Consider the following 144,179-nt stretch of genomic DNA (forward strand, 5'->3'; position numbering starts at 1 on the left):
ATGTCATTTAGGAAAGAGGCACACGTCATGTCAGCTAGTAGTCACAGGTCATGTCATTTAGGAACGAGGCACACGTTATGTCAGCTAGGAGTCACAGGTCATGTTAATTAGGAATGAGGCACACGTCATGTGAGCTAGTAGGAGTCACAGGTCCTGTCATTTAGGAATGAGGCACACGTCATGTGAGCTAGTAGGAGTCACAGGTCCTGTCATTTAGGAATGAGGCACACGTCATGTGAGCTAGTAGGAGTCACAAGTCCTGTCATTTATGAATGAGGCACACGTCATGTGAGCTAGTAGGAGTCACAGGTCATGTCATTTAGGAATGAGGCACACATCATGTGAGCTAGTAGGAGTCACAGGTCATGTCATTTAGGAATGAGGCACACGTCATGTCAGCAAGTAGAAGCCACAGGTCATGTCATTTATGAATGTGGCACACGTCATGTCAGCTAGTAGGAGTCACAGGTCATGTCATTTATGAATGCAGCGCACGTCATGTCAGCTAGTAGGAGTCACAGGTCATGCCATTTAGGAATGAGGCACACGTCATATCAGCTAGTAGGAGGCACAGGTCATGCCAGCTAGTAGGAGTCAAAGGTCATTTCATTTAGGAATGAGACACAGGTTAGCTAGTAGGAGTCACAGGTTATGTCATTTAGGAATGAGGCATTCGTAATGTCAGCTAGTAGGAGTCACAGGTCATGTCATTTAGGAATGAGTCACACGTCATGTGAGCTAGTAGGAGTCACAGGTCATGTCATTTAGGAATGAGGCACACAGCAAGTCAGCTAGTAGGAGTCACAGGTCATGTCATTATGAATGAGGCACACGTCATGTCGGCTAGTAGGAGTCACAGGTCATGTCATTTAGGAATGAGGAACACGTCGTGTCAGCTAGTAGGAGTCACAGATCATGTCATTTATGAATGAGGCACACGTCACGTCAGCTAGGAGTCACAGGTCATGTCATTTAGGAACGAGGCACACGTCATGTCAGCTAGGAGTCACAGGTCATGTCATTTAGGAATGAGGCACACGTCATGTCAGCTAGTAGGAGTCACAGGTCATGTCATTTAGGAATGAGGCACAAGTCATATCAGCTAGTAGGAGTCACAGGTCCTGTCATTAGGAATGAGGTGCATGTCATGTCAGCTAGAAGGAGTCACAGGTCATGTCATTTAGGAATGAGGCACACATCATGTCAGCTAGTAGGAGTCACAGGTCATGCCAGCTAGTAGGAGTCACAGGTCATGTCATTTAGGAATGAGGCACTCGTAATGTCAGCTAATAGGAGTCACAGGTCATGCCATTTATGAATGAGGCACACGTCATGTCAGTTAGGAGTCACAGGTCATGTCATTTATGAATGAGGCACACGTTATGTGAGCTAGTAGGAGTCACAGGTCATGTCATTTATGAATGAGGCACACGTCACGTCAGCTAGTAGGAGTCACAGGTCATGTCATTTAGGAATGAGGCACACGTCACGTCAGCTAGTAGGAGTCACAGGTCATGTCATTTAGGAATGAGGCACACGTCATGTGAGCTAGTAGGAGTCACAGGTCATGTCATTTAGGAATGAGGCACACGTCATGTGAGCTAGTAGGAGTCACAGATCATGTCATTTAGGAATGAGGAACACGTCATGTCAGCTAGCAGGAGTCACAGGTCATGTCATTTATGAATGAGGCACACGTCACGTCAGCTAGTAGGAGTCACAGGTCATGTCATTTAGGAATGAGGCACACGTCATGTGAGCTAGTAGGAGTCACAGGTCATGTCATTTAGGAATGAGGCACACGTCATGTGAGCAAGTAGGAGTCACAGGTCATGTCATTATGAATGAGGCACACGTCATGTCTGCTAGTAGGAGTCACAGGTCATGTCATTTAGGAATGAGGAACATGTCATGTCAGCTAGTAGGAGTCACAGGTCATGTCATTTATGAATGAGGCACACGTCACGTCAGCTAGTCGGAGTCACAGGTCATGTCATTTAGGAACGAGGCACACGTCATGTCAGATAGGAGTCACAGATCATGTCATTTAGGAATGAGGCACACGTCATGTCAGCTAGTAGGAGTCACAGGTCATGTCATTTAGGAACGAGGCACACGTCATGTCAGATAGGAGTCACAGGTCATGTCATTTAGGAATGAGGCACACGTCATGTGAGCTAGTAGCAGTGACAGGTCATGTCATTCATGAATGAGGCACACATCATGTGAGCTAGTAGGAGTCACAGGTCCTTTCATTTAGGAATGAGGCACACGTCATGTGAGCTAGTAGGAGTCACAGGTCATGTCATTTATGAATGCAGCACACGTCATGTCAGCTAGTAGGAGTCACAGGTCATGTCATTTATGAATGCAGCACACGTCATGTCAGCTAGTAGAAGTCACAGGTCATGTCATTTAGGAATGAGGCACAAGTCATATCAGCTAGTAGGAGTCACAGGTCCTGTCATTAGGAATGAGGCACACGTCATATCAGCTAGGAGTCACAGGTCCTGTCATTTAGGAATGAGGCACACATCATGTGAGCTAGTAGGAGTCACAGGTCATGTCATTTATGAATGAGGCACACATCATGTGAGCTAGTAGGAGTCACAGGTCATGTCATTTAGGAATGAGGCACACATCATGTGAGCTAGTAGGAGTCACAGGTCCTGTCATTTAGGAATGAGGCACACGTCATGTGAGCTAGTAGGAGTCACAGGTCATGTCATTTATGAATGTAGCACACGTAATGTCAGCTAGTAGGAGTCACAGGTCATGTCATTTAGGAATGAGGCACAAGTCATATCAGCTAGTAGGAGTCACAGGTCCTGTCATTAGGAATGAGGCACACGTCATATCAGCTAGTAGGAGTCACAGGTCCTGTCATTAGGAATGAAGCACATGTCATGTCAGCTAGTAGGAGTCACAGGTCATGTAATTTAGGAATGAGGCACTCGTAATGTCAGCTAGTAGGAGTCACAGGTCATGTCATTTATGAATGCAGCACACGTCATCTCAGCTAGTAGTAGTCACAGGTCATGTCATTTAGGAATGAGGCACAAGTCATATCAGCTAGTAGGAGTCACAGGTCCTGTCATTAGGAATGAGGCACACGTCATATCAGCTAGTAGGAGTCACAGGTCCTGTCATTAGGAATGAAGCACATGTCGTGTCAGCTAGTAGGAGTCACAGGTCATGTCATTTAGGAATGAGGCACTCGTAATGTCAGCTAGTAGGAGTCACAGGTCATGTCATTTATGAATGCAGCACACGTCATGTCAGCTAGGAGTCACAGGTCATGTCATTTAGGAATGAGGCACGCGTCATATCAGCTGGAAGTCACAGGTCCTGTCATTAGGAATGAGGCACTTGTCATGTCAGCTAGTAGGAGTCACAGGTCATGTCATTTATAAATGAGGCACACGTAATGGCAGCTAGTAGGAGTCACAGGTCATGTCATTTAGGAACGAGGCACACGTCATGTCAGCTAGGAGTCACAGGTCATGTCATTTATGAATGAGGCACACGTCATGTCAGCTAGTAGGAGTCACAGGTCATGTCATTTATGAATGAGGCACGCGTCATATCAGCTGGAAGTCACAGGTCCTGTCATTAGGAATGAGGCACTTGTCATGTCAGCTAGTAGGAGTCACAGGTCATGTCATTTATAAATGAGGCACACGTAATGGCAGCTAGTAGGAGTCACAGGTCATGTCATTTAGGAACGAGGCACACGTCATGTCAGCTAGGAGTCACAGGTCATGTCATTTATGAATGAGGCACACGTCATGTCAGCTAGTAGGAGTCACAGGTCATGTCATTTATGAATGAGGCACACGTCATGTCAGCTAGTAGGAGTCACAGGTCATGTCATTTAGGAATGAGGCACACATCATGTGAGCTAGTAGGAGTCACAGGTCCTGTCATTTATGAATGTGGCACACGTCATGTCAGCTAGTAGGAGTCACAGGTCATGTCATTTATGAATGCAGCACACGTAATGTCAGCTAGTAGGAGTCACAGGTCATGTCATTTATGAATGCAGCACACGTCATGTCAGCTAGTAGGAGTCACAGGTCATGTCATTTAGGAATGAGGCACAAGTCATATCAGCTAGTAGGAGTCACAGGTCCTGTCATTAGGAATGAGGCACACGTCATATCAGCTAGTAGGAGTCACAGGTCCTGTCATTAGGAATGAGCCACATGTCATGTCAGCTAGTAGGAGTCACAGGTCATGCCAGCTAGTAGGAGTCACAGTTCATGTCATTTGTGAATGAGACACAGGTCAGCTAGTATGAGTCACAGGTCCTGTCATTTATGAATGAGGCACACGTCATGTGAGCTAGTAGGAGTCACAGGTCATGTCATTTAGGAATGAGGCACACATCATGTGAGCTAGTAGGAGTCACAGGTCATGTCATTTAGGAATGAGGCACACGTCATGTCAGCAAGTAGAAGCCACAGGTCATGTCATTTATGAATGTGGCACACGTCATGTCAGCTAGTAGGAGTCACAGGTCATGTCATTTATGAATGCAGCACACGTCATGTCAGCTAGTAGGAGTCAGAGGTCATGCCATTTAGGAATGAGGCACACGTCATATCAGCTAGTAGGAGGCACAGGTCATGCCAGCTAGTAGGAGTCAAAGGTCATGTCATTTAGGAATGAGACACAGGTTAGCTAGTAGGAGTCACAGGTCATGTCATTTAGGAATGAGGCATTCGTAATGTCAGCTAGTAGGAGTCACAGGTCATGCCATTTATGAATGAGGCACACGTCATGTCAGCTAGGAGTCACAGGTCATGTCATTTATGAATGAGGCACACGTTATGTGAGCTAGTAGGAGTCACAGGTCATGTCATTTAGGAATGAGGCACACGTCATGTGAGCTAGTAGGAGTCACAGGTCATGTCATTTAGGAATGAGGCACACAGCAAGTCAGCTAGTAGGAGTCACAGGTCATGTCATTATGAATGAGGCACACGTCATGTCTGCTAGTAGGAGTCACAGGTCATGTCATTTAGGAATGAGGAACACGTCATGTCAGCTAGTAGGAGTCACAGATCATGTCATTTATGAATGAGGCACACGTCACGTCAGCTAGGAGTCACAGGTCATGTCATTTTGGAACGAGGCTCACGTCATGTCAGCTAGGAGTCACAGGTCATGTCATTTAGGAATGAGGCACACGTCATGTCAGCTAGTAGGAGTCACAGGTCATGTCATTTAGGAATGAGGCACAAGTCATATCAGCTAGTAGGAGTCACAGGTCCTGTCATTAGGAATGAGGCGCATGTCATGTCAGCTAGAAGGAGTCACAGGTCATGTCATTTAGGAATGAGGCACACATCATATCAGCTAGTAGGAGTCACAGGTCATGCCAGCTAGTAGGAGTCACAGGTCATGTCATTTAGGAATGAGGCACTCGTAATGTCAGCTAATAGGAGTCACAGGTCATGCCATTTATGAATGAGGCACACGTTATGTGAGCTAGTAGGAGTCACAGGTCATGTCATTTATGAATGAGGCACACGTCACGTCAGCTAGTAGGAGTCACAGGTCATGTCATTTAGGAATGAGGCACACGTCATGTGAGCTAGTAGGAGTCACAGGTCATGTCATTTAGGAATGAGGCACACGTCATGTGAGCTAGTAGGAGTCACAGGTCATGTCATTTAGGAATGAGGAACACGTCATGTCAGCTAGTAGGAGTCACAGGTCATGTCATTTATGAATGAGGCACACGTCACGTCAGCTAGTAGGAGTCACAGGCCATGTCATTTAGGAATGAGGCACACGTCATGTGAGCTAGTAGGAGTCACACGTCATGTCATTTAGGAATGAGGCACACGTCATGTGAGCAAGTAGGAGTCACAGGTCATGTCATTATGAATGAGGCACACGTCATGTCTGCTAGTAGGAGTCACAGGTCATGTCATTTAGGAATGAGGAACATGTCATGTCAGCTAGTAGGAGTCACAGGTCATGTCATTTATGAATGAGGCACACGTCACGTCAGCTAGTCGGAGTCACAGGTCATGTCATTTCGGAACGAGGCACACGTCATGTCAGATAGGAGTCACAGGTCATGTCATTTAGGAATGAGGCACACGTCATGTCAGCTAGTAGGAGTCACAGGTCATGTCATTTAGGAACGAGGCACACGTCATGTCAGATAGGAGTCACAGGTCATGTCATTTAGGAATGAGGCACACGTTATGTGAGCTAGTAGCAGTCACAGGTCATGTCATTCATGAATGAGGCACACATCATGTGAGCTAGTAGGAGTCACAGGTCCTGTCATTTAGGAATGAGGCACACGTCATGTGAGCTAGTAGGAGTCACAGGTCATGTCATTTATGAATGCAGCACACGTCATGTCACCTAGTAGGAGTCACAGGTCATGTCAGCTAGTAGGAGTCACAGGTCATGTCATTTAGGAATGAGGCACAAATCATATCAGCTAGTAGGAGTCACAGGTCCTGTCATTAGGAATGAGGCACACGTCATATCAGCTAGGAGTCACAGGTCCTGTCATTTAGGAATGAGGCACACATCATGTGAGCTAGTAGGAGTCACAGGTCATGTCATTTATGAATGAGGCACAAGTCATGTGAGCTAGTAGGAGTCACAGGTCATGTCATTTAGGAATGAGGCACACATCATGTGAGCTAGTAGGAGTCACAGGTCCTGTCATTTAGGAATGAGGCACACGTCATGTGAGCTAGTAGGAGTCACAGGTCATGTCATTTATGAATGTAGCACACGTAATGTCAACTAGTAGGAGTCACAGGTCATGTCATTTAGGAATGAGGCACAAGTCATATCAGCTAGTAGGAGTCACAGGTCCTGTCATTAGGAATGAGGCACACGTCATATCAGCTAGTAGGAGTCACAGGTCCTGTCATTAGGAATGAAGCACATGTCATGTCAGCTAGTAGGAGTCACAGGTCATGTAATTTAGGAATGAGGCACTCGTAATGTCAGCTAGTAGGAGTCACAGGTCATGTCATTTAGGAATGAGGCACACGTCATATCAGCTAGTAGGAGTCACAGGTCCTGTCATTAGGAATGAAGCACATGTCATGTCAGCTAGTAGGAGTCACAGGTCATGTAATTTAGGAATGAGGCACACATCATATCAGCTAGTAGGAGTCACAGGTCATGCCAGCTAGTAGGAGTCACAGGTCATGTCATTTAGGAATGAGGCACTCGTAATGTCAGCTAATAGGAGTCACAGGTCATGCCATTTATGAATGAGGCACACGTTATGTGAGCTAGTAGGAGTCACAGGTCATGTCATTTATGAATGAGGCACACGTCACGTCAGCTAGTAGGAGTCACAGGTCATGTCATTTAGGAATGAGGCACACGTCATGTGAGCTAGTAGGAGTCACAGGTCATGTCATTTAGGAATGAGGCACACGTCATGTGAGCTAGTAGGAGTCACAGGTCATGTCATTTAGGAATGAGGAACACGTCATGTCAGCTAGTAGGAGTCACAGGTCATGTCATTTATGAATGAGGCACACGTCACGTCAGCTAGTAGAAGTCACAGGCCATGTCATTTAGTAATGAGGCACACGTCGTGTGAGCTAGTAGGAGTCACACGTCATGTCATTTAGGAATGAGGCACACGTCATGTGAGCAAGTAGGAGTCACACGTCATGTCATTATGAATGAGGCACACGTCATGTCTGCTAGTAGGAGTCACAGGTCATGTCATTTAGGAATGAGGAACATGTCATGTCAGCTAGTAGGAGTCACAGGTCATGTCATTTATGAATGAGGCACACGTCACGTCAGCTAGTCGGAGTCACAGGTCATGTCATTTAGGAACGAGGCACACGTCATGTCAGATAGGAGTCACAGGTCATGTCATTTAGGAATGAGGCACACGTCATGTCAGCTAGTAGGAGTCACAGGTCATGTCATTTAGGAACGAGGCACACGTCATGTCAGATAGGAGTCACAGGTCATGTCATTTAGGAATGAGGCACACGTCATGTGAGCTAGTAGCAGTCACAGGTCATGTCATTCATGAATGAGGCACACATCATGTGAGCTAGTAGGAGTCACAGGTCCTGTCATTTAGGAATGAGGCACACGTCATGTGAGCTAGTAGGAGTCACAGGTCATGTCATTTATGAATGCAGCACACGTCATGTCACCTAGTAGGAGTCACAGGTCATGTCATTTATGAATGCAGTACACGTCATGTCAGCTAGTAGGAGTCACAGGTCATGTCATTTAGGAATGAGGCACAAATCATATCAGCTAGTAGGAGTCACAGGTCCTGTCATTAGGAATGAGGCACACGTCATATCAGCTAGGAGTCACAGGTCCTGTCATTTAGGAATGAGGCACACATGTGAGCTAGTAGGAGTCACAGGTCATGTCATTTATGAATGAAGCACAAGTCATGTGAGCTAGTAGGAGTCACAGGTCATGTCATTTAGGAATGAGGCACACATCATGTGAGCTAGTAGGAGTCACAGGTCCTGTCATTTAGGAATGAGGCACACGTCATGTGAGCTAGTAGGAGTCACAGGTCATGTCATTTATGAATGTAGCACACGTAATGTCAACTAGTAGGAGTCACAGGTCATGTCATTTAGGAATGAGGCACAAGTCATATCAGCTAGTAGGAGTCACAGGTCCTGTCATTAGGAATGAGGCACACGTCATATCAGCTAGTAGGAGTCACAGGTCCTGTCATTAGGAATGAAGCACATGTCATGTCAGCTAGTAGGAGTCACAGGTCATGTAATTTAGGAATGAGGCACTCGTAATGTCAGCTAGTAGGAGTCACAGGTCATGTCATTTATGAATGCAGCACACGTCATCTCAGCTAGTAGTAGTCACAGGTCATGTCATTTAGGAATGAGGCACAAGTCATATCAGCTAGTAGGAGTCACAGGTCCTGTCATTAGGAATGAGGCACACGTCATATCAGCTAGTAGGAGTCACAGGTCCTGTCATTAGGAATGAGGTACATGTCGTGTCAGCTAGTAGGAGTCACAGGTCATGTCATTTAGGAATGAGGCACATGTCATGTCAGCTAGTAGGAGTCACAGGTCATGTCATTTAGGAAAGAGGCACACGTCATGTCAGCTAGGAGTCACAGGTCATGTCATTTAGGAATGAGGCACACGTCATATCAGCTAGAAGTCACAGGTCCTGTCATTAGGAATGAGGCACATGTCATGTCAGCTAGTAGGAGTCACAGGTCATGTCATTTATAAATGAGGCACACGTCATGTCAGCTAGTAGGAGTCACAGGTCATGTCATTTAGGAACGAGGCACACGTCATGTCAGCTAGGAGTCACAGGTCATGTCATTTATGAATGAGGCACACGTCATGTCAGCTAGTAGGAGTCACAGGTCATGTCATTTATGAATGAGGCACACGTCATGTCAGCTAGTAGGAGTCACAGGTCATGTCATTTAGGAATGAGGCACACATCATGTGAGCTAGTAGGAGTCACAGGTCCTGTCATTTATGAATGTGGCACACGTCATGTCAGCTAGTAGGAGTCACAGGTCATGTCATTTATGAATGCAGCACACGTAATGTCAGCTAGTAGGAGTCACAGGTCATGTCATTTATGAATGCAGCACACGTCATGTCAGCTAGTAGGAGTCACAGGTCCTGTCATTAGGAATGAGCCACATGTCATGTCAGCTAGTAGGAGTCACAGGTCATGCCAGCTAGTAGGAGTCACAGTTCATGTCATTTGTGAATGAGACACAGGTCAGCTAGTATGAGTCACAGGTCATGTAATTTAGGAATGAGGCACTCGTAATGTCAGCTAGTAGGAGTCACAGGTCATGCCATTTATGAATGAGGCACACGTCATGTCAGCTAGGAGTCACAGGTCATGTCATTATAAGGCATGCGTTATGTCAGCTAGTAGGAGTCACAGGTCATGTCATTATGAATGAAGCACACATCATGTCAGCTAGTAGGAGTCAGGTCATGTCATTTAGAAATGAGGCACACGTCAGCTAGTAGGAGTCACAGGTCATGTCATTATGAATGAGGCAAACGTCATGTCTGCTAGTAAGAGTCACAGGTCATGTCATTTAGGAATGAGGCACACGTCATGTCAGCTAGTAGGAGTCACAGGTCATGTCATTTAGGAATGAGGCACACGTCATGTCAGCAAGTAGAAGCCACAGGTCATGTCATTTATGAATGTGGCACACGTCATGTCAGCTAGTAGGAGTCACAGGTCATGTCATTTATGAATGCAGCACACGTCATGTCAGCTAGTAGGAGTCACAGGTCATGCCATTTAGGAATGAGGCACACGTCATATCAGCTAGTAGGAGGCACAGGTCATGCCAGCTAGTAGGAGTCAAAGGTCATGTCATTTAGGAATGAGACACAGGTTAGCTAGTAGGAGTCACAGGTCATGTCATTTAGGAATGAGGCATTCGTAATGTCAGCTAGTAGGAGTCACAGGTCATGCCATTTATGAATGAGGCACACGTCATGTCAGCTAGGAGTCACAGGTCATGTCATTTATGAATGAGGCACACGTTATGTGAGCTAGTAGGAGTCACAGGTCATGTCATTTAGGAATGAGGCACACGTCATGTGAGCTAGTAGGAGTCACAGGTCATGTCATTTAGGAATGAGGCACACAGCAAGTCAGCTAGTAGGAGTCACAGGTCATGTCATTATGAATGAGGCACACGTCATGTCTGCTAGTAGGAGTCACAGGTCATGTCATTTAGGAATGAGGAACACGTCATGTCAGCTAGTAGGAGTCACAGATCATGTCATTTATGAATGAGGCACACGTCACGTCAGCTAGGAGTCACAGGTCATGTCATTTTGGAACGAGGCTCACGTCATGTCAGCTAGGAGTCACAGGTCATGTCATTTAGGAATGAGGCACACGTCATGTCAGCTAGTAGGAGTCACAGGTCATGTCATTTAGGAATGAGGCACAAGTCATATCAGCTAGTAGGAGTCACAGGTCCTGTCATTAGGAATGAGGCGCATGTCATGTCAGCTAGAAGGAGTCACAGGTCATGTCATTTAGGAATGAGGCACACATCATATCAGCTAGTAGGAGTCACAGGTCATGCCAGCTAGTAGGAGTCACAGGTCATGTCATTTAGGAATGAGGCACTCGTAATGTCAGCTAATAGGAGTCACAGGTCATGCCATTTATGAATGAGGCACACGTTATGTGAGCTAGTAGGAGTCACAGGTCATGTCATTTATGAATGAGGCACACGTCACGTCAGCTAGTAGGAGTCACAGGTCATGTCATTTAGGAATGAGGCACACGTCATGTGAGCTAGTAGGAGTCACAGGTCATGTCATTTAGGAATGAGGCACACGTCATGTGAGCTAGTAGGAGTCACAGGTCATGTCATTTAGGAATGAGGAACACGTCATGTCAGCTAGTAGGAGTCACAGGTCATGTCATTTATGAATGAGGCACACGTCACGTCAGCTAGTAGGAGTCACAGGCCATGTCATTTAGGAATGAGGCACACGTCATGTGAGCTAGTAGGAGTCACACGTCATGTCATTTAGGAATGAGGCACACGTCATGTGAGCAAGTAGGAGTCACAGGTCATGTCATTATGAATGAGGCACACGTCATGTCTGCTAGTAGGAGTCACAGGTCATGTCATTTAGGAATGAGGAACATGTCATGTCAGCTAGTAGGAGTCACAGGTCATGTCATTTATGAATGAGGCACACGTCACGTCAGCTAGTCGGAGTCACAGGTCATGTCATTTCGGAACGAGGCACACGTCATGTCAGATAGGAGTCACAGGTCATGTCATTTAGGAATGAGGCACACGTCATGTCAGCTAGTAGGAGTCACAGGTCATGTCATTTAGGAACGAGGCACACGTCATGTCAGATAGGAGTCACAGGTCATGTCATTTAGGAATGAGGCACACGTTATGTGAGCTAGTAGCAGTCACAGGTCATGTCATTCATGAATGAGGCACACATCATGTGAGCTAGTAGGAGTCACAGGTCCTGTCATTTAGGAATGAGGCACACGTCATGTGAGCTAGTAGGAGTCACAGGTCATGTCATTTATGAATGCAGCACACGTCATGTCACCTAGTAGGAGTCACAGGTCATGTCAGCTAGTAGGAGTCACAGGTCATGTCATTTAGGAATGAGGCACAAATCATATCAGCTAGTAGGAGTCACAGGTCCTGTCATTAGGAATGAGGCACACGTCATATCAGCTAGGAGTCACAGGTCCTGTCATTTAGGAATGAGGCACACATCATGTGAGCTAGTAGGAGTCACAGGTCATGTCATTTATGAATGAGGCACAAGTCATGTGAGCTAGTAGGAGTCACAGGTCATGTCATTTAGGAATGAGGCACACATCATGTGAGCTAGTAGGAGTCACAGGTCCTGTCATTTAGGAATGAGGCACACGTCATGTGAGCTAGTAGGAGTCACAGGTCATGTCATCTATGAATGTAGCACACGTAATGTCAACTAGTAGGAGTCACAGGTCATGTCATTTAGGAATGAGGCACAAGTCATATCAGCTAGTAGGAGTCACAGGTCCTGTCATTAGGAATGAGGCACACGTCATATCAGCTAGTAGGAGTCACAGGTCCTGTCATTAGGAATGAAGCACATGTCATGTCAGCTAGTAGGAGTCACAGGTCATGTAATTTAGGAATGAGGCACACATCATATCAGCTAGTAGGAGTCACAGGTCATGCCAGCTAGTAGGAGTCACAGGTCATGTCATTTAGGAATGAGGCACTCGTAATGTCAGCTAATAGGAGTCACAGGTCATGCCATTTATGAATGAGGCACACGTCACGTCAGCTAGTAGGAGTCACAGGTCATGTCATTTAGGAATGAGGCACACGTCATGTGAGCTAGTAGGAGTCACAGGTCATGTCATTTAGGAATGAGGCACACGTCATGTGAGCTAGTAGGAGTCACAGGTCATGTCATTTAGGAATGAGGAACACGTCATGTCAGCTAGTAGGAGTCACAGGTCATGTCATTTATGAATGAGGCACACGTCACGTCAGCTAGTAGGAGTCACAGGCCATGTCATTTAGGAATGAGGCACACGTCGTGTGAGCTAGTAGGAGTCACACGTCATGTCATTTAGGAATGAGGCACACGTCATGTGAGCAAGTAGGAGTCACACGTCATGTCATTATGAATGAGGCACACGTCATGTCTGCTAGTAGGAGTCACAGGTCATGTCATTTAGGAATGAGGAACATGTCATGTCAGCTAGTAGGAGTCACAGGTCATGTCATTTATGAATGAGGCACACGTCACGTCAGCTAGTCGGAGTCACAGGTCATGTCATTTAGGAACGAGGCACACGTCATGTCAGATAGGAGTCACAGGTCATGTCATTTAGGAATGAGGCACACGTCATGTCAGCTAGTAGGAGTCACAGGTCATGTCATTTAGGAACGAGGCACACGTCATGTCAGATAGGAGTCACAGGTCATGTCATTTAGGAATGAGGCACACGTCATGTGAGCTAGTAGCAGTCACAGGTCATGTCATTCATGAATGAGGCACACATCATGTGAGCTAGTAGGAGTCACAGGTCCTGTCATTTAGGAATGAGGCACACGTCATGTGAGCTAGTAGGAGTCACAGGTCATGTCATTTATGAATGCAGCACACGTCATGTCACCTAGTAGGAGTCACAGGTCATGTCATTTATGAATGCAGTACACGTCATGTCAGCTAGTAGGAGTCACAGGTCATGTCATTTAGGAATGAGGCACAAATCATATCAGCTAGTAGGAGTCACAGGTCCTGTCATTAGGAATGAGGCACACGTCATATCAGCTAGGAGTCACAGGTCCTGTCATTTAGGAATGAGGCACACATGTGAGCTAGTAGGAGTCACAGGTCATGTCATTTATGAATGAAGCACAAGTCATGTGAGCTAGTAGGAGTCACAGGTCATGTCATTTAGGAATGAGGCACACATCATGTGAGCTAGTAGGAGTCACAGGTCCTGTCATTTAGGAATGAGGCACACGTCATGTGAGCTAGTAGGAGTCACAGGTCATGTCATTTATGAATGTAGCACACGTAATGTCAACTAGTAGGAGTCACAGGTCATGTCATTTAGGAATGAGGCACAAGTCATATCAGCTAGTAGGAGTCACAGGTCCTGTCATTAGGAATGAGGCACACGTCATATCAGCTAGTAGGAGTCACAGGTCCTGTCATTAGGAATGAAGCACATGTCATGTCAGCTAGTAGGAGTCACAGGTCATGTAATTTAGGAATGAGGCACTCGTAATGTCAGCTAGTAGGAGTCACAGGTCATGTCATTTATGAATGCAGCACACGTCATCTCAGCTAGTAGTAGTCACAGGTCATGTCATTTAGGAATGAGGCACAAGTCATATCAGCTAGTAGGAGTCACAGGTCCTGTCATTAGGAATGAGGCACACGTCATATCAGCTAGTAGAAGTCACAGGTCCTGTCATTAGGAATGAGGTACATGTCGTGTCAGCTAGTAGGAGTCACAGGTCATGTCATTTAGGAATGAGGCACATGTCATGTCAGCTAGTAGGAGTCACAGGTCATGTCATTTAGGAAAGAGGCACACGTCATGTCAGCTAGGAGTCACAGGTCATGTCATTTAGGAATGAGGCACACGTCATATCAGCTAGAAGTCACAGGTCCTGTCATTAGGAATGAGGCACATGTCATGTCAGCTAGTAGGAGTCACAGGTCATGTCATTTATAAATGAGGCACACGTCATGTCAGCTAGTAGGAGTCACAGGTCATGTCATTTAGGAACGAGGCACACGTCATGTCAGCTAGGAGTCACAGGTCATGTCATTTATGAATGAGGCACACGTCATGTCAGCTAGTAGGAGTCACAGGTCATGTCATTTATGAATGAGGCACACGTCATGTCAGCTAGTAGGAGTCACAGGTCATGTCATTTAGGAATGAGGCACACATCATGTGAGCTAGTAGGAGTCACAGGTCCTGTCATTTATGAATGTGGCACACGTCATGTCAGCTAGTAGGAGTCACAGGTCATGTCATTTATGAATGCAGCACACGTAATGTCAGCTAGTAGGAGTCACAGGTCATGTCATTTATGAATGCAGCACACGTCATGTCAGCTAGTAGGAGTCACAGGTCCTGTCATTAGGAATGAGCCACATGTCATGTCAGCTAGTAGGAGTCACAGGTCATGCCAGCTAGTAGGAGTCACAGTTCATGTCATTTGTGAATGAGACACAGGTCAGCTAGTATGAGTCACAGGTCATGTAATTTAGGAATGAGGCACTCGTAATGTCAGCTAGTAGGAGTCACAGGTCATGCCATTTATGAATGAGGCACACGTCATGTCAGCTAGGAGTCACAGGTCATGTCATTATAAGGCATGCGTTATGTCAGCTAGTAGGAGTCACAGGTCATGTCATTATGAATGAAGCACACATCATGTCAGCTAGTAGGAGTCAGGTCATGTCATTTAGAAATGAGGCACACGTCAGCTAGTAGGAGTCACAGGTCATGTCATTATGAATGAGGCAAACGTCATGTCTGCTAGTAAGAGTCACAGGTAATGTCATTTAGGAATGAGGCACACGTCATGTCAGCTAGTAGGAGTCACAGGTCATGTTTAGGAATGAGGAAAAGGTCATGTCAGCTAGGAGTCACAGGTCATGTCATTGAGGAATGAGGCACAAGTCATGTCATTGAAGAATGAGGGACACACATGTCAGCTAGTAGGAGTCACATGTCATGTCATTATGAATGAGGCACACATCATGCCAGCTAGTATGAGTCACAAGTCATGTCAGCTAGCAGGAGTCAGGTCATGTATTTTAGGAATGAGGCACACGTCATGTTAGTAGGAGTCACAGGTCATGTCATTTAGGAATGAGGCACAGGTCATGTCAGCTAGGAGTCACAGGTCATGTCATTATGAATAAGGCACACATCATGTCAGCTATTAGGAGTCACAGGTCATATCAAAGAGGAATGAGGCACACGTCATGTCAGCTAGTAGGAGTCACAGATCATGTCAATTAGGAATGTGGCACACATCATGTCAAATAGGAGTCACAGGTCATACCATATAGGAATGAGGCACATGTCATGTCAGCTAGTAGGAATCACAGGCCATATCATTATGAATGAGGCACACGTCATGTCAGCTAGTAGGAGTCACAGGTCATATCATTATGAATGAGGCACGTCATGTCAGCTAGAAGTCACAGGTCATATCATTATGAATGAGGCACGTTATGTCAGCTAGTAGAAGTCACAGGTCCTGTCATTTAGGAATGAGGCACACGTCATGTCAGCTAGGAGTCACAGGTCATGTCACTTAGGAATGAGGAAAAGGTCATGTTGTTTAGGAATGAGGCACAAGTCATGTCATTTTTGAATAAGGGACACGTCATTTCAGCTGGTAGGAGTCACACGTCATGTCAGCTAGTAGGAGTCACAGGTCATGACATTTACGAATGAGGCACACGTCATGTCAGCTAGTAGGAGTCAGGTTATGAAATTTAGGAATGAGGCACACGTCCAGCAAATTTTGAAAAATTTGTAAGTTGTACTAGCGCCAGATTGCGCCTGATGGCCACACATTTCATCCGTTTTTTGCCGGATCAGTCAAAAAAGATTTTTCCGGCAGACGGACAAAACATACAGAGGAACGCTTTTTCTGTCCGGTGAAATAACACACAGCGATGGTTCCAGCGATAAACGGATGGAACATGAGGTGAAATGAGTGAATCCGGCTACCGATTCCAGTATTTTTACACTGAGCATGCCCCGTAGCTTCGTTTTCATCTCTCTCTCACGGTCTCTCTCCTCTTCCCCGGAACAGGAAGTCCAAACTCTATGCCCGGTAAACAAAAACGGATCCAGCCAAAAAAAAAAAAAACGGATCCGGCGCATCAGTCAGCGCATTTTCACAATTTGCACCAGATCCGTTTTTTCCCAAATTCGCCGGATTATGCCTGAAGGCAAAAAACTGATGTGTGAAAGTGGCCTAAGGAGAAAAAGTTCACTGCTCAAAAATTAAAGGGAACACTCAAATAACACATCCTAGATCTGAATGAACGAAATATCCTCATTGAATACTTTGTTCTGTACAAAGTTGAATGTGCTGACAACAAAGTCAAGCAAAAATCATCAATGGAAATTAAATGTATTAACCAATGGAGGCATGGATTTGAAACGATACTCAAAATCAAAGTGGAAAATCAAACTACAGGCTGATCCAACTTCAATGGAAATGCCTCAAAACAAGGAAATGATGCTCAGTAGTGTGTGTGTGGCGTCCACATGCCTGGATGACCGCCCTACAATGCTTGGGCATGCTCCTGATGAGGCAGCAGATGGTCTCCTGAGGTATCTCCTCCCAGACCTGGACTAAAGCATTGCCAACTCCTGGATAGTCTGTGGTGCAAGGTGACGTTGGTGGATGGTGCGAGACAGGATGTCCAGATGTGTTCAATAGGATTTGGGTCTGGGGAACGGATGGGCCACTCCAGATCTTCAATGCCTTCATCTTGCAGGAACTGCTGACACACTCCAGCCACATTAGGTCTGGCATTGTTCTGCATTAGGAGGAACCCAGGGCCAACACACCAGCATATGGTCTCAAAAGGGGTCTGAGGATCTCATTTCGGTACCTAATGGCAGTCAGGCTACTTCTGGCGAGCACATGGAGGGCTGTGCGACCCTCCAAAGAAATGCCACACCACACCATTACTGATCCACTGCTAAACTGGTCATCCTGAAGGATGTTGCAGGCAGATCGCTCTCCACGGTGTCTCCAGACTGTCACATGTGCTCAGTGTGAACTTGCTTTCATCTGTGAAGAGCACAGGGCGCCAGTGGCGAATTTGCCAATCCTGGTGTTCTGTGACAAATGCCAAGCGCCCAGCAGAATTGGGCTGTGAGCACAACCCCCATCTGTGGACGTCGGGCACTCAGACCATCCACATGGAGTCAGTTTCTAACCGTTTGTGCAGACACATGCACATTTGTGGCCTGCTGGAGGTCATTTTGCAGGGCTCTGGCAGTGCTCTTCCTGTTCCTCCTTGCACAAAGGCGGAGGTAGTGGTCCTGCTGCTGGGTTGTTGCCCTCCTATGGCCCCAACCACGTCTCCTGGTGTACTGGCCTGTCTTCTGGTAGCACCTCCAGCCTCTGCACACTACGCTGGCAGACAAAGCAAACCTTCTTGCCACAGCTCGCATTGATGTGCCATTCTGGATGAGCTGTACTACCTGAGCCACTTGTGTGGGTTGTAGGGTCCGTCTCATGCTACTACGAGTGTGAAAGCACAACCAACATTCAAAAGTGATCAAAACATCTGCCAGAAAGCATTGGTACTGAGATGTGGTCTGTGGTCAAACAGTGATTGTCAAACAGTGTTGCTTCCTGCGTGGACAGTTTGATTTCACAGAAGTTTGATTTACTTGGGAGTTATATTCTGTTGTTTAAGTGTTCCCTTTATTTTTTGAGCAGGGTATATTCCTACAACATTTACAGGGACTACAGGAGAATAATGGGATGTCCAAATGCTTTGATATCCACATCTGAATTATATACAATCTATTCTGGAGAATAATACAATGCCAAGTAAAAGAAATAAATTGTCTCAATGAAACCAAAAGCCGATGTAAAAGAATTATGCCGAAGTATACAGAAGAACAGAAAGCAAAAAGGGCAAAAGAGGATTGTGGGGTTTGGGGGGAATAATTCAATTATTTAGTTGAATATTTTGAAAAATTAAATATGATACATTTTTATAGAGAGGTTTTGCACAGGGAGTTTCAGGAGGTGAGCTGAGCGTTTCAAGACCCGAACTGCATATTGTCTCTCCAGCCCCCCAAAAATGAAGAACAGCAAAAAGAAGCTGAGGTTGTTCTCCCTATGTAGAGAAATGGTGTAGCTGCGGACAATGTATTCAGGTGCCAACTAGTGTTGAGCGAATATACTCGTAACTCGGTTTTTCCCGAGCACGCTCGGGCGGTCTCCGAGTATTGGTTAGTGTTCAGACATTCAGTTTTCATCACCTCTGCTGAATAATTTACAGCTTATAGCCAGGCTGAGTACATGTGGGGGTTGCCTGGTTGCTAGGGAATCCCCATATGTAATCAAACCGGCTAATAGCTGTAAATCATTCAGCTGCCGCAATGAAAACTAAATCTCCGAACACTAACAAATACTCGGAGATCACCCGTGCGTTCTTGGGAAAACCCGAGCAACGAGTATATTCGCTCATCACTAGTGCCAACTGCAGAGGAGTGCGCTTGCTGTAGAGATATTCATAGTTTGATAGAGGGGGGATTGTGAGCTCACCACACCATGTCATCTGGTGTTGAGATATGTGTGTCGGGTGCCGATCCTGCTGGTGAAGTTCAGCCAAAGATTCAAGGATAAGAGGAAATGAGCAGCACATTCATCCAACAATAGGTAAAAATTATTTCATGATTTATTTAAGATACATTCAAAACATGGGATCCAAAAGATATATATAAAACTTGACGCGTTTCTGGGTCCTAGCGCCCTTAGTCATCAGATATGGCAGGATATTCTGAGTGAACAATTAAATAGCTCTAAGCCAATTACAACATAGGTGGAAAACCATTGTGAAGCATGAAGCACAGGAGTTACCACAGGTCACGTAGATCCATCATGCTAATAAGGATAATTAACAAGAGGACTGTGTATAATAAACAGAAGATTATACAAAAAGCCATCATATACCATTGTCTGTAAAAACACTGCAATATTTTGATGAATCCCAAGAAATTGCTGTCATACACTAATCTGCATCCTGTAAGCTGAAATAGGCTAGGTATTACATCATATTATGGAAAAGATTTTTTTTTTACAAAATATTCCAGAAATACAGAGATATACAAATCTTATACAAATTATACTAGTTCACAGTAAAACAATCAATGTTCAATCATTATATATATAGTTGTTACTGACTAGCAAGGAACTCCTCAAGGCCTGAAATCACATAATTACAGATTATATTGATCATATAAATATATATTTACCATCAGTAACCCTTTCTTTTCTCACATAGCATAGTATGGACGCTATGTGGACGATCTTCTCAGTGTGGACAGGTGATATCAATTGTTCCAGTTTCTTACACATGATCGCTCGGCCAGAAGAGCTGCTGGCGCCGGAACGAGATGCAGCGAGGGTGCGCAGAGAAGGTAAGTAGGATGTGTTTTTTTTCTATGGGAACCATGCATACTAAGATAGGGGATAAGGAGACATGCATACAACAGGGATGGGGAACCATGCATACAAGGACAGGGACGGGGGAACCATGCATACAAGGACAGGTATGGGGGAGCCATGCACGCAAGGACAGGGATGAGGGGACAATGCATACAAGGACAGGGGAGCCATGCATACAAGAACAGGGATGAGGGGACAATGCATAGTTGGCTTGTACTCAGGTTAATAAGTTTACCCAGTTTATCGTGGCAAAATTACGTGCCTCGGCTTATACTTGGGTCGACTTATACTCGAGTATATATGGTATATATAAAATGATCCCTTGATTATAAAATTGACTGACAAAAGGATAAAACTAAACTTTATTAATTCCAAATGCAAAACTATACCCATAATTCACCCCCTGAAGGATAGTCAGAAGGTGACTAATAGAAAAAACATGTACCCCACATCTCCGTATATAAGGTGAGGTGACATATACACACTCGCTCTCCAAGCCTCTCATTTCTACGGGTTTCGTCCGTCCTCGCCATAGGCGACTCATCAGGAGACTATTTAATATTGACCTATATTCAAGCGACACTAGCCAAAGAAAGCCCTAAAATCATGTATCAGTTATCTGAAACAGAAAACTAGCCACATACAAGCAGACCCCAGACGTCAAACTATATACTTCATTAAAAAAAAAACACAAAAATTGAGCTTGGTTTGAGTTGGTATACATGCAGCACATAAACGCATGTCCATTTTGGCCATAAAACATACACAATCTATAAAAGATAAAATGTGCAAAAACCCTACTGTAACTAAATAAGTAAAAAAGCAAAAGTGCATTTAAATAACAGTTAGGCTAAATTCACATTTGCGTTCGGGGGCTTTGCGGAGGGCTGCATACGTCCTCCATTAAGCCCCGCCTATTTCCACATGCGTCCCTACCTTTAACATCGGGTAGGCAGGACATGCGGATGCGTTGTTTTGACGCTCCCGCCGACCGCACGGGAACACAACAAACGACGCACATACATACATCCGCATGTCCTGTGTACGCAATGTTAAAGATAGGCACGCAGGACGCATGCCGAAGTATGCGGAAGTAGGCGAGGCTTAATGGAGTACGTACGCAGCCCTCTGCAATGGCCCCGAATGCATATTTGGACCCGGCTTTAGTAATACTATTTTTGATCAAAAATAGCATAAAAGCCATCATACCACGACAATGTGACTCTGAACCGGATGGTCCTACGCTCTCTACTATTTAAACCTTATCATGTGTCAGTTTATAATCCAAGTTTATAATAAACTCCAGTCTGAGGAATAGATAGTATGTGAACATACAGCATATCACTCAGGGAACACGTAACTGCTCCAGAGATAATAACCATATTCATACTAAATAATTGCACAGAACTCCCAGACATTATGGTTGCACATATCCCTAGTCTTTATAATGATATTGCACTCATTCCCTGACAGACCGCAGCATGGCATTAAGGTACCTTCACACATAACGATATCGTTAACGATATCGTTGCTATTTGTGACATAGCAACGATATCGTTAAGGAAATCGTTATGTGTGACAGCGACCAACGATGAGGCCCCTGCTGGAAGATCGTTGGTCGCTGAACAAAGTCCAGAACTTTATTTCGTCGCTGGATCTCCCGTGGACATCGCTGGATCGGCGTGTGTGACACCGATCCAGCGATGTCTTCACTGGTAACCAGGGTAAACATCGGGTAACTAAGCGCAGGGCCGCGCTTAGTAACCCGATGTTTACCCTGGTTACCAGCGTAAAAGTTAAAAAAAAACAACACTACATACTTACCAACCGCTGTCTGTCCCCGGCGCTCTGCTTCTCTGCACTCCTCCTGCACTGACTGTGAGCGTCGGTCAGCCGGAAAGCAGAGTGGTGACGTCACCGCTCTGCTTTCCGGCCGCTGTGCTCACAGCCAGTGCAGGAGGAGTGCAGAGCACAGCGCCGGGGACAGACAGCGGTAGGTAAGTATGTAGTGTTTGTTTTTTTTTACTTTTACGCTGGTAACCAGGGTAAACATCGGGTTACTAAGCGCGGCCCTGCGATTAGTAACCCGATGTTTACCCTGGTTACCCGGGGACTTCGGGATCGTTGGTCGCTGGAGACCGGTCTGTGTGACAGCTCTCCAGCGACCAAACAACGACGCTGCAGCGATCCGGATCGTTGTCGGTATCGCTGCAGCGTCGCTTAATGTGAAGGGGCCTTTAGTTAGAAGCTGCTAATGATCTTTTGAGCAGTCTCGCTTGAATATAGATCAATATTAAATAAAGTCTCCTAATGAGTCGCCTTTGGTGAGGAAGATGAAACTTCTAGAAATGAGAGGCTTGGAGTGTGAGAGTGTATATGTCACCTCACCCTATTTACTGAACTGTGAGGTATATGTTTTTTTCTATTAGTCACCTTCTGACTAACCTTCAGGAGGTGAATTTTGGGTATAGTATTACAGTTGGAATTAATAAAGTTTAGTTTTATCCTTTTGTCAGCAAACATGGGGAATGACAAGATACAACCCATTAAGAAGATCCAATTTTGGTTAAAATGATTCCAAAATTCTGAACATAAAAAAGGCTTCTCCCCTATGTAACAGTTCTGATGTTTATTAACAGTTGATTTCTAAGTAAAATATTTCCCACATTAACCTTCGTCAGGCTGCATAATTTTACAACGTTAACAGGCTGCAGAGGTACAATTGTACCTTCATATATACCTCCACTGTGATATTTGGCCAATATATTCTGGACCAAAACTGCAGAGATGTCACAAAATTTCAGCCCTCTACGGCTTTTCGAAAAAAAGTTATTGCGATTTTAAAACGGAATAGTTACAATTGTACCTAGTCAGCCGGACGAAGGTTAAGAAAATGAAAAAGGCTTCTCCTCTGTGTGACTGCTCTGATGTCTAACAAGACGCTCTTTCCGCTTAAAACATTTCCCACATTCTGAACATGAAAACGGTTTCTCCCCAGTGTGGATTCTCTGGTGCTTAACACAATCTGATTTATTGCTAAAACATTTCCCACATTCTGAACATGAAAAAGGCTTCTCCCCTGTATGGATTCTCTGGTGTATAACACAATCTGATTTATTGCTAAAACATTTCCCACATTCTGAACATGAAAAGGGCTTCTCCCCTGTGTGAGTTCTCTGGTGTCTATCAAGATGCCTTTTCTGGCCAAAACATTTCCCACATTCTGAACAAGTAAAAGGCTTCTCCCCTGTGTGACTGCTCTGATGTCTAACAAGAATATCTTTCCGGTTAAAATATTTCCCACATTCTGAACAGGAAAAAGGCTTCTCCCCTGTGTGAATTCTCTGGTGGATATCAAGATACCCTTTCTGGCTAAAACATTTCCCACATTCTGAACAGGAAAAAGGCTTCTCCCCTGAGTGGGTTCTCTGGTGCGTAACCAAAGCCGATTTCTGATAAAAACATTTCCCACATTTTGAACACGAAAAAGGCTTCTCCCCTGAGTGGGTTCTCTGGTGCATAACCAAAGTCGATTTCTGATTAAAACATTTCCCACATTTTGAACAGGAAAAAGGCTTCTCCCCTGAGTGGGTTCTCTGGTGCTTAGCCAAAGTCGATTTCTGATTAAAACATTTCCCACATTTTGAACAGGAAAAAGGTTTCTCCCCTGTATGAGTTATCTGGTGACTAACAAGCTCTGATTTATTGTTCAAACACTTCCCACATTTTGAACATAAAAAAGACTGCTCCCTTGTGTGAATTTTCTGGTGAGTAACAAAATGTGATTTATATGCAAAACATTTCCCACATTCTGAACATGAAAAAGGTTTCTCCCCAGTGTGGATTCTCTGGTGCTTTACACAATCTGATTTATTGCTAAAACATTTCCCACATTCTGAACATGAAAAAGGCTTCTCCCCTGTGTGGATTCTCTGGTGCATAACACAATATGATTTATAGCTAAAACATTTCCCACATTCTGAACATGAAAAAGGCTTCTCCCCTGTGTGAGTTCTCTGGTGTCTATCAAGAAACATTTTCTGGCTAAAACATTTCCCACATTCTGAACAGGAAAAAGGCTTCTCCCCTGTGTGGATTCTCAGGTGCATAACACAAGCTGATTTTTTGTTAAAACATTTGCCACATTCTGAACATGAAAACGGTTTCTCCCCAGTGTGGATTCTCTGGTGCTTAACACAATCTGATTTATTGCTAAAACATTTCCCACATTCTGAACATGAAAAAGGCTTCTCCCCTGTATGGATTCTCTGGTGTATAACACAATCTGATTTATTGCTAAAACATTTCCCACATTCTGAACATGAAAAGGGCTTCTCCCCTGTGTGAGTTCTCTGGTGTCTATCAAGATGCCTTTTCTGGCTAAAACATTTCCCACATTCTGAACATGAAAAGGGCTTCTCCCCTGTGTGAGTTCTCTGGTGTCTATCAAGATGCCTTTTCTGGTTAAAACATTTCCCACATTCTGAACAGGAAAAAGGCTTCTCCCCTGTGTGGATGCTCTGGTGCATAACACAAGCCGATTTGTGTTTAAAACATTTCCCACATTCTGAACATGAAAAAGGCTTCTCACCAGTGTGAGTTCTCTGGTGTGTATCAAGATGTATTTTCTGCTTAAAACATTTCCCACATTCTGAACAGGAAAAAGGCTTCTCCCCTGTGTGGATTCTCTGGTGCTTAACACAAGCTGATTTGTGGTTAAAACATTTCCCACATTCTGAACATGAAAAAGGCTTCTCCCCAGTGTGAGTTCTCTGGTGTGCATCAAGATGTATTTTCTGGTTAAAACATTTCCCACATTCTGAACATGAAAAAGGCTTCTCCCCAGTGTGAGTTCTCTGGTGTGTATCAAGATGTGTTTTCCGGTTAAAACATTGCTGACAATCTGAACATGAAAATAACTTCTTTGCTTTAGGAGCAGTTTGTTTTTTAATGCCTCTTTTGTGACTTTGATTTTCCTTAGCAGTCGGTAATGAATCAGAATATAGGACCTGTTTCATAGGATCAGATGACAGATCTTTGCTGTGAAGGGATGATGGTATACCTGGAGTAACAGCAATCAATTCAGGTGTATCTTGTAGGATCTCAAGATCGTCAGATTTAAAAATTAAAGAAATCAGCTGTCCCTCTGATCTCCTGGTACAGCCATCTGCTAAGATAAAAAACAATTATGTTTTAATAAAATATCCTTGATTTTTTTTATTTTTTAACATTTCTACTTAAACTGTTCATAAAAATGGCAAGCTATCTAAAAAACTTTATTTACCAAGACAATGACAGTTCACAGTCTAATAGAAAACTTTTAGGATGAACCAGTAGAGCAAGGTGTTCAACTGTTTGTTCATTCTGCCTCCCAAATATTGAATAAAAAGAAACCAATCAATGTTATGAAGGCGAAAACAATACCAAATCTCATCTCACAAAAAACAAGTCCCCACTCAGGTCCATCATCTGTGAATGGAAAAACAGAGGTTCCCACAATATTAGTGGCTGAAAGGCTGTTGAAAAGCAACAGGTTTTCTATAAACCAATGCAGAAAAATCCGCTCTCACTTCTGAGTCTTGAGGTGTGCAAAAACAAAATTTAGGATACCTGTATTTACCAATATTATAATGAGAAGAGTCAACTTACTTTGCAGTGTGTGTCTTCTACAGCACAATCTGGGCACTATGTGTTGGGTAATAAAATGGAAAATGTGTAATTTTCATTCTCCAATGTCCACTGCATGTTAGTTTCTGGAAAGTGGCTGTTGAATCAAAATATTGAGTCCTCCTACACATGTGGTCAAAATTGTTGTTACCCCTCGTTTAATGACAGAAAATCCCACAATAGTCACAGAAATAACTTGAATCTGACAAAAGTAATACTAAATAATCTATGAAAATGAACGTCAGACATTGCTTTTCAACCATGCTTCCACAGAATAAAAAAAAAATAAAACTCATGAAATAAGCCTGGACAGAAATGATGGTACCCTTAACTTAATATTTTGTTGTACAACCTTTTCAGGCAATCACTGCAATCAAATGACTTCTGCACCTCTCGATACGTATTTTAGCCCACTCCTCAAGAGCAAACTGCTCCAATTGTCTCATGTTTGAAGGTTGCCTTTTCCAGACGACATGTTTCAGCTCTTTCCAAAGATGCTCAATAGTGGAGCATCTTTGGAAATCCCTAAATCCCGTCCCGACAAGATCACATTTAGTGACAGAAGAAGATGACACAAGAGTGTGACTTTTTGGCAGTAAGTTGACAGTAATCCTGAGAGGGAGGAAGTTGTTGAACAGATTGTCACCCCCACTGATCATCCGGTTACCTCCACCACCAGACAACCAACCACATCAGGACCAAGAGGGGTGAGTAGGGTAAGACAGATACAGGAGTATTATCCCTGGAGCTCCTCTGACTAGTTAGCTATGCTAAAACAATTACCTGACCTTGAGAACCAACCATTCCCATTTTACAGACAAATAAAGACAATACAATGGACGTATAAGTGCACCTGGGCAGATCTAGAGAGTTTGGTAAGCACAAAGGCAGGTGAAGTACTAGAATGCATAATTAAGACTTTTACAGATGTGACAAAAGGACACGAAGTAGACTGATTTTGATTGACACTGGGGCAGCCGGAACTGTGGTACACAAAGGCTTGATAATGCCAGATATGATTACTAACGAGATTGTGGAATGTGTGGGGGTAGAGGGACAAGTGATGGAAGCCCTTATGATTAAACAAATAAAACTAAAATTACAAGATAGCCAAGGGGTGCTTACAAAACTTTTTGTTAGTGACAATACCCCTTTGAATTTGCTGGGAGCAGATGTGTTGAGTGCTATCCAGGCCACCATACAGTACTCTCCTGAGGGTATTACAGTCACAAGTCCCCTCTCAGATAAAAGCTTGTGTAAGATTGTAGCAATGGTGTATATGACAAAAGCAGTGAAAGTATACAATCGTATACAAGATTTCTCTCGCGTATCACCCCTACTCTGGAACCCTCTACCACAACACATCAGACTCTCGCCTACCATCGAAACCTTCAAAAAGAACCTGAAGACCCACCTCTTCAGACAAGCCTACAACCTGCAGTAACCACCGATCGACCAAACCGCTGCATGACCATCTCTACCCTCACCTACTGTATTCTCACCCATCCCTTGTAGATTGTGAGCCTTCGCGGGCAGGGTCCTCATTTCTCCTGTACCAGTTATGACTTGTATTGTTTAAGATTATTGTACTTGTTTTTATTATGTATACCCCTCCTCACATGTAAAGCGCCATGGAATAAATGGCGCTATAACAATAAATAATAATAATAATAAAGTAACAACCTGACACCAGAATGTCCGAGGACAGGGAAATGAGTCCAGACACCAGGTACCAGACACCATTTTGGAAAAGGGAAAAAAAATAATTGATGTGGGTCGGCTGTCCATTCCCCCGGTCATGATAAAATTAAAAGGAACCACTCCTCCTTGGTTAAAGCAATACCCCTTGAGCCTAGCCAAATCAATGACCCTGAGCAAGGATATTAAAACCCTGCTATACTGTTCGGTCAAAAATGACCGTTTTCGAACTTTGATATTTTAAAAAAAAATTTATTATGCGGTTCTGAAACTTGTGGTTACTTCTATTTTCCTAATTTGAGGGGTTCTTTCTAAGGGTCCTTTTTTTTGTTTAGTTTGAGTAAAACAAATGAGTTATAATTTCTTTTGAGGCTACTTATTGCATCTACTATTGTTTATGAAGTTAACAGTTGCTTTAGGTGCAGATTTACACATGCTTTCAGTACAAACCATACGCATTGGCTTTCAGTACAGTTCTGTGCAATTTTTTTTCTCTGTATGTTATTTACCCTTCTTTTCCTCTAAAAATAAATAAATTCTGTTGTCCAGATTGCATATTGTAAAAGAAAAGATTTTTTTTCCTTGTGTTGGTTCTCTGAGCAAAGCAGACCTGAAAAGCTAATGAGTCATATCTGCCAAATGGTTTTTTTCTTCTCTGCCATCTCAGCATTCCAGGGGGTGGTGTGTGGTGTCTCTTTTCTTATCTCAATTCAATTCAAATGAGCTTTATTGGCAGGACTAAGGGTACCGTCACACAGTGCAATTTTGATCGCTACGACGGCACGATTCGTGACGTTCGAGCGATATAGTTACGAGATCGCAGTGTCTGACACGCTCCTGCGATCAGGGACCCCGCTGAGAATCGTACGTCGTAGCAGATCGTTTGAAACTTTCTTTCGTCGTCTAGTGTCCCGCTGTGGCGGCATGATTGCATGGTGTAAGGCTACGTTCACATTAGCGTTGCGCCGCCGTGCGTCGGCGACGCAACGCACGCTAAAACGCGCGCAAAAACGCGCGCGTTTTGCGACGCGTGCGTCGTTTTCCAACGAAAATCGGACGCACAGAAAATGCTACATGTAGCGTTTTCTTGCGTCCGACGCTAGTGTCGGAAACGACGCACGTGGCGAAAACCGCCACCAAAACGACGCACGCGTCCCCTATGTTAAATGTGAACGTAGCCTAACATATATCGTATACGATGTGCGCATAGTAACCAACGGCTTCTACATCGCACATACGTCATGAAATTATCACTCCAGCGTCGTAGATTGCAAAGTGTGACAGCAGTCTACGACGCTGGAGCGATATTGTTACGACGCTGGAGCGTCACGGATCGTACCGTCGTAGCGATGAAAATTGCACTGTGTGACGGTACCCTAAGTAAATTGTTAGCATTGCCAAAGAATAGGGTAAACATATGGGGGTGGGGGAGGGAGGCATATAGAGGTCCAGGATATCTCCTATCCTCTAAAAGGAGTTTGATATGTTTCCAGGGTGGGGTATAGGAGTCCATGACATATCAGGCTCAGTATCTCAATTATTTTTATATTGCTTATGCATTTTTATTTTATTTTTACTATTTTTTCTAAATGTTTGCACGCAGTTAAATTTTATACTATAGTTAATTTTAGTAATAGTTATAGTTGTTATAGTAGCAGTAGTAGTTGTTTTAGTTAGTTAAGCTCAAATTTGTAATTTCTATGCAGAATTCACTAAGGCCTTGTAACCTTTATAAACACAAAATAAATAAAAAATTGATTTTTTTTACGTATTTTTTTTATAATGACCAACCATGTTCACATACAGTATAATAATGCAAAAGGTATTCAAAAATTTATTTTAAGTAGCTAAAACAGAATTTTAATAGGTCCGGTCAAAAATTACCGAAGAAGTACAAGTGTATAGTGGAAACGAACAGACGAGCAGGGTTAAAGAGTATGTTAAGGCAGGGGTGCTGGTGCAAAGATCTTTCCCCTGCAACACCCCTTTGTATCTCATTAAGGAAAAAAAAGACCCAAGGGATCTGACACTTACAGAATGACTTAAGGGCTATTAATGATGTTACAGAAAGTGTGGCCTCAATTGCCCCTAATACACACACCGTACTGTCACAGATCCCAGCAACATAAAATGTTTCACAGTTATTGATTTGGCAAATGCATTCTTCTCTGTACCCCTGCACCCTGACTGTCAGTATCTTTTAGCTTTACTCACGATACTGTTGGACGGTCCTCCCACAAGGGGGAAAGAACTCACCTACCATCTATCTATTCAACAGCAATGGCAGGGATACTTGAGCAGTGGCAACTACCTCATCCACAGATTGTACTATTGCAGTACATGGATGACCTCCTGCTCTGCTGCCCGGACCAGATGTCCTGCAAGGAAGCTACAGTTACTTTGCTATGCTTTTTAGCAGAAAAGTGTTCTAAAGTCTCATGTGACAAACTACAGTATTGCAAACAAAAGGTGACATTTTTAGGCCACTGTATTGCCAAAGGTACAAGAAAGAAAGGAAACAAGCAGTGCTGACAAAACAGACTGGAGGAAAACAGAGACCAATAGCTTAGGCTGGGTTCACATTGTGTTTATCTGGCACATTAGACGGACTGCGTTACACCACGGCATAAAGCGGTATAATGCAGTCCGTTAACGCTGCTATTAACCCCTATTTAGGGCGCATCGCCAACGCATGCCATAATGAGCATGCACTAGCGATGTACCCACGGACGCAGGCTGCAGCGTTTCCGGGTCCATCACCGCTAACGCAGATAGAGCATCCGCTAGCTCTATCTGCGCCAGCGCAATCGCATTTCGGCACTTGCATTAACACAGTCCGTTTAACACATGCTTTAACGCAATGTGAACCTAGCCTTAGTACTCAGCATAGTCAGACCCAGTGATTAGAGGGTCTCCTACGTGTGCCCGTGCTGTAAGAGCTGCTGTATTACTGCTAGGCATGTGAGATCACACTGACATTTTCCTTTGACAATTTACTCCCCACATGACATTAATGCCATACTCATACAAGTTCAACCAAAACACCTGTCTATGGCCAGACAGCTCAGACTTGAATGTGCTCTAATAGTAATTCCTGAATACATCACCCTCAAAAGATATAATGTTCTGAATACAGCCACTCACCTGCCTGTGGATTCAGAAAAGGGGGAATTGGTGACGGTGTTAGCAAGTGAGAATGAGTACTTTGTCATGACGCACGAACATGACTGCATAGGAACTGATGAGTCAGGAGACAGTGGGTTTTACATATGTTCATGAAAAAAAACTGTTCCTAATGCATATTTTGATGTTTTTATTTTTGTAGATGGCTCTAGATACCACCAGGATGGGCAATTCTACACTGGATAAGCAGTAGTATCCTCACATGAGGTAATCCGAGCTTAACCACTCCCTCCTCACATGTCGGTGCAGGAGGCAAAGTTGAAGGCACTCACTGAGGAGTGTAGAGCTGCTGCAGGTAAAGTCAATAATATTTACACAGATTCGAATTATGCATGGGAAATGTCCCATGATTGTGGCATTATTTGGAGAATCAGAGTGTTTCTTACATCAGCCGGTAAGTCCATTAAAAATGCAGAGCTGGTGAAAAAATTAATGGAGGCAAACCAGGAATTCAAGCTTGAGGAGGCTAATTTGCATATTCCAGGTGCCTTCTGGGAAAGCGAAGAGTCTCCCTAAGCTAGAAGATCGTTGGGTACAGCCGGGACCAGCTGCTTGGAAAGAATCACCAAACCAGGGATTCAAGCTTGAGGAGGCTAATTTGCATATTCCAGGTGCCTTCTGGGAAAGCGAAGAGTCTCCCTAAGCTAGAAGATCGTTGGGTACAGCCGGGACCAGCTGCTTGGAAAGAATCATCAAACCAGGGATTCAAGCTTGAGGAGGCTAATTTGCATATTCCAGGTGCCTTCTGGGAAAGCGAAGAGTCTCCCTAAGCTAGAAGATCGTTGGGTACAGCCGGGACCAGCTGCTTGGAAAGAATCACCAAACCAGGGATTCAAGCTTGAGGAGGCTAATTTGCATATTCCAGGTGCCTTCTGGGAAAGCGAAGAGTCTCCCTAAGCTAGAAGATCGTTGGGTACAGCCGGGACCAGCTGCTTGGAAAGAATCACCAAACCAGGGATTCAAGCTTGAGGAGGCTAATTTGCATATTCCAGGTGCCTTCTGGGAAAGCGAAGAGTCTCCCTAAGCTAGAAGATCGTTGGGTACAGCCGGGACCAGCTGCTTGGAAAGAATCACCAAACCAGGGATTCAAGCTTGAGGAGGCTAATTTGCATATTCCAGGTGCCTTCTGGGAAAGCGAAGAGTCTCCCTAAGCTAGAAGATCGTTGGGTACAGCCGGGACCAGCTGCTTGGAAAGAATCATCAAACCAGGGATTCAAGCTTGAGGAGGCTAATTTGCATATTCCAGGTGCCTTCTGGGAAAGCGAAGAGTCTCCCTAAGCTAGAAGATCGTTGGGTACAGCCGGGACCAGCTGCTTGGAAAGAATCACCAAACCAGGGATTCAAGCTTGAATTTTTGCCTGTAGGACATTATTGCAAGAGAGCTTGGCTGAGTAGATTACACAAGAAGGAAAACACACAGCAAGTCAGCAGGATCTAGGAGCAACATGGCAGATGTGACAACCTACATGGTGAGCTGCAGCATGAGCTACATGTTCACAGATCGACCAGAAGAAGAATTAAATTTCACCTGTCAGAAGTGTAGACTAGTGGCCCTTTTAGAAGAAAAGGTGCGGGGTCTGGAAGAAAGAATAGCAACCTTGAAACTCATCAAAGAGAATGAAGACTTTCTAGACAGAACAGAAGCATCTCTACTGGTCACAGAAGGTGAAAAAAGTGTCAGAGAACCTCCAAAAGCAGATGAGTGGAAGCATGTGACCAAAAGAAGCAAGAAGACCATGGAGAAATCACCAACCACACAACTGAAGAACCGATATCAAATCTTTGTAGAGGATGAAGATGGCACACCTAAGGATGAAGCAATACCAGCAAGCAAAAAAGAAAAGGGCACACAGCAACAAGTGACAGCAAAAAGTACAGCCAAGAAGCAACGAAGAGTGGTGGTGGTGGGAGACTCACTACTGAGAGGCACAGAAGCAGCCATCTGCAGACCGGACATAACTGCAAGAGAAGTATGCTGCCTTCCAGGTGCGATGATCAAGGATGTGACCGATAGGATACCAAAGCTCTTCAACTCCAAGGACGTCCACCCATTTCTTCTGATACATGTTGGCACCAATGACACGGCAAGGAAGGACCTACCGACAATCTGCAAAGACTTTGAAGAGTTGGGGAAGAAAGTAAAGGAACTGGATGCACAGGTAGTTTTTTTCTTCTATCCTTCCAGTACACGGGCATGGCACCAGGAGATGGAACAGGATCCTTGATGCAAACAACTGGCTAAGACGATGGTGCAGACAACAAGGATTCGGATTCCTGGACCACGGTGTTAATTACTTGTACGATGGACTCCTCGCCAGAGACGGACTACACCTCAACAAACCTGGGAAACACACATTCGCCAGAAGACTCGCTACACTCATCAGGAGGGCGTTAAACTAGAAGAAGAGGGGACGGGAAGAAAAACATTAGACTTGAACAAAGAAGATCCAGGAAAACATACTCAGAAGGGAGGTAAGAACATTTCTAAAACAATCCACAGCGAGGAGATTGGAACAAAACAAAATCCTCTAAACTGCATGCTTGCAAACGCCAGAAGCCTGACAAACAAGATGGAAGAACTAGAAGCAGAAATATCTACAGGTAACTTTGACATAGTGGGAATAACCGAGACATGGTTAGATGAAAGCTATGACTGGGCAGTTAACTTACAGGGTTACAGTCTGTTTAGAAAGGATCGTAAAAATCGGAGAGGAGGAGGGGTTTGTCTCTATGTAAAGTCTTGTCTAAAGTCCACTTTAAGGGAGGATATTAGCGAAGGAAATGAGGATGTCGAGTCCATATGGGTCGAAATTCATGGAGGGAAAAATGGTAACAAAATTCTCATTGGGGTCTGTTACAAACCCCCAAATATAACAGAAACCATGGAAAGTCTACTTCTAAAGCAGATAGATGAAGCTGCAACCCATAATGAGGTCCTGGTTATGGGGGACTTTAACTACCCGGATATTAACTGGGAAACAGAAACCTGTGAAACCCATAAAGGCAACAGGTTTCTGCTAATAACCAAGAAAAATTATCTTTCACAATTGGTGCAGAATCCAACCAGAGGAGCAGCACTTTTAGACCTAATACTATCTAATAGACCTGACAGAAAAACAAATCTGCAGGTGGTCGGGCATCTAGGAAATAGCGACCACAATATTGTACAGTTTCACCTGTCTTTCACTAGGGGGACTTGTCAGGGAGTCACAAAAACACTGAACTTTAGGAAGGCAAAGTTTGACCAGCTTAGAGATGCCCTTAATCTGGTAGACTGGGACAATATCCTCAGAACTAATAATACAGATAATAAATGGGAAATGTTTAAGAACATCCTAAATAGGCAGTGTAAGCGGTTTATACCTTGTGGGAATAAAAGGACTAGAAATAGGAAAAACCCAATGTGGCTAAACAAAGAAGTAAGACAGGCAATTAACAGTAAAAAGAAAGCATTTGCACTACTAAAGCAGGATGGCACCATTGAAGCTCTAAAAAACTATAGGGAGAAAAATACTTTATCTAAAAAACTAATTAAAGCTGCCAAAAAGGAAACAGAGAAGCACATTGCTAAGGAGAGTAAAACTAATCCCAAACTGTTCTTCAACTATATCAATAGTAAAAGAATAAAAACTGAAAATGTAGGCCCCTTAAAAAATAGTGAGGAAAGAATGGTTGTAGATGACGAGGAAAAAGCTAACATATTAAACACCTTCTTCTCCACGGTATTCACGGTGGAAAATGAAATGCTAGGTGAAATCCCAAGAAACAATGAAAACCCTATATTAAGGGTCACCAATCTAACCCAAGAAGAGGTGCGAAACCGGCTAAATAAGATTAAAATAGATAAATCTCCGAGTCCGGATGGCATACACCCACGAGTACTAAGAGAACTAAGTAATGTAATAGATAAACCATTATTTCTTATTTTTAGGGACTCTATAGCGACAGGGTCTGTTCCGCAGGATTGGCGCATAGCAAATGTGGTGCCAATATTCAAAAAGGGCTCTAAAAGTGAACCTGGAAATTATAGGCCAGTAAGTCTAACCTCTATTGTTGGTAAAATATTTGAAGGGTTTCTGAGGGATGTTATTCTGGATTATCTCAATGAGAATAACTGTTTAACTCCATATCAGCATGGGTTTATGAGAAATCGCTCCTGTCAAACCAATCTAATCAGTTTTTATGAAGAGGTAAGCTATAGGCTGGACCACGGTGAGTCATTGGACGTGGTATATCTCGATTTTTCCAAAGCGTTTGATACCGTGCCGCACAAGAGGTTGGTACACAAAATGAGAATGCTTGGTCTGGGGGAAATTGTGTGTAAATGGGTTAGTAACTGGCTTAGTGATAGAAAGCAGAGGGTGGTTATAAATGGTATAGTCTCTAACTGGGTCGCTGTGACCAGTGGGGTACCGCAGGGGTCAGTATTGGGACCTGTTCTCTTCAACATATTCATTAATGATCTGGTAGAAGGTTTACACAGTAAAATATCGATATTTGCAGATGATACAAAACTATGTAAAGCAGTTAATACAAGAGAAGATAGTATTCTGCTACAGATGGATCTGGATAAGTTGGAAACTTGGGCTGAAAGGTGGCAGATGAGGTTTAACAATGATAAATGTAAGGTTATACACATGGGAAGAAGGAATCAATGTCACCATTACACACTGAATGGGAAACCACTGGGTAAATCTGACAGGGAGAAGGACTTGGGGATCCTAGTTAATGATAAACTTACCTGGAGCAGCCAGTGCCAGGCAGCAGTTGCCAAGTCAAACAGGATCATGGGGTGCATTAAAAGAGGTCTGGATACACATGATGAGAGCATTATACTGCCTCTGTACAAATCCCTAGTTAGAACGCACATGGAGTACTGTGTCCAGTTTTGGGCACCGGTGCTCAGGAAGGATATAATGGAACTAGAGAGAGTACAAAGGAGGGCAACAAAATTAATAAAGGGGATGGGAGAACTACAATACCCAGATAGATTAGCGAAATTAGGATTATTTAGTCTAGAAAAAAGACGACTGAGGGGCGATCTAATAACCATGTATAAGTATATAAGGGGACAATACAAATATCTCGCTGAGGATCTGTTTATACCAAGGAAGGTGACGGGCACAAGGGGGCATTCTTTGCGTCTGGAGGAGAGAAGGTTTTTCCACCAACATAGAAGAGGATTCTTTACTGTTAGGGCAGTGAGAATCTGGAATTGCTTGCCTGAGGAGGTGGTGATGGCGAACTCAGTCGAGGGGTTCAAGAGAGGCCTGGATGTCTTCCTGGAGCAGAACAATATTGTATCATACAATTAGGTTCTGTAGAAGGACGTAGATCTGGGGATTTATTATGATGGAATATAGGCTGAACTGGATGGACAAATGTCTTTTTTCGGCCTTACTAACTATGTTACTATGTTACTATGATGTTACTGATCCAGGTTGGCATAATCAAGGTGAAAGCACACACAAACGGTGACTCAGTGGAGGTAGAGAGCAACAGAAGGGCAGACCAGGCTGCTAAAGTAGCAGCAAGGCAGCCTAGGGAGCAGTGGACGGGGCGAGGAGTCAACCTATTACAGCCACACTGAGCCTAGATGTCCTGAAATCCCTTCAGCTGCCCAAACAGAGAAGGAACACTGGGGGAGAATGGGAGCTGAGCTGACCTGAACTCAAATGGAGTATGGGAGAATAAGGATAAATTGTATATACCAAGGTCCCTGTTCCCAATCATGGCGCAAGAAACACATGGCCCCACTCACACCTCAAAATGTCACATGTGTACCATGGTAAATGCCTTCTGGATCACTCCTGGTTTCAGTTACGCAGCTGCGAAACTCGTACAGTCATGCCTCATCTGTGCACAGCACATCCCAGGTAAAACAGTAAAAGTCCCTAAGAAAGCGACACCCAGGCCTCTCTACCCGTTTCAGAGACTGCAGACTGACTACATACAACTACCCAAGGTAGGTGCGTATAAAAAAAAGTCCTAGTATGTGTAGATCTCTTCTGAGGTTGACTGGAAGCCTGTCCGGTAAAATGTGCAAATGCTAAAACGACTGCAGACAAACTGATGAAAGAACTGATCTGCAGGTATGGTGTCCCAGAAACCATAGAAAGCGATAGGGGTATACACTTCACGTGAGAAATAATGAGGGAAGTCATGCAGGCTCTGGGAATACAGTAAGCATTTCACACCATATAGACCACAAAGTAGTTGGAAAGTGGAAAGACTAAACAGGACACAAACTGGAAATTCAAAAGGCCATGGCAGACACAGGAAAGAGATGGGTAGAGTGCTTGTCTCTTGCACTCTTGTCAGACACACTCTAAATAGAAAGACAGGCTTGTCTCCTTTTGAAGTCAAGACTGGTCTGTACTTCCCACAGGTGCTACAAATGCAACACGGTGCTATGACAGCCTATGTCCAGGCCTTGCAGAAAAGACAATGTGGTGCATAAACATCCGTGTTCTCATCCATTCCAAATCCTAATGCCAGAGCAGACGTACATCAGCTGAATTCAGGTGATTTGGGTGGTCATACACAGACACGTGAGAAGGAGCCTAGATCCACAGTTTGACGGCCCATTTTAAAGTCCAGCTGACCACATTCACCTCAGTGAAACTTGAGGGAAAGCCCACCTGGATCCATGCCAGTCAGTGCAAAAAGATCTTTTCACCAGCAGAATGACTATTCTCCTAATCACTTTGCTGGCAGTGGCAGGATTATTGCACTCTACAGAGACACTTTATAAACTTTTAAAGTTTGTTGACAGGTACAACACACGTATTCAACAGCATGCACTTCTTATAAAGGATGTGTGTCATGGGGTCCTTCTCAGGTATCACACAATCAACAGAGCAAGAGTATTTTAAACAATTCCAAGACCTATATTTAGGCAAAAATACGACAGTTCCATATATGATCCATCACACAAAGGATAAAATAGTCCAGAACCCAAATGCAGTTCAGTAACAGGATAAAAGTCCAACAATCCAGCAGACAGAGGATAACATAGTCCATATACTCTTTCTCTCTGAGATGCTGTGAACACATCATAGTTCCACACAAGACTGATCAGTGTCTCACCTCCCTGATATTTTACAAGTCCCCCTCCTCATTCACAGGTTAGGGGGGTGGGTTGCAGGGGCTCATTGTGTCAACAAGCTAGTTCAATATGTCATTAGCATATTAGCAAACAGAATTATTCACTGACCCTTTGAGAAGACAACAATACAGTACTGTGGGGGGCTGATAACAGATGGCAACAACAGCCATTCATCAATTAGCAAATAACACATCCTACAAGAGAACACCATGAAAATCAGTAAAATACTGATACAAAATAAATGATATCCACATACCATATCCCACCATCACAACCTCTCCCCACTCTTAATATGTGAGCATGCCATGAGGTCTACACAGACCTCTGGCCTGCTCACTTAAGTCCACTTTGCTCCACTGTTTATAGTTCCTTGTACAGTGGCAGGGGTTTCAATAATCATGAGCACTTGTTATCCATATATTCCCAGGCCCTGGATTTACGGTCATACCAGGTTTTTTGACTGGACTGGGCCATTCGCTGATGTTCATTAGCCAAGGTAGCTAGCTGGGCGAGACAGTCTCTGAACTCTAGAACATATGGGAATGATGGGCGTTCCGGTGCCTGCGATATCTCCCTCCAATTGTTCTTTCAGAAGAGTGAGAGGCCCACAGACCTTGCCAAACAGATTGCGCCTCGTTGACACTAACTCCCCAATGTCGTTTCCAAGAAGGATATCTGCAGGAAGTCCTCCCATATCTTCAATCCAACAGTTTTTCTCCAAAACCATAATCCAAACGTACCAAAGCTCGCTGTATATATTAGCGGACACCCCCTGCCAGGACAATGGGAAATCTGGGACCCTGGTGAATTGCCTCGGGTGCAAACACACGGGGGTCAGCAATAGTCAGGAATGCCCCTGTGTCTCTAAATCCCGACACTTTGTATCCATCAATTAAAAGTTCCTGCAGGTGGCTTTGCCGTTGTTCTGTATTTCTGAGAGACAAAGGCTGGAGTCCGTACACTCCAGGAGAGGTATCTATGGTGTCCGGGTCAGTGGTCCTCTCAGGTGGGGGTGGTGCCAACTCTTCCTCAGGTGGGATGGAGTGTACAAAATGCACTGGACGAGTTGGGGATGCACAAGGCTCCCTCCGAATCCTTTAGGGACAGTTGGATTGCAAATGCCCAGATTGCCTACACCAATAACATCTCCTCTCTGTGATACCCACAGGTCGTGGTCGGAACCATTGGCGCCCAGGATGGTGATGCGTGATTTTCATCGGCTTGCGACTAGGTGGAAGGGCAGATATAATCGGAGGGGGACGGGGTGCGGGAGCAGGCCGTGGTTCATTGTCCAGAAGCCTCCTCCATTGTGGTCAGATACTAAGGGCTTCATCGGCCAGGGCTGCAGCTCTATCCACGGTACACGGCGTGCGCTCCCGGGCCCATTCCTGTACCTCTGCGGGGCACTTGGCAAGAAAAAAATTGTTCTATAAGGAACGCCTGTATAACATCTTCCACAGTAAAGGTGTTTTCTGTTTCCAGCCATCTCGGACATGCCTGGGCCTTCTTATGTGCATACATCTTAAACGATCCCCCTGTGGTGCAGGGGAGGTCTCGGAACTTGGCCCTATATGAGTCTGGGGTGATAGCATGGTAATCCAGGATAGTCCTCTTTACAATGTTATAATCCCGATTTCGATGTGAGGCAATGGTTCGGTAAGCCTCCACCATGCTTCCGTTCAGGAGTCCCACTAACAAACGCATCCAGCCAGAGTGGGGCACCTACATCACAGCACACTGATGCTCAAAGTCCTTGAAGAACCCCTCCACATCTTCGGAAGCCTCATCAAATGGCTTAAACTTTGTCAGGGTGATTCGTACAGGCTCCCGAAACGTTGGGTTTACACTCCACATCGCATTACTCCCTCTTTCAAGCTCCATTGCTTCTTGTCTCTGCTGTGCCCAGCGGGCAGCCACCTCCTTATACATCTGAGAGATGCCTGGGCCCAGAACCGCCATCTCTTCTTCGCACCACACCACCCATTGGCTTTTTGGGGTGGGGGTCCTCGTCTCCTGGGCTTGGAGAAAAAGGAAACTGCACACGTGCTGTGAGCAAAGTCACTTTATCAGATCTAATGGAGCAAGAGGCAGTATTTTATACCATTTACAACAAATGTAACTCAATGTAATTCATGTATCCCTCCCCCTGTTACCCGGGTCATGCGGACCTTTACTTCCCATGTACCAAGAACATGTTGTGGCTGACCATTGAGAACATATATGATAAGTATAAAATCCTTGAATCGGGAGACTACAAGTCTGCTGCATCATAAGAGCAAATTCTAGCAGATTATAGCAAATTAAAGGCCACGTATTATACAGCACAGCCACGTAGTATATAACACAGCCCACATAGTATATAGCACAGCCACGTAGTATATAGCACAGCCATGTAGTATATAACAGCTCACATAGCATATAGCACAGCCACGTAGTATATAGCAGCCACGTAGCATATAGCACAGCCACATAGTATATAACACAGCCACATAGTATATAACACAGCCACGTACTATATAACACAGCCATGTACTATATAACACAGCCACGTACTATATAGCACAGCCCACATAGTATATAGCACAGCCACGTAGCATTTAACACAGAACACGTAGTAGATAACACAGCCATGTAGTATATAACACAGCCCACGTAGTATATAACAGTCCACGTACTATTCAGCACAGCCACGTAGTATATAGCACAGCCACGTAGTATATAGCACAGCCACATTGCACATAACAAAGCCCACGTAGCATATGGCACAGCCACGTAGTATATAGCACAACCACATAGCATATAGCACAGCCACATTGCATATAACAGCCCACATAGTATATAACACAGCCATGTAGCATATAACAGCCCACGTAGCACATAGCAGAGCCACGTAGCATATAACACAGCCCACGTAGTATATAACACAGCCATGTAGCATATAACAGCCCACGTAGCATATAGCACAGCCATGTAGCATATAACACAGCCCACGTAGTGTATAACACAGCCATGTAGCATATAACAGCCCATGCAGCATATAGCACAGCCACGTAGCATATAGCAGTCCACGTAGTATATAACACTGCCCACGTAGTATATAGCACAGGCAGGTAGCATATAGCACAGGCACGTAGTATATAGCACAGCCACGTAGTATACAGTTAGGGCCAGAAATATTTGGACAGTGAGACAAGTTTTGTTATTTTAGCTGTTTACAAAAACATGTTCAGAAATACAATTATATATATAATATGGGCTGAAAGTGCACACTCCCAGCTGCAATATGATAGTTTCCACATCCAAATCGGAGAAAGGGTTTAGGAATCATAGCTCTGTAATGCATAGCGTCCTCTTTTTCAAGGGACCAAAAGTAATTGGACAATGGACTCTAAGGGCTGCAATTAACTCTGAAGGCGTCTCCCTCGTTAACCTGTAATCAATTAAGTAGTTAAAAGGTCAGGGGTGGATTCCAGGTGTGTGGTTTTGCATTTGGAAGCTGTTGCTGTGAGCAGACAACATGCGGTCAAAGGAACTCTCAATTGAGGTGAAGCAGAACATCCTGAGGCTGAAAAAAAAGAAAAAATCCATCAGAGAGATAACAGACATGCTTGGAGTAGCAAAATCAACAGTTGGGTACATTCTGAGAAAAAAGGAATTGACTGGTGAGCTTGGGAACTCAAAAAGGCCTGGGCGTCCACGGATGACAACAGTGGTGGATGATCGCCGCATACTTAATTTGGTGAAGAAGAACCCGTTCACAACATCAACTGAAGTCCAGAACACTCTCAGTGAAGTAGGTGTATCTGTCTCTAAGTCAACAGTAAAGAGAAAACTCCATGACAGTAAATACAAAGGGTTCACATCTAGATGCAAACCATTCATCAATAACAAAAATAGACAGGCCAGAGTTAAATTTGCAGAAAAACACCTCAAGAAGCCAGCTCAGTTCTGGAAAAGTATTCTATGGACAGATGAGACAAAGATCAACCTGTACCAGAATGATGGGAAGAAAAAAGTTTGGAGAAGGGAACGGCACATGATCCAAGGCACACCACATCCTCTGTAAAACATGGTGGAGGCAACGTGATGGCATGGGCATGCATGGCTTTCAATGGCACTGGGTCACTTGTGTTTATTGATGACATAAGAGCAGACAAGAGTAGCCGGATGAATTCTGAAGTGTACCGGGATATACTTTCAGCCCAGATTCAGCCAAATGCTGCAAAGTTGATTTGACGGCGCTTCATAGTACAGATGGACAATGACCCCAAGCATACAGCCAAAGCTACCCAGGAGTTCATGAGTGCCAAAAAGTGGAACATTCTGCAATGGCCAAGTCAATCTCCAGATCTAAACCCAATTGAGCATGCATTTCACTTGCTCAAATCCAGACTTAAGACGGAAAGACCCACAAACAAGCAAGACCTGAAGGCTGCGGCTGTAAAGTCCTGGCAAAGCATTAAGAAGGAGGAAACCCAGCGTTTGGTGATGTCCATGGGTTCCAGACTTAAGGCAGTGATTGCCTCCAAAGGATTTGCAACAAAATATTGAAAATAAAAATATTTTGTTTGGGTTATGTTTATTTGTCCAATTACTTTTGACCTCCTAAAATGTGGAGTGTTTGTAAAGAAATGTGTACAATTCCTACATTTTCTATCAGATATTTTTGTTCAACCCTTCAAATTAAACGTTACAATCTGCACTTGAATTCTGTTGTAGAGGTTTCATTTCAAATCCAATGTGGTGGCATGCAGAGCCCAAATCGGAAAATTGTGTCACTGTCCAAATATTTCTGGCCCTAACTGTATAACACAGCCCGCGTAGTATGTAACACAGCCCACATAGCATATAGCACAGCCACGTAGTATATAGCAGCCACGTACTATACAGCACAGTCAAGTAGTATATAGCACAGCCACGTAGTATATAGTAGCCACATAGTATATAACACAGCCACGTAGTATATAGCACAGGCCCAGACCACCTAGTATATAGCACAGTGTTGTGAATTCTGTGGCTGAGTTCACTTCTGTGGTCACAAGTGGTATTGCAGTCTCTGGGCTTCCTCCCTCAGGTGTTTTGGTGAGCTCGTTGGCTGCCTTGCTATTTAGCTCCACCTGAGTCTGTCTTCCTTGCTCCTTGTCAATGTTCCAGTGTTGGATCTGAGCTACTGCATCTTTCCTTGGGCCTGCTGCTCTGCTAGATAAGTGCTTCTAGTTTGTTTTCTGTTTTTTTCTGTCCAGCTTGTTATTATCTTTTGCTGGAAGCTCTGAGAAGCAAAGGGGTGCACCGCCGTGCTGTTAGTTCGGCACGGTGGGTCTTTTTGCCCCTTTGCGTGGTTTTCGTTTTAGGGTTTTTTGTAGACTGCATAGTTCTCTTTGCTATCCTCGCTCTGTCTAGAATATCGGGCCTCACTTTGCTGAATCTATTTCATTCCTACGTTTGTCTTTTCATCTTGCTAACAGTCATTATATGTGGGGGGCTGCCTATTCCTTTGGGGTATTTCTCTGAGGTAAGTCAGGCTTGTATTTCTATCTTCAGGCTAGTCAGCTCCTCAGGCAGTGCCGAGTTGCATAGGTAGTTGTTAGGCGCAATCCACTGCTGCTTCCAGTTGTGTGAGGATAGATCAGGTACTGCAGTCTACAGAGATTCCACGTCTCAGAGCTCGTCCTATTGTTTTTGGTTATTGCCAGATCTCTGTATGTGCGCTGATTACTGCACGCTGTGTTGCCTGATTGCCAGCCATAACAGTACAAGGAGCCATTCAATGATTTCCAATAGAGGGAAAAAAGAAATCCTGACATCATTTTTTTTTCTTAGCTCTGTCTTCAGTCTTTTTTTTCCCCTAGACATTAGAGTGCTTCAGGACACAGCTGTGGACATGGATATTCAGGCTCTGTGCTCCTCAATGGATAATCTCGTTGTAAATGTACAAAAGATTCAAGATACTATTGATCAGAAATCGATGCTAGAACCAAGAATTCCGATTCCTGATTTGTTTTTTGGTGACAGAACTAAGTTCCTGAGCTTCAGAAATAATTGTAAGCTATTTTTGGCCTTGAAACCTCATTCTTCTGGTAATCCTATTCAACAGGTTTTGATTATTATTTCTTTTTTGCGCGGCGACCCACAGGACTGGGCGTTTTCTCTTGCACCAGGAGATTCTGCATTGAGTAATGTTGATGCATTTTTCCAGGCGCTGGGATTGCTTTACGATGAGCCTAATTCAGTGGATCAAGCTGAGAAAAATCTGCTGGCTTTATGCCAGGGTCAGGATGATGTAGAAGTATATTGTCAGAAATTTAGAAAATGGTCAGTACTCACTCTGTGGAATGAATCTGCACTAGCGGCTTTGTTCAGAAAGGGTCTCTCTGAAGCTCTTAAGGATGTAATGGTGGGATTTCCTATGCCTGCTGGTTTGAATGAGTCTATGTCCTTGGCCATTCAGATCGGTCGTCGCTTGCGCGAGCGTAAATCTGTGCACCATCTGGCGGTATTGTCTGAGAGTAAGCCTGAGCCTATGCAGTGCGACAGGACTATGACTAAAGTAGAACGGCACGAACACAGACGTCTGAACAGACTGTGTTTCTATTGTGGTGATTCTACTCATGCTATTTCTAATTGTCCTAAACGCACTAGGCGGTTCGATAGCTCTGCCGTTATTGGTACTGTACAGTCCAAATTCCTTTTGTCCATTACCTTAATGTGCTCTTTGTCATCATATTCTGTCATGGCGTTTGTGGATTCAGGCGCTGCCCTGAATCTGATGGATTTGGATTATGCTAAACGTTGTGGATTTTTCTTGGAGCCTTTGCGGTGTCCTATTCCGTTGAGAGGAATTGATGCTACACCTCTGGCCAAGAATAAGCCTCAGTACTGGGCCCAGCTGACCATGTGCATGGCTCCTGCACATCAGGAAGTTATTCGCTTTTTGGTACTGCATAATTTGCATGATGTGGTCGTGTTGGGGTTGCCATGGCTACAAACCCATAATCCAGTATTGGATTGGAACTCTATGTCGGTAACCAGCTGGGGTTGTCAGGGAGTACATGGTGATGTTCCATTTTTGTCTATTTCGTCATCCATTCCTTCTGACATCCCAGAGTTCTTGTCGGACTTTCAGGATGTATTTGAAGAGTCCAAGTCTGATGCCCTTCCTCCGCATAGGAATTGTGATTGTGCTATCGATTTGATTCCTGGTAGTAAATTCCCTAAGGGTCGTTTATTTAATTTGTCCGTACCTGAACACACCGCTATGCGCAGTTATGTGAAGGAGTCCCTGGAGAAGGGACATATTCGCCCATCGTCGTCACCATTGGGAGCAGGGTTCTTTTTTGTAGCCAAGAAGGATGGTTCGCTAAGACCGTGTATTGATTACCGCCTTCTTAATAAGATCACTGTTAAGTTTCAGTATCCCTTGCCATTGATTTCTGACTGTTTGCTCGGATTAAGGGGGCTAGTTGGTTTACTAAGATTGATCTTCGTGGTGCGTATAATCTGGTGAGAATCAGGCAGGGAGATGAATGGAAAACGGCATTTAATACGCCCGAGGGTCATTTTGAGTATCTGGTGATGCCGTTCGGACTTGCCAATGCTCCATCTGTTTTTCAGTCTTTTATGCATGACATTTTCCGTGAGTATCTGGATAAATTCTTGATTGTTTACTTGGATGACATTTTGATCTTCTCAGATGATTGGGAGTCTCATGTGAGGCAAGTCAGAATGGTTTTCCAGGTACTGCGTGCTAATTCCTTGTTCGTGAAGGGATCAAAGTGTCTCTTCGGTGTGCAGAAAGTTTCATTTTTGGGGTTCATCTTTTCCCCTTCTACTATCGAGATGGATCCGGTTAAGGTTCAGGCCATCCAGGATTGGACTCAGCCGACATCTCTAAAAAGTTTGCAGAAATTCCTGGGCTTTGCTAATTTTTATCGTCGCTTCATCTGTAATTTTTCTAGCATTGCCAGACCATTGACCGATTTGACCAAGAAGGGTGCTGATTTGGTTAATTGGTCTTCTGCTGCCGTGGAAGCTTTTCAGGAGTTGAAGCGTCGTTTTTGCTGTGCCCCTGTGTTGTGTCAACCTGATGTTTCTCTTCCGTTCCAGGTCGAGGTTGATGCTTCTGAGATTGGTGCAGGGGCGGTTTTGTCACAGAGAGGTTCTGGTTGCTCAGTGTTCAAACCATGTGCTTTCTTTTCCAGGAAGTTTTCTGCTGCTGAGCGTAATTATGATGTGGGCAACCGAGAGTTGCTGGCCATGAAGTGGGCATTCGAGGAGTGGCGTCATTGGCTTGAGGGTGCTAAGCATCGCGTGGTGGTTTTGACTGATCATAAGAACCTTACTTATCTTGAGTCTGCCAAGCGCTTGAATCCTAGACAGGCCCGTTGGTCGTTATTTTTTGCTCGTTTTGATTTTGTGATTTCATACCTTCCGGGCTCTAAAAATGTGAAGGCGGATGCTCTGTCTAGGAGTTTTGTGCCCGACTCTCCGGGGTTATCTGAGCCGGCGAGTATCCTCAAGGAAGGAGTCATTGTGTCTGCCATCTCCCCTGATTTGCGGAGAGTGTTGCAGAAATTTCAGGCTAATAAACCTGATCGTTGTCCGGCCGAGAAACTGTTCGTCCCTGATAGGTGGACTAGTAAAGTTATCTCTGAACTTCATTGTTCGGTGCTGGCCGGTCATCCAGGAATCTTTGGTACCAGGGAGTTGGTTGCTAGATCCTTCTGGTGGCCATCTCTGTCACGGGATGTGCGTGCTTTTGTGCAGTCCTGTGGAATTTGTGCTAGGGCTAAGCCCTGCTGTTCACGTGCCAGTGGGTTGCTTTTGCCCTTGCCGGTCCCGAAGAGGCCTTGGACACATATATCGATGGATTTCATTTCTGACCTTCCCGTTTCTCAAAAGATGTCTGTCATTTGGGTGGTCTGTGATCGCTTTTCTAAAATGGTCCATCTGGTGCCCTTGGTTAAATTGCCTTCCTCCTCTGATTTGGTGCCTTTGTTCTTCCAGCATGTGGTTCGTTTACATGGCATTCCTGAGAATATTGTTTCTGACAGAGGTTCCCAGTTTGTCTCGAGGTTCTGGCGAGCCTTTTGTGGTAGGATGGGCATTGACCTATCTTTTTCCTCGGCCTTCCATCCTCAGACTAATGGCCAGACCGAACGAACCAATCAGACCTTGGAAACATATCTGAGATGTGTTGTTTCCGCTGACCAGGATGATTGGGTGTCATTTTTGCCGTTGGCTGAGTTCGCCCTTAATAATCGGGCCAGCTCGGCTACCTTGGTCTCTCCATTTTTCTGCAATTCTGGGTTCCATCCTCGTTTCTCTTCAGGACAGGTTGAGTCTTCGGACTGTCCTGGTGTGGATTATGTGGTGGACAGGTTGCAGCAGATCTGGACTCAGGTAGTGGACAATTTGACCTTGTCCCAGGAGAAGGCTCAGCTTTTCGCTAATCGCAGACGCCGTGTGGGACCCCGACTTCGTGTTGGGGATCTGGTTTGGTTATCTTCTCGTCATATACCTATGAAGGTTTCCTCTCCTAAATTTAAACCTCGTTTTATTGGTCCGTATAGGATTTCTGAGATTCTCAATCCGGTGTCTTTTCGTCTGACCCTCCCAGACTCCTTTTCCATACATAATGTATTCCATAGGTCGTTGTTGAGGAGATACGTGGCACCTATGGTTCCATCTGTGGAGCCTCCTGCCCCTGTTTTGGTGGAGGGGGAATTGGAGTATATTGTGGAGAAGATTTTGGATTCTCGTGTCTCTAGACGGAAACTCCAGTATCTGGTCAAATGGAGGGGTTATGCTCAGGAAGATAATTCCTGGGTTTTTGCCTCTGATGTCCATGCCCCAGATCTTGTTCGTGCCTTTCATGTGGCTCATCCTGGTCGGCCTGGGGGTTCTGGTGAGGGTTCGGTGACCCCTCCTCAAGGGGGGGGTACTGTTGTGAATTCTGTGGCTGAGTTCACTTCTGTGGTCACAAGTGGTATTGCAGTCTCTGGGCTTCCTCCCTCAGGTGTTTTGGTGAGCTCGTTGGCTGCCTTGCTATTTAGCTCCACCTGAGTCTGTCTTCCTTGCTCCTTGTCAATGTTCCAGTGTTGGATCTGAGCTACTGCATCTTTCCTTGGGCCTGCTGCTCTGCTAGATAAGTGCTTCTAGTTTGTTTTCTGTTTTTTTCTGTCCAGCTTGTTATTATCTTTTGCTGGAAGCTCTGAGAAGCAAAGGGGTGCACCGCCGTGCTGTTAGTTCGGCACGGTGGGTCTTTTTGCCCCTTTGCGTGGTTTTCGTTTTAGGGTTTTTTGTAGACTGCATAGTTCTCTTTGCTATCCTCGCTCTGTCTAGAATATCGGGCCTCACTTTGCTGAATCTATTTCATTCCTACGTTTGTCTTTTCATCTTGCTAACAGTCATTATATGTGGGGGGCTGCCTATTCCTTTGGGGTATTTCTCTGAGGTAAGTCAGGCTTGTATTTCTATCTTCAGGCTAGTCAGCTCCTCAGGCAGTGCCGAGTTGCATAGGTAGTTGTTAGGCGCAATCCACTGCTGCTTCCAGTTGTGTGAGGATAGATCAGGTACTGCAGTCTACAGAGATTCCACGTCTCAGAGCTCGTCCTATTGTTTTTGGTTATTGCCAGATCTCTGTATGTGCGCTGATTACTGCACGCTGTGTTGCCTGATTGCCAGCCATAACACACAGCCACGTAGCTGTCGGAAGCATTGCGAGCATCGGGAAGGCTCCGGGGGCTGCCGGAAGGTAAAAATAGCACGATTTTTTCTTTATTTTTTATTAATTTTAACAACTTTACCCCCAATGGTGGTTTGCATGTTAATCACCGGGCCAATTTTTACAATTCTGACCACTGACCTTTTATGAGGTTATAACTCTGGAACGCTTCAACAGATCCCAGTGATTTTGACATTGTTTTCTCATGACACATTGTACTTCATGTTAGTGGTAAAATTTCTTTCATATTACCTGCATTTAAAAACGGAAATTTGGCGAAAATTTTGAAAATTTCGCAATTTTCCAACTTTGAATTTTTATGTCCTTAAATCACAGAGATATGTCACACAAAATACTTAATAAGTAACATTTCCCACATGTCTACTTTACATCAGCACAATTTTGGAACCAAAATTTTTTGGGGTTAGGGAGTTATAAGGGTTAAAAGTTGACCAGCAATTTCTCATTTTTACAACACCATTTTTTTTAGGGACCACATCTCATTGAAGTCACTTTGAGAGGTCTACATGATAGAAAATACCCAAGTGTAACACCATTCAAAAAACTGCACCTGTCATGGTGCTCAAAACCATATTCAAGAAGTTTATTAACCCTTCAGGTGTTTCACAGGAATTTTTGGAATGTTTCAAAAGAAATAAACATTGAACTTTTTTTCACAAAAAATTTACTTTAGCTCCAATTTGTTTTATTTTACCAAGAGTAACAGGAGAAATTGGACCCCAAAAGTTGTTGTACAATTTGTCCTAAGTACGCTGATACCCCATATGTGGGGGTAAACCACTGTTTGGGCGCATGGCAAAGCTCAGAAGGGAAGGAGCGCTATATGACTTTTTAATGCAAAATTGACTGGAATTGAGATAGGACATCATGTCGCGTTTGGAGAGCCCCTGATGTGCCTAAACATTGAAACCCCCCACAAGTGACACCATTTTGGAAAGTAGACCCCCTAAGGACCTTATCTAGATGTGTGATGAGCACTTTGACCCACCAAGTGCTTCACAGAAGTTTATAATGTAGAGCTGTAAAAATAAAAAATCATTTTTTCACAAAATTGATCTTTTCGAACCCAATTTTTTATTTTCCCAAGGGTAACAGAAGAAATTGGACCCCAAAAGTTGTTGTCCAATTTGTCCTGAGTACGCAGATACCCCATATGTGGGGGGGAACCACCGTTTGGGCGCACGGCAGAGCTCGGAAGGGAAGGAGTGCTGTTTGGAATGCAGACTTAGATGGAATGGTCTGCAGTTGTCACATTGCGTTTGCTGAGCCCCTGATGTACCTAAACAGTAGAAAACACCCACAAGTGACCCCATAATGGAAACTAGACCCCCCCCAGGGAACTTATCTAGATGTGTTGTGAGAACTTTGAACCTCCAAGTGTTTCACTGCAGTTTATAACATGGTAACATAGTTAGTAAGGCCGAAAAAAGACATTTGTCCATCCAGTTCAGCCTACATTCCATCATAATAAATCCCCAGATCTACATCCTTCTACAGAACCTAATAATTGTATGATACAATATTGTTCTGCTCCAGGAAGACATCCAGGCCTCTCTTGAACCCCTCGACGCAGAGCCGTGAAAATAAAAAATCATTTTTTTCCCACAAAAATGATTTTTTAGCCCCCCAAATTTGTATTTTCCCAAGGGTAACAAGAGAAATTGGACTCCAAAGGTTGTTGTCCAATTTGTCCTGAGTATGCTGATACCCCATATGTTGGGGTAGACCCGTTTTGGCGTACGGGAGAGCTCGGAAGGGAAGGAGCACTGTTTTATTTTTTCAACGCAGAATTGGCTGGAATTGAGATCGGACGCCATGTCATGTTTGGAGAGCCCTGATGTGCCTAAACAGTGGAAACCCCCCAATTCTAACTGAAACACTAACCCAGGGGGCGTGGCTTGGGCATGGAGCTGTGAGCACACATCTCTACTGAGCTCCAGCGTGCCTGAGACCTCTGCAGCAATTATATAGCCACCATCAGCTCCACTCACCCACCCATGTTGAAGAGCAAGGTCGGGCTCCGCTCCCAAGCACCCAGGGAGCTCACAGTGGGTCCTGCAGGCTCCAGTATCACCAGGTACATGTCGGTTTCTGGAAGGGCGGGAAAGAGAGCAGCTCCTTCAGCCATGGTGGAGGGAGGAGGTGCATCCTCCTCCATGCAGCAGCACCCACACAGGAGCTCTCCACCTGGAAATGCAGGCACTCAGAAGAATGGGGCCACAGCAGAGAAGGCACAGGAGAGAGGAGGAGTAATTGCTGCACCAGGGACCAGCTGCTCACCACAGAAGCTGACAGGAGGGAGCGGAGCACAGAGCAAGGGAGAGGTGAGAGCTGTGACCTGCCCCTCCCCTCCTGGACAGACCGTGTCTGAGCTGGCTGAGGACCTGTCTCCCCCTATACTGCACCCTTATCAGGCTCATGAAACTGAAATGGGCCCCCCACTACTACCACCAGGGAGACATGAGAGAGGGGCCTCTCCCAGCCTAATGCCCCAGGACATTGTGCCCACCATCACTGCATCTCATGGCGTCCCCACACAGGCTCCTGTTAGGTCCCTGGCCTCTGATAACTATATAACTGCCTCTGAGCTGAGACCGCAGCTGAGTGCCTTCCCTACAAAGGCTGACATGGAGGGCTATATACAGTGTCTGGAGGCAGTGTGCAGGAGTGAAGTGGGGTCCCTTAAGGAAGACGTGTCCCACCTTACCACCACTGTCTCTGCATTAGAAGCTAAAGTGGATTCGCTTTCCCCACAATTGCAGAGTCAGCAGCAGCTTCTGGACCTACACTCAGAGACTTTCAATGTGGTCCTAGATATGCTGGAGGGCTCTGAGAACAGGAACCGGAGGAATAATATCAGGCTCCGTGGGATCCCCGAGTCCGTAGCTCCACGTGACCTCTCCTCGGCCCTCCATGGCATTTTCAATTCTCTCTTAGGGAGGTCACCCACTGAACACATTGAAATTGACAGAGCCCATCGCTCGCTAGGCCCAAAGAACCCCGATACATCTAAGCCGAGGGACTTCATCTGCAGGATTCACTACTTCCAAACTAAGGATGACATCATGCGTAAGGCGAGGGACCACAATGCTATTGACTTTAATGGGTCTGATGTCCTTCTCTTGTCTGACCTCTCACGCTTCACCCTGGCTAAACGGAGGGCTCTGCGCCCCCTCCTGGAGGTGCTGCGGGAAAATAAGATCCCCTACAGTTGGGGTTACCCATTGTCACACTGGGAGACTGGCCTCGCCTTACTGCGTCTGACCTATGGGGCCCACGCCGTGCTGGAGGCCCCCCCACCGGGTCGCTGGGAAAGAGGAAACGGGGCTCCCGCAGTAGACGTGCCTCCGTTACTCATGCTGATGACACTTGATCACCTAATTCAGACCTTATGATCACTACTGCCCCTTTTCTCTTTTTGCTTTCTTGCCGCCTACATTGTCTCTCCATGTTGCCGGGCTCCCACGGGGGGCTTGGTTGTGACTTTGCTTTAGCCTGTTAATTGTGGATGGATTGGAGCCACATGTTTTTTAGCGGTGACATTTCTATCTGATTCTACCTGGGACTCCTGAGCGGGGTTCCTAGCATGGTTCATTTTGCACTATTTATGAATGTCCACCTACGTCAATTGACTCATCATGTACTGTGCTCAACTGTTGCACTACCGCATTAATGTGCTAATGTTATTTTATGTTGGCTAATGCTGCTCTTTCTCCTGAAATGTGACTTTTGATGATACCCCTTTGGGGGATTGTTATGACTATGGCTCATTTCGACAAATGTACTTGGCCCACGATCCGCTGTTATGTTCGTTAACAATGTTTATGTTACCAGGGTCATGGGCCTATTGGGTAGAGTTGGATTTTTTATTTTATTTTCTTTTTTGCTGCAGGGGCTCGGCTGGTTGCTCTCTGCTCAATCACCTCCCCACTAGGGTGTGTCTCTGACACTACTTCTCAGAGTTTTCTCTGATATTGTCCTGTACCCTTGTGGCTTCTTGGTTTTTCTCTTTCTTTTTGGTCGGAACCTTGTCTTCCGGCTGAACTACTCTCTTTCCTTGGTGCTTTACTTTCTCTGTTTCTATTTTTCCCCACTTTCCACCCCTCCTACTCCTTTCCGACCCGATTGTACCACCCGCAGGCCCGATAGTTCCTATGGCATCCCTACAACTCTGCTCGCTTAATGTCAGGGGGTTTAATGTCACTGAAAAGCGATCGAAGGTTTTATAAGGTATGCATAAGAAACGGGTTGACATACTTCTGCTGCAGGAGACACATTTCCGATCAGACAGAATCCCTAAGCTTAACCATAAATACTACACACAGTGGTTCCATGGCAGTAACTCTGACTCCAAGTCTAAAGGAGTCAGCATTGCATTGCACAAGTCTTTACAGGCTCAGGTAGTTGCCTCTAAAGCGGATTCTAATGGTCGATATGTGTTTTGAAAGCTCAAAATTGCCCATGATTTGTTCACCATAGCTAACATTTATCTCCCCAATCAAGACCAGGTCTGAGCGTGCAGAAAGTACCTACGGGACCTCTCGGCCTTTGCGGAAGGCTATGTGATTATGGGAGGGGACTTCAATATGGTGTTGGACCGCGCTGTGGATTCCTTTTCGGGCAGGTCGGCGGTGTCCCTCTCACAGCTGGAGAGACTGCGGCGGGCCTTGACGGACTCAAGGTTGGTGGATGTATGGAGGTTACTACGCCCCACTACCCGAGATTATACCTACTTCTCCACAGTACATAATTCCTATAGTAGATTGGATTATTTTTTGATCAGCCACGGGCTCCTGTCTCTTGACCCAAAGTCTGACATTGACCCAAAGTCTGACATTGACACGATGTTGTGGTCAGACCATGCCCCAGTTTTGCTCTCCTTTCGGCTGCCGAGCCTTTCTCCGAGAGAATGGACCTGGTCCTTAAACCCTGGTCTCCTTGGAGATCTAACGTGTCAGGCGGCCGTGCGAACAGCAATCTCAGACTTTCTAGATTTTCACAAGCATGACCCCACGGCCATCCCATACCAATGGGAGGCTTTGAAAGGAGTTATACGAGGAGTATTTATACAACAGGGGGCCCGACTGAAGAAAGAGAGGGAGACTAACATTGTGGGTTTGTTGACTCGTATCCAAACTCTGGAGTTGGATCATAAACGGACTAGAGATGCTGGGGTGCTGGCTGATCTCCGGGCACGCTGTGAGTTGAGTGCCTTGTTGGACACGACGTTAGCACGACAGAGGGACCGCTTTCATAAATTTCTGTATAAGTACTCTGATAAACCCGGGAGAGCTCTAGCGAGGTTATTGCACCCCCGTGCCCCCACCACTTATATCCCTACAATGAGGTCTGCTACGGGTGAACTGGTCCATTTTCCTGAGGAGATTGTGGACTCATGCAGAGCATATTACGACTCTCTCTACAATTTAAGCGGCCCATTGTCTGATATGTCCCCTTCCGAGTTTCAAGCACGGGTGGACGACTACATCCGGGACACTGAGCTCCCGCCTATGTCGGTGGGGGAGTCTGAGGCCCTGGAGAGTCCTCTCTCGGAACAGGAGGTTTTAGACACGATAAAATCTTTGGCTAATGGTAAAAGCCCTGGTCCTGACGGATTCTCCGCCGCCTTCTATAAGTTATATGCGAATTCCCTGGTCCCCTTCATGACCAAACTGTTTAACTCCATCTCGGACAGCTGCCCCTTTGCCCCCCAAACGCTGATGGCCACAATCACTGTGATTCCTAAACCGGGAAAAGATCCCCTGTGGATGTGAAGGTGTTCGCGAAAGTGTTAGCTGGTAGACTGAACCCTATTCTCACTGGGTCCATCCATAGTGATCAGGTGGGCTTTGTGCCGCACAGGGATAACACGGTGAAGATGTTGCTTCTGACCTCGTACATGCGCACAGGAAAGGTAACAGCATGTTTATTATAATAATAATCTTTATTTTTATATAGCGCTAACATATTCCGCAGCGCTTTACATTTTTTGCACACATTATCATCGCTGTCCCAGATGGGGCTCACAATCTAAATTCCCTATCAGTATGTCTTTGGAATGTGGGAGGAAACCAGAGTGCCCGGAGGAAACCCACGCAAACACGGAGAGAACATACAAACTCTTTGCAGATGTTGTCCTTGGTGGGGTTCGAACCCAGGACTCCAGCGCTGCAAGGCTGCAGTGCTAACCACTGCGCCACCGTGCCGCCCATTATCTATTGACGCTGAGAAGGCATTTGATCTCCTAGGCTGGACCTTTCTACGTGCCTCCCTGAAGCAACTGGGAGTGGGACCTAACATGTTGGAGAGGATTTTTGCTCTGTATCATAGGCCTACGGCCCGTCTTAGACTGAACGGTACCCTTTCCCCGCCCATTGACATAAGAAACGGGACCCGTCAGGGTTGCCCCCTTTCCCCCTTACTTTATATCCTTGCGATGGAGCATCTGGCAGTGGCATTGCGGAAGACTCCTGATATTGAGGGTCTGCGGATTGGCCAACATGAGTTTAAGATATCCCTGTATGCGGATGATTTATTGCTGTACATTACCAACCTGACCGTGGCTTTTCCTGTACTCCTCCGAGAGTTCCGTAGGTTCGGGGAGGTTTCAAACTTTAAGGTCAACTACTCCAAGATGGAGGCGCTCAATATCTCCCTGCCTGATGATCTAGTCTCTCAGCTCCAAGCGTCCTTCTCTTTTAAGTGGAAGACCGATGCCTTAAAATATTTAGGAGTCTTAATACCTGCTGACATTAACGCAACATATGCTCTGAACTACGTCCCGCTCCTGCAGAAAACTATCTCGGACCTTAAACGGTATGGCAGACCTCAGCTATCTTGATTCGGACGGGTGGGAGTGGTCAAAGTGGATATTTTACCCCGATTCCTCTTATCTTTTTCAGACTGCTCCAGTGCAGGTTCCGGATTGCTTTTTCAGGCGCCTGCAGTCGGCCATCAATAGCTTTATTTGGGGAACTAAGAAGCCGCGGACTCGATTCTCAGTGTTAGTGAGACCCAAGACTAAAGGGGAGTAGGCCTTCCTGATTTTAAACGTTATTATCAGGCAGTCTTGCTCTATAGGATTGTCAACTGGAGGTTCAGTGATGCTCATAAACAGTGGGTGCTCCTGGAGAAACTTTTATCGCCCTCTTTGTACTGGCTGCCTTGGCTGGGGGGACCGGACACCCACCTGTGTCGAGTTTTGCTCCACTCACACAGACTGTTTTGAGGTTCTGGCATAGATCCTATGTGAAATTACACCTGACCTCCTGATCGAGCAGACTGAGTCCCCTTTTTGACAATCCGGCCTTTCCCCCAGCAATGAATAGATCTACGTATCTGTGTTGGTCACGACTTGACGGGGTGGGACTGGGTCAGGTGAAGGATAAGCTTGTGGGGCTCACCGGCGTGCGGGGGTTACGAGGTTCTGGTCTTACGACACCGTTGTCCTTGCTAGAGTTTCTGCAATTGCTGAGATTTCTTTCCAGTGTGCCGATGGGGGCGCTGATGCCATTTGAGTCCCTGATGCTCCCTATCGAGGGTCCCTCCCACGTGGTTTCGGTGCTCTATGGCCTGGTCTTGAATTCACTTCCCCCTACTACGCTTGGATTTATGGAGGCTTGGGAGAGGGACCTGGGGATCCCCTTTTCTGAGGCGGATAGTCTAAAAATCTTCACTCTTGCACATAAGATGACGATGTCCAGTCAGGCGCAGGAGAGGAATTATAAATTACTGACACGCTGGTATAGGTGTCCCACCCTTCTCCACAGGATTAACCCGGAGATCTCGGACGCCTGCTGGAGATGTGGCTCCACCACGGGCTCTATGCTTCATGTTTGGTGTTCCTGTGGTCCCCTGCAACCATTCTGGAACTCAGTTTTCGATGCCTTTCATTTGATGACTGGGGTCCGCCACGAGCCCTCCCCCCAAATGGCCCTACTGTCCCTGATACCTAGTTCGATAGCTTCCGTTAAAAAGTTAAAAAGGGGATTCTGAGATTTTGCCTCATAGCTGCCAGGGCAGTTATTCCCCGACATTGGAGGTCCACTGAGGTTCCCTCCACGGAGGAATGGACAGCTGAAATGGATAGATTACATCGTCTGGAGTAACTGGTGGTGGGTGATGGTGATGCTGCATATGACCAGGCACGCACCTGGTTCCTCTGGCAATCCTTCAAGGAGAGCACAGGGTTCCTGACTTGGCTGCGTACATACTCATAATTCTCAATACGTCGGCGTGTACATTGCTGGGTCTCCCTTAACCCCCCTCCTTACTCCCCTTCTCCCCCATTCCCCCCCCCTCCTTTTTTTTTTCTCTTCTTCTCTTTCCTTTTCTCCTATCTCTACAATTGCTTTTCTTACAGGTTCTGTATATAAGGTCCATGTCCCGAGGTGATTCTCAAGATGAGAAGCATGTACCCTTTATGTGCCAGAGTCCTTGTTCAACTACACTTGTGCTGTGTTCTCAGAGGCGTAATCTATAGCTCTGGACATTGTAATGATTCGTTTTATTGTTTTTCCAGTTTAAAATTTCATTAAACCCACCCCTAACCCTAATCCCAACCCTAACCATGCCCATAACCCTAATCCCAACCACATCTCTAACCCTAATCTCAACCCTAACCACACCCCTAACTCCAATCTCAACAATAACCCTAACCACACCCCTAACTCTGACACACCTCTAACCCTAATCCCAAACATAAATGTAATCCAGACCCTAACCCTAACTTTAGCCCCAACCCTAACCCTTACTTTAGCCCCAACCCTAACCCTTACTTTAGCCCCAACCCTAACTTTAGCAACAACCCTAACCCTAACTGTAGCCCCAAACCTAACAATAGCCCCAACCTTAACCTTAACTGTAGACCCAACCCTAACCCTAGCTTTAGCCCCAACCCTAACTGTAGCCCTAACCCTAATGGGAGAATGGAAATAAATAAATTTTTTAAATCTTATTATTTTTCCCTAACTAAGTTGGTGATGAAGGGGGGTTTAATTTACTTTTACAGAGGGGATTTTAGCGGATTTTTATGATTGGCAGCTGTCACACACTAAAAGACACTTTTTATTGTGTCAAGGTGAAAATATATATCTTTATACACTTTTGTACTTTTATATATTTATGCTGTGAAACAATAAGTTTTTTCCCTTTGCTTGCTAATGCAAATGTAACTGTATTTAACATGGCTGCCAGTATTCACCTTTGCCCTAATTCTGCTTCTGATGAGAAGCAAGTTTCATATTCCAGAAGCCAAGTATCATTTCTGTTGAAGTCGAAACTTAAAGTGACGTGGAGACAGGAGGATCTATCAGATGACGTCAGGACCAACCAGAGAGACTGAATACTAGACATATTGCTTAAACCCCGCCCTCTGCACACCTTCCCCCAATGGACCATATAATGTTGTGTATATGAAATAAAGAGTTCAGTTGCTGTGACGTTGCCACTACGTGTGGAAGCACAAGCATACACTGAGATTGAACCAGCCTTTGTCTGAATCATTCTTATCCGGTACCAATGCTCACATAATTTGATTTGGAATGACTGGTGAAGGAAGGGTATTGTCGTGACGACCCCGACAATTTGGCGCAACCAACGTGGGGCGTGGCCGGCGATCCGAGACCCCCTGGACCCATGCCTGGACGTCCGTGGACGACACCCGTAGTGGCGGACCTCGAGGACTGATCACCCTCTAAACACGGTAAGTGGAGATCACATACTATGTATGTGTCACACTTGCTAGTGTTTCAGCCGTTATTGGTTAGTCTGTGGTCTCCTTGGGTCTGGGGAGTGACCGGTCGAGTGGTGAGACCGAGCGCGATCCCGTGCCACGCTTCGAACCAGCAACTGAGAGACATCGCATTCTGCGCGTCCTCGTGTACACCACACCTCCTCCACCGGTCATTGTACTCCATTCAACCACCCTACCCGTGACTATTGCCTAGTAGTGATAGAGTGAAAGATTGAGAAAGTTGTAGACTGGGGCGGCTTTGAGAAAGGGACAGGAGACGCAGCCTCTGTGATATTGTACAAATTGGTAATTAAGACGTCCCAAGAGGGGGACCACCAGAATCTCAGTGGAGGGGCCTCACTAGGAGACTGCCTCCCAACGGTTTAGAATATCGTGACAGGACAGACTGTAATCACTGGTGTTCAGGTTAGGGACAGGATATCGAGCGCGAGGCTCTTTATTCATAGCACGTCTAACAAGAGGGTTCCGTGTTTAGGACACAAGTGTTGTTGTCGCTGTCAGCGGCCTGCTGCAGAAGGGCGTAGTATTCTGTGAGTCATGTTGCGTCTCTTGAAGCAGAAGAAGTCCGTGCCCCATAAGTTAGATGAGGATGCTGTGGAAGTCAAGACAATAGTAGAGTCACGGGAGGGCAAGAAGGCAGTCAAGAATGTTGAGAGGTTGTACAAGCATGTAGGATTGCCCTCGTCAGGGAGATTGAGCCGTCTACATGGCACAATCTCATAGAGAACAAAAGGGGCATGTTGAAAGAGAAAGGATTGTTAGAACAAGCGCAAGCTCATCTGCGAGTTGCGTGAGGTTTAAAGAACGAGGGATGGAAAGAGGTTGATGGAGAGGGAGGATCAGAGGATGCAGAGCCTGTGTTTGGTTATAAAATGTCTCAATCATTGGTTTTTCTAAGGTGTTCTGGCATATGAATTGTGTGAAGGTTTTGTAGAAATTAATTGAGTCTGAGAACTGCTGTATTCCATCACTGTGTGTAGGACACCCGATGGGAGGAGGGAGTCAAACAGCCTGCGCTATTGCTTTCTTTTGTGTTGAGGAATGCTGTGATGTTCTTATCTGTTCTGTGTTTCTGGTATGGAGGGGGCGAGTCGCTGCGTCCTCTCCTTGTGTAGTAAGAATTATTGTAAGTTTAAAGTAAAAAAAAAAATGGCGTCTAGTTTTAGAAGGAAACTTGTAAGAGATTGTTTGGTTATCAGTGTAATTGAAAGATTGGTAAAAGATTCATCTGTTTCAAGTTGAATGGTTGATATATAGCTAATTAAGGATTAACAGAAAGTGAATTCTGATTTGTTTTTGTTACGTTGAAAAAAAAAAAGGAAAGTTGTCTATTACTATCACAAAAAAACTGGATGTTTGTGGTGCATGAAGGAACTGAGAAAGTGACTAAGATTAATGTGTTGGGAAAGCAAACAATAAGAAATTTGGTACAGGGGGGCTCCCTTTTAGGTAATATGGTCCCTCCCCAGGAAATTAAGTCTCTTTTCCCGACTGTAAGCCCTATGCCCCTTAACCCCAAAGCTCCAATATATCCTGGGTTGCCAAAACTTAGTGCGCCCTGTTATGAACAGGTGATTCAGAACCACAATGGACCTAGTGGTTAAGAGCACACAAAGTGACCTTATAGTTACTAACATAGGACGAGCTCTGAGACGTGGGAACTCTGCTGACCGCAATCCCTAATCCTATCATACCACACTAGAGGTAGCCGTGGATTGCGCCTAACGCTCCCTATGCAACTCGGCACAGCCTGAGAAACTAACTAGCCCTGAAGATAGAAAAATAAGCCTACCTTGCCTCAGAGAAATTCCCCAAAGGAAAAGGCAGCCCCCCACATATAATGACTGTGAGTTAAGATGAAAATACAAACACAGAGATTAAATAGATTTTAGCAAAGTGAGGCCCGACTTACTGAATAGACCGAGGATAGGAAAGATAGCTTTGCGGTCAGCACAAAAACCTACAAACAACCACGCAGAGGGGGCAAAAAGACCCTCCGCACCGACTAACGGTACGGAGGTGCTCCCTCTGCGTCCCAGAGCTTCCAGCAAGCAAGAAAAACCAATATAGCAAGCTGGACAGAAAATATAGCAAACAAAAGTAACACAAGCAGAACTTAACTTATGCAGGGCAGACAGGCCACAAGAACGATCCAGGAGAGAGCCAGACCAATACTGGAACATTGACTGGAGGCCAGGAACAAAGAACTAGGTGGAGTTAAATAGAGCAGCACCTAACGACTTAACCTCGTCACCTGAGGAAGGAAACTCAGAAGCCGCAGCCCCACTCACATCCACCAGCGGAAGCTCATAGACAGAACCAGCCGAAGTACCACTCATGACCACAGGAGGGAGCTTGACCACAGAATTCACAACAGCGCCCCCACCCTATGATCCTGCCGGGTGGATTTGTGATGTATGCAGAGTTTCTAATTCTCAGTGGAGAGACGTCTGTTACAATTGTGACGCAAGAAGATCCGGAGTTGTAGCCCCCACCTTTCCCTTGGTAAATGCTGACAGCATTTATTATCAGCCAGAGACATCCCCCATGGCCTTCTATAGACAAATAGCAGCGAATCGAGAGATTTATTCCACTCCGGACGATGCATTAAAAGTAGTACAAAGTTTCCAGAAGAACTTAACCCATTCTGTATCAGCAGTGAAATTAGAGGTTAAAGTCAGTAGCTGCGCTCTCTAACCCCCACCGCAATACAAGGATACAGCTCGTTCCTTATCAGTGGCCCAGGCTCCAGCCCCCCTCCCTTACACAAATCCAGTCTCATACTCCAACATCCATTTTAACCCTATGTCTGGGAATCTCCCTTGCTATGTTAATTCTCAGACCAAGAGCTTGTTTTAATTAGAGTAGATGGCAGACCCAATAAATATACTTTCACAAAACCCATCCCTGTGGGAGCTTTCCCTGAAGTTACTGCTCAGTTTGTAATCTCTCCTTCATGTCCGGTAAATTTACTGGGGGCAGATTTATTATCACAGTTCCGCTCCAGAGTATAATTCCAAGATGATGGTCAAATGGTATTTACGTTATATAACCCCTATGCAGATGAACATAATGAGATGTGTATCTTACACGCCCTTCCCAATCAGTTTGCAAAAAAATATGGACGAGTGTTTTTAACCCTGACAGTTAGAAAATCCTTGTGTCACGCTGCTTCAGTATCTGGATGATTTTTTGTTGTGTGCACAGACAGAGCAGGAAGCCATTGTTGCCACTGTTAGCCTTCTCAAGTATCTGGCAGATCAGAACTGTCGGGTTTCAGCTTCGAAACTTAGGTTCTGCCTTGGTCAAGTGATATTTTTGGGTCACTGTCTCCTTCAGGGTGCCAGACACCTCACAGAAGAAAGAAAAATAGCCGTCAGCTCCCTTCCTTTCCCAAAGGATGAGACTGAACTCCAGCATTTTCTTGGACTATGTACTTATTGTTGTCAGTGGATACCGGACGCATCCCGCATAATGCAACCTCTCTACAAGGCCCTGAAAGACTGTTCAAGATATGATGATGATTTTGGCAGATTCCGCACCGGATAAGCTGTTTCTACGGAAGACACTGTATTGCCAGGAGCTGCACTCCCTCCCTCACTGTCAGCACAAAAAGCAGAACTTCAGGCTCTGTCTACTGCATGTGTTCTGGCCAAAGACAGGCGGGCTGATATATACACGGACTCACAGAATGCATTTGGTATTGCTCATGATTTCGGAGTCCTATGGACCAATCGAGCATTTGTTACTACCGCCGGGACTCCAGTGAAGAATGCTGAAGCTGTAAAAACCCTCATGGACTCAATCAAATTACCTACTCAGGTGGCCATTATCAAAGTTAAGGAGCACGGTACTATGGAACAGTCCACAGACTGTTGGTAACACCTTTGCGGATATGCAAGCAAAAGCTGCTGCTCTTCTGCCTGTTGAACAGACCATACCAGCTATGGTGACCACACGCTCTCAGCGTAAACAGTTACAAGAAACACTGACTTTACAGGAACCTGATGATCTAAGCCAGACTAAGGTTTTCTGCCGGAACCCGCGAGACCGCTTAATGACGATGCAGATAATGTCTCCAAAGGAAGAAGTGAAGCACTGGAAAGCTGATGGAGCATGTATGGACATGGTCTCAGGAAAGAGGACCAACTCGTGTCTCCCTAAGCGGATGTACCCTGCTATTGCCACATGGGCGCATGGGCCCACACATCGAGGAAAAGACCAGGCCCTAGCCCTGGTACAAAAATTCTACTGGGCTCCAGGTGTTTCTACAGTCCTGACAGCACTCAACCATGCATGTAATATCTGTCAGACCTGCAAACCCGGTCAACTTCAACGTGTACCCCCGAAGCACCTTGCTAAGCCCGACTATCCTTTCCAAAGGCTCCAAGTGGACCACCTCACGTTGCCTAAGTCTGGAAGGTATGAAGTTATGAATATTGTCTGGTGGTTGTCGACATGTTCTCCAGTTGGCCAGAAGTATTCCCCGTTACCAACATGACTGCAAAAACCACAGCAAAGAAACTGGTGATGGAAGTTATATGCAGATATGGTGTTCCAGAAGTTGATGAAAGTGATCAAGGCCCGGCCTTTTCTTTTTATGTGTATCAGGAGGTTCTGACAATGCTTGGATCCACTGTAGCCCTCCATACTCCGTACCATCCACAATCTAGTGGGAAAGTTAAGAGGCTGAACGGCACACTGAAGGGACAATTGACCAAATTGATGCAGGAGACTACGGCTCCATGGCCAGGGCTCTTACACATTCGTACTACCCCTATTGCAAAATATGGCCTGTCCCCATATGAGATATTGTTTGGTGCTAGGTTCTCAGTTGCAAATTTTCAGTCTCAGTAGTTGTCAGAAGAAACTGACCGTGCTGTTCAATATGTTATTCAGCTTAGTAAAAATGTTGCTAACACCCACGTTTTAGTTTCTTCTTTCCTTCCAGATTCAGCAGAAACTGACATTTGTGACAATTTGAAGCCTGGTGGTTTTATGGTCGTGAAAAGCTATGTCAGAAGAAACGGACTAGAACCCTTGTATGACGGTCCCTACCAGGTCCTCCTCATCACTCCTATGTCAGTAAAACTTGAAGGAAAGAGCACCTGGATCCACGCTTCACACTACAAAAGAGACCGAACCAGCGCTTAGTCACAGTGGTGATCAAAGGAAAATGTTGCTGTTGTTTTTGGTCCTGAGGCTGGGGGGTCATCCTCACCCCTACCTCTTCGGCCCCTATTGTAAATAAGAATTCCGGTGCCACTATTCTCTGGGTAAACCTTCGGCCCCGGTAAATATCTGGCGATTTGATTTCTGCGATATAGTCAAGTGCCCCGAGACTCAACGGATGGTAGAGGGAATCATCCAGTATTATATATGTATTACCAGAGATAACAATTGTACTGGGAAGATATTTTCATAATGTGTTTAATGGTGGATACTATGGGAATTTAGGCCATATACAGCTCCAGGATATTAGCCTCAGACCAACCAAGGCCCCCATTACCAGTACAGCTAAAACAGGCCTAGGTGAGCATTTGCAAAATGTAGTTAACGAAGTAATCCCCATTCCAGGTCTTAGTTGGCAAGAAGTCTTCTCCATAGAAACACAAACAGCCCCAAGGAAAATTTTTTGGTTAGAATGGGTAAGATACAATGTAAGAGTCCAGAATATTTCTGCAGGATGTATTGCTTGTGCTGCAGCAAATACACATCTATACACACATGCATTGTTTTTTCCTGATGACAATACTACTGCCTGTGTTATGAATCTGTTGAAGGGTCTAAAGTCCACTGATTGCTCAGATTATGTCCCACTAATTCATGAAGAACCCAAACTAAAGGTCCCAGGGGGGATAACCGTATTAGCTGAAAATTATACCTGCTATAATTCCCACGACACTACAGGTACACCAGTAGGGGTCTTCGAGACAGGTTTCTGCAAAGAGAACAGTTTCCTAGATACTGACTTGCTAGTTAATCATACACAGTATATGTACGATATTTATTGGTTATGTGGAGATGGTAAGCTCCGTCCTAGGTTGCCTAATGCCTGGACAGGTCAATGCACCCTTGTTAAACTAGCTGTGCAGTTCAAGATTTTACTTTGGGATCCGGAGACACCTGAAGAATATACCAGAAAGAGGAGAAGTCTCGATCAGCTCCATATGAGTTATGAAGAAGATCCATTGGTATATGTTGATGCTATTGGAGTGCCAAGGGGGGTGCCTGACCAATTTAAAGCCCAGAACCAGATCTATGCTTGTTTTGCTTCCATAATCCCACAGGTGCAGATTAACAAAAAATGTCGATTGGATCAATTATATATATTACAGTGAACAAAGGTTTGTTAATTTTACCTGCGATGCTTTCCAGGGTATAGTTGAGGAATTGGGCCCTAATACTAGAATGACCCTCCAAAACCGACTAGCCCTCGATATGATCTTAGCTGAGAAAGGAGGAGTCTGTGGGATGGTGGGAGAGGAATGTTGTACCTATATCCCTCAGAACTCTGGGGTAAATGGAAAGACCATGATAGCCCTTAAAAAGATAAATGGGTTAGCAGCAGAATTAAAAACTAATGCTGGAGTAGACACATCTTTCTTTTCCGGTTGGTTGGGTGGGCTCAAAGGATTCCTTCAACAAGCTTGTCTGGTACTGATTGCTCTTCTTGTAGTTGGATCGATAATCCTCTGTTGTGTTATTCCCTTGTATAAAAAGGTTATTGCTGAAGCATCTCCGACTGGCACCTTCGTCAACCAAGAAGTAGACCCACCAGAGTACGATGGCACTGATCAAGGGGAGATCCCTAAGTACGTTCCCCTCAAGAAGTTAGACAATACCCCCTACTCTCAGATGAAGTTAAGAGATTTAGTTTAGGGACAGCAGGAGAACTCCATGTGAAGCTAGTGAAGGGTTCAGCTGCCTGGAGGCCTCTCACAAGGGGAGAGCTTCTGAGGTGTCTGGATGAAGAAATCCATCTCCCCTTTCCCCATCACATGGACAGTCTCGAAGGATCTTTGTTTTTAGGGAAAAACTTAGTGTTTAGGGGGGATTGTCAAGGTGAAAATATATATCTTTATACACTTTTGTACTTTTATATATTTATGCTGTGAAACAATAAGTTTTTTCCCTTTGCTTGCTAATGCAAATGTAACTGTATTTAACATGGCTGCCAGTATTCACCTTTGCCCTAATTCTGCTTCTGATGAGAAGCAAGTTTCATATTCCAGAAGCCAAGTATCATTTCTGTTGAAGTCGAAACTTAAAGTGACGTGGAGACAGGAGGATCCATCAGATGACGTCAGGACCAACCAGAGAGACTGAATACTAGACATACTGCTTAAACCCCGCCTAACCCCGCCCTCTGCACACCTTCCCCCAATGGACCATATAATGTTGGGTATATGAAATAAAGAGTTCAGTTGCTGTGACGTTGCCACTACGTGTGGAAGCACGAGCATACACTGAGATTGAACCAGCCTTTGTCTGAATCATTCTTATCCGGTACCAATGCTCACATAATTTGATTTGGAATGACTGGTGAAGGAAGGATATTGTCGTGACGACCCCGACAAATGTAAAAAATAGTTTTTGCATCTCCACATTTTGAGAGCTATAATTTTTCCATATTTTCCACAGAGTCATGTGAGGTCTATTTTGTTTGCGAGACGAGTTGACGTTTTTATTGGTAACATTTCCGTGATCATGACATTTTTTGATTGCTTTTTATTCCGATTTTTGTGAGGCAGAGTGAAAAAAAACCCCAGTAATTCGTGAATTTCTTTGGGGGGGGGGGGGGGGGGCGCTTATACCGTTCCACGTTTGATAAAATTGATAAAGCAGTTTTATTCTTCGGGTCAGTACGATTACAGCGATACCTCATTTATATATTTTTTTATGTTTTGGCGCTTTTATACGATAAAATCTATGTTATATAAAAAATAATTATTTTTGCATCGCTGTATTCTGAGGACTAACTTTTTTATTTTTTCGTTGATGATGCTGTATGGCAGCTTGTTTTTTACAGGACGCAAAGACGTTTTCAGCGGTACCATGATTTTTATATCCCTCTTTTTGGTCGTATGTTATTGCACTTTTTGTTAGGCGGTATGATAATAAAGCGTTGTTTTTTGCCTCGTTTTTTTATATGGTGATCACTGAAGGGGTTAACTAGTGGGACAGTTTTATAGGCCGGGTCGCTACGGACGCGGCGATACTAAATATGTGTACTTTTATTGTTTTTCTTTATTTAGACAAAGAAATCTATTTATTGGAACAATATACAGTACAGACCAAAAGTTTGGACACACCTCATTTAAAGATTTTTCTGTATTTTCATGACTATGAAAATTGTACAATCACAGTGAAGGCATCAAAACTATGAATTAACACATGTGGAATTATATACTTAACAAAAAAGTGTGAAACAACTGAAAATATGTCTTATATTCTAGTTTCTTTAAAGTAGCCACCTTTTGCTTTGATGACTGCTTTGCACAATCTTGGCATTCTCTTGATAAGCTTCAAAAGGTAGTCACTGGGAATGGTTTTCACATCACAGGTGTGCCCTGTCAGGTTTAATAAGTGGGATTTCTTGCCTTATAAATGGGGTTGGGACCATCAGTTATGTTGTGCAGAAGTCTGGTGGATACACAGCTGAGAGTCCTACTGAATAGACTGTTAGAAATTGTATTATGGCAAGAAAAATTGGGAAAACTTTGAAAGTGTCCCCCAAGTGCAGTGGCAAAAACCATCAAGCGCTACAAAGAAACTGGCTCACATGAGGACCGCCCCAAGAAAGGAAGACCAAGAGTCACCTCTGCTTCTGAGGATAAGTTTACCCGAGTCACCAGCCTCAGAAATCGCAGGTTAACAGCAGCTCAGATTAGAGACCAGGTCAATGCCACAGAGAGATCTAGCAGGAGACACATCTCTACAACAACTGTTAAGAGGAGACTATGTACAGCAGGCCTTCATGGTAAAATAGATGCTAAGAAACCACTGCCAAGGACAGGCAACAAGCAGAAGAGACTTGTTTGGGCTAAGGAACACAAGGAATGGACATTAGACCAGTGGAAATCTGTGCTTTGGTCTGATGAGTCTAAATTTGAGATCTTTGTTTCCAACCACCGTGTCTTTGTGTGACGCAGAAAAGATGAACGGATGGACTCTACATGCCTGGTTCCCACCGTGAAGCATGGAGGAGGAGGTGTGATGGTGTGGGGAAGCTTTGCTGGTGACACTGTTGGGGATTTATTCAAAATTGAAGGCATACTGAAACAGCATGGCTACCAGAGCAGCGGCATGCTATTCCATCCGGTTTATGTTTAGTTGGACCATCATTTATTTTTCAACAGGACAATGACCCCAAACACACCTCCAGGCTGTGTAAGGGCTATTTGACCAAGAAGGAGAGTGACGGGGTGCTACGCCAGATGACCTGGCCTCCAAAGTCACCAGACCTGAACCTAATTGTGATGGTTTGGGGTGAGCTGGACCGCAGAGTGAAGGCAAAAGGGCCAACAAGTGCTAAGCATCTCTGGGAACTCCTTCAAGATTGTTGGAAGACCATTCCCGGTGACTACCTCTTGAAGATCATCAAGAGAATGCCAAGAGTGTGCAAAGCAGTCATCAAAGCAAAAGGTGGCTACTTTGAAGAACCTAGAATATAAGACATAACAAAAAAGTGTGAAACAACTTAAATTAAGTATATAATTCCACATGTGTTAATTCATAGTTTTGATGCATTCAGTGTGACTGTACAATTTTCATAGTCATGAATATATAGAAAAATCTATAAATGGGAAGGTGTGTCCAAACTTTTGGTCTGTACTGTATACATACAGTTATATGAAAAAGTTTGGGCACCCCAATTAATCTTAAGCTTAATGTTTTATGAAAATTGTTTTTCTTTGCAACAGCTATTTCAGTTTCATATATCTAATAACTGTTGGACACAGTAATGTTTCTGCCTTGAAATGAGGTTTATTGTACTAACAGAAAATGTGCAATCTGCATTCAAACAAAATTTGACAGGTGCATAAGTATGGGCACCCTTATCATTTTCTTGTTGTAAATACTCCTACCTACTTTTTACTGACTTACTAAAGCACGTTTTTTGATTTTCTAACCTCATTGAGCTTTGAACTTCATAGCCAGGTGTATGCAATCATGAGAAAAGCTACTTAAAGTGGCCACTTGCAAGTTGTTCTCCTGTTTGAATCTCCTCTGAAGAGTGGCATCATGGGCTCCTTAAAACAACTGTCTAATGATCTGAAAACAAAGATTATTCAACATAGTTGTTCAGGTTATTATGATGGAATATAGGCTGAACTGGATGGACAAATGTCTTTTTTCGGCCTTACTAACTATGTTACTATGTTAGGGGAAGGATACAAAAAGCGGTCTCAGAGATTTAACCTGTCAATTTTCACTGTGAGGAACATCGTAAGGAAATGGAAGAGCACAGGTACAGTTCTTGTTAAGGCCAGAAGTGGCAGGCCAAGAAAAACATCAGAAAGGCAGAGAAGAATGGTGAGATCAGTCAAGGACAATCCTCAGACCACCTCTAGAGAGTTGCAGCATCAACTTGCTGCAGATGGTGTCACTGTGCATCAGTCAACTATACAACGCACTTTGCACAAGGAGAAGCTGTATGGGAGAGTGATGCGAAAGAAGCCGTTTCTGCAAGCACGCCACAAACAGAGTCGGCTGAGGTATGTAAAAGCACATTTGGAGAAGCCAATTTCTTTTTGGAAGAAGGTCCTGTGGACTGATGAAACCAAGATTGAGTTGTTTGGTCATACATAAAGGCGTTATGCATGGCGGCCAAAACACACAGCATTCCAGGAAAAACACTTGCTACCCACAGTAAAATTTGGTGGAGGTTCCATCATGCTTTGGGGCTGTGTGGCCAATGCCGGCACCGGGAATCTTGTTAAAGTTGAGGGACGCATGGATTCCTCTCAGTATCAGCAGATTCTTGACAATAATGTTCATGAATCGGTGACAAAGTTGTAGTTACGCAGGGGATGGATCTTTCAGCAAGACAATGATCCAAAACACCGCTCCAAATCTACTCAGGCATTCATGCAGAGGAACAATTACACTGTTCTGGAATGGCCGTCCCAGTCCCCAGACCTGAATATCATTGAACATCTGTAGGATCATTTGAAGAGGGCTGTCTATGCTCGGCGACCATCAAACTTAACTGAACTGGAATTGATTTGTAAAGAGGAATGGTCAAAAATACCTTCATCCAGGATCCAGGGACTCATTAAAAGCAACAGGGAGCGACTAGAGGCTGTTATTTTTGCAAAAGGAGGATCTATTAAATATTAATGTCACTTTTCTGGTGGGGTGCCCATACTTATGCACCTGTCAAATTTTGTTTGAATGCAGATTGCACATTTTCTGTTAGTACAGTAAACCTCATTTCAAGGCAGAAACATTACTGTGTCCAACAGTTATTAGATATATGAAACTGAAATAGCTGTTGCAAAAAAAAACAATTTTTATAAAACATCAAGCTTAAGATTAATAGGGGTGCCCAAACTTTTCCATATAACTATATATTTTTTTCTTTATTTAGGATTCTTTTTTTTTTTACACGTGTAAATATATATATATTTTTTTACTTTGTAACATTGCCCCAGGGGGGGACATTATACTATAGTGTCAGATCGCTGATCTGACACTTTGCAATGCACTGTGTCAGATCAGTGATCACACAGGCACTGCAGGTAGGCTTCCCTGCGCCTGCTCTCAGCAGGCACATGCAAGCCACCTTGCAAGCCACTGCAGGACCCGGAAGGCCCCCCACGGCCATTTTGGATCTGGGCCTGCAGGGAGGAGGAGGTAGGAGATCCTCGGAGCAACGCGATCACATCGCTTTGCTCCGAGGGTCTCAGGGAAGCACGCAGGGAGCCCCCTCCCTGCACGATGCTTCCCTTTGCCACCGAAATGCTGCGATCATGTTTGATCGCAGTGTTCCGGGAAGTAATGTGCCAGGAGCAGTCCGTGACCTCTCCTGGCACATAGTGCTGGATGTCAGCTGCGATAGTCAGCTGACACCCGGCCCCAATCGGCCGCGCTCCCCCATGAGAACGGCTGATCGGTGATGACGTACTATCCCGTTGGTGGTCATACGCGCCCATACCACTACGACGGGATAGTACGTCAGATGTAAGAAAGGGGTTATCATTATATCTTTTTACTATTGATGCTGCATAGGCAGCATCAATAGTAAAAAGTTGGTCACACTTGTCAAAATGGGCCCCGGCACTTGCTCGGTGTGCCAGGTGCTACCGCCAGCCCTGCACATAAGTGAGACAGGACAATCCCACCACAATCAAACTATCATACATAATGAACAGGTAAAAAAAAACACAACACATTTTTTTATTTTATGCTACATTCCCAACAACAACGTATGTACGAGGGAAGAACTTCAACAGTAAACCGGAGTTGCACTCATTTATGGTGGACCATTGGAGATACTGTGTGTCCTGATCAGAAGATTAGATAAAATACTATTGCTCCCCATTTCAGGAGAGATTGTGCAGTAATCTGAATTCCTAAGGGTATGTGCACACGTTCAGGTTTTTTGTGTTTTCTTTCGCGTTTTTTCGCGATAAAAACGCATTACAAACTGCAGACATATGCATCCTATCATTTAGAATGCATTCTGCAATTTTTGTGCACATGATGCGCTTCTTTCCGCCAAAAAAACGCATTGCAGTAAAAAAAAGCAGCATATTCATTAATTTTGCGGATTTTTCGCGTTTTTCCCGCTATTCTATGCATTGGGAAAAAAACGCAAAAAAAAAACGTGCAAAAAAAGCGTCAAAACCGCGTGCACATACCCTTAGGATCGAGAACAATGCAATTTATGACATGGAGTGAATCCATGAAACCAGGGCTCGAGCCAACATATCTCCTGAAGGCGTGAATAAATGTATATTACAGCCATCAGCCACACACAGCTTAGAGCAGTGTTTCTCAACTCCTGTCCTCAAGACCCACCAACAGGTCCAAGTTTTCAGGATACCCTTAGTATTCCACAGGTGATAATTCATCAACCGCTCAAGCATTAATTCCATCACCTGTACAATGTTAAGGAAATCTTGAAAACATGACCTGTTGGTGGGTCTTGAGGACTGGAGTTGAGAAACACTGGCTTAGAGATATATCATGGCACAGGTGTAATGGTTTTATGTAGTTTATCACAATCCTCCTTGAAATTAGTTAGTTTTAATACAAATTGAAAATTCAGGATAAAGGGAAACTCTGCTGTTATTGTACAGAAATTCACACTTGGCCTCACTGCACATTCAATGTTGTCGACCCTAAAAGCAAAGTTTGGCCAGAAAGACTGGACCTTGTCTTGTAGGGACCATATGATAATAATCAGCAGCACAGAAGGGAGAGAAGGAAGATTCATCCAATAAGATATCAGGGATCTAGGAAGCCAACAGCATCATTACCCTTCGCTTTCTCTTACAGACCCATCATAATACTTTTCTTCAAGTGATTTTCTAATTTGTCAGCACATTCTACGTATGCTGTCATTTGGCTTTGTAGTTTACAGATCGGGGCAGATAACTATCTGTGTCTTCTAATCCCAGGGGGTAGGTGGATCTTAGGTTGTAAGTTCTATAGAAAAAGGCTTTCAATGCCTAAAGTCATTTGAACAGTTTTGGGTGGAGGAGAATGTTGTGGTCTAGAGGCAAAATGGTGATCATGGTAATACTGCCGGACTACACCACCGATAAAGCAGCCACAGACGGTGACTGAGAAGAATCTGTGACTTCTCTGCATTTAGTGGTCACTACTCACCTGGGTAGTCATATGTAGGAATCTCCTTACACCGCTCATCACCCCTCACATATGACTCTGTAGTATTAATATGGGTCAGATCTTCACCCTGAAACAAATATTGTAAAAGTCACAGACAGATGGAGAAGTCACATCTATGATCAGCTCTAATCCTGCCATCTCCACCGTTCTCATTACACAAGTATAAAACATATAATACTGGTGGATAAAACAAGACTGAACACAAGACCTTCACAGCCATCTACACATCATAGGGGAGATCTCACGACACCTTCTCTCCATCTACCTGATGATCCTGAGGAACATTGGGATCTTCTTGTTTACAGTCCTGTGGAAGAAGAGGACGGGGACATCTCTCTGGTGTTGTCCTCTTACTGGATAGATCTGGAGGAAACACATACAGGGACTGAATTCATTCTTTACATACAGATAATTATAGGCCGTGTGTATTTAGTTCTGTCTATTACCTGGTGATGTGAGGGGCTGGGGAACCTCCATCATGACGTCCTTATACAGATCTTTGTGTCCTTCTAAATACTCCCACTCCTCCATGGAGAAATAGACGGAGACATCCTGACACCTTATAGGAATCTGACACATACAATGATACCGTCATCCCCCGATCCCTTCATAGTGTTACTGTATAATGTCCCAGCATTCCCAGCAGTGTCACCTCTCCAGTCAGCAGCTCAATCATCTTGTAGGTGAGTTCTAGGATCTTCTGCTCATTGATGTCCTCATGTATCAGGGGGTGAGGTGGAGGCCCCGTGATTGGGCTCAGGGGTCTTCCCCATCCCTCAGACACGGGGCCCTGACAGCGCTCACTAGAGGTCTTCTTCACTACTGTGTAATCCTGGTTATGGAGAGACACATTAATAAATCTCACTACAGACATTTCCAGAGTCCTCACCTCTCCAGTTCTGTCCATCTCTTATTCCCATAGATAAGAATGATGTAATGTGATGTCATCAGAATCTCTCACCTCTCCAGTAAGCCGGAAGAGGATCTCTAGGGTGAGGTGTAATATCCTCTCCACCATCTTGTCTCTGTCCATATTCATCTTTGATGGGTAAATCAGGAAAATTTTCTTATGTAGAAGATCTTCACTGAGAGGATCCGATATTGTAGAGACCTGAATGAGAAGAAGATGAGCCGATGTAACATCATAAAAGTCCTGTGTAATAATACAATTACTGGAGATAATAAGGGAAACATATGAGTAGATTTATTATTTTACAGTATTTAGTTTTCTTCTTTACATCTACTAATAAAACCTATATATTTAGGCCACAGACAACAAGCAGTTTCTCCCTCGGAGTCGGCAGCTGAATACGTTCCTCATAGACTCAGCTTCCATAACGCTGATTCTCGTCTCATTTACCGACACTGGAATCAGCATTAGGCTACTTTCACACTAGCGTCGGGCTCGGCCCGTCACAGTGCGTCGGGCCTAGGTTACCGACGCTAGCGTTGTTTGCGCCGCACAACGGGTGCAGCGGATGCAGATTTTCATCGCATCCGCTGCCCCATTGTGAGGTGCGTGGAGGTGGGGGAGGAGTTCCGGCCGCGAATGCGCGGTCGGAAAAGCGGTCCGTCGGCAGCAAAGAACGTTACATGCAGCGTTTTTTGCTCCCGACGGTCCGCCACAAAACGGCGCAACCGTCACACGACGGTTGCGATGTGTGGCAATGCGTCGCTAATGTTAATCTATGGGGCAAAAACGCATCCTGCAAACAACTTTGCAGGATGCATTTTTTCCCATAAACGACGCATTGCGACGTATTGCAGTTAACGCTAGTGTGAAAGTAGCCTTAGCAATAATGCAGGAGATATTCATTACACGTGACAGGAGAAATAACTACTTCATGATGAGGACGACATCATCATCTTCTACTACGGCTCTAGAAACATATTTGGCCGGAGTCCGTCACTGACTCCATCACCACCGGCCGTCTATATGAAGGTTTCCCGTTTTCACCGCACTGTAATCTTCTATCACGTTAGATCTCAGGTCTGATTCACACACAGAACACGGACTTCACCAGGAAGTCCGTGTTACTGTTCAGGTTCGGAACACCGGGTGTTTGCTGCGCTGTCATGTGCATGACAGCGTGGCAAACACCGCTTCGGATCGATGGCGAAATCCTCCTCGCCGGTCAGAGAGCCACGGTTCCCACGCAGCCAAAAGACAGCGGCAGCGCTCAGCTGTGATCGGAGGTATAAAGTTTACCTCTGGTCACTGGTGTCAGCTGATGGGACTACTGCTCCCATCATCTGATACCTGCAGCTGCTAATTACAGTGAGAGCAGGAGTGGCGGATGGCAGTATTCATTAGCTGCTCCTGCGCTGCAAATAAATAATTTAAAAAAAAAAAACTCGTGGGTTCTCCTGTATTTTTGCTAACCAGCCAGACACAACTCACAGCTGGGGGCTGCAACCCTCAGCTGTCAGCTTCAACAAGGCTAGATAGGAAGAATAACGAGGAGCCCATGCTGTTTTCTTTAATTACCGTATTTTTTGGACTATAAGACGCACTGGACCATAAGACACACCCCAAATTTGGTGTGAAAATTGCAGAAAAAAAGATTTTTTATAAGATGGGGGTCCGTCTTATTGTCCGAATTTACAGTATCTTACCTGAGGGCTGGCGGTGGCAGAGCACGGTCACAGGAGGCATGGTGTCGGCAGAGGTGGGGTGATGCAGTACGGAGTGCACCTGAGCAGGGTCCCTTCCTGCTTAGGTTGGCGACACCACGGCCTGGTGTCCATGGGGGGGTTGCAGCAGTGGTGTGGCGACCGCAGAGGTGCGGGGATAATGAGCGATATAGCATGAGCAGGTTCCCTTCCACAGGTGAGGCTACGCAGCGGCCCAGTATCCATTCCAATTTGAGCAGCAGAGCCGGGTTAATTACCAGTTTATCGGTGGCGGGGGCCATCTTCCTGAGGCCGCGCGTGCGCAGATGGAGTGCTCTGCTTCCCGGGGCTTCAGGAAAATGACCACGGGAGGCCGCGCGTGCGCAGATGGAGATCACGGCGGCCATTTTCCTAAAGCCGAGATCTAAATCTGCAAACTCGGCTTCAGGAAAATGGCCACCGCGATCTCCATCTGCGCACGCGCGGCCTCCCGCGGCCATTTTCCTGAAGCCCCGGGAAGCATAGCACTCAATCTGCGCACTCACGGCCTCAGGAAGATGGCAGCCACCACCGATAACGCCATGATTCACCCGGCTCTGCTACTTACCGGGCTGCTCCGTCACCTCACCTGTGGAAGGGACCCCGCTCACGCCATACCGCCTCCTCATCCCTGCACCTCTGCCGCCGCTGTACCTCTGCCGCTGCCACACCACTGCCGGTAAGCCTGTATTCCAACTATAACACGCACTTCCCATTTCCCCCCCTTTTTTGGGGGGAAAAAGTGCGTCTTATAGTCGGGAAAATACGGTATTTAAATAAATATTTTGAAAAAACAGTGTGTGGTCCCCCCCCTTATTTTTGAAAACCAGCCTTGCTAAAGCTCACAGCTGGGGGCTGATATTCTCAAACTGGTAAGGGGCCATTTATATAGCCCCCCAGCCCAAAAATAGCACCAAGCAAAGGCGCATCTATTAGATGTAGCGGTGGCAAGTGGGATTCATATTTGTGGGGTTTATGTCACCTTTCTATTGTGTGGTGACATCAAGCCCATGGCTTAGTAATGGAGGGTTGTCTATAAGATACCTCTCCATTACTAATCCTATAGTTACATGTTAAATACACTGTGTTCCAAATTATTATGCAGATGACATTTTTCTCGGATTTTCCTAAATGGTCGGTGCAAATGACAGTCAGTCTAAGAAAAGTCATCACCCGTTAGAGTATACATCGAATTTTATTGAAGAAACCTCCCAATGATAACAGTATAATCTCCAAAATGAATAAAAACTCAAAATGCACTGTTCAAAATTATTAGGCACAGTAGAATTTCTAAACATTTGATATGTTTTAAAGATCTGAAAATGCTCATTTATGGAATTTGCAGCATTAGGAGGTCACATTCACTGAACAAAAAAGCTATTTAACTTCAAAACCTCCTAACAGGCCAAGTTACATGTTAACATAGGAACCCTTCTTTGATATCACCTTCACAATTCTTGCATTCTTGAGTTTTTGGAGAGTTTCTGCTTGTACGTCTTTGCATGAAGTCAGAATAGCTTCCCAGAACTGCTGTGGTCACGTGAACTGCCTCCCACCCTCATAAATCTTGTGCTGGATGATACTCCAAAGGTTTTCTATAGGGTTGAGGTCAGGGGAAGATGGTGGCCACACCATGAGTTTATCTCCTTTTATGCCCTTAGCAGCCAATGACTCAGAGGTATTATTTGCAGCATGAGATGGGGCATTGTCAGCATGAAGATGATTTTGCTCTTGAAGACACGTTTCTGCTTTTTATACCATGGAAGAAAGTTGTCAGTCAGAAACGCTATTTACTTTACAGAGGTCATTGTCACATCTTCAGGAACCTTAAAGGGCCCCACCAGCTGTTTCCCCATGACTCCGGCCCAAAACATGATTTCTCCACCTCCTTGCTGACGTCGCAGCCTTGTTGCGACATGGTGGCCATCCACCTACCATCCACTACTCCATCCATCTGGACCATCCAGGGTTGCTCGACACTCATCAGTAAACAAGACTGTTTGAAAATTAGTCTTCATGTATGTCTGAGCCCACTGCAACCGTTTCTGCTCATGAACACTGTTTAGGGGTGGCCGAATAGTAGGTTTATGCACCACAGCAAGCCTTTGAAGGATCATACACCTTGAAGTTCGAGGGACTCCAGAGGCACCAGCTTCAAATAACTGTTTGCTGCTTTGTAATGGTATTTTGGCAGCTGCTCTCTTAATCCAATGAATTTGTCTGGCAGAAACATTCCTCATTATGCCTTTATCTGCATGAACTCTGTCTGTGCTCTGTTTCAGTCACAAATCTCTTCACAGTATGATGATCACAAAGTTTTTGTGAAGGATCTAATTTTTTCATACCTTGTCCAAGGCATTGCACTATTTAACGCTTTTCAGCAGCAGAGAGATCCTTTTTATTTCTCATATTGCTTGAAACCTTTGGCCTGCTTAATAATGTGGAACATCATTTTTAAGTAGTTTTCCTTTAATTAGAATCACCTGGAAAACTAATTATCACACGTGTTTAAGATTGATTTCAGTTATCTATTGAGCCCTGAGACACAATACCATCCACAAGTTTATTTGAAAAACAAAACAATTAAATCTTTATGACACTTAAATCCAATTTGCATAATAATTTGGAACACAGTGTAAAGACACAGGCAGAATAAAGTCTTATTTGAAATAAATAATCGTATATCCGCGCTGGAAATAATCCCTCTTTTATTACCGCTAATATTTAGGGGCACACCCACTATGGTCTACCACATATTACACGTCCTATATTGAGATTTACCTTATGATACACATTAAAATCTTCCAGATCTTCTAGCGACCACTGAATTGTCAGCAGAACAAATCTGGTAGGAAACAAATATATGCTAAGAGATACGGTTCTATTATGAAATATCTATCAATAAAATACATATGCTTTTCAATTATAGCATGTTAAGAACCTTAACCCTGCTGTTCTGTTAGGTCAAAAATGACCGTTTTTGAAATTCTATAATGTTATAAAAATTCAGCGTGTGATTCTGAGACTTGAGGCTCCCTGACTTTTCGTCATTAGGGGGGTACTCTCTGTGGGAATTTTTTTTTTTTTTTAATTTTTGTTTACTTTATTTGGTACAATTTTTTTTACACTTGTACTGTTCGGTCAAAAATGACCGATAGGCCTTTATTCAGCTCTCCAGACAATTTTTGACAAAAATAAAGGTGCTATCACCTCATTTTGAACTATATATTGCATCTACTACTATTTATCAATGTATCTGACTACTTTTGGTCAGAAAAGATTTACACATACCAACATTTTCAAGTTGCGATACAGCCGACGGATTCGCTTCCAGTATAGCTATGCGCAATTTATTTCACTGGTTTTTATTTACCCTGCTGTTCATATAGATCTAGTTCCATTCAGTTGTCAACATTTCATATTGTAAATCATGATTTTCTGATTTTCCATGTGTTTGCTGGTTGTACAGTATTACACTGTGCAATGCTGTCCTAAGCAGAATTCACCTAAAGTGTTGTACTGTGAGCTTTTTCCTGCTGCAGGGTGGTGTCTGCTCTGATCTTATCTGTAGACAGATAACATAGCAGTGTAGAGTTTCAGTTCAGCTGGAGACAACACAGAGTGAGCAGAGGTTCAGACGTCAGAGCTCTGAAGTCCCATTTTTACAGGTATGTTACAGATAAATTATTATTTTATTCTAAAATTATTCAATATTCTCACTGCTGTGATAAAATGGATGATAGGGGGTTAGCATTAGGGTTGTGTAGACTCAATGTCTGCTTATGAGTACATATTCTCACTGCTGTGATAGAATGGATGATAGGGGATTAGCATTAGGGTTGTGTAGACTCAATGTCTGCTTATGAGTACATATTTTCACTGCTGTGATAGAATGAGTGCATGCCTCATTTTTGTTTGCGACGCTCCAGCACCATAATCACAGGGCATATCTCAATGTGTGACGGGACGTTATTGCCCCGCTCCAATCTGTCCTGAATGCTGCTGCCAGGATCATATTCCTCACCAACCGTTACACTGATGCCTCTACCTTGTGCCAGTCATTACACTGGTTACCCATCCACTCAAGAATCCAGTACAAAACTACTACCCTCATCCACAAAGCACTCCATGGCTCAGCACCACCCTACATCTCCTCTCTGGTCTCAGTCTACCACCCTACCCGTGCCCTCCGCTCCGCTGATGACCTCAGGTTAGCATCCTCAATAATCAGAACCTCCCACTCCCGTCTCCAAGACTTTACACGTGCTGCGCCGATTCTTTGGAATGCACTACCTAGGATAATACGATTAATCCCCAATCCCCACAGTTTTAAGCGTGCCCTAAAAACTCATTTGTTCAGACTGGCCTACCGCCTCAATGCATTAACCTAACGATCCCTGTGTGGCCTATATTAAAAAAAAAAAAAAAAAAAAATTAATTAACTGGTTCATGCAGCTTTACATGAACACCCAAGCCTTACACTATGGCTGGTCCGAATAACTATAGCAATTGTTACCATCCACCTCTCGTGTCTCCCCTTTTCCTCATAGTTTGTAAGCTTACGAGCAGGGCCCTCACTCCTCTTGGTATCTGTTTTGAACTGTATTTCTGTTATGCTGTAGTGTCTATTGTATGTACAAGTCCCCTCTATAATTTGTAAAGCGCTGCGGAATATGTTGGCGCTATATAAATAAAAATTATTATTATTATTATTATTATTATTGTGTGTATTGTTGCGAAATTGTTTTGATTTTTTTTTTCATTCATTGTTTATGGATATATTTTATTTTTTCATTCAACAGTGATGCCTTACAGCATGAGAAGAAGACACTTCACCCAAGCTGAATTGGAGGAGTTTATAAACGACTCCGATACAGACGAGGATGTCCCACCTGAAAATGTCTCCGAAGAGGAGGACAACATTAGTGAGGATGAAGATATTGCCGAGAACTCGGATTCTGAGGGTGAATCTGATGTGGAAACCCCGACAACCGGTCTGACGCAAGAAATCAATTCAAAAAACAAAGATGTCGTTTGGAAATTGCAGCCTCCTGCTCCGACTGGTAGAAGGTCTTCATCAAATGTCATCACAGATACTCCAGGTCCCACTAGATATGCAATTGCTAGAATTGATGACATTCAATCGGCATTCCTATTATTCATAAATATAGCCATGCAAAATATACTTATCCAAATGACAAACATTGAGGGAAAAAAGGTTTATGGCGATAAATGGAAGAACTTCGATGTGACGGCTATGAATGCTTACATCGGGTTACTTCTATTAGCTGGAGTATACAAATCATATGGAGAGTCCACTAAAAGTTTGTGGAATTCGGAAACGGGGCGCCATATATTTAGGGCCACCATGTCTTTAGAAAGATTCCACGAAATTTCCAGAGTTCTACGGTTTGATGACAAAACGGATAGATCTGAAAGAAGAAGCACAGATAAACTTGCCCCAATTAGGGATTTGTGGAGTAAATGGGTCGAGATACTCCCAAAATGTTATAATACCGTAGAAAATGTCACTGTTGATGAGCAGCTGGTGTCATTTAGAGGCAGGTGCCCATTCAGGCAATACATTCCAAGTAAACCAGCAAAATACGGTATAAAAATCTGGACTCTGTGTGACAGTAAAACATCATATGCTGCAAATGTTCAAGTATATATTGGAAAAAACCCTCTAGAAAGACCTGAAAAAAATCAAGGCATGAGGGTAGTTTTGGACTTGACCCATGGACTCAAAGGGAGAAACGTTACCTGTGACAATTTCTTCACATCCTACCAATTGGGGCAGATGTTACAAAAAAACAATATAACTATGCTGGGTACTGTACGAAAAAATAAACCTGAACTTCCACAGGGTATCCTCAATAAGAGAGACGTACACAGTTCAATGTTTTATTTTACAAAGGACACTACGGTAGTGTCGTACGTTCCCAAAAAAAATAAACAAGTTATCCTCATGAGCACCATGCACCATGATGCAAAAATAAGTGAGAGAGATGACAGAAAGCCAGACATGATTCTTCACTATAACGCCACTAAAGGTGCTGTTGACACATTAGACCAGCTTGTAGACACGTATACATGTAAAAGAAAAACAAATAGGTGGCCTATGATTCTCTTTTACAACCTGATCGATGTATCTGCCTATAATGCCTTTGTATTGTGGCGGGAAATAAACCCCAAATGGCAAGAAAAAAAATTACACAAACGACGGCTTTTTATTGAGGAATTGGGGAAGTCTCTCACTAATCCATATGTAAAAACACGGCCACGAAATCCAAGAAATGAAAGTGCAGAAAAAGTGGCCCGACAAATTCGAGAGCATGGTGGAGACGGCGAGCCAACAGCTTCGACCACCACTGATACTGAAACGGCTTCCACCATCGCAACCAGCTGCAAGCGAAAAAGATGCTCATTCTGTCCAACGTCCAGTAACCATAAATCTAATATTATGTGTTGCAAATGTGCAAAATACTTGTGCAAGCATCATGTAAATTATACATGTGATCAATGCAAGTAATACATTGATCGCATTTATCATTTGTTTTTGACAAAAAACCTTTTTTTTTTTAAAAGTTTGTATATAGTTTAGAATAAAGAAAAGTTTTTATGTGCAATATGAAGCAAATATTGCAAAAAATGTTAATTTATTTGATTCAAAAAATAAAAGTTTTTGATTTAATTTTTCATCTGATTATTGAAAACCATGTTCACATACAGTAAAACAATGCAACAGGTAATCAAATAACACTTGAATTAGGTACAAATCACAACTTTGTTAGGTCCGGTCAAAAATGACCGGGAACAGTATAAGTGTATAAAAAACAACGTTTTTTGCCATTTTATAGAGAAAAAAGCTTTTTTTTTTTTTTTTTGCCTTTGAAAAAAGTATATCTACATAATGTTTGATATTATTACTTATAGTTAACATTTAGATCAAGATTTTTTTTTTATCTGCAAAAATAATCAATTTTTACAAAAATCGAAAAAATACCATGTTCCCTTTTGGATATAAAAAAAATATAAAACAAGCTTTGTATTTATTTTTTTTTCTGGTATTTGAACAACCATCTTCACAAGCAATATAATAGTGCAAAAACTGTTTAAAAAAACCACTTAGATTAGCTAAAAATGATTATTTTATAAGGACGGTCAAAAATGACCGGGAACAGTACAAGTGTATGTGAAATCTAAACAGAACAGCAGGGTTAAACCCTCAGATGGATTTCATAGAGGTAAAATTTCAATGTCGCTAGAAACTCTTTACCTCTTGTGGCTCAGTTAGCTCCTCCGTTCCTCAATCTTTTTTCCAATAGTTCCTCATGCAGCAGATCAGGGTATTAGATCTTATTTCTTGGAAGCCGATGTATTCACGGTGAGAGTGCGGGTAGTGAGCACTGCCCCGGCCGGCGGCAGAACTCACCAAAGCCAGCACTTAGTCCTATCACGTGGAGTAGATGCGCGCTGTAGAAGATAGCCGCTCGGTTCACTGACAGTGCAGGACCTTACGTGACGTCACGGTCACGTGATAGCACACATGACTGGCTAGGGATAGTGCAAAGGACCAATTCCAACTAGTTTCGGAACAAGGATGGTCCCTCAGAGTATCTCTGCACTTTTTATCCACCTTCGCGATCACCTGACTTCTTTATTCATTAAACGCAAACAGTTCTATTTCACTGTTTAATCCCTTTGGCATTAAAGTATCCAGTTCAAATATCATGCGGCTTTCCTCTCTTGACATCTGTTTTATATAGTTGCCTTTTCGCCAACTTTTATTTACTATTTTTAGGCCCGTGATAATAGTCCCTTTTATTGAGCCCCCATGTTCGCTCAGTTCCGATAATTATACAATTTAATACCAATACTCATCTGCTCAAAAAGATAGTAAACAAACACTGGGATATCCTAAGGGAAGACAAAATTATAGGTGACAAAATACCAGAGCACCCAGTGTTTATATATAGAAAGGCCAATAATTTGGCGAATAAAGTGGCTCCAACGGTCCCAAATCCACAAGCCCCGATGATCAATCCTCCCTACCGTATATGTCAAGGATTTTATCCATGCCGTAAATGTAAACCATGCAAGCAATTAGAGTATAAGAAACAATTATCAATTTCAAATGGGCCAAATAAATGGACAATCAAGGATCACATATCCTGTAACACCGAAGGAGTGATTTATTCTATAAAGTGCCCATGTAATAAACTCTATATAGGGAGAACAAAGCGGCCCCTACAGACAAGAATAAAGGAACATCTAAGGAATATATATAAAAGAAATTCCAAGGCCATCCATTATCAAAACATTTCCTGAGCGAACATGGGGGCTCAATAAAAGGGACTATTATCACGGGCCTAAAAATAGTAAATAAAAGTTGGCGAAAAGGCAACTATATAAAACAGATGTCAAGAGAGGAAAGCCGCATGATATTTGAACTGGATACTTTAATGCCAAAGGGATTAAACAGTGAAATAGAACTGTTTGCGTTTAATGAATAAAGGAGTCAGGTGATCGCGAAGGTGGATAAAAAGTGCAGAGATACTCTGAGGGACCATCCCTGAGGAAGGAACACGTTTGTTCCGAAACTAGTTGGAATTGGTCCTTTGCACTATCCCTAGCCAGTCACGTGTGCTATCACGTGACCGTGACGTCACGTAAGGTCCTGCACTGTCAGTGAACCGAGCGGCTATCTTCTACAGCGCGCATCTACTCCACGCTGACAGGACTAAGTGCTGGCTTTGGTGAGTTCTGCCGCCGGCCGGGGCAGTGCTCACTACCCGCACTCTCACCGTGAATACATCGGCTTCCAAGAAATAAGATCTAATACCCTGATCTGCTGCATGAGGAACTATTGGAAAAAAGACTGCGGAACGGAGGAGCTAACTGAGCCACAAGAGGTAAAGAATTTCTAGCGACATTGAAATTTTACCTCTATGAAATCCCTCTGAGGGTTTAAGGTTCTTAACATGCTATAATTGAAAAGCATATGTATTTTATTGATAGATATTTCATAATAGAACCGTATCCCTTAGCATATATTTGATTCCTACCAGATTTGTTCTGCTGACAATTCAGTGGTCGCTAGAAGATCTGGAAGATTTTAATGTATATCATAAGGTAAATCTCAATATAGGACGTGTAATATGTGGTAGACCATAGTGGGTGTGCCCCTAAATATTAGCGGTAATAAAAGAGGGATTATTTCCAGCGCGGATATACGATTATTTATTTTTTAAAGAAAATTTCTTTCGACGCAGAGAAGTGGTACTGTGTCATTATCTGCTGCAGGAATCCAATACAGCAAGCGCCACTGGTATCTAGACATTTACTTTGAAAGTTTTTTTCTTATTTGAAATAACCCTAATCACAGTTTTCCATTTTTATTATTACGCCTAATCCCAGTGAAGCCCTCGATTTCCTGTAATAAAAATAAAATAAAACAATATACCATACCTGTCCGTCGGTCTCTCCCATGCCGTAATCCATGTCTGGGGGCTAGTTTTCAATTTGGACGGTGCCAAGATGTGACCGCCCCGGCTGAAAACCACTGGTGAATGAGATGCTGAGAGCGCAGCATCACTGACCAAAGTGACATCATCACTGGCGTTTTCCCACGGTCCTGAGGTCACCGAAGTTCTGCCCAGCCTCAATGATGTCAACACTGGTGAATGATGCTGCACTATCAGCAGAAGATGAAAACTCCCATCCGCCGCTCCTGCTCTCACTGTAATTAGCGGCTACAGGTGTCAGATGATGGGAGCAGTAGTCCCATCAGCTGACACCAGTGACCAGAGGTAAACTGTATACCTCTGATCACAGCTGAGCGCTTCCACTGTCTTCTGACAGCGTGGGAACCGTGGCTCTCTGACCGGCGGGGAGCATTTCCCTGCCGATCTGAAGGGGTGTTTGCCGTGCTATCATGCACATGACAGTGCAGCAAACACTGGATGTTCAGGTCCCCCATTCAAGTGAATGGGTTCCGGGTTCGGGTACTGTTCTGTTACCTGAACCCAAACTTTTTGTACCTGTTCGGCCAAACCCGCCGGACCCAAACATCCAGGTGTCCGCCCATCTCTAATCCCAAAATCCTCATGTACAGTGTTTTAAAGGGTTTATTTCTGGCTTTAGGCTTTCCTTTATTACAAGAAAGAGACCAGAAAAAAAAAACAGGTAATAAAATGTTTCTAAAGAAAATTGGTTCCAACAATTCTTGTAAAAAGAAAAAAACATGGAAAAAGCAGAAGACACATTTTATTTTTTCACACAAACAATTGTTTAAATTTTTTTTTTTACTCTTTTGGGCCCCAGAACACAGAAGTACACCGCAGGGACTGGACAGAAGCGGCTGCAACAAACACCCTGGCAGTTTAACCACTTGCTGCAAACAAGGCATCTAAGAAGGTGTGACAGAGTTCGCTCCTCCATTGCCCTCCTCCCCCAAGTACTCGATAGTATGGGGCGGCCTAGTTATTACGATATTTACAGGCCTAATAATGGTGTCTGTGATAAAGAAACTAGGCACTCAACTTTTGAAGATATGATGTAATTATAATGCAGTCAAAACTGTAGTACAGCCTAAAGTACTGCAGTGCGCAGGGCCTCTCTGACCTCTCCCAGCGCCTGCGCACTGCAGTACTTTGCTCTGCCCTCAACAGGGGAGATAAGTACGGCTGCGCAGGAGTGCGATGCCGGGGAGTCACGACCAAACAGGAGGGCGGCATCGCAAGAAGATGAGAGGCGCCGGACCCAGACTTGCAACACCCATCGGGCCGGACCGCCCCCGGTGAGTATAATAAAACTTATTTTTCTTATCTCGCAATTCGGATCGGGGGCTTATCTATAGTATTAGCTAATAGCACAGAGAAAAAAACATATAAAAGATAACTTTTATTTCGACTTATTAAAAACTACCCATTTAAAAAAAACTACGGTATGTTCAGGTGCACAGTCTACAGGCACTTGACTACATATGTCCAATCGGACCGAACAACATAGGGATCACAGATATAAATATATCGGGCCCTATCTAGTATGATAATTACAAGTTCCAATTTTTAAACCAACTAGGATTGGATATTAACTCATATGCATAACTAGACTGTGTAATCAGAAACTTCATGTCATATGCAACCATCAAGTTATAACGAATCACAGTCTATATGTGGACTTGCTTCTTTCGGTGGTTTAACCACATACCCACAATCATAACATGCAGAATAGGTAAACTGGAAGGATCTCACCCATAAGTCACTCTGGTGACGATTAATAATTCTTCCCCTCCAGAACACCGTCCTGCAAGCTGGGATAAATGAGGTCCACTGGCCCTGTTGTGCCCTGTAAAGGCTATTACGGCCCTGACCCCAAATTACTCCCGCCCTTACAAGGGCAGTCCACAGCTGACCCTTTTGTCAAATAGCCCTAGCCATCCCTGTATGTCCCGACGCGTTTCGTCAGTATGTAGACTCCTCAGGGGACCTCACGCTGTATTAGGGTACATAGCTAGCTCAGGGACAAGATGGTGACTGTTCCTCTCCTCTAGCTCACGGGCTCAGGTGGTCATTCTGCCCCGCCCGTATCGCTCATTTATATAGATTTTTTGTTAATTGGTCAGTAACTGTCTCATGATGGAAATCTCCAATCATAATCACTCACCCATTATTCATTTCACTGCCGACACGCACCGTGAGTCTACTTCCACGTGTGATACCAAGATGGCCGCTGTACTTCCGGTTCATAACCCGGATACCGCAAAACTAGCGTTGCCACCTTACCATGGTTACCGCTCGGCCGCTCGCGCATGCGCTCCCTCGCGTGTAGCAGGCAGAAGGCTAATATGCCTCTAGTTCCTACCCCGGAAGTCACTCTCTCGGCGTTCCGAGCTCACCATGGTTACCGAACCCTCATACCATGCGCTGTGCGTATTTACAAGTGGCCCTGCACTTTCAATTTGCGTACCAAGACGCAATTTGCGTGCCACTTCTCTCTCTATTGCGGTCATGAGAAACGTTACGCCGCCTGTTTTGTACGTATAGGGACTTATTAAAATAGCAGGAAATTCCATATTCAGAATAAATACCAACTCATCATGGATAAAGAGAGGAGATAAACCCCATGTAGTTGTAATTAAACATAAGATACCCGTAAAGCAACGGAAATAAAGGGGTATTCTACTCCAATCAAATTAACTCATCATAAATGGGTGACACATTCAAAATTGGAACTGCCAGGTAGTTTATGCATCAGAATTACAGTATTAACAGTTTTCTAGCCAGAAAAATATCTTTAGGCCTAACCCTCACAAACCATGATCTTAAATAAAACAGCCATAATTCACTTGTTCATTGAGCCCTCTAGGAGCCACTGTATTGAGGTGGAAGATCCATCTAGTTTCACTTTGCAATATTTTTTTGTCCCAATTGCCACCTCTAAGGGGTTTTGCCACCTTTTCAATCCCCATGAATTTAATAGAGTCTGTATTGCCCCCTTGGCAGATGTTAATGTGTCGAGCAATGGGGTTTATCTCCTCTCTTTATCCATGATGAGTTGGTATATATTCTGAATATGGAATTTCCTGCTATTTTAATAAGTCCCTATACAGTTAGGTCCATATATATTTGGCCAGAGACAACATTTTTCTAATTTTGGTTATAGACATTACCACAATGAATTTTAAACAAAACTATTCAGATGCAGTTGAAGTTCAGACTTTCAGCTTTCATTTGAGGGTATCCACATTAAAATTGGATGAAGGGTTTAGGAGTTTCAGCTCCTTAACATGTGCCACCCTGTTTTTAAAGGGACCAAATGTAATTGGACAATTGACTCCAAGGCTATTTCATGGAGAGGTGTGGGCGATCCCTTTGTTATGTCATTCGCAATTAAGCACATAAAAGGCTTGGAGTTGATTTGAGGTGTGGTGCTTGCATTTGGAAGGTTTTGCTGTTTAGTAAACATGCGGTCAAAGGAGCTCTCCATGCAGGTGAAACAAGCCATCCTTAAGCTGCAAAAACGGGGAAAAAAAACATCCGAGAAATTGCTACAATATTAGGAGTGGCAAAATCTACAGTTTGGTACATCCTGAGAAAGAAAGAAAGCACTGGTGAACTCATCATTGCAAAAAGACCTGGGCACCCACGGAAGACAACAGTGGTGGATGATCGCAGAATAATATCCATGGTGAAGAGAAACCCCTTCACAACAGCCAACCAAGTGAACAACACTCTCCGGGAGGTAGGCGTATCAATATCCAAATCTACCATAAAGAAAAGACTGCATGAAAGTAAATACAGAGGGTTCACTGCACGGTGCAAGACACTCATAAGCATCAAGAATAAAAAGGCTAGACTGGACTTTGCTAAAAAACATCTAAAAATGCCAGCACAGTTCTGGAAGAACATTCTTTGGACAGATGAAACCAAGATCAACCTCTACCAGAATGATGGAAAGAGAAAAGTATGGTGAAGGCGTGGTAGAGCTCATGATCCAAAGCATACCACATCATCTGTAAAACACGGCGGAGGCAGTGTGATGGCTTGGGCATGCATGGCTGCCAGTGGCACTGGGTCACTAGTGTTTATTGATGTTGTGACACAGGACAGAAGCAGCTGAATGAATTCTGAGGTATTCAGAGCCATACTGTGTGCTCAGATCCAGCCAAATGCAGCCAAACTGCTCATCGTTTCATACTACAGATGAACAATGACCCAAAACATAAAGCCAAAGCAACCCAGGAGTTTATTAAAGCAAGGAAGTGGAATATTCTTTAATGGCCAAGTCAGTCACCTGATCTCAACCCAATTGAGCAGCATTTCACTTGTTAAAGGCTAAACTTCAGACAGAAAGGCCCACAAACAAACAGCAACTGATAACCACTGCAGGGAAGGCCTGGCAGAGCATCAAAAAGGAGGAAACACAGCGTCTGGTGATGTCCATGAGTTCAAGACTTCAGGCAGTCATTGCCAACAAAGGGTTTTCAACCAAGTACTAAAAATGAACATTTTATTTAAAATTATTTAATCTGACCAATTACTTTTGGTCCCTTTAAAAACAGGGTGGCACAAGTTAAGGAGCTGAAACTCCTAAACCCTTCATCCAATTTTAATGTGGATAACCTCAAATGAAAGCTGAAAGTCTGAACGTCAACTGCATCTGAATAGTTTTGTTTAAAATTCATTGTGGTAATGTCTATAACCAAAATTAGAAAAATGTTGTCTCTGTCCAAATATATATGGACCTAACTGTACATACAAAACAGGCGGCGTAACGTTTCTCATGACCGCAATAGAGAGAGAAGTGGCACGCAAATTGCGTCTTGGTACGCAAATTGAAAGTGCAGGGCCACTTGTAAATACGCACAGCGCATGGTATGAGGGTTTGGTAACCATGGTGAGCTCGGAACGCCGAGAGAGTGACTTCCGGGGTAGGAACTAGAGGCATATTAGCCTTCTGCCTGCTACACGCGAGGGAGCGCATGCGCGAGCGGCCGAGCGGTAACCATGGTAAGGTGGCAACGCTAGTTTTGCGCTATCCGGGTTATGAACCGGAAGTACAGCGGCCATCTTGGTATCACATGTGGAAGTAGACTCACGGTGCGTGTCGGCAGTGAAATGAATAAGTGAGTGAGTGATTATGATTGGCGATTTCCATCATGAGACAGTTACTGACCAATTAACAAAAAATCTATATAAATGAGCGATACGGGCGGGGCAGAATGACCACCTGAGCCCGTGAGCTAGAGGAGAGGAACAGTCACCATCTTGTCCCTGAGCTAGCTATGTACCCTAATACAGCGTGAGGTCCCCTGAGGAGTCTACATACTGACGAAACGCGTCGGGACATACAGGGATGGCTAGGGCTATTTGACAAAAGGGTCAGCTGTGGACTGCCCTTGTAAGGGCGGGAGTAATTTGGGGTCAGGGCCGTAATAGCCTTTACAGGGCACAACAGGGCCAGTGGACCTCATTTATCCCAGCTTGCAGGACGGTGTTCTGGAGGGGAAGAATTATTAATCGTCACAAGAGCGACTTATGGGTGAGATCCTTCCAGTTTACCTATTCTGCATGTTATGATTGTGGGTATGTGGTTAAACCACCGAAAGAAGCTAGTCCACATATAGACTGTGATTCGTTATAACTTGATGGTTGCATATGACATGAAGTTTCTGATTACACAGTCTAGTTATGCATATGAGTTAATATCCAATCCTAGTTGGTTTAAAAATTAGAACTTGTAATTATCATACTAGATAGGGCCCGATATATTTATATCTGTGATCCCTATGTTGTTCGGTCTGATTGGACATATGTAGTCAAGTGCCTGTAGATTGTGCACCTGAACATAGTTTTTTTTAAATGGGAAGTTTGTAATAAGTCGAAATAAAAGTTATCTTTTATATGTTTTTTTTTCTCTGTGCCATTAGCTATTTGGAATTAGAGAGATTTTTTTGGGATACCTAGTCCCTGTGCTGTTTTCCTTATCTATAGTATTACAAAATGCTATAGATAAGCCCTGAAAGGCAGTGGCCGCATCTTATAACGGCCAAAACTGCTGACAGGTTCACTTTAAGAATCATTTTATATTCCAAGACTCGTTCTACTTACAAATTAAAGGAACAGCAATGGGCTCAAATGTAGCGCCTTCTTACGCAAATTGCTACATAGTGGAATTTGAGACTAAATGCGTTTTCCTAACTCACTATTTCAATCACACCTCATTGTCTGGAAAAAGTACATAGACAACATTTTCTGCGTTTGGAACGGTACATCAGAAACCCTCGATTTTGTCTTTCATGAATTGAATACCCTCTGGCCTGGCCTAAATTTCACAATGATTAAAGATGAATATCAAGTATATTTCTTGGACCTTATGGTCCATAAAGACCAAAATGGTGAACTATCCACTGACCTATACACCAAACAAACTGACAGGGATAGCTTTACATTTTCAGAGTCTTCATCCACCATCTGCCAAAAGATCAATTTCAAAATCACAGTTCAAACGTGTTCACAGAATTTTATCTGATGCCACGCTACACTCAGACAAAATGAAATGCACCATAAATTGGAGAACGCGGTTACCCTCCTCACTAAACACCTCAACGAACTCCACAAATACTATAAGATTTACAACTACGAGCCGTATACCATTTGTACATACCTATCGCCCCTTTTTATGTATTATGCACCAAACCATTAGGAGACATTGGGGCATATTACGCACTGCTTACCCTGATGTGGCAGAATTCCCACACCCCTTCTTGCCCGACTTTAAACGAGCCCCCAACATCAGAGACTCGTTAGTCAGGGCTGACATAGGCACCTCATGTTCTAGACGAACACAAAGATTCCTCCAGAACCCCAATACTGCCACATTCCTTGCATGCAATGCAATCAATGCAACAACGGTCTTAAGGGTAATGTCATTCACCATCCACACTCTGGCATTAAAGGGACACTGTCACCTGAATTTGGAGGGAACAATCTTCAGCCATGGAGGCGGGGTTTTTGTGTTTTTGATTCACCCTTTCCTTACCCGCTGGCTGCATGCTGGCTGCAATATTGGATTGAAGTTCATTCTCTGTCCTCCGTAGTACATGCCTGCACAAGGTGCAATCTTGCCTTGCGCAGGCGTGTACTATGGGGGACAGAGAATGAACTTCAATCCAATATTGCAGCCAGCGGGTAAGGAAAGGGTGAATCAAACACACAAAAACCCCGCCTCCATGGCTGAAGATTGTTCCCTCCAAATTCAGGTGACAGTGTCCCTTTAAAGACTCCTCTACCTGTGACACATCTTTTGTGATTTACTTAATTAAATGTCCATGCAGCCTACTATATAGGAGAAACTGTCAAAGATAGAAGGGCACAATGTCTCACAATTAAGACTTCAGGTCATTGAGCAAGTACCCCCCCCCCCCCCCCAGATGTGGGTGTGATCGCATACGCATCCTGAAATAAAAGGAAGCATTCTGGATCCATGAGCTACAAACCCTTTCTCCTAAGGGTTTTAATAGGGAATATGATTTACGGTACGTTCCTTTATATGATTTGCCATTATGTGTTTCTGTACCCATTATACTGTATATTCACTATACATACTCTTTTATGCCTATGTCATGATGTTATAGGTATGGATGTATTGATGTTTACCCGTTCTGAGTTACCTCTTCTTTTTGATGAATCTGGCTCCTTGCATTTACTAATTCTGTAAGTCCTCCTTCTCACAGAGTCGATTATATTGATGAAATCTCCTGTTCCATGGCCTTTTCCCTCTGGATTTCCCCATCTCCATATTTTTCCACCTCTCCTGCTTGACTGACACCTCCACCGAGTAGAACATGCCTGTAACCCATTTTTTCACCCTTATCTAGGGAAAACAACTCCGGTCTGTTATGCTGCTGCCGCCTTCTTAGCCCACTCATAATCACCTGTCTTCGGCATTCCGGCACGCCTCCTCTCCTGCGGCGTCTTCCTCTCTGCGCTCGCTCCCGGCCTCTGATGTTCGTTGGGCGGGCGCGCGCGCATGCCAGATTCAGCACTGCGCGAGCGCACTTCTGATCTTCCTGCCGGGCACTCCTTCTCGTCCTCTCTATCTTCCTGGAGGACTGTTACCCGGAAGTGTTCTTCGCGCCGGTATGTATACCGCTTCCTGCCGCCCCTCTGTGCCTGATGATCGTTTGTGTTTTGCAAGTGCTCTTGGCCTCTCTCTTGTGCTTAATGCTCTTTGATTCTGGTTTGCCTGATGATCGTTTGTGTTTTGCAAGTGCTCTTGGCCTCTCTCTTGTGCTTAATGCTCCTTGATTCTGGTTTTCCCCTTTCCTCTTCCAGCACCGTTCCTGTGTCTCTGCTGCCCTGGCCCCTGCACTCCAGTGTTCCTGCCGTTCCTGTTTCGCCTGACCTGTCCCACCGTAGGCCTCCTGCCGTCCCGGTCTTTCCAGTTCTGTATCACCGCAGTCCTGCCCTTTATAGTCCCAAGTCCCTGCTACTCTCTCGCCGTTCCTAGTTCCTGCATTTTCTGTGTATCTTCTGCCCCAGTCTCTTCAGTCCGGTATTATTTCAGTCCTCCCATCAGTCCTGTGTCTCACCAGCTCCCGTTAGTCTGGTTCCTCTTTTGTTTTCCCCAGGTCCCACGTTTTGTTTTGTCTGTTCCGTCTTGCTTCCCCAGCTTCCGTGGTGATAGTCCCTCACAGGCCTGCCCCTAACCTTCCCAGTATAGGGGGTGGTCCACCTGGTCAGCTCGTCCGTGAGGGGATCGTCGTCACGGTTCAGTGGGTCCACTTTCCGTTTTTTTTCTCTTGAAACGTCACACGGTCTCACCCTCTGAGAAAATGGCACGCATACAAATTGGGCTCTGGAACACATATGTGGCCGAATCCATACCCGTGCAACGCACTGAGCACTTCCGCACATTGGAACACACTGACGCTTCCGGATTACCTCACTTCCGTTTTAGCCTCCCTACACGATAGGTACCACATGGAGGTTATCCCCGCCCCTCGCCGATATGACAGTCACATCCTGACATACATGCATCCACAACAAGCGGCGGATATCGCGTTACACCACGCACCAGGCTCCTCTACTAAAACCTCTGACACCAGCACTACATCTTTAATGCGGACACGTCAGTTACTTACCTTATCTTTATATCACAGATACATCTTGTAACAGGCAGCACAGCGGATGCTCCATGCCACACAGCGCTTCTCTGACTTAAAGGTACGGATACACTTTTTTTAAGATCATACAATCAACCTCAACTCATACCTCTGTCTTAGCCACATCGGTCACTCACTATCTGTGCATTACAGATACAATTTACCATAGGAAATACGGCGGGTACCCCACTGCATACAGTGCCTCTCTGACTTATAGGTATGGTCATATTCCTTACCTAACATGTAATGAGATCATATCATTACCGTATATACACGAGTATAAGCCGACCCGAGTATAAGCCGAGACCCCTAATTTTGCCACAACAAACTGTGAAAACTTAATGACTCGAGTAAAAGCCTACGGTGGAAAATGCAGCAGCTACTGGTAAATTTCAAAAATAAAAATAGATACCAATAAAAGTAAAATTAATTGAGACATCAGTAGGTTAAGTGTTTTTGAATATCCATATTGAATCAGGAGCCCCATATAAAGCTCCATACAGTTCATGATGGGCCCCATAAGATGCTCCATACAAAATACGCCCCATACAATGCCGCACAAAGTTGATTATGGCCCCATAAGATGCTCCATACAGACATTTGCCCCATATAATGCTCCACAAATGCTGATTATTGCCCCCATAAGATGCCCCATAGACACATTTGCCCCGTATAATGCTCCACAAATGCTGATTATGGCCCCATAAGATGCTCCATACAGATATTTGCCCCATATAATGCTGCACATGGCCCCATACAGATATTTGCCCCATATAATGCTGCACATGGCCCCATGCTGCACATTGCTATATTCACCTGCTCCGCGTTCCACCGATGGGTGCCGCTGTGTCTTCCCCGTCCTCTGCACTGACTGTTCAGGCAGAGAGCGGCGCGCACTAATCGCGTCATCGCGCCCTCTGACCTGAGTGTCAGTGCAGAGGACGGGGAAGATGCAGCGGCGCCCATAGGTGGAACGGGGAGCAGGTGAATATCGCGCACTGAGTTATACTCACCTGCTCCTGGCATGGTCCCTGCATGTCTGTTCCCCGGCGCCAGCAGCTTCTTCCTGTAGTGAGCGGTTACATGGTACCGCTCATTACAGTAATTAATATGCGGCTCCACCCCTATGGGAGTGGAGTCGGGTCCACATTCATTACTGTAATGAGCGGTACCATGTGACCGCTCACTACAGGAAGAAGCCGCCAGCGTCGGGAAAAAGATGTGCAGGGACTGTGCAAGGAGCAGGTGAGTATTATTACACAGCTCAGCTTCCCCTACCCTGCCGACCCCTGGGTATGACTCGAGTATAAGGCGAGAGGGGCAATTTCAGCCTAAAAAAATGGGCTGAAATTCTCGGCTTATACTCGAGTTTATACGGTAATTCTCTCTATTATATCTTTGACCAAATCCTTTCTTCTATAAACCCAAACGGTCACCTAATTCTGTGAAGTTAGTAATAATAGGTGGGTGTCTCAGAATAATCACTCCTAATAAAATCAATCCGCCACTTACACCACCTTAGATGTTTAACAGGATGTAGAGACACGGTGTCTCATTCCCCTTAATTAATACACCGCACCAAACAGCAGTCGGGTAGGTTCTTTACTATACTACTTCCTCTTCAGAATAACGTGTGTTCTCCAGATATAAATATGGAGGATTGTTCTATGTTTATCACTCTATTATTGAGATGTTTGACGGATTACACTCTCCGCGTTACTTACAAGGTCACGGGAGGACCTCTCATTGAAGGTCCTGAAGAGCTGCAACTATAAAACATTCACATGGCCATGCGCTAGTATGAAATGTGTATGGCTTAGGCCAGTGGATACTATACCACTCTTTATACATGTGGTGTGAGACACTAGCGCTGGCTTGCTTGCAAGCACAACCCTAGTTAGGGCTATAGTTTTTGCGTACAGTGCGACTCTGTGCGGCAACAGAGATCGCTTTTAGTTCACACGGGGTGAAGCTTAACCCACGTGTGAGCTCAGAGTTTATCCGCCATTACTTTGCAGCAGATATCTCTGCACGGTGGACCTCGGGCTGCGAATGCACCTTGTTGCTTCCTACCTATACTCGGTGCGTTCCGCTAGCCCTAACAGAGGGGACATGTCTGCAATATATGGGGGGACCTGGATGGGGCACATGTCTGCAATATGGGGGGGACCTGAATATGGTACCTGTAATATATGGGGGGAGTCCTGGATGGGGTACCTGTCTACTATATGGCGGGGGACCTGGATGGTGCACATGTCTGCAATATATGGGGGGACCTGGATGGGGTACCTGTAATATATGGGGGGACCTGGATGGGGTACCTGTCTACTATATGGCGGGGGACCTGGATGGTGCACATGTCTGCAATATGGGGGGGACCTGGATGGGGGACATAACGACAAGAATGGGACCAGGATGGGGCCATATCTACAAGATGGGGACCTGGATGGGGCACATTACTTCAAGATAGGGACCAGCATGGGGCATTACTACAAGATAGGGACCAGCATGTGGCATTACTACAAGATAAAGACCAGCATGGGGCATTACTACAAGATAGGGACCAGCATGGGGCACATTACTACAAGATAGGGACTGGCGTGGGGCATTACTACAAGATAGGGACCAGAATGGGGCACATTACTACAAGATAGGGACCGGCATGGGGCATTACTACAAGATACGGAGCGGCATGGGGCACATTACTACAAGATGAGGACCGGCATGGGGCATTACTACAAGATAGGGACCGGCATGGGGCATTACTACAAGATAGGGACTAGCATGGGGCACATTACTACAAGATGAGGACCGGCATGGGGCACATTACTACAAGATGAGGACCGGCATGGGGCAGTACTACAAGATAAGGCCCAGCGTGGGGTACATTACTACAAGATAGGGACTAGCTCAAAAGGTGTATAGAGAAAAAAATGGTATCACTAAAAATGTAATTTTGTCATGCAAATAATGCGGCCCCCAAAATTAAATGTTTTTCTGTGTGCGGCCCATATACCCAGCCGAGTTTGAGACCCCTGGTCTAGAGAAAGATGAGAGACACCACATCCAACAACGCAGACGAGCTGAAAGCTGCTATCAAAGCAATCTGTGCTTCCATAACACCTCAGCAGTGCCACAGGCTGATCGCCTCCATGCCACGCCGCATTGATGCAGTAATTGATGCAAAATGAGCCTCGACCAAGTATTGAGGGCATTTACTGAACATACATTTCAGTAGGCCAACATTTTGGATTTTAAAATAATTTTTGAAGCTGGTGTTATAAACTATTCTGATTTACTGAGATAATGACTTTTGGGTTTTCATTGGCTGTAAGCCATAATCATCAACATTAACAGAAATAAACATGTGAAATAGATCACTCTGTTTGTAATGACTATCATATATACTCGAGTATAAGCCGAGATTTTCAGTCCATTTTTTTGGGCTGAAAGTCCCCCCTCGGCTTATACTCGAGTCATATGCGGGGGTCGGCACGGGAGGGGTAGCAGGGGCTATCTAATTATACTTACCTACTCCTGGTGCGGTCCCTGCTTCTTCCAGCGCTGCATATTCTTCCTGTACTGAGCGGTCACATGGTACCGCTCATTACAGTAATGAATATGCGGCTCCACCTCCAATAGAGGTGGAGCCGCATATTCATTACTGTAATGAGCGGTAACGGTGACCGCTCAGTACAGGAAGAATATGCAGCGCCAGGAGAAGCAGGGACTGCACCGCGCCAGGAGCAGGTAAGTATACGGGGAGGGGGAGCGCAGCGCTGCGCAATATTTACCTCTCCTCGTTCTGGTGCGGCTCCGTCATCAGCGTCATCTGGCAGTGACGCTCAGGTCAGAGGGCGCGGTGACGTAGTCAGTGCTGAGGACAGAGCCGCACCCAAACAAGGAGCAGGTAAAAGTGCCGGGGTCCTGAGCGACGGAGAGGTGAGTATATGATTTTTTTTTTTATCGCAGTCACAGCAAATGGGGCAAGTGACTGTATGAAGCATCTTATGGGGCTATGTGCAGCACTATAAGGGGCAGTGACTGTATGGAGCATCTGTATGGGGCCATAACGTTTGTGCAGCACTATAATGGGGCAAGTGACTGTATGGAGCATCTGTATGGGGCCATAACGATTGTGCAGCACTATAAGGGGCAAGTGTCTGTATGAAGCATCTTATGGGGCCCTTATTACCCTTTATGCAGGATTATATGGGGCATATTTTAATATGGAGCATTTAACGGGGCCCATCAAACTTTATGGAGCATTATATGGGGCTCCTGATTCAATATGGATATTCAAAAACACTTAACCTACTGATGTCTCAATTAATTTTACTTTTATTGGTATCTATTTTTACTTTTGACATTTACCAGCAGCTGCTGCATTTTCCACCCTAGGCTTATACTCGAGTCATTTTCCCAGTTTTTTGTGGCAAAATTAGGGGGGTCGGCTTATACTCGGGTCGGCTTATACTCGAGTATATACGGTATATAGGGAGTTTCACTTTTTATATTGAAGAGCTGAAATACCATATTTTTCCGATTATAAGATGCTCAGGATTCTAAGATACTCCCCAAATTTTGAGGAGAAAAAAAATTAAAAAAAACTTTTTTAATAAAATCGTGACACTTTTTATAATACAGTGACTTACGAAAGTATTCGGCTCCCTTGAACTTTTCAACCTTTTCCCACTTATCATGCTTCAAACAAAGATACCAAATGTAAATTTTTGGTGAAGAATCAACAAGTGGAACACAATTGTGAAGTTGAAAGACATTTATTGGTTGTTATTTTAAATTTTTGTGGAAATTTAAAAACTGAAAAGTGGGGCGTGCAATATTATTCGTCCCTTTAACGTAATACTTTGTTGCGCCACCTTTTGCTACGATTACAGCTGCAAGTCGCTTGGGGTATGTCTCTATCAGTTTTGTACATCGAGAGACTGAAATTCTTGCCCATTCTTCCTTGGCAAACAGCTCGAGCTCAGTGAGGTTTGATGGAGATCGTTTGTGTACAGCAGTTTTCAGCTCTTTCCACAGATTCTCGATTGGATTGAGTTCTGGACTTTGACTTGGCCATTCTAACACCTGGATAGGTTTATTTGTGAACCATTCCACTGTAGATTTTGCTTTATGTTTGGGATCATTGTCTTGTTGGAAGACAAATCTCCGCCCCAGTCTCATGTCTTTTGCAGACTCTAACAGGTTTTCTTCAAGAATGGTCCTGTATTTGGCTCCATCCATCTTCCCATCAATTTTAACCATCTTCCGTGTTCCTGCTGAAGAAAAGCCGGCCCAAGCCATGATGCTGCCACCACCATGTTTGACAGTGGGGATGGTGTGTTTAGGGTGATGAGCTGTGTGGCCTTTACACCAAACATATCGTTTGGCATTGTTGCCAAAAAACGGTTTTTACTTATAGGATTTTACTGAGTCCACGACAGCACCCACTACGAGAGAGGGGATCCGCCCACCATCAGGACAGGAACCTACAGGTTAAAAAGGAGCGGTCCCCCTCGCCTCTCCAGTGTGTGTCCCAGGGTACAATGGATACCGCCAGTAAATTAGTACATGATAATTATTCCTTAAAAACAACACTAAAATACCATCACCCTAATAGAGTGAAATCTGAACAGCACACCTTCCAAAGAGTGCAAGAAATTAGTAGCTACTACAGGGGGGGAAATGAGCGGGTGCTGTCGTGGACTCTGTAAAATCCTATTACCGGTAAGTAAAAACCGGTTTTCCTATCGCCACAACAGCACCCACTACGAGAGACTTTCAGAGACTATTTACTGGGAGGGACTACAGCACTAAGTACTGAATGCCCAAAGTCTAGGCTGGAATTTGCTGATAGATCAAGGCGATAGTGTTTAAAAAAGGTGGAAGGAGATGACCATGTTGCTGCCTTACATATCATATCAATGGGAACATCCGCCTTCTCTGCCCGGGATGAGGCCATAGCTCGAGTGGAGTGGGCCTTGATGCCTTTTGGAGGTGTTTCCCCTTTGGCGGAATAGGCAAGACATATCGCATCCCTGATCCATCTGGGGATAGAACCTTTTGTGACACTCGAACCTTTCTTTTGAGTCTGGAAAGAAACAAACAGAGCCCTACTCTGCCTCCAGCTTTGTGTCCTATTTAAATACTCTAATACTGCTCTTTTAACATCTAGAGTATGACATTTATGTTCTTCTGCTGTGACTGGATTATCGTAAAAGGATGGTAAATATATCTCCTGACTCCTATGAAACCTAGATGCTACCTTTGGTAAGTATGCCGGATCTGGTTTCAAAACAATTTTATCCTGAAAGATCATTAGATAGGGAGGATAAGGCTTGGATATCACTAACCCGTCTAGCAGAAGTTAAGGCTAACAGGAGCTGTTTTTAAGGTTAGAATTTTAATTGAGGCAGAATCTAAGGGATCGAAAGGGTATTGTGTTAACCCATCTAACGCCAAGTTTAAATCCCATGGTGGCAACCTAGCAATATGAACTGGGTTACTACGCTCAGTAGCTTTAATAAACCTAGAGACCCATCTATTTCCTGCTACACTGCTGTTATACAGGGCTCCTAAGGCTGACACCTGAACCCTAAGAGTATTAACTGCCAACCCCAATTCTCGGCCTTTCTGCAAAAATTCCAGAATAGCTGGAATTGGAACATGGTCTGTCAGAGGATGCTGATGAAATGCAAGAAATTTTTTCCAGACCTTAGAATAAATATTTGTAGTAACCTCCTTTCGGCTATTTAATAAAGTGGATATTAAGGTTTCTGAAAACCCTCTCCGCTTTAGTAATAATAATAATAATCTTTATTTTTATATAACGCTAACATATTCCGCAGCGCTTTACAGTTTGCACACATTATCATCACTGTCCCCGTTGGGGCTCACAATCTAGAATCCCTATCAGTATGTCTTTGGAATGTGGGAGGAAACCGGAGTGCCCGGAGGAAACCCACGCAAACACGGAGAGAACATACAAACTCTTTGCAGATGTTGTCCTGGGTGGGATTAGAACCCAGGACTCCAGCGCTGCAAGGCTGCTGTGCTAACCACTGCGCCACCGTGGTAACTCCCTCTCAAGTTCCACACCGTCAAATGAAGACTCTCCATATTGGGATGATGAAATGGACCTTGAGAAAGGAGCCCCGGACTCACAGGTAACACCCAAGGATCGGTTACTGACATCGCTCTGAGTAGAGAAAACCATGGGCTCCTGGGCCAGAAGGGGGCAATTAGAATTATTCTCGCCCTTTCCTCCCTGATCTTCCTGAGAACTAGACGAATTAACCACATTTGGGGAAATGCATAGGCTAGAGGAAAATCCCAACGGACCTGAAGGGAGTCTACTATGCATGGTCTATCTGCTACCTGAAGCGATGCAAACTCCATGACCTGTCTGTTTCTCCTTGTGGAAAACAGATCTATAACTGGTAACGCTCAGAGCCTGACTATCTGAATATTTGCCGGTCCAGAGACCACTCCCCCTGGCATAGGCAATGTCGGATGATATAGTCTGCTTCCACATTGAGTTCCCCTTTTATGTGAACTGCTGAAAGGGAAAGGAAGTGAGCCTCGGCTAAAGTGAGAATTTCTGCCGTGGTGGATATTAGCGATTGTAATCTTGTCCCTCCCTGATGGTTGAGATAGGCGACCACTGTAATATTGTCAGTCTGTACTTGTACATGTGAACCCTGTAGGGATGGCAACAAGTGAAGGAGTGTATATCTGACTGCTACGAGTTCCTTAAGGTTTGACGGACTTTGGGACTCTAGAACTGACCACCGCCCTTGGGCCAGAACGTCCCCCATGTGAGCTCCCCAACCAAATAGGCAGGCATCGGTCGTGGCTACATTGTCCGGTATGACTCCCCATTGAACCCCCTTTGACAAATGGTACATGTCCAGCCACCACTTTAGGTCGTAGAGAGTAGCAGTCGATAGCCTGAGTTTTCCACCTAGGCAACCTTGAAGCTTTCTTTCTGCCTCGAGGATCTCTGATTGCAGTACCCGAGTATGGGATTGAGCCCATCGAACAGCCGGTATGCATGATGTTAATGACCCTGGTAGGGACATTGCATCTCTTAACGTCAGATTCGGATTTTTCCTCACTACCTTGACTTTGTGAATAATCTTTCGTTTTTTTTCTTCTGGTAGAAAACATGACTGATCCGCCGGGTTCAGCAGAATACTGGGGAAAACTTGACACGTTGAGGGTTCTAGTTTTGACTTCTTTAGGTTGATAAGCCAACCCAGGTCCTGCAGAGATGATATTATACAGTTTAAGTGGCCCTTACATTGGACAACCGAATTTCCAATTATCAGGAAATCATCCAAGTAGGGTACAACGAGGGTATCCCTTTCTCTGACATGAGCCATTACTTCTGCAATTATCTTAGTAAAAACTCTTGGGGCCATGGACAGGCCAAAAGGCATTGCTGTAAACTGAAAATGCCTAACCTGATCATTTAGGTGAACCGCCATTCTGAGGAACGGTTGGTGATCTTTGTAAATGGGTAGATGATAGTATGCATCTTTTAGATCCAGCACAGACATGTAACACCTGGAAAATAGAAGTTTAGTTGTCGATTTGAAGGATTCCATTTTAAAGGCATGATATTGTAGAAATTTATTTAATTTCCGCAGATTTATGATGGTCCTAAAGGATCCATCAGGTTTGGAAATTAAAAATAGAGAGTAAAAACCTTACCTTTCTTGATCTTTTGGGACTTCTACAATAACTTGCTTTTCCCTCAACTGCTGAATCTCTATTTCTAGGGCCTGCTGTTGGTCCGAAGAATTAAGAGTAGTTACTACATAATGGTTTCGAGGTATTCTCTGAAACTACAATTTTAATCCTGAAGCAACTATACCTAACTATAGCTACTAGATGTTATTTTGGCCTATTGTGTAAAGCAGGGGTCCCCAACTCCAGACCTCGAGGGCCGCCAACAGTGCAGGTTTTCAGGATTTCTTTAGTATTGCATCAGTAGTAATGTGATCATCTGCACAGGTGATGATTCCAACCCCTGTGCAATACTAAGGAAATCCTGAAAACCTGCACTGTTGGCGGCCCTCGAGGCCTGGAGTTGGGGACCACTGGTGTAAAGAAATATTTTAACCTGCCCCCCCCCACCGGGAGATCAGTTTTATCTATAGTTGCGTCTGCAGCTTGATGATGATGAAGAGCCCCCAAAGTATGCACCTCTTTTCTTCTGCTCCGCCAACTCCTAATCCCGCTCCGATTGAGGTCTTCAGAAAGGTATTCATCTTCTGAAGGCATTTCTGAAAGCAGGATTAAATACCTTAGGAAATCCTTTCTTCCTATACTCTGCCTTCGCAAGGATATCATCCAGCACAGGGCCAAATAAGTTCTCACCCCTGCATGGAATAGTACACAATTTTGCTCTGGCTTGAGCATCACCTTTCCAAATTTTCAGCCAGAGTGCTCGCCGGGCAGCATTTGAAAGACCTGCGGATCTGGCTGCTAACTTCAAAGAGTCTTCCGAAGCATCCGCCAAGTATGCTACTCCTTCACGGATCTGGGATAGAGAGTCTAGCAACTCTAGGAATTTTGGCTTTAAGTTGATCCTCCAGCTGACTTACCCAGACCATAATAGATCTGGCCGCACAGGTGCTTGCAATCGCACATGTCTGCTTTCCTGTCAGATGGGTCTTTAAGGCCTATGTCTTCCAATGGTAGAGTGGCTGACTTTGATGTTGAAGCCACAGCTGCGTCCACTTTAGGGACCTTTACCCATTGAGACAAGAGTTCATCATCAAAGGGGTATCTCCTTTTTGCGGCTGATGGTAAAAACCCCTTATCCTGTTTGTCCCACTCACGTCTGACAAGATCTTTCACCGTGTCTACTACCGGGAAAGATCTGCGATTTATTTTACATAACCCTGCAAACACAATATCCTGAGTAGATCTGGGTTCTTTATTCTCCGCGACCCCCATGGTCGTGCGAACTGCCTTAACTAATGTATCCATGTTTTCTATAGAAAAACATGGCCTTCCCTCCTCATCCGAGGAGGATGGCGACGAAGAGTCTGAACATTCACCCTCCTGCAAAGATGGGCTGGAATCAGACAAGTCAATACAAGGCTTTTCATGCCGTCTAGTTTTAAGGGAACATTTGATTTCTTCCCTGCTAAATGCTCTTAAATCCGATGTACGGAGAGGAGCCTCTTCCTCTAAAGTACGGCAAATACATGCCTGACACAGCTTTTTAAAATAACTGTCTGGCAAAAGTACTGTGCATAACGCACACTGTCTGTGTTTGGTCTTTGATGTCTTTTTAAACTATAACAAAACACCGAAAAAACGGAACAAATCAGCTACTAGGTGTAGATCACACACTCACCAAAGGCTGATCAATGGAGTACCGGTTCCAGAGGAGGTGAATTGCCACATGAAGCTGGGGTGTTGGAACTCTGCCGTCCCCGTATAACACGCTGCTCCTTCTTGAGCGGCTACTACCGCTCTTCCTGCTCTGCTCTGGCACCTCTGCCTGAAGGTGCTCTGCGTCTCCTATCGAGGACATCTTACCGCACACCATTCACCATCTGCGGCTGTATTTTAAACCATTTTGCCGCGCGCCTCCTCCCGACCTACCCCGGAAGTACTTGCATCCACTTCCAGTTCACGAGCGCTTGTATCCGGATAAACACTGAGTAGATCCACGCTCACGCGACCCAGGGTGGCATTCCCCGGCCCCTGAGCTCGCGTCCTCCTTCTGCCCAGACGAGCGGGGGTCGGCGAGCAGTACACCCCCGAAGCTGCTTCCAGTGCCCCCGTCTCTGCCGTTCCCGCAGACACCGCACCGCTGGATGGACCCGGGTAAGCCGCAGCTTCTTTAACCTGCAAGGTCCCGTGTCGGACAGGAACCCAAACTGGAGAGGTGAGGGGGACGGCCCCTTTTTAACCTGTAGGTTCCTGTCCTGATGGTGGGCAGATCCTTCTCTCGTTGTGGGTGCTGTCATGGCGATAGGAATAGTTCGATTTTGATTTCATCTGACCAGAGCACCTTCTTCCATATGTTTGCTGTGTCTCCCAGGTGGCTTGTTGCAAACTTTAAACAACACTTTTTATGGATATCTTTGAGAAATGGCTTTCTTCTTGCCCCTCTTCCATAAAGGCAAGATTTGTGAGGTGTATGACTGATTGTTTTCCTGTGGACAGACTGTCCCACCTCAGCTGTAGATCTCTACAGTTCATCCAGAGTGATCATGGGCCTCTTGGCTGCATCTCTGATCAGTCTTCTCCTTGTTTGAGATGAAAGTTTAGAGGGACGGCCGGGTCTTGGTAGATTTGCAGTGGTATGATACTCCTTCCATTTCAATATGATTGCTTGCACAGTGCTCCTTGGAATGTTTAAAGTTTTCGAAATCATTTCGTATCCAAATCCAGCTTTGAACTTCTCCACAACAGTATCACGGATCTGCCTGTTGTGTTTCTTGGTCTTCATGATGGTCTCTGTGCTTCAAACAGAAACCTGAAACTATCACAGAGCAGGTGCATTTATACGGAGACGTGATTACACACAGGTGGATTATAATTATCATCATTAGGCATTTAGGACAACATTGGATCATTCAGAGATCCACAATGAACTTCTGGAGTGAGTTTGCTGCACTAAAAGTAAATGGGCCGAATGCACGCCCCACTTTTCAGTTTTTGAATTTCCACAAAAATGTAAAACAACCAATAAATTTCATTCAACTTCACAATTGTGTTCCACTTGTTGAGTCTTCACCAAAAATTTACATTTGGTATCTTTATGTTTGAAGCATGATATGTGGGAAAAGGTTGAAAAGTTCAAGTGAGCCGAATACTTTCGCAAGGCACTGTACATGTGTCTTTTTGCTTACTGGGGGTGGCAGCTGCGGTGAAGCGTTGTCCCAGGGTCGCTGCTGGAGGAGGCAAGAGTGGAGCGTTCCTGCAGGATGGGACTAGGGAGTGTTCGGATGTGCGGTGTGCCTCTGCAGATGTCCGGTGCTGTGGGTGGTGTCCGCTGCTGCAGGGGCTCTGCCGTCATTTTGTGAAAGGCCAGAGCCCACACAGTTCCATGGTTTAATATGCGGTGAACTCCGGGAAAATGGCTGCCGGGGCCGGCGCATGCACAGTTGGAGATCTCATCATCAAGATCTCAGGAGATCTCATCAAGATCCCTGCGCTGTCAGGGATTTGAGGAGGGAGTGTGTTGTCACCCTGTCACGCCGTAAGTGGCGTTAAAGGGGCAGGACAGCATATTGGGACCCATACCTGTCCCTACCACTTTATTGGGGCCCTGGCTTTCCCTTATCTCGGGGGTACCTATGATGGTTAGGAGGCCCGAGCCGCCAGCGTATCCCTGTCTCCTGTGCAGGCCCTATCAGTGACCCCCTCTCCCCCAAAGGAGGTGGACTGCACCAGTGTAATAATACAACAAATAACAGGGTATACAGACAAGGTAACTAAAAGTCTCAAACTCACCAAATGCTCACACAACCACAGAGGAAACACAGAGAAGGGAAGAGAAGGAATAAACTAGGAAGGAAAACAGGTTAAACATGCAATCAAAACCGCAGACACCAATCTCTGTAAATAAACCTCCAACACCAACACTACGCTCCTTCAATCTCCAAGCCAGGCAGTAGAACTGATCACTGACAATAGCTTGAAGTCAGGACTGGGTCTATATAGAGGATCAGATTACAAAATCCACTTCAGCTGAGAGAGACCCAGCTCTCAGCAACTCAGCAATAAGGTTAACTCCTGCACTGCTGGCACAAAGCAGCCAGGTCAGAATATAGGTGAAGAGCTTCTGTTCACTGTGTGTGTGAATGAGACCCAGAGAGCTGCAGTTCTCTGGAACCTCTCTGTCGCGGTAGCCCCGTGACACACCCGTTGTCGCAAATGTATTATTTATATGTTAAGTTATGGGTTATATAACCCTACACAAGTTTTGCTTCCATTTTCAGTTCTGGTTAGGCACCCCCTTACCCTCAGTTCAGTCAGGGAACTGCACCTAAGATAAGTAGTTGCCGGAAAGGCTGCCTTGTCGCGTTCTGGCTATCAGGCACTCTGCAGTGAAGGCGGTATATATATCACCAGTCTCAGGCAGGAAATACACACATAAAGTACCTCCGATATGTCACTACCAGGGTTTCTCAATACCACCAGGACACTTTGCTGCCACCAGTTCCTCATTTGATACTAAAGCCTATATCGGGTCAGGAACCAACTCGCAGGTAGCGTAATTTGGAAAGGAGTATATGTCGGTTTGATCAGAGAGCAACGAAAATGAAGCTATTAAATTTATAAGTTTACTCCAGAAAATATAGGCAGTGTTTACAAAAATACAAAAGATATTGCAAGAGGAGACAAAATACAGTATGTACACACAGTTACGAATAAAAGGGATTAACATAAGAAATTGACTGTATGTCAGTCACAGATATGACATGTTGATAAAGGGGAGGAGAGCCTTCCCATGGCAAAGGGTCTTTCAGCACAGCATTGTGTAACTGGTTCTCCAGGCATCTGACACCTCCCTGATTGAGCGTCTGGGCTTTATGCTTTTCTCTTGCTGACCTCACTTGGTGGGATGAGTTAGAGAATGTATGCTCCTTTTTGAACAGTGATTAAAAACTTCTCCTTGCCATAACTCTGGATGGGAAGCTCACTGAGTGACGACAGGGGTATTATATTTTCTCAAGAAATTATCTTTTGTTTCAGACCAAACATGACAGGACTGCGTGTCACTGGGGGCAGAAACCATTTCCTGCCTTCTGATGGACGCCCAGGCTGCAAAAAGTTGCTGAGTATAGCCTAAATTGTACAGATTCTGGAAATACTGTATATTTTTCCTGTCTGTATGATTAGTGTGTGTTATTAAATTGAAGTTTGAATAGACAAAGGACATTTTTAATTTTGGATGGAGAATCCGCTCTGAACTGATCTGGGTAATGACCAGTTGCTGGAGGAAGGAAGGGGAAAGAGTGGATAGAATTACACAGTGTAGAGGAAGAGGGGGTGGAAGTTTTGCAGTGGTGTCTCTGCAGGTTCACATACAGAAGTACAATGCACAAACCAACTGGGTGTAAGGCTACAGGCAGTGCCGGAGGTGGACTTAGAACATTATGAAATTACTCATATTTCCCAACAATCGCATGCGCCGCACCGGCAGCCATTTTCCCGGAATCCACGCATAGGAAACCATTGAACTCCGGGGGCTCTGGCCTTTCACAAAATGTCGGCAGAGCCTGTGCAGCAGCGGACATCACTCACAGCACCGGACACCACCAGCAGCAGCGCGCCACATATCCAAACACCCCCTGTGGCCTGCAGCAACACTCCACTCTTTCCTCCTCCAGCCACGACCCTGGGACCCTGCTCCATCGCGGCTGGTAAAGTATATAAGCATTATAAGACGCACCCCCATTTTCCCCCCGAATTTGGGAGAAAAAATTGAGTCTTATATTCCTAAAAATACGGCAATACACGTGAATAAAATAAGACTGAGCACAAGACCTTCACAGCCGTCTACACATCATAGGGGAGATCTCATGACACCTTCTCTCCATCTACCTGATGATCCTGAGGAACATTGGGATCTTCTTGGTTACAGTCCTGTGGAAGAAGAGGATGGGGACATCTCTCTGGTGTTGTCCTCTTACTGGATAGATCTGGAGGAAACACATACAGGGGTTGAATTCATTCTTTACGGATAATTATAGGCCGTATGTATTTAGTCCTGTCTATTACCTGGTGATGTGAGGGGCTGGGGAACGTCTATTATGACGTTCTTGTACAGATCTTTGTGTCCTTCTAAATACTCCCACTCCTCCATGGAGAAATAGACAGCGACATCCTGACACCTTACAGGAACCTGACACATACAATGATACTGTCATTCCCTCAATCTTTTCATAGTGTTACGGTGTAATGTCCCAACATTCCTAGCAGTGTCACCTCTCCAGTCAGCAGCTCAGTCATCTTGTAGATGAGTTCAAGGATCTTCTGGCGATTGATGTCCTCATGTATCACGGGGTAAGGTGGAAGTACCGTGATTGGGCTTAGGGAACTTCCGCATCCCTCAGACACAGGGTCGTGACAGCGCTCAATGGAGGTCTTCTTCACTACTGTGTAATCCTGGTAATGGAGAGACACATTAATTAATCTCACTACAGACATGTCCAGAGTCCTCACCTCTCCAGTTCTGTCTATCTGTTACTTCCATAGACAATGATGTAATGTGACATCATCAGCGTCTCTCACCTCTCCAGTAAGCCGTAAGAGGATCTCTAGGTTGAGGTGTAATATCCTCTCCGCCATCTTGTCTCTGTCCATATCCATCTTTGATGGGTAAATCAGGACAATTTTCTTTTCTGGAAGAACTTCACTGAGAGGATCCGATAAGGTAGAGATCTGAATGAGAAGAAGATGAGCCGATGTAACATCATAAAAATCCTGTGTAATAATGCAATTACTGTTGATAATAAGGGAAACACATGAGATTTATTATTTTACAGTATTTAGTTTTCTTCTCTACTTCTACTAATAAAACCTATATATTTTAGGCCACAGACAACAAGCATTTTCTTCCTCGGAGTCGGCAGCTGAATACGTTTCTCATAGACTCATCTTCCATAACGCTAATTCTCGTCTCATTTACCGACACTGGAATCGGCATTAGCAATACTGCAGGAGATATTCATTACACGTGACAGGAGAAATAACTACTTCATGATGAGGACGACATCGTCATCTTCTACTACGGCTCTAGAAACATACTTGGCCGGAGTCCGTCACTGACTCCATCACCACCGGCCGTCTATATGAAGGTTTCCCGTCTTCCCCGCACTGTAATCTTCTATCACGTTAGATCTCAGGTCTGATTCACACACAGAAGTTTGAGGCTTTTATAAAAGCTTTTTTGTGTCTACAAACACCGTGGACAGAAATTATCTAATCCCAACGTCTTCATGTACAGTGTTTTATGGGGTTTATTTCTGGCCTTAGGCTTTCCTATATTACAAGGAAAACACCAAAAAAATAACATACATTAAAATGTTTCTAAAGAAAACTGGCTCCACCAATTTTTGCAAAAATAAAAAACATGGAAAAAGGAGAAGACAAGTTTTATTTTTTCACACAATAAACAACTGTTAAAATTTTTATTTAACTCTTTTGGGTCCCAGAACATCTTTAACATCTTTATTTAACATCTATGTGCACCACAGGGACGGCACATGTGCTGCTGCAACAAACACCCTTGCAGTTTAACCACTTGCTTGCAAACATGGCATCTAAGAAAATGTGTGACAGAGTTCAGCTGAATGCCCCCCGCCCCCAAGTACTCGATAGTATGGGGCGGCCTAGTTACTACGATACTTACATGCCAAATAATGGTGTCTGTGATAAAGAAACTTGGCACAACTTTTGGCCGGGTTCGCATTGCATTAAACAGCAGCCCGTTCAACGCATACGTGAACGAACTGCTGACGCAAGTGCCGACATTCTCCATCGCGCTAGCAGTGACGAACCCGGAAACGTTGCAGCCCGCGTCTCAGGGTCCGTCACTCAATGACGGCACATCCCTAGTGCACGCCCATTGTGGGCGTGCGCTAGCGATGCGTCCGACATAGGAGTTAATGGAGGCCTTAACGGACTACGTTACACCGCGTTTATGCCGTGGTGTAACGTAGTCCGTCTAACGGACGCCACTAACGTAATGTGAACCCAGCCTTTGAAGATATGATGAAATTTTAATGCAGTCAAAACTGTACTACAGTATCCAGATGTTTCGGTCAAACAGTGACCTTCATCAGTGTATTAACAATGGAAACAAAGAATGCAAACGAAATAAATAATGATCTCACACACAAAATAAAAATACCAATAAAGAGCATAAGAAAAAATGTGTGATCTTGTAAGTCACACGGAGAGTGGTAATCCCTCAAACATCTCAATAATAGAGTGATAAACATAGAACAATCCTCCATATTTATATCTGGAGAACACGTTATTCTGAGGAGGAAGTAGTATAGTAAAGAACATACCCGACTGCTGTTTGGTACGGTGTATTAATTAAGGGGAATGAGACACCGTCTCTCGGCATCCTGTTAAACAAGTAAGGTGGTGTAAGTGGCAGATTGATTTTATTAGGAGTGATTATTCTGAGACACCCACCTATTATTACTAACTTCACAGAATTAGGTGACCGTTTGTTTTTCTAGAGAAAAGGATGTGGTCTACGATATAATAGAGAGAATTAATGATATGATCTCATATGTTAGGTAAGGAATATGACCATACCTATAAGTCAGAGAGGCACTGTATGCAGTGAGGTACCCGCCGTATTTCCTATGGTAAATTGCATCTGTAATGCACAGATAGTGAGTGACCAATGTGGGAGATAAGAAGGCCTGCGCAGGAGCGCGATGCTAGGGAGCGACGACCAAGCAGGAGTGCGGCATCGCAAGAAGATGGGAGGCGCCGGACCCGGACTTGCAACACCCATCGGGCCGGACCGCCCCCCGGTGAGTATAATAAAACTTATTTTTCTTATCTCGCAACTCGGATTTGGGGCTTATCTACAGTATTACTGAATGCTGTAGATAAGCCCTGAAAGGCAGTGGCTGCATCTTATAGTGGCCAAAACTGCTGACAGGTTCACTTTAAGAATCATTTTATATTCCAAGACTCGTTCTACTTACAAATTAAAGGAACAGCAATGGGCTCAAATATAGCGCCTTCTTACGCAAATTGCTACATGGTTGAATTTGAGACTAAATGCGTCTTTCCTAACTCACTATTTCAATCACACCTCATTGTCTGGAAAAGGTACATAGACAACATTTTCTGCGTTTGGAACTGTACATCAGAAACCCTCGATTTTGTCTTTCATGAATTGAATACCCTCTGGCCTGGCCTAAATTTCACAATGACTAAAGATGAATATCAAGTATATTTCTTGGACACTGACCTATACACCAAACAAACTGACAGGGATAGCTTTACATTTTCAGAGTCTTCATCCACCATCTGTCAAAAGATCAATTCCAAAATCACAGTTCAAACGTGTTCAAAGGATTGTATCTGATGCCACGCTACACTCAGACAAAATGAAATGCACCATAAATTGGAGAACGCGGTTACCCTCCTCACTAAACACCTCAACGAACTCCACAAATACTATAAGATCTACAACTATGAGTCGTACACCATTTGTACATACCTATGTATGTTCCTCCAGAACCCAAAACTGGCACATTCCCTGCATGCAATGCAATCAATGCAACAACGGTCTTAAGGGTAATGTCATTCACAATCCACACTCTGGCAAGAGATACGCCATTAAAGATTCCTCTACCTGTGACACATCTTTTGTGATTTACTTAATTAAATGTCCATGTGGCCTACTATATATAGAAGAAACGTCACAACCTGTCAAAGATAGAAGGGCATAATGTCTCACAATTAAGATTTCAGGTCATCGAGCATGTACGCCACCCCCCAGATGTGGGTGTGATAGCGTACGCATCCTGAAATAAAAGGAGGCATTTTGGATCCATGAGCTACAAACCCTTTCTCGAAAGGGTTTTAATAGGGAATATGATTTACTTTCCTTTATATGAATTGCCATTATGTGTTTCTGTACCCATTATACTGTATATTCACTGTACATACTCTTTTATGCCTATGTCATGATGTTATAGGTATGGATATATTGATGTTTACCCGTTCTGAGTTACCTCTTCTTTTTGATGAATCTGGATCCTTGCATTCACTAATTCTGTAAGTCCTCCTTTTTAGGCTAGTTTCACACTATCGTTTATCTGGGCTGCAGAGGGATGTGGACTTCCTCTGTGAAGCCCCGCCTCTTCATTTAGCTCCGCCTACGGCTGCATGCGGCGTGTGCACCCTATCTTTAACATTGGGTATGCAGGCCATGCTGCTGTATGCGGATGCCGCCGCATGCATCGTTTTGACGATGCGGCATCTGCACGAAAATGCAACATGTTGCGTTTGGCGCACAGTCAAAATGACGCATACAGCAGCATGGCCTGAAAACCCAATGTTAAAGATAGGGTGCGCACGCCACATGCAGCCGTAGGTGGAGGTGAACGAAGAGGCGCAGCAGTGGGCGGGGCTTCACGGAGGAAGTCCGCAGCCCGGATAAACGCTAGTGTGAAACTAGCCTTACAGAGTCGCTTATATTGAACGAACTCTCCTGTTCCATGGCCTTTTCCCTCTGGATTTCCCCATCTCCATATTTTCCCACCTCTCCTGCTCGACTGACACAACTCCACTGAGTAGAACCTGCCTGTAACCCATTTTTTCATTCAAAGTGAAACGCATCCAAATTGGGCTCTGGAACGCATATGTGGCCGAATCCATACCTGTGCAACGCACTAACTGCGCACTTCCGCCCATTGGAACACAGTGACGCAATCGGATTACCTCACTTCCGTTTTAGCCTCCCTACGTGATAGGTACCACATGAAGGTTATCCCCGCCCCTCGCCGATGTAACGGTCACTTCCTGACATACATGTGTCCACAACAAGTAGCGGATATTGCGTTACACCACGCTCCTCTACTAAAACCGGTATGTTCTGAACCTCTGACACCAGCACTACATCATTAATGGGGACACGTCAGTTACTTACCTTATCTTTATATCACAAATACACCTTGTAACAGGCAGCACAGCGGATGCTCCATGGCACACAGCGCCTCTCTGACTTAAAGGTACGGATACACTTTTTTTAAGATCATACAATCAACCTCAACTCATACCTCAGTCTTAGCCACATCGGTCACTCACTATTTGTGCATTACAGAAGCAATTTACCATAGGAAATACGGCGGGAACCCCACTGCATACAGTGCCTCTCTGACTTATAGGTATGGTCATATTCCTTACCCAACATATAATTAGATCATATCATTAATTCTCTCTATTATATCGTAGATCACATCCTATTCTCAAAAAACACAAACGGTCACCTAATTCTGTGAAGCCAGTAATAATAAGTGGGTTTCTCAGAATAATCACTCCTAATAAAATCAATCTGCCTCTTACACCACCTTATTTGTTTAACAGGATGTAGAGACACGGTGTCTCATTCCCCTTAATACACCGAACCAAACAGCAGTCGGGTAGGTTCTTTACTGTACTACTTCCTCCTCAGAATAACGTGTGTTCTCCAGATATAAATATGGAGGATTATTCTATGTTTATCACTCTGTTATTGAGATATTTCAGGTTTTGAGGGATTACCACTCTCCGTATGACTTACAAGATCACACAGTTTTCCTTATGCTCTTTATTGGTATTTTTTATTTTGTTTAAATTTCATTATTTATTTCCTTTGCATTCTTTCTTTCCATTGTTAGTACACTGATGAAGGTCACTGTTTGACCGAAACGTCTGGATACTGTTCTACAGTTTTGACTGCATTAAAATTACCTCGTATCTTCAAAAGTTGAGTGCCAAGTTTCTTTATCACAATATTTGGTTTGGGACCCTCCTTGACCACCATAACAGTAGTGCCACGTTACAACACTGCTTAATAATGGTGTCTGCCTGTCTGGGTCTGCAATGTATGAAGGTCTATTAGGCCGGGCCAGAGGCAGCATCCAATAAGTTACCTTTCATCGCCCCCATACACATTGGACTAAAGTTACATGAATGCACTGATTTGGGGTGTTTGGGCGACAATATAATGTATTTTGGGGCCTCCCAATAGATGATGTCAGGGCAGAGAAGGATCTGGCATCCTGAATTTCAGAGGCTAATCCATTTGTTCATCCTGTAGATAATCCTCCGCTATAGGAGTCTGGGGGCGACTCTCTCATACAGACCACAGGAAAGCTGGAATATTTGTGTGTATGGGGGAGTCGGGAGAGATATCCGTCTGCCAAATGACCGTTCAGCCAACAGTTATCTCATATATATGGGGCTGTTAGTATTACACTTGACAGGCAGTGATGATACACGGCACTACAGCAGTACAGTGCATCACCGGAGCTTGGATTTTATATGATCGCACTAATCATAGGGGCTTAAAAAAGGTTTAAAAAATATTTAAAGTGAAAAAAAAAAACAGTTTTAACAACCAGAAATATCCATCACTATAGGGAAAACAGAGTCATTGCACAATGTTAGTTACGTCACGTCCATAACAACTTTATTATATATAGAAATCACAGATCCCACAGCAATAGCTGAAATTGGGCCCCAACCTCAATAAGAAAAAATAAAAAATAATTGTAATGTCACCTATGTGCCCCCATATATTAGTAATGTCACCTACAGGTGCAGCTCACAAAATTAGAATATCATCAAAAAGTTAAATTTATTTCAGCTCTTCAATGCAAAAAGTGAAACTCATATTATATAGTCATTACAGAGTGGTCTATTTCAAGTGTTAATTTCTGCTAATGTTGATGATTATGGCTTCCAACCAATAAAAACACAAAAGTCATTATCCCAGTCAATCATAATATATAACAAAAAACACCTGCAAAGGCTTACTAAGCATGTAAAGGGAACCTGTCACCCCCAAAATTGAAGGTGAGGTAAGCCCACCGGCATCAGGGGCTTATCTACAGCATTTAGTAATGCTGCACCGGGAAAGGTCAGAGAAGCCCGGCGCCTGCGCACTGCAGTACTTTGCTCTGCCCTCAACAGGGCAGACAAAGAACACCTGCGCCAGAGCTGCAGCGTGAAAACAAGAAGAGGACGTCATCGTAAGAAGATGGGAGGCCCTGGACCGCGACGCCCATCAGACCAAAACAGAACCGGTACCGCCCCTGGGAGAGAATAATCTAACCTCTTTTTCTCATCTTTCAGGATACATCGGGGGCTTATTACAGCATTACAGAATGTAGATAAGCCCCTGATGCCGGAGGGCTTAGCTCACCTTCGATTTTGGGGGTGACAGGTTCCCTTTAAAAAGTTCCCTTAGTCTGTTTCAGTAGGTTCCACAATCATTGGGAAGACTGATGACTTGACAGATGTCCAGAAGGCAGATACAGACACACTCCCCAAGGAGGGCAAGCCACAAAAGGTCATTGCTAAAGAAGCTGGCTGCTCACAGAGCGCTGTATCCAAGCATATTAATGGAAAGTTGAGTAGAAGGAAAAAGTGTGGTAGAAAAAGGTGCACAAGCAACTGGGATTACTGCAGCTTTGAAAGGATTGTTATGAAAAGGCCATTCAAAAATTTGGGGGAGACTCACAAGGAGTGGACTGCTGCTAGAGTCATTAATTCAAGATCCACCACATACAGAGGTATCCAGGACATGGGCTACAAGTGTCGCATTCCTTGTGTCAAGCCACTTATGACCAATAGACAATGCCAGAAGCTAGTGATGAGCGAGTATACTCGTTACTCGAGATTTCCCGAGCATGTTCGGGTGATCTCCGAGTATTTGGACGTGCTCGTAGATTTAGTTTCTGTATCAGTAGCAGCATTATTTGCGGCTGCTAGCCAGCCTGAATACATGTGGAGGTTGCCTGTTTGTTAGGGAATCCCCACATGTATTCAGACTGTCTAGCAGCCGCAAATCATGCAGCTACGGAGACAGAAACTAAATCTCCGAGCACACCCAAATACTCCGAGACCACCCGAGCATGCTCGGGAAGTCTCGAGTAACAAGTATACTCGCTCATCACTACCAGATTCGTCTTACCTGGGCAAAGGCGAAAAAGAACTGGACTGTTGATCAGTGGTCCAAGGTGTTGTTTTCAGTAAATTTTGCACTTCATTTGGAAATCAAGGTCCCAGAGTCTGGAGGAAGAGTGGAGAGGTCACAATCTAAGCTGCTTGAGGTCTAGTGTGAAGTTTCCACAATCAGTGACGTTTGGGGAGCCATGTCATCTGTTGGTGTAGGTCCACTGTGTTTTATCAAGACTGAAGTCAGAATAGCCATCTACCAGGAAATTTTTGAGAACTTCCCGCTGCCGACAAGCTTTTTGGAGATGGAAATTTAAATCTCCAGCAGGACTTGGCACCTGTCCACACTGACAAAAGTACCAATAGCTGGTTTAAAAACAACAGCCATGTCATCTGCTGGTGTAGGTCCACTGTGTTTTATCAAGACCAAAGACAGCGCAGCCATCTACCAGGAAATTTTAGAACACTTCATGCTTCCCTTTGCCGACAAGCTTTTTCGAGATGGAAATTTCATTCTCCAGCGGGACTTGGCACCCGTCAACACTGCCAAAAGTACCAATACCTGGCTTAAAAACAACAGTGTCACTGTGCTTGATTGGCCAGCAAACTCACCTGACCTTTCCCCATAGAGAAACTATGGGTATTGTCAAGAGGAAGCTGAGAGACACCAGACACAACAATACAGATGAGGTGAAGGCTGCTATTAAAGCAATTAATACTAATATACGAGGGACACATAGGTGACATTACTAATATACGGGGGAACATAGGTGATATTACTAATATACAGGGCACAAAGGTGACATTACTAATATATGGGGCCACACAAGTGACATTACTAATATATGGGGCACAAAAATGACATTACTAATATATGGGGTACAGAGGTGACATTACTAATATACGGGGGCACCTAGGTTTCATTACTAATATATGGAGGCACATAGGAGACATTACTAATATATGGGGGCACACAGGTGACAATACTGATATATGGGGGAACACAAGGGCTACTAAGGCTACTTTCACACTAGCGTTAACTGCAATCCGTCACAATGCGTCGTTTTGCAGACAAAACGCATCCTGCAAAAGTGCTTGCAGGATGCGTTTTTCCCCATAGACTTGTATTGACGACGCATTGCGATGGATTGCCACACGTCGCATCCGTCGTGCGACGGATGCATCGTGCTTTGGCGGACCGTCGGGAGCAAAAAACGCTACATGTAACGTTTTTTTGCTCCTGACGGACCGCTTTTTCCGACCGCGCATGCGCGGCCGGAACTCCGCCCCCACCTCCCCGCACCTTACAATGGGGCAGCGGATGCGCCGGAGAAATGCATCCGCTGCCTCCATTGTGCAGTGCGTTAAACGCTAGCGTCGGAATCTCTGCCCGACGCATTGCGACGGGGAGATTCCGACACTAGTGTGAAAGTAGCCTAATACTATTTAAAGGCTCATAGAAGGAATTAAGGCCGCCTGCAGGTGAATAGTGGAACATTATCATGTGGGGGAAGAAGAAGGGGGGATGATGAGTGGCTGTGTGGAGAAGGGGCGAGATCATAAGGAGCTGAACAGAGAAGGGGCATGATTAGGGGCTGTGAGGAAAAAGGGGGATGATGAGGGTTGTGCGGAGAAGGGGGATGATGAGGGCTGTGCGGAGAAGGGAGTATGATGAGGCACTGTGCAGAGAAAGGGGGATGATGAGGCGCTGTGCAAAGAAAGGGGGATGAGGGGCTGTGCAGAGTAGGGGGGATGATGAAGGGCTGTGCGGAGAATGGGGGATTATGAAGGGCTGTGCAGAGAACGGGTATGATGATGGACTGTGCAGAGAAGGGGGGATGATGAGGGGCTGTTTGGAGAAGGGGGATGATGAGGGGCTGTGTGGAGAAGGGGGGATGATGAGGGGCTGTGTGGAGAAGGGGGGATAATGAGGGGCTATGCGGAGAAGGGGCGAGATTACAAGGGGCTGTGCGGAGAAGGGGGATCATGAGGGGCTATGCGGAAAAGGGGGATGATGAGGGGCTGTGCAGAGAACGGGGGATGATGAGGGGCTGTGCGGAGAAGGGGGGGTGATGAGGGGCTGTGCGGAGAAGGGGGGATGATGAGGAGCTGTGCGGAGAAGCGGGGATGATGTGGGGCTGTGCGGAGAAGGGGGGATGATGTGGGGCTGTGCGAAGAAGGGGAGATGATGAGGGGCTGTGCAGAGAAGGGGGATGATGAGGGGTAGTGCGGAGAAGGGGGATGATGAGGGGCTGTGCGGAGAAGGGTGGATTGATGAAGGGCTGTGTGGGGAATGGGGGTTGATGATGAGGGTCTGTGCGGAACAGAGGGGATGATGAGGGGCTGTGCTGAGAAGGGAGGATTGATGAGGGGTGGTGTGGAGAATGAGGGTTGATGATGATGAGGTGCTGTGCAGGTAAGGGGGCTGATGAGGGGCTGTGCGCAGCATTAACGCTATTTAGGGGCTCATAGAAGGAATTATGGCCGCCTGCAGGCGAATAGGGGAATCTTATCACGTGGGGGAAGAAGGGAGAATTATTACAGTGGCCGGTACACAGGGGAGGATATTACTGTCTGGCGGCAAAGAGGAAAACGCAACCACTGCAGACACAGACAGGAATCGCAGGTGTGAATAAGGACTATAGTGAGTGTGATAATAATGTGTACAGCGCTGCGGAGTATGGAGGCGATATAGAAGGAGGAGGGATAATAACCCACATGGAGGATGACGAGGACTCTGTACAGACCTCCACCTGCAGAGCCGCGCACCGGAGCACAAGGAATCGAGGGAGATAAAGGAACTTCTAGCGTGGAGCTTCCTGTGAGGAGATGACGACACCGGAAGGGGCGGGGCCTAGCGCAGTGCTCGCCGCTGATGGCAGGAAGCAGGGCTGTGGAGAGCGGAGTTGGTTCCTGGAGCTCCTCACACAGACTCCGTTCTCGCCTCCTCTTCCGGCTTTTCATGTTTCTCTGGAATTGCTGCAGGTTATAATGGCGCAGACATCACCGGTCTGTTTTATAATTCTTCCATTTTTATTGTCACTTTTTGTAATATAAATATTTCCGCTCCGCGCTGATTGTTCAGTGTCACCAGAATGTGACGTCTCCCGTCTGTCACCAGCACGGCCGGATTTAGACAAAGTGGGGCCCTGTGGAAAAGTGTGTAAGTGTGCGTCATGTGCTGCGTACAAGCCGCGGAGGACAGCTCTCTGGAATACTCGCTGCTCTCCACGCCCTGTCTGTGTGCGTAATGTGCTGCGTACAAGCCGCGCAGGACAGCTATCCGGAATACTCGCTGCTCTCCACGCCCTCGCTGTGTGCGTCATGTGCTGCATACAAGCTGTAGAGGACAGCTATCCGGAATACTCGCTGCTCTCCACGCCCTGTCTGTGTGCGTAATGTGCTGCGTACAAGCCGCGCAGGACAGCTATCCGGAATACTCGCTGCTCTCCACGCCCTCGCTGTGTGCGTCATGTGCTGCATACAAGCTGTAGAGGACAGCTATCCGGAATACTCGCTGCTCTCCACGCCCTGTCTGTGTGCGTAATGTGCTGCGTACAAGCCGTGCAGGACAGCTATCCGGAATACTCGCTGCTCTCCACGCCCTCGCTGTGTGCGTCATGTGCTGCGTACAAGCTGTAGAGGACAGCTATCCGGAATACTCGCTGCTCTCCACGCCGGGGCTGTGTGCGTCATGTGCTGCGTACAAGCCGCGGAGGACAGCTATCCGGAATACTCACTGCTCTCCACGCCGGGGCTGTGTGCGTCATGTGCTGCGTACAAGCTGTAGAGGACAGCTATCCGGAATACTCACTGCTCTCCACGCCCTGTCTGTGTGCGTCATGTGCTGCGTACAAGTCGCGGAGGACAGCTATCCGGAATACTCGCTGCTCTCCACGCCGGGGCTGTGTGCGTCATGTGCTGCGTACAACCGCGGAGGACAGCATTCCGGAATAATCACTGCTCTCCACGCCGGGACTGTGTGCGTAATGTGCTGCGTACAAGCCGCGGAGGACAGCTATCCGGAATACTCGCTGCTCTCCACGCCGGGGCTGTGTGCGTCATGTGCTGCGTACAAGCCGCGGAGGACAGCTATCCGGAATACTCGCTGCTCTCCACGCCGGGGCTGTGTGCGTCATGTGCTGCGTACAAGCCGCGGAGGACAGCTATTCGGAATACTCTCTGCTCTCCACACTGGGCCTGTGTGCGTCATGTGCTGTGTACAAGCCGCGGAGGACAGCTATGCGGAATACTCACTGCTCTCCACACTGGGCCTGTGTGTGTCATGTGGTGCGTGCAAGCCGCGGAGGACAGCTATCCGGAATACTCACTGCTCTCCACACTGGGCCTGTGTGCGTCATGTGCTGCGTACAAGCTGCGGAGGACAGCTATCCGGAATACTCGCTGCTCTCCACACTGGGCCTGTGTGCATCATGTGCTGCGTACAAGCCGCGGAGGACAGCTATGCGGAATACTCGCTGCTCTCCACGCCGGGGCTGTGTGCATCATGTGCTTCGTACAAGCCGCGGAGGACAGCTATCCGGAATACTCGCTGCTCTCCACACTGCGCCTGTGTGCGTCTTGTGCTGCGTACAAGCCGCGGAGGACAGCTATCCGGAATACTCACTGCTCTCCACACTGGGCCTGTGTGCATCATGTGCTGCGTACAAGCCGCGGAGGACAGCTATCCGGAATACTCACTGCTCTCCACACTGGGCCTGTGTGCGTCATGTGCTGCGTACAAGCCGCGGAGGACAGCTATCCGGAATACTCGATGCTCTCCACGCGGGGGCTGTGTGCGTCATGTGCTGCGTACAAGCCGTGGAGGACAGCTATCCGGAATACTCGCTGCTCTCCATGCCGGGGCTGTGGGCTGTGTGCGTCATGTGCTGCGTACAAGCTGTAGAGGACAGCTATCCGGAATACTCACTGCTCTCCACGCCGGGGCTGTGTGCGTCATGTGCTCCGTACGAGCCACGGAGGACAGCTATCCGGAATACTCGCTGCTCTCCACGCTGGGGCTGTGTGCGTCATGTGCTGCTTACAAGTCGCGGAGGACAGCTATCCGGAATGCTCGCTTTTCTCCACGCCGGGGCTGTGTGCGTCATGTGCTGCGTAGAAGCAGCGGAGGACAGCTATCCGGAATATTCGCTGCTCTCCACGCCGGGGCTGTGTGCGTGGAGAGCAGTGAGTAGTCATTGTTGTTTAGCGAGCACAGTGTGAGCCGCCGGGTTCCTGCAGCTGCTGGGCTTTCACCTGTGCCGCTACTAAAGGGAAGGAATATTCATTACATTAAGTAGCCGGTGCAATAGAACTCCCAGCAGCTGCAGCTATCACTGTGCTCACTATTAAATAGAAATGACTACTCCTTTCCTCGCCAATGGACATGGAATGGAGTGAGTATTCATTTCTCTTTAGCAGCGGGCACAGGAGAAAGCTGCAGCTGCCGGCTCCTGCCTCCTGTGATCCGCTTCTCTGCCGTTCCTCCACCTCCCCACCAAAGCCAAATAAGGGATATCCAGACTATAAGACTTTACCCCACCCCATTTTCCTCAACTTTTTGGAGGAAAAAGTGCGTCTCTAGTCCAAACAATATGGTACATATAGTGTAATGCTCTCCCCATGGTCCTTGACAGAATATAATGCAGCCTCCACATAGAGTATACTGCAGCCTCCTACACAGAGTATAATGTAGCCCCCTCAGAGTATAATACAGCCCCCCACACACAGTATAATGTAGACCTCTCAGAGTATAGTGCAGTCCCCCCACACACAGTGTACTGCAGCCCCCCACACACAGCATAATGCACCCCCAACTCACAGCATAATGCTGCCCCACACATGCCCCCACTCAGTATAGTGTAGCCTCCGCACACACAGTATTATGTAGCCCCCCACACGCAGAGTATAGTGCAGTGCCCCCCCATACACAGTATAGTGCTGTGCCCCCACAGTAGTATAATGCAGTAGTGAAAGAGGGAGCATAGATACCAAAACATGTAAAAGATGTATAAATATTTTATTATATTCCCAATGTTAAAAAAATAACATAAACAAATAAATACATGACAGAATACATAAAAAAAATTCCAACATGTAAAAAGGAGGAAAACCAACCAGTACACTAATGGTAGGGCAAACATCCACAGTAAGACCTGGGTAAGTATCGGAGGTCACCAAATTCTCAATAACCCTATAATAAGGGATCTTTCCTCAGAGACTATAGCCCCATAGTGTCATGTCAACCGGTACATTCCATATTTATACTTGTCAATGAGGCAAAATTAACTCACCCATGGTAAATCTGGACTCCTGTGTGGCCTTCCTACAGCCACTGACGCAAGTTTCGCGTGATCGCTTTCCAGGGCTGCGGGAAGGCCACACAGGAGTCCAGATTTACCATGGGTGAGTTCATTTTGTCTCATTGACAAGTATAAATATGGAATGTAACGGTTGACATGACACTATGGGGCTATAGTCTCTGAGGAAAGATCCCTTGTTATAGGGTTATTGAGAATTTGGTGACCTCCAATACTTACCCAGGTCTTACTGTGGATGTGTGCCCTACCATTAGTGTACTGGTTGGTTTTCCTCCTTTTTACATGTTGGAATTTTTTATGTATTCTGTCATGTATTTATTTGTTTATGTTATTTTTTCGACATTGGGAATATAATAAAATATTTATACATCTTTTACATGTTTTGGTATCTATGCTCCCTTTTTCGCTAGTGTCATATATTCTAATTTAGGAGTGATATACCTCTATATATAGATTTTTTTGTTCTATTTTTGGGAGAGCTCTAGGTATCGAACATGCTCTCGGCCAGTTATACTGCTACATGCTTATCGATTATTGTATTTGATAGTATAATGCAGCCTTTACCAAAACTATATATATTTAGTTGTGAAGTGGTTCAGTGACATTTTCACACCAATTTTGAACTTTTGTTTGGTGTTTTCTCCATATACTGCCTATTATTCACTGACTGTTATACTGAGAGACTGCCGTTTATTAACCTCTTCTTTGCCACATTGGGTATATTGCTCTATTATTTGCCACATAAGGACATTGTCCATTATTGCCCAGCAATTTCTCTGCAATATAAACTGCCTATTTATTAATATCTGCATTCCTGCAAAGAACTATTGCCTATTATTAACTGGCTATTTTCCTACTACCTGACACTGCCTCTTATTAACCTGTTGTTTGCCACCACCACGCTTAAAGCTGTTTAGCTTAGCCAACATGAGCTCTAATAGTAAGGATACTAATGACACAGAGCCCAAAGCTGCTGATGGCGCACGTAAGATTAGGTCTGATAGAAAGTATACTAATAATGCAGAGCAAAAAGACGCCGATGCCGCACGTAAGCGCAAACAGCGTGCTAACAAGAGTACAGAGGATAGATGCAAGCGCATGGACACTGTTAAGTATACTAATGACACAGAGTCCAAAGCTTATGATGGCGCACGTAAGATCAGGTCTGATATAAAGTATGGTAATGATGCAGAGCGAAAAGCCGTCGATGCCGCACGTAAGCGCAAACAGCGTGTTAACAAGAGTACAGAGGATAGGATGAAGGCTTAGCTAAGCCCAAGAGATGATTAAAAACGTTTCATACCAACCCATCAGATGTAAAATTACTGTGAAAATACCTGATGGGCACACAAGTATGCGCCAGTATGGGTACTAAGAGCCTTTCCACATAATAATGAAATATTTTAAAATGTCATAGAACATACCAATATAGTTATTGATACATATTATTTATTATTTACATTATTGTTCTTAAGCAAAGAACCGTTGTTGTGGCATTTGCCACAACACGCAAAGTTGTCGTCTGATGTCTTTCATCCCTCCCCTCATAAGCATGTTCATGGATCCTGTGTAACTGTACCTTAAATAACAAGAATTGTCAAGAGCTGGTGAGTGCAGCCATTTTTTGTTCTTTCTTACTATTATTTATTAATTGTATTATTCGTACATTTGAATAAATAAAGTATATATGGATTCTAGACTCCCGATTCTTTAGAATCGGGCTGCCATCTAGTGCTTTATAAATCGCATGCAACCCTTACCTCTCCTAAAGGTACCTTCACACTGAACGATATCGCTAGCGATCCGTGACGTTGCAGCGTCCTGGCTAGCGATATCGTTCAGTGTGACAGCGACCAACGATCAGGCCCCTGCTGGGAGATCGTTGGTCGCTGCAGAAAGTCCAGTACTTTATTTCGTCGCTGGACTCCCTGCAGACATCGCTGAATCTGCATGTGAGTCCGATTCAGCGATGTCTTCACTGGTAACCATGGTAAACATCGGGTTACTAAGCGCAGGGCCGCGCTTAGTAACCCGATATTTACCCTGGTTACCATCGTAAAAGTAAAAAAAACAAACACTACATACTTACCTTCAGCTGTCTGTCGCCGGCGCTCTGCTTCCTGCACTGACTGTGAGCGCCGGTCAGCCGGAAAGCAGAGCGGTGACGTCACCGCTCTGCTTTCCGGCCGCTGTGCTCACAGTAAGTGCAGGAAGCAGAGCGCCGGGGACAGACAGCGGAAGGTAAGTATGTAGTGTTTGTTTTTTTTACTTTTACGATGGTAACCAGGGTAAACATCGGGTTACTAAGCGCGACCCTGCGCTTAGTAACCCGATGTTTACCCTGGTTGCCGGCATCGTTGGTCGCTGGAGAGCTGTCTGTGTGACAGCTCTCCAGCGACCAAACAGCGACACTGCAGCGATCGACATCGTTGTCGGTATCGCTGCAGCGTCGCTGAGTGTGACGGTACCTTTAATGAATTGTAATGTTCTCTGAACCTGACAAATAGGGGGCGAATTGTCTTGCCGATATAAAAATAATTACATGGACAATAAATCACATACACCACGTATTTGCTCTTACACGTAATGAAATCCCGTACATTATGGACTATGCCTCCGATATTTAACGGATTGACTATTTTATGCAAATGACAAAATTTGCAGTTTTTACACTTAAAGTTGCCTTCTGGCAGATCTTTTGTTAGCCAATTATTTTGTGCTGGCAATAACCTGTTGTGCACCAACAGATCTCCAAGGTTTTTAGAGCGTTTATACGCAAATTGTGGATCAAGTGTCGTAATTTTTGTAAGTAATTACTTAAACGAACAGCAAAAAATTGCGCTTTAAATGACCAAGCTTATCGCAGGTTTAATTTCATGTTTAAACATAGCCCAATGGATAAAGCGATACACGTAGCAGTGAGGAAATATTGGCACATTTAACAGAATGATAGGCAGTTAACAAAAATTACGACACTTGAGAGAGATGGGGAGGTGGATTTTAAGAGCCAATGCTCAGGGCCCTTTAGGCCTTAACGACAAACTAGATATGGCGGTATTTTTATAAATTTCGTCAAAATCCCAGTGAATATATGATAAAATAAATAATGTTTGTTTTTGATACAATTTATGTATAAAAAGTCAGCAATGTGTTGTTTTTTCATTATTGATGTAACCTGTATAAAAGGAAATGACATTTTATTGCACATGGACCCATAGAAGTGCCATCCGCACGAAACGGCCGTCGTCCTCCTGCACTCCCCGCAGCCCTGTAACTTCTTAGCAAGAGACTGTATTAATCTGTACATTGATTAAATGCTGCGTATCAGCAAATTGGTGAATGCCGCTGTCTTCTTATTCTTTTATGGGATTTAGTATGTACATATATACAGGTCTGCAAGGTACATGCGTAATATACCATAAGTCCATTAGGAGAGTTGCAAAGAGGTAAGTCGAGCGACCATAGACCCTAAAGAGCACCAGCGAATACACTGAGGTGAATAAAATGCTTATGATATCATAGATGTGGAGAATATAGGTGTTCTAGAGGTCAAAAGTGGTGTAGACCAGTAGGGAGACAGTAAAGGAGGCAGTAGACATTAATTACTGTACCTTGTTATGTAGATAAGAATGCCTAAAGGCCCCTTCACATTTAGCGACGCTGCAGCGATACCGACAACGATCCGAATCGCTGCAGCGTCGCTGTTTGGTCGCTGGAGAGCTGTCACACAGACCGCTCTCCAGCGACCAACGATGCCGGTAACCAGGGTAAACATCGGGTAACTAAGCCCAGGGCCGCGCTTAGTAACCCGATGTTTACCCTGGTTACCATGCTAAAAGTAAAAAAAAAAAAAACAGTACATACTTACCTACAGCTGTCTGTCCTCCAGCGCTGCGCTCTGCTTCTCTGCTCTCCTCCTGTACTGTCTGGGAGCCGGAAAGCAGAGCGGTGACGTCACCGCTCTGCTTTCCGGCTCACAGCCAGTACAGGAGGAGAGCAGAGCACAGCGCTGGAGGACAGACAGCTGTAGGTAAGTATGTACTGTTTTTTTTTTTTTTACTTTTAGCATGGTAACCAGGGTAAACATCGGGTTACTAAGCGCGGCCCTGCGCTTAGTTACCCGATGTTTACCCTGGTTACCAGTGAAGACATCGCTGGATCGGTGTCACACACGCCGATCCAGCGATGTCTCCAGGGAGTCCACCGACGAAATAAAGTTCTGGACTTTATTCAGCGACCAACGATCTCCCAGCAGGGGCCTGATCGTTGGTCGCTGTCACACATAACGATTTCATTAACGATATCGTTGCTACGTCACAAATAGCAACGATATCGTTAACAATATCGTTATGTGTGAAGGTACCTTAAATGAAGCAAATCCTTAGTTTTTTAGAAACATGGGTAGTGCTGAAAAGGATTTAATAACGAATATACAGGTCCTTCTCAAAAAATTAGCATATAGTGTTAAATTTCATTATTTACCATAATGTAATGATTACAATTAAACTTTCATATATTATAGATTCATTATCCACCAACTGAAATTTGTCACGTCTTTTATTGTTTTAATACTGATGATTTTGGCATACAACTCCTGATAACCCAAAAAACCTGTCTCAATAAATTAGCATATCAAGAAAAGGTTCTCTAAACGACCCATTACCCTAATCTTCTGAATCAACTAATTAACTCTAAACACATGCAAAAGATACCTGAGGCTTTTATAAACTCCCTGCCTGGTTCATTACTCAAAACCCCCATCATGGGTAAGACTAGCGACCTGACAGATGTCAAGAAGGCCATCATTGACACCCTCAAGCAAGAGGGTAAGACCCAGAAAGAAATTTCTCAACAAATAGGCTGTTCCCAGAGTGCTGTATCAAGGCACCTCAATGGTAAGTCTGTTGGAAGGAAACAATGTGGCAGAAAACGCTGTAGAACGAGAAGAGGAGACCGGACCCTGAGGAAGATTGTGGAGAAGGACCGATTCCAGACCTTGGGGAACCTGAGGAAGCAGTGGACTGAGTCTGGTGTGGAAACATCCAGAGCCACCGTGCACAGGCGTGTGCAGGAAATGGGCTACAGGTGCCGAAATGGGCTACAGAGAAGCAGCACTGGACTGTTGCTAAGTGGTCCCAAGTACTTTTTTCTGATGAAAGCAAATTTTGCATGTCATTCGGAAATCAAGGTGCCAGAGTCTGGAGGAAGACTGGGGAGAAGGAAATGCCAAAATGCCTGAAGTCCAGTGTCAAGTACCCACAGTCAGTGATGGTGTGGGGTGCCATGTCAGCTGCTGGTGTTGGTCCACTGTGTTTCATCAAGGGCAGGGTCAATGCAGCTAGCTATCAGGAGATTTTGGAGCACTTCATGCTTCCATCGGCTGAAATGCTTTATGGAGATGAAGATTTCATTTTTCAGCACGACCTGGCACCTGCTCACAGTGCCAAAACCACTGGTAAATGGTTTACTGACCATGGTATTACTGTGCTCAATTGGCCTGCCAACTCTCCTAACCTGAACCCCATAGAGAATCTGTGGGATATTGTGAAGAGAAAGTTGAGAGACGCAAGACCCAACACTCTGGATGAGCTTAAGGCCGCTATTGAAGCATCCTGGGCCTCCATAACATCTCAGCAGTGTCACAGGCTGATTGCCTCCATGCCACGCCGCATTGAAGCAGTCATTTCTGCCAAAGGATTCCCGACCAAGTATTGAGTGCATAACTGAACATTATTATTTGATGGTTTTTTTGTTTGTTATTAAAAAACACTTTTATTTGATTGGATGGGTGAAATATGCTAATTTATTGAGACAGGTTTTTTGGGTTATCAGGAGTTGTATGCCAAAATCATCAGTATTAAAACAATAAAAGACGTGACAAATTTCAGTTGGTGGATAATGAATCTATAATATATGAAAGTTTAATTGTAATCATTACATTATGGTAAATAATGAAATTTAACACTATATGCTAATTTTTTGAGAAGGACCTGTAGATCAGCATCATGAAAAGGTGAAGCTAGATTAAGGTAATATAAATAGGGTCCCTAGTTACAATACCTAGTTGATGGTTAGGTAATGTAAAGCCCACGGTGATTTGTTGCCATGTGTGTGGGACCTAGAGGTGAAAAATAATGGACGCCCTTGGTCAGGGATCATGCTGGACGAAGCCATTAGGTGGCCACCACAGTCCGGTTTCACTGAGGAGGAAGTGGGTATCAAGTGGTGACTGCCCATGGAGCGCATGGAAACACCGGTAAAAGGTCTCAGTGATATAGCCCTGTATTACCTCTGCAGAATGTCTGTATACATGTAACCAGCCCTGTGTGTAAGATAGCGGCGGCCATATTGGAAAGATCCTGCACGTATAAGGGTGTCAGGGACCATGTTCAGGGAAAGCTTAGGACTGGAATGGGGTAATCTAGCGAATATGTAGAAGGTTATAGTTGCTGGCTAATGTAACTGGGACAAAAATAATTGAAGTGAAAAATGAAGACTATAAAAAGATGAATGCTGTAAATAATAAAAAAAATAGTAAAAAGGTAATATTGAGAAAAATAAAAATGAAAAATAAAAGCAAAATAAAATAGAAAAATAATGATGAGGATGTTACCTGGATTATTGGGAGAAATGTAAACCAGAACAATAAATACCGTATATACTCAAGTATAAGCCGACCAGAGTATAAGCCGACCCCCCCTAATTTTGCCACAAAAAACTGGGAAAACGTATTGACTCGAGTATAAGCCTAGGGTGGAAATGCAGCATTTACCCGTGAATTTGAAAAATAAAAATAGATCATTATTTCCCCATAGCTCTGCCATATAGTGCTCTGCACCGTTCATATTTCCCCATAGCTCTGCCATATAGTGCTCTGCACCGTTCATATTTCCCCATAGCTGTGCAATATAGTGCTCTGCACCGTTCATATTTCCCCATAGCTGCCATATAGTGCTCTGCACCGTTCATACTTCCCCATAGCTCTGCCATATAGTGCTCTGCACCGTTCATAGTTCCCCATAGCTGTGCCATATAGTGCTCTGCACCGTTCATAGTTCCCCATAGCTGTGCCCCATATAGTGCTCTGCACCGTTCATAGTTCCCCATAGCTCTGCCATATAGTGCTCTGCACCGTTCATAGTTCCCCATAACTCTGCCATATAGTGCTCTGCACCGTTCATAGTTCCCCATAGCTCTGCCATATAGTGCTCTGCACCGTTCATAGTTCCCCATAGCTGTGCCATATAGTGCTCTGCACCGTTCATAGTTCCCCATAGCTGTGCCCCATATTGTGCTCTGCACCGTTCATAGTTCCCCATAGCTCTGCCATATAGTGCTCTGCACCGTTCATAGTTCCCCATAACTCTGCCATATAGTGCTCTGCACCGTTCATAGTTCCCCATAGCTCTGCCATATAGTGCTCTGCACCATTCATAGTTCCCCATAGCTGTGCCACATAGTGCTCTGCACCGTTCATAGTTCCCCATAGCTGTGCCCCATATAGTGCTCTGCATCGTTCATATTTCCCCATAGATGCTCCACATAAAGCTGTGCCATTGCTGCTGCAATTAAAAAAAAAAAAAAAAAGCCATACTCACCTCTCTTGATTGCAGCTCCCGGCGTCTCGTTCCGGCGTCCGGTCCCGGCGTCTCTCCGCACTGACTGATCAGACAGAGGGCGCCGCGCACACTAGATGCGTCATCGCGCCCTTTGACCTGACAGAGCGCAGAGGCGCCGGGAAGATGGAGCGGCGCCCGGCGGCTGGAACGGGGACAGGTAAATATGACATACTTACCTGGTCCCAGCGTCCGGCTCCTTCTCCCGCACAGCTGTCTTCGGTGCTGCAGCCTCTTCCTCTATCTTCCTCTATCTTCTCCAATCTTCTCCATCTCATGTCCTGATTCTGCTCTGAAGCATTACAATGAAACCCTGCAAAGTGCTCTGGATGAAGCTGCTCCTCCTATACATAAAACAACTCGGCACAGACGGCAACAACCGTGGCACACGCTGCAAACACGTTTCCTGCAGCGGTGCTCCAGGTGCACAGAACGTCTGTGGAGAAAATCTAATCTACCAGAAGATTTCATCCATTATAAGTTCATGCTAAAGACTTACAATTCTGCCCTTCACCTCTCCAAACAAACCTACTTCAACACCCTAATCACCTCCCTGTCCAATAACCCTAAACGTCTCTTTGACACGTTCCAGTCCCTACTCAACCCAAGAGAGCAGGCCCCAACCACGGATCTCCGTGCTGACGATCTGGCCAATTACTTCAAAGAAAAAATTGACCACATTCGACAGGAAATCATCTCCCAATCTCTTCATACCATGCACTGTCCTCCCTCCCCCACTGCATCTAGTTCACTCTCTGACTTTGACGCAGTTACAGAAGAAGAAGTAAGCAGGCTCCTTGCATCTTCTCGCCCGACCACTTGCACCAGTGACCCCATTCCGTCACATCTCCAGTCCCTTTCCCCGGCTGTCACCTCTCATCTAACAAAAATATTCAACCTTTCCCTCACTTCCGGTATTTTTCCCTCCTCATTTAAGCATGCCATCATACATCCATTACTTAAAAAACCATCCCTCGATCAAAACTGTGCCGCTAATTATAGACCTGTTTCTAATCTTCCCTTCATCTCTAAACTCCTCGAACGCCTGGTCCACTCCCGTCTTACCCGCTATCTCTCAGATAACTCTCTTCTCGACCCTCTTCAATCGGGCTTCCGCTCTTTACACTATACTGAAACCGCCCTCACTAAAGTCTCTAATGACCTACTAACAGCTAAATCTAATGGTCACTACTCCATGCTAATTCTCTTGGATCTCTCTGCAGCATTCGATACTGTGGATCATCAGCTCCTCCTCACTATGCTCCGCTCCATCGGCCTCAAGGACACCGTTCTCTCCTGGTTCTCCTCCTATCTCTCTGACCGATCCTTCACTGTATGTTTTGCTGGTTCCTCCTCCTCTCACCTTCCCCTTACTGTTGGGGTTCCTCAAGGATCAGTCCTAGGCCCCCTCCTCTTCTCGTTGTATACTGCCCCTATTGGACAAACAATCAGTAGATTTGGTTTCCAGTACCATCTCTATGCTTTACGACACCCAATTATACACCTCTTCTCCTGTTGTCACGCTGACCTTTTTAGAAAACACCAGGGATTGTCTTACCGCTGTCTCTAACATCATGTCCTCCCTCTATCTAAAACTGAACTCCTCGTGTTCTCTCCCTCTACTAACCTACCTTTGCCTGACATTGCCATCTCCGTGTGCGGTTCCACCATTACTCCAAAGCAACATGCCCGCTGCCTTGGGGTCATCCTTGATTCTGACCTTTCATTCACCCCCAACATCCGATCACTGGCTCGCTCTTCTTACCTGCATCTCAAAAACATTTCTAGAATTCGCCCTTTTCTTACTTTCGACTCTGCAAAAACTCTTACTGTTTCACTTATTCATTCTCGTCTGGACTATTGTAACTCTCTACTAATCGGCCTCCCTCTTACCAAACTTTCCCCACTCCAATCTGTCCTGAATGCTGCTGCCAGGATCGTATTCCTCACCAACCGATACACCGATGCCTCTACCCTGTGCCAGTCATTACACTGGCTACCCATCCACTCCAGAATCCAGTACAAAACTACTACCCTCATCCACAAAGCACTCCATGGCTCAGCACCACCCTACATCTCCTCTCTGGTCTCAGTCTACCACCCTACCCGTGCCCTCCGCTCCGCTAATGACCTCAGGCTAGCATCCTCAATAATCAGAACCTCCCACTCCCGTCTCCAAGACTTTACACGTGCTGCGCCGATTCTTTGGAATGCACTACCTAGGTTAATACGATTACTCCCCAATCCCCACAGTTTTAAGCGTACCCTAAAAACTCATTTGTTCAGACTGGCCTACCGCCTCAATGTATTAACCTAACGATCCCTGTGTGGCCTATTTTAAAAAAAAAATAAATAAAAACAATCAGGTTCCTCGCATCATGTTCTCATTCACTTTATGCAGTTAATAGCCCTCTGTGTCTGTACTGCTACATACTTACGCAGTTAACTGGTTCATGCAGCTTTACATGAACACCCGAGCCTTACACTATGGCCGGTCCGAATAACTAAAGCAATTGTTACCATTCACCTCTCGTGTCTCCCCTTTTCCTCATAGTTTGTAAGCTTGCGAGCAGGGCTCTCATTCCTCCTGGTATCTGTTTTGAACTGTATTTCTGTTATGCTGTAAAGTCTATTGTCTGTACAAGTCCCCTCTATAATTTGTAAAGCGCTGCGGAATATGTTGGCGCTATATAAATAAAAATTATTATTATTATTATCAGCGGTCACCGTTACCGCTGATTAGAGAAATGAATAGGCGGCTCCACCCCTATGGGAGGTGGAGCCGCCTATTCATTTCTCTAATGAGCGGTCCTACGTGACCGCTGACAGGAAGAGCTGCAGCACCGAAGACCGTGGGACGGCAGGGGGAGCGGCAGGATCGCTGGAATCAGGTAAGTATGCCTCAGCGCCCTCACCCGCCGACCCTGCCACCCACCTTGACTCGAGTATAAGCCGAGAGGGGCACTTTCAGCCCAAATATTTGTGCTGAAAATCTCGGCTTATACTCGAGTATATACGGTAAATTAATATAGAAAGCTGAATGTGTGTATGTCCGGGATTGGCATCTGCACCGTCGCAGCTACAGCTACAAAATTTTGCACAGTCACACGTCTGGACCCCGAGAGCTTCATAGGCTATGTTGTGAGGCAAAATTTTAACCCCACGTCTGGAGATGACATACAGGTATATTCTATATATAAGGGAGATGACAAACATGTATATACTGAGGGGAAAATGAGAGGTGTGAGTGCAAAATGAGAGGAGTGAGATAAAATAGTGGAGTGATCGGAAAATGACAGATGTGAGGTCGAAATGACAAGTGTTAGGGGGGATTGAGAGGAGTGAAGGGGGAAATGAGGCGTGATGGGAAAATAAGAGAAGTGAGGCGCTATAACTAACCACAGATATTTACTATGCCCAGGCAACGCCGGGCTCTTCAGCTAGTCTAATATATAAAGCTGAATGTGTGTATGTCCGGGATTGGCATCTGCACCGTCACAGCTACAGCCACAAAATTTTGCACAGTCACACGTCTGGACCCCGAGAGCGTCATAGGCTATGTTGTGAGGCGAAATTTTAACCCCGCGCGTTCCAATGGGGAAAAAGTGAAAGGAAAAGTGTTGGAGGCAAATTGACAGCTGCCAGATGTGAACAAGGGGGACTTAAGGAGTGAGGGCGATGGCGCCAAAGAGTATATACCGTACAGTTGCTAAGGTGAAAATGAAAAGGTGTGAGTGCAAAATGAGAGGAGTGAGGAAAAATAGTGGAGTGATCGGAAAATAACATGTGAGGTCGAAATGACAAGTGTTAGGGGGGAATGAGAGGAGTGAAGGGGGAAATGAGAGGTGTAAGGGAGAAAATGAGAGATGTGAGGGGGAAAATGAGAGGCGTGATGGGAAAATAAGAGAAGTGAGGTGCTATAACTAACCACAAATATTTACCATGCCCAGGCAACGCCGGGCTCTTCAGCTAGTAAATATATAAAAAAGGAAAAAGAATAGACATCAATGTGATGCCCATAGAAGAAGGGTGCAGGGTGGAGGCTGTGTACTGGGAGTATTTTAAGTATATGCGTGACAGGGGGTTAATGGGACCAAGCCGAATAAGGGTGATAGCTAATGGTGGGTCTCCATAAGAGGGAAAATGAAATGATAAAAACAAAAATGAAAAAAGGGAGGGACAAGGTTAATGCGGCAAAGTAATACGAAACAGTTGTGGGGAAAAAAATTATATGGAAAAATAAAGATGAAAAATAGAAAACAACAAAAGAATAAAAAATGAAAATAAAAAAATAATGAGAAATATATGAAGAAAAATAACAAAGGGGAACTGCAATGATAACTCACCTGTGTGATGAGTATTCAGTGAAAAAACAAATGGTTAATACTGGAATTTTAACATGAGCCAGTCTATTTCCCTATTCAAATCTCTGGGTGAAAGGGTGTCTAACTTGTGTATCCAGAAGGTTTCCCTGCTTTTAAGTAGTTTGATATGGTTACCCCCTCTTCTGGGACGAGGGACCTGCTTGAGTATCTGAAACTTTAATTGGGCCGCGGTGTGTTTGTGGGTGATAAAATGATCAGGGATAGGAAGCCACGTTTTGCCACATCGAATTGTAGATTTGTGGCTTGCTATGCGATCTTTGACATGTTGCGTTGTCTCGCCAACGTATAAAAGGCCACAGGGGCACTTAATGACATAGATTGCGAAGTTAGTATCGCAAGTAAAGAAGCCCTGTATGGGATAGGATTTCTCTGTCCTTGGATGAGTGACATTTTCCGACTTAATGACATTTGAGCATGCTACACAATTTAGACATGGAAAAGTGCCCTGGCGACGGCTGGCAAGAAGCCTCTGTGTGGTCTGAGGTGTGCTACCAATGTCAGCCCGTACAACGTGGTCTTTGATGTTCTTGGGTCTCCTTGCACTCATTAGAGGTGGCGACTGAAAGGTTTCCACAGTGGGGTAGGCTTTGTGTAACAAAGACCAATGTTTCCTAATGACTGTGTGTATTTTGTGCATGAAGGAGTGATGCGTGTGCACAAAAGGTAATCTCTCCTTAGGTTGTAAATGGGGGGATGGGAAGTGTGGGGAATTGATCCGTGATTTTTCTTGATCCAAAAGTTTTAAGAGGGTACTGTTTTTCCTGAAATTTGAGATCCATGGTGTCCAACCTGTTCTGGCGCAAAGTAGGGTCAGTTACGATACGAGAAACCCTCTTGAATTGTGATCGAGGGAGACTGGTTTTTGTTGTCTTTGGGTGACAACTCGAGTAATGTAGTAGGTTGTTAGTGTCTGTAGGTTTCGTGAATATGAATATATATATATATATATATATATATATATATATATATATATATATATATATATAATAAATTTGTGAAATCTCATGAGCGTTATAGTGAATAGTAAACTGTAGCTCTGGAGAGATTGAGTTAAGGTACACAAAGAATTGATCCGAGGTGTCAGCTGCCCCTGTCCATATGATGAAGATGTCATCAATGTAGCGAAGATAGCTAATGACATGTGTTGTAAATAGTTCATTCTCATAGATGTGCTCAATTTCAAACTGATTCATGAATGCGTTGGCATAGGCCGGGGCTACGTTTGAGCCCATTGCGTTCCCACGCGTTTGGACATAACGCGTTACGTCAACTAGGTATTGTAACTAGGGACCCTATTTATTTTACCTTAATCTAGCTTCACCTTTTCATGATGCTGATCTATATTCATTATTAAATCCTTTTCAGCACTACCCATGTTGCCTCCTTGAGGCTGTGTGCACACGTAGCAGATTTTTCGCGTTTTTTTTTCGCGGGTTTTCTCTATAAAAATGCTATAAAACCGCTAAAAAAACGCTCACATTAAGCATCCTATTTAACAGAATGCAATCCGCATTTTTTGTGCACATGCTGCATTTTTTTCCTGAGCGGATTCGCATTCCAGAAAAAAACGCAGCATGTTCATTAAATTTGCGGAATCGCGGGGATTCCGCACACCTAGGAATTTGGGAAGTAAGCAGATCATGTGCGGTTGGTACCCAGGGTGGAGGAGAGGAGAGTCTCCTCCACGGGCTGGGCACCATGTAATTGTTAAAAAAAAAAAGAATTAAAATAAAAAAATCGTGATATACTCACCTTCGATGGCCCCCGGAGTCTTCCTGCCCCTCAGCACTGCACGCGGCCGCTTCTGTTCCTGTAGATGGTGTGTGAAGGACCTGCGACGGCGTCGCGATCACATGACCGTGATGACATCGAAGGTCCTGCACACACACCATCTATAGGAACGGAAGCCGCTGAGGAGATCGGCTGTTTGTGGTAGGTGAGTATAACCATTTTTTGTTTTTTTTAATTATTTTTAACATTCTATCTTTTACTATTGATGCGGCATAGGCTGCATCAATAGTAAAAAGTTGGTCACACTTGTCAAACACTATGTTTAACAAGTGTGACCAACCTGTCAATCAGTTTTCCAAGCGATGCTACAGATCGCTTGGCAAACGCTAGCATTCTGCAAGCTAATTATGCTTGCAAAACGCTAGTTTTCTGCGGGAATATGCATGCCAATTCTGCATGCGATATACCCGAGGCAGGAGGCGCAGAATTGCCGCGGAAATTTCCGCGGCAATTCTGCAACGTGTGCACTTAGCCTTACTGTCTCCTCCTGGTCTATACCACTTTTGACCTCTAGAACACCTATATTCTCCACATCTATGATATCATAAGCATTTTATTCACCTCAGTGTATTCGCTGGTGCTCTTAGGGTCTATGGTCGCTCGACTTACCTCTTTGCAACTTTTCTAATGGACATATGTAGTGCTCAGTATGCAACGGGGGAAGCGCTTCAGGGGACCACCACACACCACAGACCACCCTAATGTAAGTGCCATGCATCCAGAGACATTACTATGGGTCTGATTTGCATGTAGCATACAGTCTTCACAATATAACCTGTAGTACTCTGCATTACATGACATACTGAGCACTACTGATTTCCCTATTGTTTGTTAAAGCAGTGACCTGAATGGTTTCAGTTATTTAATATTCTTTGTGACTTATTTGTTTATACTGTATTATTCTAAACGTTGTTTAGTGTAATTTAATAAAAGACTGTAAATTTTACACCGCACAGTATACTGGATTTTTCTATGGCGGTATTATATTGAGTTATGTTGAATAAACTCACACTATCTTGCATAATTAACCACTAGAGTGTGCGGTGTCTCTCAAATTATATTGAGTCACCATAACAGAGCGCCACCGACAGTCACCATAACAGCGTAACCGACAGTCATCATAGCAGTGCAAGTATCAAGATATCAGGTGCACCACGGTATCATAAATAATACTACGACATGACTCGGTGCTACAAGATGCATGGAAAAGAATCCGCAAAAGCAAAAGGCCAATGCATAAAGACCTGTGCACACCTACAATATATCAAATTGCAAACTTTATTATAACAAGGAGACAAAAGGATTAACCCTCCGTCAGGGGCAACTGATCTGACAGGCGCGGCTCACTTAGTTTAATTTCTCTATTTTCAGTGGTTTGTCTGGGAAACGCCATCCTCCCAGTACCTTCATAACTTTAAAGGCTGTGTGAAACCTGAGAAGCCTCTTGTGCTGCAGAGCTGCAGGAGATCAGATATCAGTGTTTTGGCTTCTCAGGCTCATTGCCCCTGAATGTGTCACACCTGTGACGATTAGAATTTGCTGTTTTTATTCATCCCAATAGTTTTTTAGCTTGAATACCTAGTGCTAAATTTGTGGATTTGTCATAGAAGGTTTTGTTAGAAATCAGAGTGTGCTTCTCAGGCACATTGCGCCCTAACACATATTCTCTCTCTTGCTTCTGCTTTTCTTATGAAATGGCGAGGAGAATATTTGACTTGTCCAATGCCCTTCATGTTTACCTAGTGCAAAATATACTGCTTGATGATGAGACAGACCCCTTACAGCTAGAAGATTTAGGGGAAGAAAGTGACATTGATTCAGAAGATGATGTGGAAGAATGTCCAGATGTGTCTGATACAGATCAAGATGGAGAGAGTGAGGAGGATGCTCAAGACATAGAAACATATTACCGTATATACTCGATTATAAGCCTACCCGAGTATAAGCCGACCCCCCCCCCCCCCCCTAATTTTGCCACAAAAAAAATGGAAAAACTTAATGACTCGAGTATAAGCCTAGGGTAGAAAATGCAGCAGCTACTGGTAAATTTAAAAAATATAATGCTCCATAAAGTTCATGATGGGCCCATATAATGCTCCATACAGTTGATGGTGGGCCCATAGGCCCATATAATGCTCCATAAAGTTGATGATGGGCCCATATAATGCTCCATAAAGTTGATGATGTGCCCATGAGATGCTCCATAGAAAAATATGCCCCATGTAATGCTGCATTAAAATTCATTATGGCCCCTGTAAGACTCATGCTGGTGTGGTAGTTGGAGGCAGGTATATCTCGCCCAGGTGTTTGTCCTATGTGAATTAGGCCACTCAGTATCTTCAGGGTGCTAATGGGTTAATGATTGCAGGAATAAAAGATGACTAGCTGGGGGTTTCCAGCGTCTGCCTGGGGCACACAGATTGCCTGTCTGTGTGAGACAACCGTGAGTGAGAGCTCTGCTCAAGAATTGTGTGATGTTAGCTGGGTGGGAGAAGCCCCCCCAGTTGTTAAGTTAGCAACGTGTTTGTTTAGTTAGTGCCGGACAGGCTAGGATTTATTTTTACGTTTTGTTTTTCTGTGTTGCTTTCACTTTAATAAATCTGACCTGAGGTCAGCCTACTTGGAAACCTGCTGTACGCCTCAGAAATTCAATGCACAAACCACGTGACCTTTGACCCCAGCAAAGGCGATCCCGGAGTGTTTTGTCACACCCCATAAGATGCTCCATATAAAAATGTGCCCCTTGCAATGCTGCATACAGTTCATTATGGCCCGATAAGATGCTCCATTTAAAACTGTGCCATATAGAATGCTCCATACATTTCATTATTGCCCCATAGATGCTCCATATAAAGCTGTGCCATATAGAATGCTCCATGCATTTCATTATTGCCCCATAGATGCTCCATATAAAACTGTGCCATATAGAATGCTCCATGCATTTCATTATTGCCCCATAGATGCTCCATATAAAGCTGTGCCCTTTAGAATGCTCCATACATTTCATTATTGCCCCATAGATGCTCCATATAAAGCTGTGCCATATAGAATGTTCCATACATTTCACTATTGCCCCATAAGATAATCCATATATAGCTGTGCCATATAGAATGCTCCATACATTTCACTATTGCCCCATAAGATGATCCATATGTAGCGGTGCCACATGTAATGCTGCTGCTGCAATAAAAAAAAAAAAAAAAGACTCACCTCTCCTTGCTTGCTGCCCACTGCTCCTCAGCGTCCCGTCTAACCGCACTGACTGTTCAGGCAGAGGGTGGCGCGCACACTAATGCGTCATCGCTCCCTCTGACCTGAACAGTCACAGCAAGAGGACGGGAAGACGGAGCGGCGCTCGGCGGGTGGAACGCAGACAGGAGACTATGAAATACTCACCTGCTCCGGCGTGGTCACTGGCAGCTTCTCCCGGACAGATGGTCTCCGGCGCCCGCAGCTTCTTCCTGTAGTAAGCGGTCACGTGGGACCGCTCATTACAGGAATGAATATGCGGCTCCACCCCTATGGGAGTGGAGTCCATATTCATTACTTTAATGAGCTGTCCCACGTGACCGCTGAACAGAGGAAGAGCTGCGGCACCCAGAGACCATGGGACAGGCAGGGACAGCGACAGGAGCACTGGGACTAGGTGAGTATATGACAGTCCTCTCTCACCCGCCGACCCCACCGCCGATCATGACTCGAGTATAAGCCGAGAGGGGACTTTCAGCCCAAAAATTTGGGCTGAAAATCTTGGCTTATACTCGAGTATATACGGTACTTTTCTCGTTATTAAACAATTTTTTTTTACACCTGATTATGTGTATTCTCATTTATTACATTCCTATTAAGGTAAATGATCACTTTTAGAGCATTGAAATTTTAAAAAAAGGAAAATATAGCCAATTTTCTAGCCTGTGCCGGACAGGCGCAATGCCCCTAAACTCGTTATGAAACATTATTGCCCCTGACGGAGGGTTAAAAACAGGTGAAAAACATGATAGTGACACCCTTCCCCATGTGGGGACAACCAACATGATGGAATGCCCCATATGATTACAGCAAATCCCAACAGTAACACCACAAGCACAGTGCTATCATACAATATGATACCCCCAAGTCACTGTACATGCGTCATCAATATACAATAATCCCAAGACGTCTTGCAATTGATCACATATACAACATAGTAGACCAAGATTTGAACAAAAGTATGGTGAACAATTTCACTATACAGATGCAGGAAAGAAATATATCTTGGTACCGTGTTAGCCAGTAGATAGAAAAATATTTAGAATTGAGTCCTCAGTGGTTGATACCTTTTAATGGCTAACTGAAAAGATGGTAATAAATTGCAAGCTTTCGAGACTACATCTGTCTCTTCATCAGGCAAAGACTAAAACAAATTCTGAAGCATCACATATTTTTGCACAACATAGTATAGAAAAAAGGGAAAAACCATGGATAAGCCAGGTGACATGAAGCAGAATTACCATGGGTGATAAACAGTTACATCCATAAATATTGGGCCAATTCTTAGATAAGGATTGTTTTATTGTCCTGTGATTAGGGTCTTTGTTGTGATGACCCCACATGGTCTGAGGAGCAAGTTCCTTAGTTGATGTAAAAAGACATAAATCCGTGTGACACATTCATTCCTGCAGTGTGTGTCAAAGGTCGTCATCAGTTTATATACAGACTGTGCCCTGCTACCTGCCACCATCGCACTCTAACAAGCATCTCTATTCTTCCAACAGGTATGTTCATCCACCCAGCTCTGCTGCTGTCTGTCTATGAAGTGCACATAGTACATCACCCAGCCTTGCACATAGACTTCCCCCTGCTCCTAGCTTCCACATGGTATGCCTTTCAGCTAACCCCAGCTTACCCCAGTGTTAGTTATGGCCTTGTTTACTCAATGCTTGATTGTATGCATCTGGTCCACTCTTAACCCCTTAGCGACCGCCGATACGCCTTTTAACGGCGGCCGCTAAGGGTACTTAAACCACAGCGCCGTTAATTAACGGCGCTGTGGAAAAAGTGAATAGTGCCCCCCAGAGTCGGATTTTCTCTGGGGTCTCGGCTGCCGGGGGTAGCCGAGACCCCAGAGAACATGATTTGGGGGGGGTTTTACCGACCCCGCATTTGCGATCGCCGGTAATTAACCGTTTACCGGCGATCGCAAAAAAAAACGCGATCTCTTTTTAATTTCTCTGTCCTCCGATGTGATCGCACATCGGAGGACAGAGAAAAGGGGTCCCAGGTAGCCCCCCAATACTCACCTATCTTCCCCGGTGCTCCTCGTGGCTCCCAGTGGGTGCCGCCATCTTCAAAATGGCGGGCGCATGCGCAGTGCGCCCGCCGGCCGGCTCCGGGAGAATCTTTGGGGTCTCGGCTGCCGGGGGTAGCCGAGACGCCAAAGAACATGATCGGGGTCGGTTTTACTGACCCCTGTTTTGCGATCGCCGGTAATTAACTGTTTACCGGCGACCGCAAAAAAAAAAAGAAAAAAAAAAAAAAGTAAAGTGTAATTCTCTGTCCTCCTGATGTGATCGCACATCAGAGGACAGAGAAATAGGGGGATTCGGGGACCCTGTTATACTTACCTGTGTCCCTGGGTCCTCCTGCTGCTCCTCCTGGCCGCCGGCAAAAGAAAATGGCATGCGCAGTGCGCCCGCCATCTGTCTCCATCTGCTGGCCGGCAGGAGAACAGCAGTTGGGGCTAAAATTAGGGTTAGGGCTAGGGTTGGGGCTAAATTTAGGGCTAGGGTTGGGGCTAAAGTTAGGCTTAGAGTTGGGATTAGGGTTAGGGTTTGGATTAGGGTTGGTATTAGGGTTAGGGTTGGCATTAGGGTTACGCTTGGGATTAGGGTTAGGTTTGGGATTAGGGTTAGGGTTGTGATTAGGGGTGCATTGGGATTAGGGTTAGGTTTGAGGTTAGGGTTGAGATTAGGATTAGGGGTGTGTTGGATTTAGGGTTTTGATTAGAGTTATGGTTAGGGTTGACATTAGGGTTGTTTTGGGGTAAGGGTTGTGATTATGGTTAGGGTTGTGATTATGGTTAGGGTTAGTGATTAGGATTGTGGATAAGGTTGGGATTAGGGTTAGGGGTGTGTTGGGGTTAGGGTTGGATCTAGAATTGGGGGGTTTCCACTGTTTAGGTACATCAGGGGGTCTCCAAACACGACAGCCAATTTTGCGCTCAAAAAGTCAAATGGTGCTCCCTCCCTTCTGAGCTCTGCCGTGCACTCAAACAGTGGGTTACCCCCACATATGGGGCATCAGCGTACTCGGGATAAATTGGACAACAACTTCTGGGGTCCAATTTCTCTCGTTACCCTTGTGAAAATAAAAACTTGGGGGCTACAAAAAATTTTTGTGGAAAAATATATATTTTTTTTATGACTCTGCATTATAAACTTCTGTGAAGCACTTGGGCATTCAAAGTTCTCACCACACATCTAGATAAGTTCCATGGGGGGTCTAGTTTCCAAAATGGGGTCACTTGTGGAGGGTTTCTACTGGTTAGGTACATCAGGGGCTCTGCAAACGCAACATAATACCCGCAGACCATTCTATCAAAGTCTGCATTCCAAAACAGTGCTCCTTCCTTCCGAGCTCTGCCGTGCGCCCAAACAGTGGTTTACCCCCACATATGGGGTACCAGCATACTCAGAACAAATTGGACAACAACTTTTGGGGTCCAATTTCTATTGTTACCCTTGTGAAAATAAAAACTTGGCTAAAAAATCTTTTTTGTGGAAAAAAAAATATTTTTTATTTTCACGACTCATATGCATTATATACTTATGTGAAGCACTTGGGCATTCAAACTTCTCACCACACATCTAGATAAGTTCCATGGGGGGTCTAGTTTCCAAAATGGGGTCACTTGTGGGGGGTTTCCACTGTTTAGGCACAACAGGGGCTCTCCATACGCGACATGGCGTCCAATCTCAATTCCAGCCAATTCTACATTGAAAAAGTAAAACGGCGCTCCTTCTCTTCCAAGCTCTGCCATGCGCCCAAACAGTGGTTTACCCTCACATATGGGGTATCGACGTATTCAGGAGAAATCGCACAACAACTTTTGTGGTCCAATTTCTCCTGTTACCCTTGTGAAAATAAGAATTTGTGGGCGAAGAGATCATTTTTGTGTAAACAAAAGCAATTTTTTATTTTCACGGCTCTACGTTATAAACTTCTGTGAAGCACTTGGGGGTTCAAAGTGCTCACCACACATCTAGATAAGTTCCTTAAGGGGTCTAGTTTCCAAAATGGTGTCGCTTGTGGGGAGTTTACACTGTTTAGGCACATCAGGGGCTCTCCAAACGTGACATGGCGTCCGATCTCAATTCCTGCCAATTCTGCATTGAAAAAGTCAAACGGCGCTCCTTCACTTCTAAGTTCTGCGGTGCGCCCAAAAAGTGGTTTACCCCCACATATGGGGTATTGGCGTATTCAGGAGAAATTGAATAACAAAATTTATGGTTACATTTCTGTTTTTACACTTGTGAAAATAAAAAAAATGGTTCTGAATTAAGATGTTTGCAAAAAAAAGTTAATGTTCATTTTTTCCTTCCACATTGTTTCAGTTCCTGTGAAGCACGTAAAGGGTTAATAAACTTCTTGAATGTGGTTTTGAGAACCTTGAGGGGTGTAGTTTTTAGAATGGTGTCACACTTCGTTATTTTCTATCATATAGACCCCTCAAAATGACTTCAAATGTGATGTGGTCCCTAAAAAAAAAATGGTGTTGTAAAAATGAGAAATTGCTGGTCAACTTTT

At 44.7% G+C, this 144,179-nt stretch overlaps 1 protein-coding gene across 1 annotated transcript; it reads right to left on the reverse strand.

The window, feature by feature from the left end:
* Positions 1–22,696: 22,696 nt before the first annotated feature.
* On the reverse strand, positions 22,697–119,085 carry LOC138663261 (zinc finger protein 585A-like). The gene is made up of 12 exons (XM_069749433.1): positions 119,001–119,085; positions 116,299–116,396; positions 108,873–109,022; positions 108,567–108,746; positions 108,360–108,483; positions 108,183–108,280; positions 73,236–73,385; positions 72,927–73,106; positions 72,721–72,844; positions 72,540–72,637; positions 72,254–72,341; positions 22,697–25,427 (listed from the first exon to the last, which is right to left on the reverse strand). Exons 3-12 carry the CDS (start codon positions 108,948–108,950, stop codon positions 23,143–23,145), a joined length of 3,405 nt encoding a protein of 1,134 aa, XP_069605534.1. The 5' UTR covers positions 108,951–109,022; positions 116,299–116,396; positions 119,001–119,085; the 3' UTR covers positions 22,697–23,142.
* Positions 119,086–144,179: the final 25,094 nt, after the last annotated feature.

This window comes from Ranitomeya imitator, chromosome 2 (genome assembly GCF_032444005.1).
Source record: "Ranitomeya imitator isolate aRanImi1 chromosome 2, aRanImi1.pri, whole genome shotgun sequence".
NCBI lineage: Eukaryota > Metazoa > Chordata > Amphibia > Anura > Dendrobatidae > Ranitomeya > Ranitomeya imitator.

Excerpts from the sequence above, each read along its gene's own strand:
- LOC138663261 (XM_069749433.1), bottom strand. The coding sequence starts at position 108,950 with ATGGATATGGACAGAGACAAGATGGCGGAGAGGATATTACACCTCAAC. Across the intron at positions 108,281-108,359 it reads CCAGCCCCTCACATCACCAG|ATCTATCCAGTAAGAGGACA; the intron begins GTAATAGACAGG and ends TGTTTCCTCCAG. Across the intron at positions 72,845-72,926 it reads TTGAGCTGCTGACTGGAGAG|ATTCCTATAAGGTGTCAGGA; the intron begins GTGACACTGCTG and ends TGTATGTGTCAG.